The 144,179-nt window shown below is 46.8% G+C and overlaps 1 protein-coding gene across 2 annotated transcripts; it reads right to left on the reverse strand.

The window, feature by feature from the left end:
* Window positions 1-19,860: 19,860 nt before the first annotated feature.
* On the reverse strand, window positions 19,861-107,337 carry SMOX (spermine oxidase). Of its 2 annotated transcripts, none has more exons than XM_069856647.1 (7): window positions 107,208-107,337; window positions 47,302-47,536; window positions 42,442-42,668; window positions 32,962-33,135; window positions 29,689-30,388; window positions 22,567-22,727; window positions 19,861-20,322 (listed from the first exon to the last, which is right to left on the reverse strand). In XM_069856647.1, the coding sequence occupies exons 2-7, from the start codon at window positions 47,507-47,509 to the stop codon at window positions 20,185-20,187; spliced, it is 1,608 nt and encodes a 535-aa protein (XP_069712748.1). In that variant the 5' UTR covers window positions 47,510-47,536; window positions 107,208-107,337; the 3' UTR covers window positions 19,861-20,184. The 2 variants fall into 2 exon arrangements, with proteins under 2 accessions (XP_069712748.1, XP_069712747.1); XM_069856646.1 differs by lacking the exon at window positions 107,208-107,337 and adding an exon at window positions 82,928-83,072.
* Between the last annotated feature and the right edge of the window lie 36,842 nt (window positions 107,338-144,179).

The raw sequence follows: 144,179 nt of genomic DNA on the forward strand, positions 1-144,179 counted from the left end.
CACGTTTCTCCAGGACACCAACATCTCCCAGAGCTCGTGTTTCCAAGCTCAGCAGGATTTAGGAGTCATTCAGGGACACAAACAACATTTACACAGATAATGGAGAAAGTTAACCAAAAACAGTGGTCTTGTTCAGTTTTTTTCGCAACTCACTCCAAAACAAGAGGAGTGTAAATATCATGAGGCGAAAAAAACAGAGCTGATGACTGAAAGTGAAATTTGTCATTAGAAGTGGAACATAAATGGGGTGTGCTCAAAAGAATCTAGACATAGAGAGACTGAATCAATTTATGCTAATATATCTTCATCAAACCTCCCTGGTGAATATCTAAAATGATCCTATTTATTGTCATTGAAGCTTATGATAAAAGCGCTTTCATATTCTCTCTGTAGGTACACAGCTATTCAGAATGCTTTTTCTCATCCTTTTTGTTCTCCATAACTTCTCCCCATCCTTTTCTCTTTGGAAAGTGTTGCTTTCATGTAAAGCAAGCAGAGATACCTGCTCTGCCATATAAAGGCAGAGGCTGGCTCACATGGGGAACTGCACGTCCATACTCATAGAAACATAAAATCATATTATGGTTTGGGTTGGGGGCAAGATTAAAGGTCATCCAGTTCCAACCTCACTGCCATGGCCAAGGACACCTCCCACTGGAGTGGGATGATCAAAACCCCATCCAACCTGCCTTGAACACCTCCAGGGATGGGGCAGCTACCACCTCTCTAGGCAACCTGTCCTAGAGCCTAACCACCCTCACAGGGAAACATTTCTTCCTAAGATCTCATCTCAATCTCCCCTCTTTCAGCTTAAAACCATTCCCCCTCATCCTATCCCTTCACTCTCTGACACAGACTCCCTCCCCAGCTTTCTTATAGACCCTTTAGGTGCTGGAAGGCCATTATAAGGTCTCCCTGGAGTCTGATCTTTTCCTGGCTGAACAAGCCCAATTTTCTCATCCTGTTCTCACACAGGAGGTGCTCCAGCCCTCAGATCATCTTTATGGTCTTCTCTGGACTTTCTCTAACAGATCCCTGTCCTTTCTGTGCTGAGGACTCCAGAACTGAATGCAGGACTCCAGGTCAGGTCTCACAAAAGCAGAGTAGAGGGGCAGAATACCCGTGCTGGTCACACTTCTTTTGATACAGTCCAGTTGGCTTTCTGGGCTGCAAGTGCACACTTCTCGCTGTTCTTTTATCTTTGGAAAGTGTTGATCCCAAGCAAAGCAAGCAGAGATATCAGCTGTATAAAGGCAGAAATTGGCTCATGTGGGGCATTGCACCTCTATCTCCCTTGTTCCTGGTCACCTGCAACTTGTGTAACCGATACTTCTCACTGCTGAGATACACAACTTCATTTTTCATGGCCTTTTCCTTCTCTTTATTATCTTTCTTAACGACTCTGAGCTAAGAGGAAGAAAATTGCTGCAATTACTTAAAGGCGGTTGTGCTGATCCAGAACAGTTGTACTTCAATAAAGGCCCAAAATGCAGCACTTAACTGCAAAGCACCTTGATCTAGGGTGGTAAAATCAAATCCAAAGGAGATAAATACAAGTATTAACTGTTGTTCTGATCTGCCAGCAGGGCTGCCAGTAAACATTCCACTGATCCTGCAGCTGATGTCTCCTAATGTTTTGCATCTCTTCATTGTGGCTGGCTCAGATCTCTTTCTAACTAGGAGTGTTATGAACCACATCAGCACCTCTCCTTCTCCTCTCTTCTACCTCCTTTCAAAGTCTTGATCATGTTCAGAATACCCTTCATTTATTCAGGGATTGGGAAAACCTCCCCACTCCTAAATCCCCTTCCCCAGCACACAATTTAACTCTCATCTCCACCATAGCAAGGCCATCTACCTCAGGCCACCATTCCTCCGCCACACCTACACAGATAACCTGGACTTCATTAAACTTTGCAAGATTTATGGTCTCCTGCACCATATCCCAAGCAACCCATGGAAAGCTAGGGCGAGCAAGCATGGACACAACCACCCTATCAAATCCCAAGATGCATGTATGACCCCCTGGGTGATCATACTGAGACCAGTGCTCCCCACCTGCCTGTTCTTTCAGAACATGGGCATCACCCTTAGTGATGCATTCTCCAGTCCTTGCTCCCCATCATCTTTAACTATGTTTTTCTCCAGCTCAAGAGTGAGGGTGACAGAACATTTTTGGTCTTGCCCAGATGGGATGTGCCAGAGGATACAGCAGTGCCAGGATGTGGAACACTCTCTTCTGTCTCTACTGGACAGGCAAGGCACTCAAGGACCTGCTGAAGACCTAATGTGCCATGGACATCACACCAGATTATAGAATCATTAATGTCAGAAAAGACCTCCAAGATCATAAAGTCTAACTATCAACCCAACACCATCATGCCTTAAGCAAGAGACATCCCAATGGATTGAGTTCACTGCCAAGTACACAAGAGGATTTCAGTATTTTGATCGCACCCACACTAAATCATGGAGTATCTCAGGTTGCAATTGACCCGTAACAATCACTGAGTCCAACTCTTCACCCAAACTCAGCAGTGATGAAAATCAAATAATTATATACAAAGGGACAACATGTAGAGCAGACCCACCAGTAAACGCCTACATCAGAAAAAAAAAGAGACAGCAAAGTGTATCTTTTCCCATCCATGAATGACTCAAAACACACAAAGTAGCTGTCAAATTTTCATATGGATGTTGCTACCAGCGGTTTTGACTTTCTGGAAAAAGGCCAGTAATTATGACCAAGCATCTAAAAATTGCATTTGTGTAGCTGCACTTTTATGGCTGTGTAGCTCTCAGAAGCAAACAGCCTGTACCAAGGAGACACAGGGCTCCAAAGGGGTTGCCACCATCCACGTCCATCTGGTGTTTTTAGATGACAGGCACTGAGAAGAAGGGATGTATGATAAAATGTGTAATAGGGCCACAGAGATGATCAGAGGACTGGGGCACTTCTGCTATGAGGACAGGCTGAGAGTTGGTGTTGTTCAGCCTGGAGAAGAGAAGGCTCTGCAGAGACCTTAGAGAGGCCTCCCAGTACCCGAAGGGTCTCCAGGAAAGCTGGGGAGGGACTGGAGTGACAGGACAAGGAGGAATGGCCTTAAATTGGAAGGGGAAAGATTTAGATTAGGCATTAGGAAGAAATTCTTCGCGATGAGGGTGGTGAAGCACTGGCCCAGGTTGCCCAGAGAAGCTGTGGCTGCCCCATCCCTATAGGTGCTCAAGGCCAGGTTGGATGGGGCTTTCAGCAACCTATTCCAATGGAAGGTGTCCCTGCTTATGGAACATCAGTTGGAACAGAATGATCTTTAAGGTCCCTTCCAACCCCAAACATTCTATGATTCTAAAAACCCACCTTTTTCAACAGTGGGAGCAGGTCCTGCCGTGCCTAGGCCCACTGAGATGCTGCATTGATGGTTACTGCGGCAAAGCAAGGCGGGCTCACTACCATCTTCCATGTACCTTTAGCCTCCTCTAGAAGGAGAGCTGGCCCAATAACCTACTTCCAGGAGTTGTTTTGATTTTAAATATGCAGGACGGCAAATCCCAGCATGTCTGTGGTCTTCTGCATCCCGTGGCATTAAACAGTCTATATTATTTCACATTATTTTTCAAAATATCCCCCTTATTTGTGTTGTGAATAGTGCAAATGTTTCATAGTCTCTCCCAGTGACTCTCTGTCTCTGCATTGCGGTCCCTAGTTACCACCATGCGAGTGACTTTGCCAATATGTTTTTGAGGACTACACATTGATTTTTATGCGAAGGTGCTATCAGCATTAATCAGCATCCCACTTTTTATAAAACATACTGTTCTGTTTGCTTTCTTGACTGTCATTATAGAGTGAAAAGAGGTTTGTATTGAACTGTGTCCCGGCACAGAGGTGTCACTCTCAACCAGGCACAGGTTATCTAAGAATCCTGTCCAGCTCAAGATTTGTTTAATTTCTCCTCTCTCCTGCATTACTTTGCATTTTATCAGTGCTTTATTTCATCTGCTGTGGTGATGCTAAATCCCTCAGCTTGTTTAGGTGTCTCTGAAGTCCTTTCTTGCTTTTGACTACCTAATTTAGTTCTATGTTACCAGTAGATTCATCTGCCTCTATTTCCAAGCCATGTATCGGCACATTAACCAGCACAGCTCACCTGGGAGTAAGCACCAAGCTGTGACCTGCCAGAATTGATCATTTAATCCTCTTTGCTTTCTCCTAGGACAGCTATAGAGCCACGACTACAGTTTCCAGCTTATCCTGTGACCCCTTAGCTCTCTCAGAAGGCTCTTTAGTCTGACCTTGTTAAACACTTTCTGGGCATCTGAATGAATCATAGAATCATAGAATCATAGAATCATAGAATCATAGAATCATAGAATCATAGAATCATAGAATCAGCAGGTTGGAAGAGACCCACTGGATCATCGAGTCCAACCATTCCCATCAATCACTAAACCATGTCCCTTAGCACCTCGTCCACCCGTCCCTTAAACACCTCCAAGGAAGGTGACTCAACGCCCTCAGGACACATGTAAGGATGGATGACCTGTAATTCCCCAAAACACACATTAAAGCACACATTAAGAATATAGATTTAACCTTCCCTATATCCCAGTCATTGCTGCTTTGCCTTAGCAAGTCAATCAAAACCTGCTTAAATTGCTTAAAAATGCCTGCTCAGACAATCTGGACCCCTGGGAGAGGCTTCCTGAAACGAGCTGTGGTTATTTGCAGTTTATGGCTGGGTTTGTCTATGACAGTCTGCAGACAGGAAAACAGAGCAGATATCTGACATGCCTGCTCCATCCATATTTTACCCCAAAAATAAGACTGGAAAGGCTACGGGAGAGCTGGGGAGGGGCTCTTTGCCAGGGAGTGCACAGATAACACAGGGGGAATAGGGAGATTTAGATTAGAGATTAGGAAGAAATGTTTTTCTGCGAGGGTGGTGAGGCACTGGCACAGGTTGCTCAGAGAAGTTGTGGCTGCCCTGTCCCTGGAGGTGTTGGCCAGGTTGGATGAGGGTTTGAGCAATGTGATCCAACGGAAAGTGTCTTTGCCCATGGCAGGGGATTGGAACTGAATGATCTTTAAGGTCCCTTCCAACCCAAACCATTCTATGCTTCTATGATCTCTGGAAAGTGCTGAAACATTAGCATGGGATGGTGCTTCAGCTAATAAAGTTTCAGAGGGAGATCAAAAAGATGGGTTTCTCCCTTCCTTGTGACTGCCACACCTGTAGACTTGATATTTTCCTCCCCAGATAAATATTTCTATGTATTTCAAGTTAGCCTTAGTCTCAGCCCAGGAGACAAAAGCCCAATAGATATTTGTTCTCAGTAACTACAAGACATCACCTGCTCCTAAGAGGTCTGCCCGATACTCGGGTCAGTTCTACTGCCAGGACCCTAATAGAAAGGGAACAAGGGACTGAAGACAATGAAGGCATCACATCTGCACAGCCGTACCCACAGCGTACAACCCTCCACAGCATTTGCAGGAAGATTCTGGTCCAGTTCCCTTTCAGTTGACTGGAGGCTATGTAGCTGACAAGGCTGTTCTTCCTAAGTGGAGGGATGCTCAGCATCTCACGCTGGGTCAGGAACGTGTCACAGAAGGAAAATTTTCAGAAGATGTGGCCATTTACCTTCAGATCAAAGGAAGAGGTTGAAAATTTCTCACTGAAATGCAGCGCAAAAACATCTGCTATTATATCAAACACTTTCAGGGTGATGAAAAACAGTGTTTTTTCCTGGTGTTATTTACATGCAGCAGTTAACGTGCTTGGGACTATCTGCCTCTTGGAGATATTTCTTCCAAAACCATATCCCTTCCTCCTTCTCTCTAGATTTTCTCGTTATTTGTTCTCTTTTTCTTCTTAACCACAGAGGAACTCCTTTCTGTGTCCCCAAGAAGGGCTGGTCAGTGAATTGGCCACATCCAACCTGACCCAAATCCTCCAGCAGAGGGGAATCCACCCCAGACCAGGATCAGTTGAGGTGGGTCACTTTAGGTCAAGAAGAACGTGTCTCAGCTGTCCACAGAAGGTTGAGTGACAGTGAGCCTCGCTCAGCTTAGCAAAGCTCCTTCTCTCCCACTCTTGCATTTCCCTGTGGAAATATTTGTCCTGGAGCAACAGGCGTGTCTGCAGTGACGTGACTGCATAGCAAGGACATTACATGGTGCAGAGTCTGAAGGGAATAGGAAGGAGGGTGGAGAGTGCAAGACTAGAGTGAGCTTTGGGAAGGAATCCTGCTGCAAAATGAGTTTAAAACTACTCTAATGAGTTCAAGGTCATGTAGACACTTTAAAAAGTCCATTGCATGGGCAGCCTCTGCTTAGGAGATCTCTGGGAGTGAGAGTCATTGCAATTTTATACATAAATAAATATGAATATATATATTCGTATATATTTTTTAAAAATATATATATTTATATCTATATTTACCAAGGGTTTTCAGTTCAAGAAGAGAGAACTGTGACTCAGCTGCAGTAACGACTGCATACAGGGTCAGATAATTTAAGTCGGTTTTTTATCCACGTCCAATCTTTCCACCCACCTCTGACCCGTTCCGGCTTTCTCCATACCCTGCTGCCTCTCATTTGTGTGCAGATTGTTTGAAAGGACAAATTATCTGAAAGCAAGGATGCCTTAGCACTTCTTTTCATGAGTTAGGCCTTTGTGCAGTATTTGAAATACAGCTTTTCCAGCTGAAAATGTGGTCCTATGAGGTGCAGGACACAAGTGGATTTGACCAGAAGAGCCATTCCTTGCTAAGAAGGCCACAAACAATGCACAGGCTGCATCATTTCCAGACATGACTCAGGCAGAAGAAATGACCCGCCTAAAATTTATCCTTGTCTGAAAAGGTATTACTGGAAAAAGCTGTCATTCCTGCATCCTGATTGTGCTGAAAGCCTGGCCCATTTAGAGCCAATTGTGTCAGCAGGCAGCTTGATACTCCTATTCTTTGGGGATGGCAAAGTTTCTTGCTGTTTAAAAGTCATAGCAGAAAGATTTCCGCGGGCTCAGCATCATGAAGTGGTCGTGGAAGATCACCTGGCTCTTCTCAGCAGTCCCATCAGAAGGCTGCTACATGGAAATTAAATGGGTGCTTTTAACAGAAATTAAAGGATCAAACCTTACGAGGAGCGGCTGAGGGAGCTGGGGGTGTTTAGCCTGGGGAAGAGGAGGCTGAGGGGAGACCTCATTGCTCTCTCCAACTACCTGAAAGGAGGTTGTGGAGAGGAGGATGTTTGCCTCTTCTCCCAAGTGACAGGGGACAGGACAAGAGGGAATGGCCTCAAGCTCCACCAGGGGAGGTTTAGGCTGGACATTAGGAAAAAATTTTTCACAAAAGGGTCATTGGGCACTGGCAGAGGCTGCCCAGGGAGGTGGTTGAATCACCTTCCCTGGAGGGGTTTAAGGGACGGGTGGACGAGGTGCTAAGGGGCATGGTTTAGTGTTCGATAGGAACGGTTGGACTCGATGATCCGGTGGGTCTCTTCCAACCTGGTTATTCTATGATTCTATGAAACCATAGTTTATTGGTTGGGGGGCTATTTTTAAGATCCAAAAGGGATCCTTCTGCTTGGGACAGGGAAGACTGTGCGTCAAATGTTCCTGCTTCTGTATGGATGAGTCCCAGAGACCTTCCATAACAAAGGTGATGGACAAACACACCCTCAGCAAAGGAGCTGTTGAGGTTTTCAGAGGAAATGAGACAAAAAAGGGTGCAGTGGTAGCTTTCTTTCTAAAACAAAGCAGAGCTGAACCTTTCCAGTAGGTTGTCCCTAAACCTGGGCAAAGAAGGAAGGTATCGGGATCTAACAAAGACTTGATGTGTAATGGAAGAGGAGAATGAGGTGGAACCAGCCCAAATACAAAGAGGTCAACATGCATGAATATGTGCCCAGTACATGACAATAGCATTGACATGTCACATACAGAAAGGTGATGGGACATTTCTGAAAGACAGGACCTGAGTACAACTCATGTAGGCTAAACCCCTTTCCCTCTCTACATTCATAGAATCATAGAATAGTTTGGGTTGGAAGGGACCTTAAAGATCATCCAGTTCCAAAACCCCTGCCATGGGCAGGGACACCTCCCACTGGATCAGGTTGCTCAAAGCCCCATCCAACCTGGCCTTGAACACCTCCAGGGATGGAGCAGCCACAACTTCCCTGGGAGACCTGTTCTAGTGCCTCACCACCCTCATTGTGAAGAAATTCCTCCTTATGTCTAGTCTAAATCTGCCCCACTTCTGTTTATACCCACTGTTCCTAGTCCTATCACTACAAGCCTTTGTAAAAAGTCCCTCCCCAGCTTTCCTGTAGGCCCTTTAGGCATTAGAAGGTCACTATAATGTCTCCTGGGAGAGTGAGGGGCCTTCAGAAGGGATGGTGCCAGGGAATGAAGTGTGTAGCAGGTACTTGCTCTGACAAAATCAGCCTCTGGGATGGCCACCTCAGAACAGACATCCGCAAAGGGTCTCTATCCTTACACCAGCAGGTCCAGTTCAGAATCTGCCTCTGCTCACAGAGCAATCCAAGGGTCCATGGTCCATCTCAGGAACACAGAATCACAGAATCACTAGGTTGGAAAAGACCCGCTGGATCATCAGGTCCAACCATTCCTATCAAACACTAAACCATGTGCCTCAGCGCCTCATCCACCCATCCCCTAAACACCTCCAGGGAAGGTGACTCAACCCTGGGCAGCCTCTGCCACTGCCCAGTGACCCTTTCCATGAAATATTTTTTCCTGATGTCAAGCCTAAACCTCCCCTGGCGGAGCTTGAGGCCATTCCCTCTTGTCCTGTCCCCTGTCACTTGGGAGAAGAGCCCAGCTCCCTCCTCTCCACAACCTCCTTTCAGGTAGTTGTAGAGAGCAATGAGGTCTCCCCTCAGCCTCCTCTTCTCCAGGCCACAGAAACTCACTGCTAAGCTAAGGACCACCCTCCTGGACCACGGCCCCTCACCAGAAACTTCACTGAGAGCAGAAAGCAATCCAGAAGCAGAGATCTCAGGACAAAAAGGGATTCTCCTGCTAAGCCATGAGTGGTTAAACTCCACAAACAGATGCAAAACAGATGCAAAACAGTGCAAAATGAAATCCTGCTCAAGGTCCTTTATCTGACTGTAAATCCAAACAAGATCCAGTGCAGCCACAACTCTGCCATGAGGCCGAAATACCTCTGTATGATTGTATGTGACAGCTACGAGGGTCAACAGCTGTCTCCCCCTTGAGCACTGCAGTGTCCAGAAACATGAGCAAGGCAGCACAAGGTCACTGGCTCAACTAGCAGATGTCCTTCTATGACCGCTGGAGGTTCATAGATGCTCAGGTTAGGAAAGAGCAGGCAGGTGTGGTCCGGATCAGAGAGCGGAGAAGTGTGGGACTGGACTAGAGCTCCTGGATCTTCTCCATGCAAGAGCACAGTGGTTGTCATCACAAAAGCAGGTAAAAAAATCCACCCTTTCACCTGGGAAACAGTAGCATGACCAGGAATAAGCAATGATTTCTGGGAATATTTGCGATCAAAAGAAAATCCAGATGATTTCAAGATGGTCTGAACATCCCCAGGTCAGGGGGTCAGCAGGTACATTTAGGGGTTCCAGCTGTGGTTTCACTGAAGTGAGCCAGGGCAGGGAAGAAGTTTTGCACTGATGTCCCTGAACCAAAGTTTCCTGGAGATTTAAGGCCCTCATCTGGTGAGTCTCAGTACAGAACTGCTGTAGACACTGGCACATTTGCATTTCCATTGGCAGGATGCATGTGTGCCCCCTCTCCTCGCTCTGCTGTCATCCCCTGCACCCACCACACCACCCTTGATGGCCACAAATCCTCGCCTTATCCTCTGCCAAATCCTCCTACGTCCCTGGCATCCCCTCAGCTTGACCCTCACTCACTGCCAAGCCAAACACGACATGTTTAGATCTGTTAATTTATTGTTTTTAATCTCACCCCTTCTACATCAAGTTCTCCAGCCCCTGAAGCACTCCCTGTGCTAATGACTTTCCGTTATTAAATCCTCATTTGCCAAATGCCTTCAAATTGCCCTTTGGCAGCCACTCTGGCCAGGGCCACACTGCCCATGAGAAAACCAATGCTATTCCTTCTCCTCTAAATATAATTGCTCGTTTTGCTTCTGCTCTCATACTTGTCTCGCTTATCTTACAGATAATCAAAGTAAATCCACCGTGCTGTGAAACTACCAGGCTAACAGGGGTTAGGAAATCTCTCCCAGTGCTTCCAGAAGGATCTTTTTTCTGCATTGGACAGAATTCATAGAATCATAGAATGGTTTGCACTGGAAAGGACCTTGAAGATCATCCTGTTCCAACTCCCTTGCCTGTTCTAGCTCTTCTTTTGAGAACAGGTTGCTCAAAACCTCATCCAACCTGGCCTTGAGCACTTGTAAGTTGGTATTGCTAGGACTCAAATCCTTTGATTGGGTCAGTTTAAAGTCAATTGCTCATGCCTTGTAGGCTGTCCCTCTAGTGAGATGTTACCAGTACCTGACCACGAGAACAGAGGCCAGTCCACACGTTCGCCAGCCCATGACCACGTGTGACCAACTTTCCTTGCAGGCCAGCAAGTGACTACAGTAAGGGAAGAGAGAGGGAGATCCTGGAAGTTCTCAGTTGTTTGTGCAACTCATGGAAATCACAGAATGATCAGGGGTGGATGGGACCTCTGGAGATCATCCAGTCCAACCCCTCTGCTAAAGCAGGTTTACCTCAAGCAGGTTGCACAGGAGTTCATCCAGGTGAGTTTTGAATATCTCCAGAGAAGGAGAGTCCACAGCCTCCTTGGGCAGCCTGTTCCAGTGCTCCGTCACCCTCACAGGAAAGAAACATTTTCCTTGTGCTCAGGTGTAATTTCCAGGGTTCTAGTTTGTGTCCATTGCCCCTTGTCCTGTCACTGGGCACCACTGAAAGAAGTCTGGCCCCATCCTCTTGACCTCCACCGCTTAGATACTGATAAGCATTGACAAGGTCCCCTCTCAGTCTTCTCCAGGCTAAACAGACACAGCTCCCTCAGCCTCGCCTCACGAGAGACCTGCTCCAGCCCCTTCGTCTTCTCCATTTTCTCTTCTGGATTCTGTCTAGCAGTTCCTTTTCTTTCTTGACTGGGGAGACGAGCAGTGAAGGCAGCATTCCAGACGCAGCCTCACTAGGGCAGAGCAGAGCCCCCATAGGCAGAACATCCCAGTTGGACCCTCAGGCAGGACCTGATTAATTACTGTTATTTCTACAAGAGGACACCCAAAGCCCCTGGGGGAGGTGGAGGATCATGCGCCAACTACATGCCAGCTGCTACAGAAATGCGATGATGCTGATGTTGACACTCATGTGGATCAAGCAGGTACAGAGTAGATGGGCCATTGCCCAAGACACCAAGTAACTGTCAGTAGGGCTCCCAGGGAGCCTGCAGCGTAGCCAATGTCTCATTGACAGACAATTAGACACAGGCTCTGATAGAGGAGGGATCATCCATCTTCTTCCATCTACCTCCCACAGCTCCTTCCAGGCCCTCACAGATATCTCAGACACCCCAGGACATCTCAGATTATTAAACCCTTCAATTCCATACATCTGTGTGTGTTTGCATATACTTCTCATAGCATATAATTTCTACTGTTTCTAGACAAGATTCTGATGCCACAAGATGGCAGCATAAAGTCAGCTTTCCTCAGTTTGTGTTCCTTTTCATAGAATCAGAGAATCACCAGGTTGGAAGAGACCCACTGGATCATCGAGTCCAACCATTCCTATCAAACACTAAACCATGTCCCTTAGCACCTCGTCCACCCGTGCCTTAAACCCCTCCAGGGAAGGTGACTCAACCCCCTCCCTGGGCAGCCTCTGCCAGGGACCAATGACCCTTTCCATGAAATATTTTTTCCTAATGTTCAGCCTGACCCTCCCCTGGTGGAACTTGAGGCCATTCCCTCTTGTCCTGTCCCCTGTCACTTGGGAGAAGAGCCCAGCTCCCTCCTCTCCACAACCTCCTCTCAGGGAGTTGCAGAGAGCAATGAGGTCTCCCCTCAGCCTCCTCTTCTCCAGGCTAAACACCCCCAGCTCTCTCAGCTGCGCCTCTTGTTTTCCAGCCCCCTCACCAGCTTTGTTGCTCTTCTCTGGACTCGCTCCAGAGCCTCAACATCCTTCTTGTGGTGAGGGGCCCAGAACTGAATACAGAATTCAAGGAGTGACATCTCTTAAGTGACAGGGGACAGGACGAGAGGCAATGGCCTCAAGCTCCACCAGGGGAGGTTTAGGCTGGACATTAGGAAAAAATTTTTCACAGAAAGGGTCACTGGGCACTGGCAGAGGCTGCCCAGGGAGGTGGTTGAGTCACCGTCCCTGGAGGTGTTTAAGGCACGGGTGGACGAGGCGCTAAGGGACATGGTTTAGTGTTCGATAGGAATGGTTGGACTCGATGATCCGGTGGGTCTCTTCCAACCTGGTGATTCTATGATTCTATGATTCTATGAGTGGTCTCACCAGAACCCTGTGCCATGTGGAAGCCAGTGGTCTTGCCCTGGGGATGGCAACAGGAGGAGAAAATAGCCAGCCCCACCAGGTGCAGAGATGGGATCCACTTTTTTCATCACTTAACCATCTTCAGTTCCAGCATCCACTCATTGCAAGCACTCTTGTTTTGCTGAGTTTCTCTGTCTTTCAGGCAGTCATAACTCTAAGGTGATTGCTAGCCCTGGTTTGGACACCTGGAGCCTCTCTGCTTTGGTCCACAGGTTCCAAGGAGCTGGAAAAGCCCATTTGAGGTGCTCAGGGATGTTAGTCACTGCAGATGAGGCAAACAAAGCCTGTGAGTATTACTGTGCTCAGCTTTGGGTGCACCAGTCCTGAGGGAACCTAGAAGAGAGCTACCATTCTTACCATTTTGGTTTTCTTCTTTTTCCCGTCTTTGTATCTCCATGCAGGAAACTTCTTGCATCTCCAGTTAGTGCTTCCTTCCAGTACTACAAGGGGGCCTTCAGGAAAGCTGGGGAGGGGCTCTTTATCAGGGACAGGATAACAGGGAATGGTTTTAAGCTGAAAGAGGGGAGATTTAGATTAGATATTAGGAACAAATGTTTTCCAGTGGGAGTGGTGAGGCACTGGCACAGGTTGCCCAAAGAAGGTGTAGATGCCCCATCCCTGGAGATGTTCAAGGCTAAGGCTGAGGCTTTGAGCAACCTGATCCAGTGGGAGGTGTCCCTGCCCATTGCAGTGAGGATGGAGCTGGATGATTTAGGGTCCTTTATGACCTAAACCAATCCATGATACTATCATTCTACGAAAAAGCCTCTGGAAGAGAGGATGCTTAGGCTGCAAAAGAAATGGAGGCTGCAGCAGGCCCTGAGCAGCACCAAAATCAAAGGAATATGCACAAGAGACATAGTGTGGTCAGTCACAGAGGCACATGTACCTCTACATCCCAAGCTGCTGCCATTCCTTCCTGTCCTCTCTCCTAATTTCCCTGTCCTCGTTGTCTCCGAGATCACGGTCTCCTCTTCTGCTTGAGGTCTGTGTTTGCTACTGTAAACAAATCAGCACCAGGAAAGATTCCTGGGCACCAAACCATCATTTATAATGATTTATATTTTATAATTAGCATCTCCTGGTCCAGCCTGGCTTGTGCCCACTAGTACAGTGCAGATACTAGTGTGGGTCCTGGACCATTCCTGCAGGCCAGTGGGGGAAAGGAATAAACACTGCAAACATCCACAGCCCTGTGCCAGAAAGTCATACCGGGAGCCTTAAACAAGCGGGTGCAGATAGAGTCCAGATGGTTCCCTCTGTGCATGACAACGTGGACAAATACAGTGTCTACTTAGGGCCACCGACTGAGGTCTAACCTGACAGCGACACTAAAGAGGATCTCTGCTCACTGCAGACCAGCAGCAATTTGTGCAAGGAGGGATGTGAAGCCAAAAGCCAGGACCTGACCCATAATACCATCACTCTCTTCATGCAAGAGAAGCGTTAAGCACCCCGGCTTTCAAATATCCTCCTTTTTAAAGCATTTCTTGCTACGGAGTTCAAGGATCAGCCAGGAAATGGGCAGCTGGAGGCAGATGTGAACATTCCCCTGTGGCACCAGCTCCCAAACTCACCTCTGCCTTCCCCACCCACCACTTTCCCAACCCAACTGTCCAGAAGGAGCTCTCACAATTACTGTTGGATGATTGGGTGCCTCTTACCATCACAGCACCCAGTGTCTGGTTTCTATCAACCTTTCTCCAACCGATGAGCATGTGCTGGACACAGAAGGAGAGAGGACACCACAGGTTTTGAAGAAGAGAGAGGTGGATGAGGGGTTACACGAGTGGTCACAGAGCCCCATGGTGGTGCCAGGGCCACCTCTCCTAACCACATGCTCAGGGTGGCCTTTGCTGCAGTGGAGGCTGCTAATTTTAAGTACCTCTTAGTAAACACTTGCTAAATTTAGTGCTTCCGAGAGCAACATGAGCCTAGATTTCAAGGCTGGATTGCTGGTGACGGAGGTAGAGGAGTGAAGGGTTGACTGCCTTTCAAGCTTCTTCTGGTGGGGAAGGGAGACATTAACTTGAAGCTCCCATAGAAAGGGAACGTGAAAATCAATGCCAGGCCAGGAGGCATGAAGCTTCAGTCCAGCCTTCGGCGCTGCCCCTCACCTCTCCTCCTTCACTGACCTGACTATGTACAGGTTTCTGGTTCTCAGGCAGCTCAAAAACCTCAACAAAGAGGGGAATCATGCCCTAGCTTGCAGCAGGACTGGCCGTCCTCATCACATGAGGGCTCCCAAACTGCTGCCTGCATATCCCTCTTTGTCAGGAGCTGCCTTTTTGCATGTCCAGCTCTTTGCATCCTGCTGGCTTGTGCAACAGAAAACAGCACGGCGGTGTCTTGTGCTGGCAGGAAGAACTTGCTGAGGTTTGCTGAGAAATGCTCAACCTCCTGGAGCAAAGGCAGGTCTGTGGAACCAGGGGGTAAGAGCAGGACAACACCCCTTGCTCATGGGATGTACAATGGGACCCAAGGCTGAATGCCACACAGAGAAACAAGCCATGGAGAGAAGAACTTCTATCAGGGTCCCGAGACATTCAGTTCTGCGTGTGTCTTGAGACTTTGAGTGAGCACTAACGTAGGTCCCTATTAGCAAAACCAGACACCATCATCATACTGTCTACACACAGGAGAAAACGGAGCTTTGAAACCATGATTACCAGCATAGCAGCTTTTCTTAGCCTGTCCCATGATAAAGAAGCTACAGAAGAAAGCAACCTTTTGGCTTCATCTGGGTCACAGCCTCCTGTGCCCAAAGGATTTGGGTTTCTCCTCTGCTTCCACTTTTCTGCTGGGAAGTCCACTCTGGCTCCTTGAGGTTCAGCTCTGGCAAAAGCCAAAAAAACTAAAGCTGGACAGATTTTCCATCTTTTGTTCTCTTCAATGCAAAATTCTCTTCATCTCAAGCACGCTCCTTTCTCCTCTTGCTGCACAATGCGCTCACAACTCAGTAACATCATGAAACGAAGTTTGCTTCTGAGTTAAAATGAGGAAAAAACATCATAAAGACAAGGTACTGCAATCCTTTCCAACTTTCCAGCAGCCTGGAAGGAATCCCACCTCCACACAACAGCAGAGATTCAGTACAACTTCGCTGAGGTTGGAGAGAGCCAGTCAGAGACAGTGACTCCTCTCCAGAAATCTGTCTTGGGATGCACTGACTCACCCTCTGGAGAGGTTTTTTTATTTTCTCTCTGCCCCTTTCCCTCTCTTTGTTGCCTCTAGAAGGACCCTCTGTAACTAATTTTTCAACTGGACATCCCATTTCTAAAGAGCTTCAGTTAAGCAACGTGACTCCCACCCCAGGTGCTGCGTAGAAAAGCACCAAGACGGCACAGATGCTTCTCCCAGGGTAGCGGATGCCAAAACAGACACATTCTTTGCTTCACTCCTTGCGTGAACGCTTGGCCAGCGGCCAGCCAGATGGATAAATGAAATGTGGAGAGACAAAGGAACAGCCAAACACTCGCCTTCTTCACCCTGAAAACTTCTTAATTTTAGGAAAAACGCTGTTTAAACATTTTAAAACTGTGCTGGTGTCTACATTGACCTTAAAAAAGAATAGAGTTTATCTCTCTAAGGAAAAAAAGTGGGGTTTTTTTTGTTTCAGAAGGCACCTTTCACAAGGTCAAAAGAAAATCTTGCTGGTCACTGGCATCTGTGCCTGTGGACACACACCTGCACGGCTCGGGGGCTGCTCAGGCTGGGGGAGAGCGTTCACATTAAACTGAAGGACAAGCAATTAAAACATAAGGCAACAATTGGATTCATTAACAAAGGGAGAATTTGTGTATGAGTCCTTGTGGAAGCTGTTAAGCCAGGGGAAGAGCTGAACCAAACATGACTCGGATTAAACACCTGCCCCTGCAGTGAGGACAGACGTTTATGTGAATGAAGGCTTCACGGAGATCTTCTAGTAGCCTTCCAGTACTTCAAGGGAGCCTACAGGAAAGCTGAGGAGGGGCTCTTTATCTGGGATTGCAGGGATAGGATGAGGGGGAGAGGTTTTAAGCTGAAAGAGGGAAGATTTAGATGAGATCTTAGGAAAAAATGATTTCCTGTGAGGGTGGTGAGGCACAGGCACAGGTTGCCCAGGGAACTCGTGGCTGCCCCATCCCTGGAGGTGTCCAAGGCCAGGTTGGATGGGGCTTTGAGCAACCTGATCTAGTGGGAGGTGCCCCTGCCCATGGCAGGGGGGTTGGAACTGAGTGATCTTTAAGGCTCCTTCCAACTCAAACCATTCTATGATTGCACATTCCACACTTGCTGTAGCAGCACCAAGTGCCGCTAAACCGAGTAAAGGCTCAGAGCCAGAAGTTATTCAAAGCCTTCTCTTTAAATCCATACAGTTCAGGGGATCCCAAACCCTGATGATCTATGAAGACTGCGAATTTCCTGACTGCATCCAACTCCTCCTCAGGACATACTGGAAGTCGGCGTGGCTGCCTTATGGCTTATTGAAGAAACATACGCCCTAGCAAATATTTGCCTACATAATCAGAGAACCCTTTGAGGGAAACAAACCATGCACTCAAACACACTCACATATGCTGCAGTGATGAAAACTAGAGCCTATTTTAAATACAAACAAGTTTCTTTTCAGGAAGCCTATGAGGGTCAATGGAGAATTCTCTCACTAAACTGAGGGGCACCTTGAATCCAGCACACAGATGGTTTCTCACTCACCACAGTCCTGTTAGCTCTGCACTCACCAGACTTATTTGGTCTAGGTTACGTTGTTGGAACAGGAAAACCTCAGTTCTTAGAGATTCAGCACCATTTATGTGGTGTATTTCTGACACACAGTAATCAGAAGCAATTATTTCCATATGGGCTGCTATAGGTGATTATCTTAGGACTCCACTGAGAACCAGTCTGGCTCTGTCTCTTCACTCAGAAGGCAATTTTTAGCTTGGATGCCTTCCCAAAGGACAGGCTTGTTGCATTACCTTTATTCACTCATTCACCTCAAGCTAATTTTCAAAGCTTTTTCTTGTTAAATTCCCCTTTTTTGCCAACTTTATTCTTTCAAGCACATTTGAGTGAATTTTCAAGCTGTTCTACTCGTTGCAAGAGGTGTCACTGCCAGAGGTGCTCATCAAGCGAAGATGTGCTCTCCAGATCACTGAAGGAGGAGCTGGCAGGCTCACAAATGAACCTTGCAAGGTATTCCTTATCCTTGGCACTGGTGTTTAGCCTTCTTCTCGTTCAGCAACTCTGCCCAAAACATGGAGGAGAAACTACTTCCACTCAAGCAAATGAAGGAAGGACTCAGTGATCCGGTGGGTCTTTTCCACCCTGGTGATTCTACGATTCTATTCAATCAGTCTTCAAACCCTGGCTAGTCTGGCAGTCCCCTAAAACTGCCTCCTAGCCTTTTGCTTTATTGCAGAAATAGTTTAATGTAAGAACGAATCTTGTTGATAAACCAAGAACTTTATACACAACTGGACCCAATCCGAACATAAAGGAAAGGACATGGGGATACTCACTGTGTTTCAGAGGTTCTGGGGTGTCACAACCTCTCAGGCAGAGTCAAAATCATTTCAGTGTGAGATACAGCATCCCCATAGGGAAAATCAAGCTTTCCAAGCTGCATTCTGAGGTCACGACTCTTCAGATAAGCCAAGGCTGCCCAGCTGGTATAAGGACTGAGCATAAATCTGGAGTAATTGCATTTAAGAAGTTTCAATCGAAGCCCATGTCTGGTACTCCATGTAGGCTCCATGGAAAATAAATTTTTAATCCAGATGTAACATCTCTGATCCAATCCTTCACATTCCTTCAAAATTCCTTACTAGCGAGTATGGCCTTGACTTTCTTGAGAAAACTCTTAAAGTATCAATGGCACCATTCAGACCTTTGGATCTACTTTTCAGGGGGTGTGGAGGTGAAAATGTCACTTGGGTATTGCTATCCAACAAAAGATGGAGTGTCAGGACAGAGGCAGCTCAAGAATGCTGGTTTAGTGTTTGATAGGAATGGTTGGACTCGATGATCCGGTGGGTCTCTTCCAACCTGGTTATTCTATGATTCTATGATTCTTGCCATTCTCCTTCATGCCCACACTCCTACGTAAGTTTTCCTGCTGTTTTCCACATGGATTGTTTGCTCCAATTACAGCCATGGATGATATTTTAGCTGTACCTGCGTCACCAAGGTAGTGGGGGAGTTTTACATTATATTTTCAGTGTGGGGGTTCTCATGTAAAAATGCTCCTTCCACAATGTGGTTTGAGAATTCCTGAAGGACAGGGGATAGGTTAGACTTTGATGTTCCCTTTACAGGCTGCACTGTACCTCAGCAGTTCCTGGAGAAATTAAGATGATCCAAGGGCTGGAGGATCTCCAAATCAAGGACAGGCTGAGAGAGCTGGGCTTGTTCAGCCTAAAGAGAAGGCTCCGGGGAGACCTTCTAGCAGCCTTTCAGTACTTAAAGGGGGCTACAAGAGAGCTGAGGAGGGGCTCTTTATCAGGGAGTGCAGGGATAGGATGAGGAGGAACAGTTTTCAGCTGAAAGAAGGGATATTTAGATTAGATTTCAGGAAGAAATGTTTTCCTGTGAGGGTGGTGAGGTCCTGGCACAGGTTGCCCAGAGAAGGTGCCCCATCCCTGGTGGTGTTCCAGGCCAGGCTGGATGGGGTTTTGAGCAACCTGATCTGGTGGAAGGTGTCCCTGCCCATGGCAGAGGGGTTGGAAAAGGGGGCTTTAAGGTCCCTTTTCTCTGATTCTGTGATTCTAAATGCTTCTGGTTTAGCTACCTTAGAGAGAAGCCTAATCTGCAAACATCAAAACCATTTTGTTAACCAAAGCAGTCTTTGAAAGGTGGGAATGACTGGGATGCTCCCCTCAAAACCAGGATATTACCCTGGACCAAATGCAGGCACAGTCTCCAATACTGCTTTCATTGAGGCTGTTTTTCCCACCGCTTTGCAGCACTGCAATTCCTTTGATAGCTTCCCACAGGCTGAGTGAACCCAGAGGGAAGGCAAACTCTCCCACAAAATTATAGGCAGACTTCCCGAAGCACAAAAGGCCTTCACAGGCTGCAGACACATGACACGGGGAGTTAAATATGATGTTAAGCATGATTTCTGTGCTAATCTGGGCAAAGCAAATGACCATGTCTCTAAGGTGCAATTCTCTGAACAAAAAGTAAGAGCAACTGGTACATTGAGTATTCAAATCTATCTCAAAATCCTCACTCCAAATTTTGTAGGAAGTGAGAAAAACCCTATTTTTTTAACGCTGAATAAGAGTTGCAAGTTACTGAGTGAAGCATCTAGGAAGAACGAAAGCAGCCAGTCTTTTTATTACAACATTTATTTTAGTATAGAAGGCACTTACAATACAGAAAAGAAAAAAAAAATATGATAGGCACCAAAAGTGAAGTTAGAATTAAAATGACAAAGAAACAGTTTACCAGACAAAAGGAGCACCCTTCCCTGTTAACAGTACAGCACACAGAAACAAAGCTATTGATGACTAACTTTTTAAACAGTTAGGGCTTTCTTTTTTTAACAGAAAAAGATAAAGCCTGTTCTACTGTGCACTGAAATTAAGAAAGAACCCCTCCACACACCTGCGCAAGGATTTGGGAGTTGGTGGTGTTTGCAAACACATGGCCTTTCAGCTCCGGCACTGCAGGAGGTCCTGGTACATCTCAATGAGGTGAGCGGCCTCTCTCTGCCCAGAAAGCACAGCACCGTGGGTAGTGGAATAATACTTTCTGTGAGTGGCCTCCCCTGAAAACATCACCTGCATCGGCTGGAGAGGACAAGAAAAGCAGAAAAGCTCAGCAGATCTTACTGGAAAGCAGACACAAGGCTAAAAGGAGACAAGATGCACCCTCCCACATCTCCATGAGCCAGCACCAGTGCTTTTAGAGGGCTGATTCTCAAAATCCCAGTGTGGTGCACCATGGGGACAGGCACAGCACGTGAACACCAAGGTCACGGAATCACAGAGTTGGAAAAGACCTTAGAGATTGACTCCAACCACATTCATCTACTCCTAAAACATGTCCCTGAGCACCTCGTCTACCCGACTTGCAAACACCTCCAGAGATGGTGACTCAACCACCTCTCTGGGCAGCCTCTGCCAGTGCTTGAGAACCCTTTCAGTGAAGAAATTTTTCCTAATGTCCAATCTAAACTTTCCCTGATGCAGCTTGACACTGTTCCCTCTTGTCCTATGACCTATCGACTGGGAGAACAAACATCCACCTCTCTGCAACCTCCTTTCAGGTAGTTGTAGAGAGCAATAAGGTCTCCCCTTAGCCTCCTCTTCTCAAGGTTAAACAACCCCATTTCCATCAGCCGCTCCTTGAAAGACGTGTTTTCCAGCCCCTTCATCAGTTTCATCACTCTCCTCTGGACACACTCCAGGACCTCAATGTCTTTGTTATAATGAGAGCCTCAAAACCGCACAGTATTTGAGGTGCAGCCTCACCAGTGCCGAGTACAGGGGGAAAATCACTTTCCTGGCCACACCATTTCTGATACAAGCTCATCCTCACTGCTACACCTGTGTGGAGCTGTTTGCAGGGCTGAGGCACCGTTGTGGAGCCAGATATTAGCTCCAACAATCTCAAACAAATCTGCACAAGACACTGAGCGCCTTATTTCTCTGCCAACTCCTCTTTTTGCTCCCCTAATTTACACTTCAGCCTTTTTAGGCATTAAGGATTTAATATTCTGCACTGCTATTTCAGAAGGAAAAACACCCACATCTCAAAACCCACAGGATGAGACACAGCATCTTGTCTCTTATATCAACAGGTAGGTGCTCACTAAAATTGCTGCAAACTCAGTTCTGAGGCAGGAATTTCAGCTACCTCTCTTCCCCAGGAACTACAGAGAAAGATTTCCCAAGCTCCTTCTATCTTTTTTAATAAATTCCTGTAGTGAATAAAATCACACGGTGAGGTCAGGCTCTGGGGGGAGGAGATGGACTGGGCAGCTGCTTGAAAGTTGTATATTTTGGTTTAATCACAGAATCATAGAATGGCTTGGGTTGGAAGGGACCTTAAGGTCCATCCAGTTCCAAACCCCCTGCCATGGGCAGGGACACCTCCCACCAGATCAGGCTGCTCAAAGCCCCATCCAACCTGGCCTTGAACATCTCCAGGGATGGGGCAGCCACGAGTTCCCTGGGCAACCTGTTAATACATTACTATTCATCAAACTTCGAGCAACCTGATCCAATAGGAGATGTCCCTGCCCATGGCAGGGAGGTTGGAACTGGATGAGCTTTAACATCCCCTCCAACCCAAACCATTCTATGATTCTATGATAATTTCAGAGAGAAATGTAGGAAACCCTGAGATGTTGGCATTCCAAACAGCACTACGCAGTCCCTCACTAGAAGAAGGACATTGAAGGGCTGGAGCACATCCACAGGAGGGCAGCAAAGCTGGTGAATGATCTGGAGAACAAGCCTTATGAGGAGAAGCTGAGGGAACTGGGGCTGTTTAGTCTGGAAACAAGGAGGCTGAGGGGAGACCTTCCTGCTCTCTACAGCTCCCTGAGAGGACACTGTAGTGTGGTGGGTGTTGGTATCTTCTCCCAAGTAACAAGTGACAGGATGAGAGGAAATGGCCTCAAGTTGTACCAGAAGAGGTTTAACATTAGGAAAATTTGTTTACTGAAAGAGAAGTGAAACACTGGAAGAGGCTGCCTAGGGAAATGGTGGCGTCCCCATCCCTAGAGGTGTTCAAAAAACATTTAGGTGTGGTACTTGGGGTCATGGTTTAGTAGGCATGGTGGTGTTGGGCTGACATTTGGACTTGATGATCGCAGAGGTCTTTTTCCAACCTAAATAATTCTATGGTTTTATGATTAAAGAGGCAAAATCCTACACACATCATTTTCCAGAGGGGTATGTACAAAAAAACGGAAAACGCTATTGGTGGCCCAACCAGAGATTGTCTCTTTCAACCTCCCTCCTAGGAAACCCACTACCCAGCCTTGGTAGCCTTATCACCACAGAACCAATTTGGACCATACTTACAGCAGTTTTGGAGCTTTCGGCATAAGGCAGTGGTTTAGCAAGTTTCTCTACATCAGCCCCACTTGACCCAACTTGGGTGTAAGAGTAGGATCCACGGAAGTAGGGATTGCTGCCCCAGGAGGACCGCAGGATCCGGCGAGGTTTCGGAATGTTTGGATTCCCTGGGGGGAAAGCAGAAGACAAAAAGTAAGACCGTGACCAAGAAAAAAACAGGGTAATGGCTGCGCAAGTTGTGGGGTGGCACATATTCAGTCTGATTTAGTGAAAATACATCCTAGAAGACCTTGTAGACTACAGGGAAAACACCCTAAACCAGATCTCTTTCCTTTACTGAGTTATAAGCATCTACATAAGAGAAATAGCATCCCTTTTAATCTTCCACTTGGGAAAAGAACATTAAAACATTTACATTCCTAAAAGACTGGGGAGCTTCAGGGAACCCTGGACACAGTCTGGTTGAAAATACAAAGCATCTCCCAGTCTCATTTGCTATGATTGATTTCACCTAATTTTATGTATTTAACTGGATGCACAGTCTAAATTTGATGTTTAGGTAGTCTTGTTAGAGAAGAGGAATGGAGATAAGGATTTTAGAAGGCAAATCCTGATTATGCAAGGGCATAGGAAAAACCTGTCAGAAAGTTCTCAAAACCCACATTATTCGCTCCCACTGCTACCCAGTAACCCCCAAAATGAATTCAACATAAAACTAATTTGTGGGATGTACAGGACATGGAAAGAAGGCTTTTGAAGCTGGAAGAAGGATTTACATATTGCTGTAAGATTTCCACCGCTAAAAGAATGTAGGACCTAGAGGTGAGGGGTGCTTGAGTGCACCAAAAACAGGACTACCAGTAGCCACTGTCCCCATCTTGAAGAGTATAGGAGCACGTGGGATCCAGGACTGTAGCCACAGCAGCCCCTGAGCTGGTAGCACAAGAGCCTCAGACAGGACTGAAATAGGGAGGGTCATACTTTGGAGACCATCTGGCTAGACTGGTCTGGGACCATCTCTGTGTCATTGACCAAGATTTTGTTGGCATCCGTGATCATATCTGGCTTGGCAGGAGTGGAATGGGAACATGGGATGTGGAGAATTGCAACGAAGAGAAACTGCCTCTGCAGGAGAACTGAAACTCACACTTCAGGGAACCTCAAGTATCCAGGCAAAGTTTAGGTGTTTGGGATGAGTCTAAGTCTTTTTCGTTGAAAGGGCTGTCAAATACTGGAAGAGGCTGCCCAGGGAAGTGGTGGAGTCACCATTCCTGGAGGCACTTAAAAGACATACAGATGTGATGCTCAGGGACACAGTTTAGCAGTGGGCTTGGCAGTGTTAACAGTTGCATTTGATGATCTTAAAGGTCTTTTCCAACCTAACTGATCCTAAGAGGCTCTCAGCACAATAAGTAAGGGTATTTAAGACATATCTGCATCTTGCACAGTTCCTGTGCTTTCGCTTCAAACCCTGACTCTGTAATACGTCAGCATGCTCACCCCGCTATGAAGATGATCCAAATTCCCCCACTTTCTTCATCATGGCTTAGAGAGGGAGACATCCAACTGTAAAGACTAGTTAGGCACTACATTATGTAGTTTTACTGAAAAATCATTTAATGGTGCCTTCAATTCCTTAAAATCAGGAGCATGTTACATCACTGGTTCAGCTACTGCTTTTAGGAGCATCATCTATCATCCAGAACATAAAAGACAAGGCTGAAACATAGGAAAGGGACCTGGATGGCTCGCCAGAGTGCATCATCAACACTTTCTAACTAGTAACCCCCAGTTCAAAATATGGCACAGACTAGCAAATAAATAGACCTTACAAACAAAATACATCCTACAACTGAATGTTGTTTCAGGAGTAGCAAACAATTCAGCATAACAAAGCCTCTAAAATATGCTCTTCCAAGAATCTTCAAAGCAGGAATGCCTGGGATGGAAGTGAAAAGCCCAAGGGAGTCTGAGAACAGGGAGCTCTCAGACGTGTCAAGGAAGTAAGATATCACGTTTTATTTTTAAGGTCTGTGGGAAAGCCCAAGACAACACACCATGAAAACTGTTAGACCACACAATGCCAAACAGGACCAAAGCATCCTACATCACCTCAAATACTGTGTTCAGTGTTGGGCCCCTCACTCCAAGAAGGACATTGAGGGGTTGGAGGGTATCCAGAGAAAGGCAATAAAGCTGGTGAACTATCTGGAGAACAAGCCTTATGAGGAGCAGCTGAGAGTACTGTGGCTGTTTAGTCTGGAAACAAGGAGGCTGAGCAAAGTCCTTGCTCTCTACAACTCCCTGAGAGGATGTTGTGGTGAGGTGGGTGTTGGTCTCTTCTCCCAAGTAAAAAGAGATAGGAGAAGAGGAAATGGTCTCAAGTTGTGCCAGGGGAGGTTTAGACTGGATATTAGTAAAAACTTCTCAGCTGAAGGAGTGGTGAAGCAGTGGAAGCACCTGCCCAGGGAAATGGTAGAGTCTCCATCTCTGGAGGCATTTAATAAACATGTAGCTATGGCACTTCAGGACATGGTTAAGTAGCCATGCTGGGGTTGGGCTGATGGTTGGACTTGATCCTAGAGGTCTTTTCCAATCTTAATGATTCTACGGGTTGAGAGGTAAAAAGACTGAACAACTGCTCTATTAAATTTTGCTGGACTTATACAGTTGTTGATTGGGCTGATGACTTCACAAACACTTAAAAAGATTCAGACTGGTAAAAACAGCAGCTTTGTCTCTCTCTAGTGTTTCCCATGGATGACCTTGTACTGTGTAGACAAGCAGGTAAACAGAAGCCTTCCCACTGGGGAATTATTCTTCCCTAGCAACATCATCACAAGGGAAACTGTAGCACAGCAACCCGAAGCCTGTGGCCTTGGGCAGATGGTAGAGCTTCATGCAGAGATGCCCAAGACAGCTGCTTGCATGCAGAAGGGTTGAAGAGCCTCGGTACATTAAAATGCAGCTGCACAGCTCCCAGCACCAAAGCCAGTCTCCTTCCCCAGCACCTTGCTGTGTGGTGCAGATGTACCAGCTCTCATGAGCTCCTTATGGTTATCCAGCACATCAGACTGCACGAGTAGGATCCAAGTGTCCACCGTGCAACTGTTGTGCCCCGACACGTCTTCAAGTATGTCTTTTTTTTATGTGAGGAGCTGTTTCTAAGATAAAAATCAGGAGACCTTCATTTTTGCTGCACAGAGAGAGAAGGGACTTGATTGAAGGGCAGACAGGAAAATGTAACACAAGCTCTGATCCTGAACTGTTGCTTGCAAGACAGACACTACAAAGACATGGAGTGCCACACTCCTTCAAGGAACATATTTAATTGGACTTTCTCAATCTGCTCCTAAATAAATGGGTAAAAGTGTGCTTTTGCCAACAGATAAAAGTAACAGTTAATACAAATCCTAAGTTTTCACTATCCAAAGAGACATAAAATGGCTAAAAAAGGTCTTTAGCTTTCACTAAAACAGCAGGGCACATATCTTTAGGCCAGTTTCCCACATCTGAAGTTATGGAAGTTAACTCCATGTGCTTCAAACAATTCCATCTTTATTCAGCTACTGGGAGGTGTGGCTACATAGATTTACCGGCTCTGGGGCTGATTATGAGACACAAGATTATCATAAAATTCGCTCACAGATATAAATTAAGACAACCAAATTTAGTTGTCTACCTGAGAGCAGGGTATCTAAGATCCCATCAAGGCCAACAGAGACCTGTGGTACTACCGCAGCCATCAGAGAGACATTAGGGTATCCCAAGCATCCACATGGGGCTGGCAGTTACAACACAGAACCTAAAAGAGATCAGTTTCCCCCTGGAGAAAGAGTTGGAGGAAGGAGAGGAGAACTAGGGCATCCCTCGCTGTAACTCGACAAATCAGCGAGTCTTCCAGAAGGGAGCAAGACTTCAATCACTGCCTTCTGGCTTCTAACACTTGGAGCTCAGCCAACAAAGAAACCAGAGCAAGACTTCTAATTGTTCAAAGGCATCCCATTTAATCAGATTTAGAGGATGCTGCCTTTCAGCCATCCAGTTGTGAAAAGCAGCAATTGTCAAGGGTTCTTAGGTTAGAACAATCCGCAGAGCTTTTCACGGAAAAGCCAGATAATCCGCAACACTAACCTGCATGTGGAATTTAAAGTCACAGAGGCAGATCATGTCCTCTCAGTGTGAAATAACACCGAGTCTACAAGAATGGATTTAACACAGGACTGGTGCAACACTCTCTGAAGTCAAAGGAAAGGCCTCCACGAGCAATGGACTGGGAAAACACAGCTGAAGATGGGAACCCACCTGCCTAGCACATTAAGTCTTTAAAAGAAGAATAAGAAATAACCTATAACCTACAACATGAACACTACAAAAGGCAAAGTGAACATTAAAAGCCTCATACTACCTACTTTCATTACTGAATGTAAGGCACTCTCTATACTCAATAGACAAAAGCTTCTTCAGAAGATGCCACAGAGCTCCAGATGAGGAGTGGAAGGTATGAACCTCTTACAGAAGAGGTTCTCTTTTTACTGAGCTTAGGATCCTAGGGAGAATAGTTTCTCAAGTCAGTTAGCCAACTTATATACATTAAAGGCTGGGTTCAGTGGTGCTAATCGGACCAGAGGAGACCAGTTATTTTCAGAAACAACAGTTACAGTTAGATGACAGATAGAAGGCTGCTTTGTCCCCATCCAACTGCCCCTAGCTGGTCTAACCAACTCTCACAGTCCAAATGAAACAGATTAATGGAGAAGACAGAAGGTGCATGGTTATGTTATTTCAGCCTGCCTAGCACTTGGTCCAGATTGACCTTGAGACTGTACTTCTGTGCACCTGCTAGGGAAAACAGGGGAGCAAGTGTAACACGACAAACCCAGCTTCCTTAGTGAGGGCCATCTTTAAAGATCTGCAAAAAGGTTTTCTACAACCTAACTAAAGTTTTTGGGGCAGAAAATAGAACAGGTCATGTTGATCAACGTGTGCTCCAAGGACACCACTGAGGGTTGGTGAGATATTGGCCCAGGTTGCCCAGAGAAGTGGTAGCTGCCCTCTCCCTGGAGGTGTTGAAGGCCAGGTTGGATGGGGCTTTGAGCAGCCTGATCCAGTGGAAGGTGTCCTTACCCATGGCAGGGGGGTTGGAACTGGATGATCTTTAAGGTCCCTTTCAACCTAAAGCATTCTCTGACTCTATGACAGGTTTTCTTGCAGTTTTGAGCTGCCGAGAGGCAACCTCTTTGCTTATGCACAAAATGTTGACAGCAGGGCAAGGACCTGGTAAACTCCATCTGAAATTCTCCAGGGTTAGCGAACCCAGGATTAACAAGAGACTGAGACAGAGCTTACAGCACTGAAGAGGCTGATGGATGGTGACCAGGTGCAGTATCAGCTGGAACAGCAACTGCAACACATACCAACCACCCAGGGCCAACATATTTCCATCCTGGTAGAAAGAGAGGAACGTCCAACACATGTGAACAACAACAACAACAGTGAAGGAGGCTGAGGAGGAAGAGAATACTCCCATCTGCCAAATTAAGAAAGCCCTGAAGAGCTAAATGCCCATTGATGATCTGAGATGCTGTAGAAAAAAAAAAAAAAAGAGCAAGAAAAGCTGCAACAAAGACAATTGTTATATGCTTTGGGAGATGTCAGCACTGAACAACTTGGCCTTAAAGAGGAGAAGAGCCTCCTGCTATGCCTGCATGGGGCACAGTTGGCCTGCTGAGGTCAGAAGGAAAGAAGACCTGCATGTACTGACACTGTGACATAACGTAGGGATACCCAGCACCACTGAAAATAAACAGGCCGGGAGGCAGAAGCTGCCCAGAGTCCAGTATTCACAGATTCATTCTACTTCTCTGCAGGCTGCAAGGGAGACAGGTTCATCAGCCAACATAAATGCAACATCAAACAAGCTGAAACAAGGATTTGGGTTTGAGCTCTGCATTAGGGTTTCTGAATCCAGTGTCTACCCTTCGATTTCTGGAGAGCGTAGTAAAATGTAAAACCTCTTTTGGCAGTTGCCAGCTCTACAGGTAGTCCGTAGCTTCCAGAATCCCTTCTCTAGATCTCCATGCCATTGGTTGGAAATAGTCTGTAAGCACAGGGGAAAGCTACACTTGTGAAGGCAAATTGCTTTAGTTAATAGAAAGTCCATGGACAAGAGATAAAGCTGGAACCCCACTGGGTGTTAAGACTGGCTAACACAAGCTAACAGACATAAATAGCTTGATCATGGGACCCATTTCTACGACAGTATAAAATATACCTGATCTTGGAGGATGCTGCCTTTATACTTGCTTAGAATTATGTATAAATCCAAAATCCTTATTTCAAGACTGCCAATAAGTCAGTCACTATTTCTTCCTTATACTTGTGCTTGTACAGTGTCCTCCATCAGAGGATCTCAAAGAACTCTCCAGATACAAAAAGCCCTTTCCTTAGGAAGTTGTGCAAGCTCCAGAGAAGAGATTATAGACACAGTAAGTCCCAGCACGTTCGAGTGTTGCTACTTTTAGTCATTTCACCTTGGATTTTCTCAGCATAGCACACATAAGACGTCTTGCTCCAACTGCAGCCTTTAACGTGATGTGTGCTCATTAGACATGAAACCTGTGAAGTCCAGGAAGGCTTAGGTGAAACACCCAGAAAATGGAAGCTCTCAGTATCAATGGATACTTGGAAATCCAGGCCAATGAGATTTCTACTTAGACTCACGCAGAAAGGAAGTTTAGGATGTGGTTCAACCGCCACATCTCAGCTGATCTAAACAAGTTCAACTCCACTCCAAAAGAGCTCTGATCTTTTGAGCTCAGCCCTCAGGAGCCCCGGGTCTGACAGTTCCAGCTGCGAAAGAGTTATTTGTGACTAAATAAAGCAGAGGATGTGGAATCCTCAAGCATTTCTGCCCATCACTTCCTGAGCTGGTTATCGGCCCCTCTGTATAAATAGCTTTCAGGCACACCCAAGCAGGAGGTACGCTGGAAGCACACGCACAGCCCATTCAAAGGGCCAAACAACTAAAAATTACTTTAGTGCATTTCCTTCCCAGTGGTTATTCTACACCCCAGCCCTGCTCTCCCTCTCTTTTCTGGTCATCAAAGGAACCAGAGCATGGCTGACCTGTAAATTTACGTAGCATTTCGGTGCAGGTTTCTGCCACAGTTTCATCATCGCACTTCTCCATAATCAAAGCCTCTTCTCCACAGATCCAGCCACTCAGGACATGGCCATACCTCTCTGGTGGGTAGAGTACGTCAAAGCTGCAGATCTTCTTGTACCACAGCTCTTCAGGATAAGTCAAGCTCTCACTCTCTGCCTCATCTTCCCAGACAAACTGGATGCTGTTGCATTCAGAGCTCCAGAAAGGCTCTTCAAACTCTAGGAAAATCTTGTCAGTCGTATTGATTCCTAGTTTCTCAATGGCCATCACCTTCTCCTCAGGCAAGCGGGGATGAAACAGGCTCTCGTGGCGTTTCTTTAAGACTCCCAGGGACACAGTCACAATGACATGGTCAGCTGGGATGAACTCACAGTCCTCACATTCTACGAAGACATCAGAGCCCCTGTCCTCCTCAGGGAGGTCACTGTTGTGGTCAGCCACTCTCTCAATCTCCTTGCTGACTGATTGGTTCCAGTGGATGCACTTGACTGGCTTGCGGAGCTGAATGACAGACTCGGGAATGGAGCGGGCCAAAATCTCCACAATTTTAATGAAACCGCAAGGAATGATGTGATGAGCCCCAGGGATTTCTGTCCATTCCCCAAATTCACTGAGCGAGACTTCATCCATGCTGTGGGAGCTGCTCTCACAACTCTCTACCTAAGGGAAAGCAACACAAAAGCAACATTGCCACAGAGCAACTCATTTTGCCACAGCACAACACCACAAGGACGTAGAGAAGCTGCACAAGCTGGCGAGTCCCAATCTCAACCTTAAATGACATTATTTTTGCTAGCAAAGAAGTGTTTGGCCACAGGATCTGACAAAATCAATCCTTAGCCTTCCTTCCAACCAGAAACACCATTTCGTCATGGTAACAAGCTGCACCAGCTTTGGTTGCATTGCCCATGGTTACGTCAGCCAGCATTTAGAGATGGTGTCCCTGCTTCTGCCTGCTTCTGGGTTACAGTTCTGGCTGTTTTCTATCATTTAAACCCCACTTCACTGGCCAGGGACTGGCTGCTTGGTGCTCCTACAACAGAAGCTGGAGCTATGTTCAGCAGATGCTCTTTCCAATGTTAATAAATGCTCCCATGAGGAGCCATGAAAAACTTCTGGCAGCTCTTTCTGCTGTCTGCAGCTTTCAACATGTTGTCAAACAGTCAGCGATCAGCAAGCTAACAATCTGCAGGAGGTGAGAGGACCCAACACAGAAGGAACTGAAGGAGACAGAAAAAGGAAACGCCAAGATGTGAGACACTTGCCTTTGATTCACTTGAAGTGATTATCAAAGCTTTAGATTTGGGACCTGCTGGTTAATGTTTGCAGGCGTTATTAGGCACAGCCATATCTTCCAACAACCCCTGGAACAAAGGCAGGATGTTTGGCCTGTCCTGTGATAAGTTTCTAATGATAATACTGGTACATGGGACACAGTGATGTTAAAACCTTCAAATTGCAAATCACAATGATTCAAATCATCAGTCACAATGATTTGCATGCTTTAATTCTTTAAGTATTTTAGGCAAAGGGAACGTTACAATTCCTTGCCTCACCCTTTGGCCAGGTTACAAGGCCACTTTAATGACCGTGTCTGAAAGCCTGGCAAGCCCAGACCTTCTCCCTGTGGAGCATCCTGGTGCAGGACAGGAACCTCTGTGCTGGGCTAAGATGTCATGCAAACAAGTCAGAATTGTACTGAATAGTTCACAGGCTGCTCGTGTGACTGTACTGACATATGGATCACTGCTCAGCCTTGAAGAAGGCGTATCCTCTATAGAAGAACCTCGATGATCCGGTGGGTCTCTTCAAACCTGGTTATTCTATGATTCTAAATTGATTCTCTAGGCTTGCCTGAGGTTCCACCCCACCCGATGACTGAGCAAGCACTCTCCAGCACTCACCCTGGCTCGGTTCTGCTGGCCCACAACATAAACCCTGCACCCTAGGTCACGCACAGGCCGTTCATTCTGCTTGGATGCTCCAACAGGATTATGAAAATAAAAAACCAGGGATGGCTGTTTGATTCTTTCAACCATGAAGGAAAAACATCAGGGAGAAAAAAAGGCAACTACCAAGGCTATACTTTGCCTGAGACACTGGCTAATCCCGACTCTAGCAGCAACCACTCTGATCTGATAGTCTTAAGTATCGCAGGCTTTGTTGTTCTCAGGTATTTACACATGAGAAGGGATTTGCAAGACTTGCACTGGAGTCTCTGGCTGTGGCAACCTGCAGCAACCACAAAAGTAACGCCCAGGAAAACCAGACCTGTATCAAATGACTGATATTGTTTGCATGAGTCATGTTACATGGTTAAAACAATAAATATCTAGTCTTTACATGGCAGCTGTGGAGACAGCCTGTGATATAAGCTCTTCAGTTAGGACACTGAGAAGTCAGGACAGCACCCAGGACGTCTGCGTTCCCAGCTTTATCAGAGATGCCCTGTGAGGCTCTATTTCTCTCTGTTTCAGTCTACCACCTGTAAATAGCAAATACCATACATCTACCCACATCACAGAGTGTTGCTTGTCTGCCCTGCCTCATTTCATAAGCCCTTAAGTCATAATAATTGAAATAGGAATGACTACTACACTTTACTTGTGGAGTACTTGATGCAGCATTAAGTCTTCATCCCAAAGAGATCTCATTTATTCTTCAGGGAGATAGAGAGAACTAGGGAAGCCACAAGGAAAGATGATTAGGACATGGGTTTATACAATCTACCTTTGATTTTATTGCTTTACCTTCAAAATGCTTTCAAGGGATTTCTTCAGCAAATTAATAGTTTCAAAGTTACAATTCTTCTGGTCTCTGAGGTAGGGACAGAGGCAGAATGGGGTAAAAGATGCTCAGGCATGACCATGGGGTCCCAGGTGTAAGGGACAAGACAAGACATTGCTAAAAGAACCTGGCAATAGAGTAGCTTCAGGTGGTAAGAAAACATTAAATCACACCAGCAAATTCAACAAGGCCAGGGAAAACCCCTTCTAATTATAAAGTGGAAGTTTAAGGTAAGAAGAATAAGAAAAGAGTAAAAGTATTACTTCTTGCAGCCCACTGTCTTTGGATACGCCTCACAAGGAAAAGTTGGCAATATAAACACAAACTGCCCCAGCCACAAGAGAGGACAGAAAGCAATTCCCCAGTGATGGGCAAGGCTTAGCCAGGTCTCTGAGGTTCAAGATTTGTCTTAATTAAAACAAACAAACATTGATGTGCACACACACCTTAAGGTACTGCTGGATCATGGCTAGTTTCAGCCTCTTGACGGCCTCTGTGTCATCCGGATCAGCCTTGACACGTTTGCGCACGACGTCCCGTGTGAAGACGCCCACACTATTCTGGCTCTCAGCGTTGACTGGTTTACCTCGTTGGAAGAACTCCTGAGTCAGGTTATAGACCTGCCAGAGACAAAGATGGACAACACAGTTCACAGCAGAATCCAGGCCCCAAGGAGGATGTTTTCTCCTCCATCCAAACCCAGGACATTCAGGTCACCTCCTCCTGCCAGATCAGCTTTGGCAGTTTATTGTGCACTCCAACACCTTGTCAAGTTGCACCCAAAGCTACGTTGGTCTGAAGGCAGGAAGACTTCCTTCCAGGCAAAGATAACTGACTTGCAACAGTTAGTTACCATTAAGTTAACGTTCACTTACTATTATTTTTATTTGAGCATGTCCCTTCTATCACTTGCAGAAAACAAACTGAGGCAAGTCCTGCCATTTTCAGTAGGCAAAGCCAGTTGTTCAACCAGCTGTTTAGATACTGCAGCTGGATCAGTAAGCCAGGCAAGCACAGAATCATAGAATCATGGTATCACCAGGTTGGAAAAGACCCACCAGGATCATCAAGTCCAACCATTACTATCAAACACTAAACCGTGCCCCTCAGCGCCTCGTCCACCCATCCCTTAAACACCTCCAGGGAAGACCACAAAGCATCGGAACAGAGCAGGCTTGAGTTCACTATGTGTAACTTCTGGCAGTGCCATAGCCTGACTAAGCTCTAGACACTGTCAAAGTGTACTAAGAGTGAGTTCAAGCAGCAGAACCCACGTGCTTCCTCACCTCTGACAAGAAAGCACCAGCTCTTCTCCCACTCCAGTGCCTCAGATGCAATCCCAGGAGTAGAATCTCTAAAACCTTTCTCAGGCTGCAGGGCTCTACTATAACCTGGAACCAGCCCTTCCTCCCTCTCCATTATTTAATCATTTAGCAATAATGATAGAATCATTGGGGCTGGAAAAGACCTATAAGATCATCCAAACTAACCATCAGCCCAACACCACCGTGCTTACTAAACCATGTTCTGAAGCGCCCTGTCCATGTGTTTTTTGAACACCTCCATAGATGGTGACTCCACCAGTTCCCTGGGCAGCCTGTGCTTATTTTTCACCACTCTTTTGGTAAAGAATTTTTCCTAATGTCCAGCCTAAACCTCCCCAGGAATCCACCAGGGTTGGGAATTCGGGTTCATATTGAGTCTTCTGTTGCCCCCTGGAAAACAGGAAGCAATAAACACAGGCTTAGCAAAGGAATTTTATATGCACACACATTCTACTTGTTGAGCATGAGATAGATCCATGGACTACATTGACAGCCCGAGTAGCCCCCAGCCAGGGCCACCCTGAGAAGGACCCACAATAAAAATCCCCTTCTAATGACTTGTTCTTCTTGGAAGGAGCTCTTCCTTACATTTTTTTAACCCCAGTTTTCCCATCATATAAGCTATTTAAAAGCAAGGAAACAACCATCCACCCTGACGATCTCCTTGTGGCTCTCTGGAGCAATCAGTTCTTCAGTCTGTAATATTGCCAGAAGAGCCTGCAGTTGAGTCATGGCCCTTCATTTCCACAGAAAAACTCTGAGGAATCTTTTAACACAGGAAAACTTTTAAAAGATGCCTCCCAGAAGCACAACTCATCCCATTTAAGACTTGTTTGTCCAGAATGAGTCACCTTCTTATTTACATCATGCCACAGGGGTACACATAACTCTTAGAAGCAGAGAGGCAAGATCCCTGCTTGGTGAGTTTTTCCCATCAGAGATAGCATGATCACAACTTTATGAACATTCTTTGGAGACAGATTATTCAGACATACTGAGGAGTTCAACTCAAAAGGAAATGCTTGGTAGGAAGCTGGCAGAACTGTGGAAGCCTGTCCTTGAAAAGCTCCTACAGCTTCTCATTTGCAGCTGATAGGCTAATTCACCAAATTTTTTTTTCCTATCCTGATGCTCCCTAGAAGTGTAATTTTCTCTTGGGTTTTAGGAGTAAAATGAATTTGAAGGGGTAAAACAGAGAGATGATGAGGTAGGGGACAGCGTAAGGGAAAAAGGCATGGCAGTGGTAGGAGAGAGCAGGACTGTGGGTGAATGGAGGAAGAAGAGTAGATACAGACACGAAAGGGGCCAGTAGGACATGGAAGAAAAGAAATAAGTGAATGAAAAAAAAAGGCGGGGGGGGGGGAAACAAACTACCAAAACAGAAATGTAATTACAAGAAAAATGAGAGGAACTGCTGAACACAGAAGAGAAATGCAGACCCAACCAGGACACTGCCTTTCCAAGACTTCCAGACCAGAAAAGCGGAGATCAATGCTCTATATGGCACAATGGGCTTCCAGCAAAGGAAAGGAAATCACGTCCTCTCTGTTCCCCAATGCTAAAACCCCCTTGGCAGTTTTGACATTGGACAATTCCCAGGTCCACTGATTTCTGAGGCCCAAACCACTTCCAGCAAGTACAAGCTGCACAGACCCTGCGTCAGCACAATGCAGCTCAGCTTTCATAAGCCGATTGCACACTGTAAGCAGATAACACATTCACAAGACAAGCAAAGCTGCATTAAAACCCAGCTACCATTTGGCCAAAAGGATAAGTGAGCCATGGGTATGTTTTTATTAACCATTGTATTCTTCATTGCCCAATGGTGAAAAGAGCAGAAACACACAGTGCTCTGCCCTGTAAGCATCAAGTTAAGTCTTTCCTATTTATGTCATCCCATCAATCAGACAGTAGGTAAGGATAATCACCATCAGGATCTACTATTTCTTCTCATAATCCCTGTTATTTCCTTACTTTTCTTTCTTGGGGGTGCTGAAACATTGGATGAACAGAAGGCAGTGCTGCTGTAGCAAGAAGCAGGTTCTACATGAAGAAACACATGGTCGTAGCAATGAATCACAAAAAAATGCTTAAAAATCTATTCTTCAGTGTACACATGCAGTGAACACACCCTGTGTGAGAACTTATACAAGTTCTCTTCTCTCAAGTAGCAAGGGATAGGATGAGAGGAAATGACCTCAAGATGCACCAGGGGAGGTTTAGATTTGGTATCAGGAAACATTTCTTCACTGAAAGAGTGGTGAAGCATTGGAAGAGGCTGCCCAGGGAAGTGGTGTAGTCACCATCGCTGGAGGTGGTCAAAAAACAAGTAGCTGTGGCACTTTGTGTCATGGCTTAGTAGGCATGGTCGTGTTGGGCTGACGGGTGCACTTAATGACCCAAAAGGTCTTTTCTAATCTTAATGATTCTATTGAAAAATTCACTAGAAGTCCTTACGTAAGGTAGGTTTCGAATGAAGTAGGAGCAGAATTAAACAATCTGAAGTCAGAGTTACTTGGGCTTCGCTTCTGCCAGTGGGAAACTAGTCATAATAATAAAAAAGTATCATCATGCCAGTGGGTCCACCTCTGAAGTCACAGGGAACAGGCACGTGTGAGATTTGAAAACACTTTCTCCTTCAATCATTTCATCATGAAGTGATGACAGAAGGGTTCCTGAGAGAGTTCAAGTGGGCTTTGTTTCAAAGAGCCTGGTGAAAAGTAGCATCAAGAGCCACCTCAAAGATCCTACTGATTTTCTAGTTAACCCTACAAAATATCCACGCATCCAAACTGAGAGCACTGTGCCCATCAGCAAGGAGAGCTACACCATCCATGTACAGTCCAGACTCATCTTCCTTTTCTGTTATCATTGACCTGAGAGAAGTAGGAGCGGGGGGCGGGGAAAAGGGACAGGCTGCTTCAACTTGAGCAATGGCCTCAAGCTGCACCAGGGAAGGTTCATACTAGAGATCAGAAAGAAATTTTTCACAGAAAGGGTCATTGGGCATGGGAACAAGCTGCCCAGGGAGGTGGTTGAATCACCATCCATGGAGGTATTTATAAGATGGGTAGATGAGGTGCTCAGGGACATGGTTTAGGGGCAGATAGGAATGGTTGGACTCGATGATTCAAAAGGTCTTTTCCAAGCTGGTGACTTTATGACTCCCAGCTCCTACCATCAGCAAACTTGCATCCTAGCACAATGACCTCATCATTTCTCACTCTGAATCGCCTCCGGGTTTTCACCGAATAACTGGCCCTAGAAGCCTGTCTGCAAGAACCATCAGCAGAAGCAAAAGACACAGATCACCTCAAGCAACAATTTGTTCTGTGGAGATTTCCATCTCTAATTCCGTGACTTTATATAAAATCCTGTGGGGAAATAGGGCTGAAGTTCAGAAATTGAAAGAAGTTAATTGAATGGCCATAACCGCAAGATGTCTTCATGTTGGGTTACATCTTCTGTCTTCTTTTTGACCAGCTTTGGGGCATCCCACAACTGGGGTCTCTGCAGGGAACGCAGGTTCCACTGGGGATGTCCACGTGTTTACTACATACGTGCTCCTCTACCACAGGAAGAGGCAGCCTCTTAGGAAGAGCAAATCTAAAAAAAGAAGTTTCTCAGTATCAAAGGAGGTCAGGAAAGCACATCCCAGTCCATGCTCCTTCCTGTCAGTGCTGGTGACGATCCATAGCATTGTCTTTTTTTCACTTGGCTTAAAAACTGCAGTGACTTAATCCCCAGACAGTAAAAAAACCTCGACAGAGATAGGTCCACGCTGTTACCAGGCCAGACATCTGTCAGTGCAATAGAGGAGCAGGGAGGGAACGGTGACTCTAGGTGGCCCTTTGGTCCTGCTTTCGATGATAATGCAAGGCAAGGCACTGGAGATTAATTGCGGATGGCAAGAAGCCCAGCAGAGGGTGGGGGTGAGAAGGGTGGAAAACTGTCATTCTTTGGCTGTATCCCTCCCCCAGGAGCTGTGCAGCACACAGGAGAAAGCTGACAAATAACAAGGCCATTAATTAGCTGATTGTTCAAGGGAGGGTTACTGGGAAGCAGGTCTTTAGGAACTACATCCTTAATGAAAACCCGAAGTGAAAATAGGCACTTTTTCCAAATCAGGCAGGCTGATGGACTGTGAAATTCTTGGGCAGGCAAAGCAGTGTGATTTTTCACCTGCATTTAACTTGTCAAGCTCTCCATCTCCCTCCCACCCTTCACAAATACCTGGGAGCTGACCTCAAATACTTCTTTGGAGAGCGAAATAAGAACTTAGCAGGGACAGAACAGCCCTCTGAGATGGGTTGCCCCTGTCCACACTTCCCCAGCAGTTATACACATAGATGCTGAAGCTAGAGACAATATCCTCAAAGGTCACACTCCTGTCACTCTTCTTCAAGGGTCATGCAGATGTGGTATCAGCAGACTGAGGCCAAAACAATCTCCAGCCCGAAGGCTCGAGCAACTCCCATACGAGGACCAGTGAGAGTTGGGCTCGTTTAGCCTAGAGGAAAGAAGGGTCTGTACAGACCTTATAGCAGACTTCCAGAGAAGGAGCCTAGAAATTTACTCCGAAGGTAGTGAGGAGCTGGCACAGGTTGCTCAGAGAAGTCGTGGCTGCCCCATCCCTGGGGGTGATCAAGGTCAGATTGGATGAGGCTTTGAGCAACCAGATCCAGTGGAAGATGCCCTTGCCCATGGCAGATGGGGTGGAACTGCATGGGTCCCAAGGTCTCCTCCAACCCAAACCATTCTATGATTATGAAGACCTGGCACAGACACTACGCTGGTGCTCCCTGTCTTTCAGAGATTGACCAAATGTATTGTCCATGACCCAGATCAATGCCAGCCCCAGGCAGTACCAGGGCTAAGAAGGATAGCCTGAAAACAACAGTGGCTGGAGAGCTGTGCTGCTGACAGCAGGCTTGAAGCCCCCTCTCATGGTGCATTGCTTGGCAATGCATGGTTGAATATCCAGGTAGATTCTCTGAAGGATAGGAGACCTTCCCTTGTAGGCATTGCTCAGTTTACCAGTGCTATCACGGAAGAGGATTTGGGTCACCCTGGTCACCAGCTCATGACAGATCTTCACTGACTTCAATGCAGTGTTACCAGCCTCTCAGTTAAGACAGCTTCTCAAAGAGAACTTTCTCCTGCAGAAATGAAAGGCTGAGTAGTCTTACTGCTTGGCTCTCTCTTAACCAAACGCAGGCTTCTGTAAGGCATCCCTACAGCCATTAAAAATTCAGGCTACTGCAAATAAAAAGAAGCAAAGCTTGTATTGAAGTAGAAGAAGCCTGCCAAAAAAGACTGGATAAGTGCCTGGAAAATCGTAAGGACTTTCCAAATGAACTAGCGAGGCAAAGCTCTGGAGATACTGGGGTGCCTTGCCTTTGACCCTAGAAAAATTCAGCATGCAGAGAAGAGACTGCACGCTGCCAGGCTCCAGCTTCAGTCACTCAAGTGAAACACTCGACGGAGACCCTCTGCACTTTGCGTTCACTAGAATTTGGTGTCCAGATGACAAGATAACTGGGGCTAGAGCGATGCAGACGGAGAAGCAGATCTGGAGGCACAAGCTCGAGCCCATGGCAGCAGATGCAGTGCAAGAAGGGCAGCATGTGAGCACATGGGAAGCAGGGGAGGGCAGGCATTTGAAACCATGACAAATTTAGCCCCGTTCATTCAGGACCACATTTTCCACTGTTAATGCCAGTGCTCTGTCCCTGATTAGGCTTTCCATCTATCATGTGTCTTCTGTTTGTTTGGATTTTTTTTTTTTTTTTGTAAAGTCAGGACAGCATGTGTCACAGCCTTTGCTATCTCAGCTTCTTCTAAAGGGGCTGACAAATGAGGTAGCATGATGGTGGGATTCCCAAGACTCTGAGAAGGGTCTGGGAGCTCCTACAAGGCAGAGAAGGAGCCTGACCTCAGGATTTGGTGACGTGTAAGATGGCTTTTAATCCTGGACAACTTCAAGACAACAAAAACCTCTCAAAAAACCTGCCTCCTCCAAAAAACAGAGAAACAAAACTGAAGACCAAATTCCTACTGTTCCTCCCCGGCACTCATTTCATTACCAGTTAAGAAACTATTGGCTAGCCAGGATTAAAAAAAAAAAAAAAGATACAATGGACTACAGTGAAAATGAAAAGAAAAACCTGACTGTTGGGGAGTGGGGGACTCAACAAAACAGAAATGCTCCAGGCAGACTCAGCACATGTGAACAGACACATCTCTGCACTTAGCACCAGAGGAAAAGATCTCCAAATCCCCACATCTGCTGCACAAGTCTCTGACTGCCCACCCACTTGTATTTCATATAGCCTGGTTTAACTAGATTTTCAGATCACATAGCTGGCTTTAATTCCTATTTTTCCTATGCAGCGCAGGGAAGAAACCACAGCCAGCTGTCTGAAATCACTACAGAATCATCCAACCTGACACCCCAAGAGGTTGGGACAACAAACCCATGAGCTGCCTCTGCAAGAAATTCCAGCACACTTTGCAGGAAGACAGAGAAAGCACCTCCCCAGCAACACCAATCAAGAGGCTGACTGATGTCCTCTTCTTGGCTTAAGCTCTCCCTTACATATTTTTTAATCGCAAAAAAGTAGCTGCAGACATTTTTTACAATCCATGAATGTGAAAGCCTTTTCTGTCTCCAAGCAATAAAGATATCCTGTGGCAACGATAAGCTAATTATGTGTTGCGTAAAGAAGATTAACTTTTAATGTTTTGTTCTCTCATGTCACCGGCTGCCCCCTTTCTCTTGCTTTAAAAGAAAGGGTAGATTTACCAAATTAATCATTTCTAAAACACCAGCACCTCATTACAGCCTGCATCTTATCAGCTGTATCTCAAGCCTAAGTAGCTCTCATCTTTGTATTCTCATTTCAGAGTCCGCCTGCCTCCGACATCCTCCCTTTGCTGGAGATTTTCCTATCATGTTGGAGACAGGATGATCACCTAGCACTGCATGCAGGTTGGCAGTGTTCCATTTACATAAATAATGCTGCTCACTGCAGTGTTTTCACTTACTCCGTCTCTCTTTTTGAGGCTTAGTTACTGTTAATCTTGCTCCACAAGCATCTTACCTTTTTTTTTCCTGGCTGGCTGTGGTTCTGTTTTCAATCCATAAATATGGAAAGGCTGTCAGACGAATTATCTCCACCTGTATTTCTCCACCATGGGTTGCTAAATTCCTTCCAAAGTAAGGGCTCTTTGAAATTCCTACTATTCCTCCCTAAAACTGAAATGATTTTGTGCCATCCCATCACAGATACCAAGTCAGAGCCCTAGGATAGTGTCAGAAGTCTTTCCAAACAAAAAAAAAAAAAAAAAAAAATCCCCATTCTTGATTATTCTTTGCAGGCTACAGGGACTTTTCTCTTTGTGGCTTTCTAAATGCTTATGCACATATCTTTAAACATAAGATATGCAACAGTAACCTGAATCTAGTGCGCGTTTAGCCAAGCATCAAATACTGGTGAAACCCACTGTCAGGTAAAAATGTGAAGGTTTTAGGCATGGCTACAGCCTGATGGAAATAACATTTTGCTCCATTTTTTATATATCCCACTGAGGGATCACATTACCTGAAGGATCAGACATTCTGCACTGCCCCCTCTAAATGTACCTCTAAAGTGACATAAAAAAATGTGTGGAATAATCATTATTACCTTTAATTATGGCAAGCCTCCTTCTTTCACATCAGTCTACCCTAAGGCCAAATCTTCCTACTGAAAGCAGACAGAACTAACACAATCTTTCATATGTTTAACACACAAATCAGTAAGAAACCCCATTTACCCTCTGAAAAGAACACCAGGATGACAGCAGCAGTGCCAATTTACACGAAAGTAAATTTGACCTTTTTTGTCTGAGTCTAACATCGGGTTATTCCCTTTTTAGAAGAGGGTAAACATGCATTTTCATTTCCATCTTGCAGGTTTCTAATTTATAGTTTTAGGTTCTGTGTGCCTGTAGTTGTTTGTTTTGGTTTTTTTCTATTTGGCTCTTCTGTCAGTTAAACTGAAATGAAGAAGTCATTAAACATTGAGCAAAACAAGATAAAATAACCCTAAACTGAAGTCCACACTAGTCTGAATCTAGCAGAAAATACGTTCCTTTCCTTCTGATGCAAGAGGGCTCACAATTTCTGACTTTGCCATACTACACAGCACACTATGGTATTTATAACATCAATAAAATGTCACAGGACTACAGTATTTAGCTGGTTGTTGCTAAGGTTTTACGTTCTACTTTGATTAGTAATTTGATCCCTCCTTTACCCTTTTAATTAAATAGCAACTTCCTAGAGCAAGTGACTGGATCTCCCCAGCAATAGCTGCTAGAAGTGATTAAATTGATGACAAACATGGAAAGATTGTTCTTCCAAACAACAGTGAGTTAATCCAACATCAAGGACAAATGGAGTACAGTTACACAAATGAGAGCAAATTAAGTGTTGATTTGTTGCAAAGAAATTAAAGACATTTCTGGTTTCTACCTTTGCCCAGCACGCGGAACGTTCTAACTGCCAAGGGGTCCCAGGGTTTCAAGCAAATCCTGAAAAAGCAGCGGAATACCAACCTCGTTGTATAAATCACTGAATTCTTCAACCACATCTTTCGGGATCCTTTGCCCGTTGTTGGTAAGATGATAAGCCACCCCATTCTTGGAGTAAAGACTGATCCGTCCAACACTTCTCTCACCATCAGTAGTCTCTTCAAGTAAACCATTGTCTTCTGCTAGATGATAGACTGGGTTTCCATGTGAACCATGAATCCACGTAGCTCCCAGTTCAAAAGTGGCGTGCCCTGCAGGAGAATAAACCAAGTACACTAGTTATTGGAGCCCAGGCTAAACCAAGCAGATCAGTTATTGGAGCCCGTTTTTCTAATAAAACGTGCATGTGCAAAACCAGAACAATCACCCAAAGACACATTTAGGAAGAAATTCTTTATGCTGAGGGTAGTAAAACACTGGCACAAATTTCCCAGAGAGGTGATAGATGCCTCATAGCCGGAAATACTCAAGGTCAGTTTGGATGGGGCTCTGAGCAATCTGATCTATATGAAGATGTCCCTGCTTACTGCACGGGGGGTTGGATTAGATGACCTTGATGGTCCCTTACAATCCAAACGATTCTATGATACCACATGTTTGAACAGCACTTAAGTGAGCTTTCTCTGTAAGTCAAGGGCAATGCCAGAGTTCTTCAATCCAGTCCTTTGGGATACAAGCTTAGATAGGGCTAGAAAGATGGGATGTTTCCAATAAAGACACATTACAGTGACACCCCTCTGATACTTCAGGCGAAATTCATGATCTTCTAGGTTCCTAGTTCTTGCCGTGGTTGTCCCCAGCTGCTCTGTCCTTGTTACTTATCCTTTTTAAACCATCTTCTCTAAGCCTGCACTTAAGAAGATGACCAGAGAGCAAGGATGCACTGCTCGTGCTGCAGCACAAGCAAGGCATAGTGAAGGAGGTGTAGGAAGGAAAATAGCTGAGAAGCTACGCTGTTCTATTGCATAAAGAACATAGAAGAATACTGACATGAATATTAAAGTCGTAGGGAAAGAATAGAGTACCTAAAGACTCCAAGTATCCTCGGTATTTGAGAGGAGGGGATGGATAGCCAGACACATGGAGAAAAGCATCTACAGCAAGGAAATCAGGGAAAAAATTGGATTGCCCTGGGATAGGAACACGGCCCTGCATATTGAACCTCACCCTGTGATTAAAAATGCTTGTTCTTTATAAATATACCTCAGCTTAACTGCAATACAAAAATGTATTTCCATTCCCCAAAAGAGTAAATAAGTTAAATTTTATTATTTATGCCTCTGAAAATTGGAATCAGGTTCTTTAAAAAGATGCACAGTCAATTTAAACACCAAAGTCATTTAATCTTCATCACCTGCACACTCTGCCTGCAAAACACAAAGAATTTAGTCAGCCCCACTCTCTCCCTTCCTTATAACTAACAGGGTTGGCATAGGATGCCGACTCCCCCTGAAACAGCGCTGCCACAGCTGGGCTGACAGCATCAGGAGATGTTTGGCAGCTGAAAAAGAGGTGCTAAAAATACACTTGGGCCATGCCCTCCACCCCCATTTTCACAGATGCTCTGAAGTCCAAACACAACTGCTTTGAAGTCTGACAAAGGTATATTTCTCCCAGCATCCCAGCCAACACCACACCGTGCAGCCCACTCTGCAGTGGTGTGAAAATGCCTGATTAAGTGGGTTAGTTAATAGGATCCCGCTTGATGAAAGAAGAATAGCGCACTTCCAGTCATCATGTGCTGTTTAATATGTAAATATATGCTCAGACAGAAAGACACTGCAGCACTTCACTATAACACAGCCAGGTTCAAGGGGCAAAAGCCCCCAGGAATGCTTCTCTCCAGCTGACATGCTGCCTCTGAGGGAAGCTCCGCGTATCCTGTTTCTCAAGCAGACAACCACCTCATCATTAAGGAGCAAGCTGATTGCCCTTCAAAACATGCATTACAAGAGCCGAGAGCACAAGACTTCTCCATGCACCTGAAACAAAGCACGTGCTGCAGGGTGTGCAGCATCGAGTCACAAATAAGGGAATATTTAAGGTGCCACAAAACTCTAAGACACCCCCAGAGCACCCAGCCTGGCATAAATGACTGCTCTACGTTGGCAGCCAAAGGTACAAAGCTCATAAATATTGCATGTAGCAGTCACCTTGTTAATGCAATCCTCCTGCGAGTCATCACACGCCAGATCAGCAGCAGGAATACTGCCTGCTGCTTTATGTCAGCGGCTCGCTCTCTGCTACACTAACAATCCTCCAGCTCTTATTTATAGAGGATCTGATCTCTGAAAGAAAAAAAATGCCAGCAAGTCCTGCTTGGTGCTCGGTAACAATTACGATGTGTTCCAAGCTGTTTTCAGTAGCTGCGTGGAATATAATCAAACACCACTAAATTAAAAATAGCCAGTCATTCTTGCCTGTAAAACACAGAAACTCACTGTCATCACTACCAAGTGGATAAGTCAGTTGTTACCCAGTGTAAGTTACATGATAAACTATTTACAAGTGTAAAATTAAGTTAAATAACATCTTTTTAAACGGCTAATTTACTCTCAGAGCCTCACAAGGTTTTCTTTTTCACTATTAACCTGTTTCAAATGAATTGTACAATACAACAAAAATAGAAAAAAAAATCTGCTTCCTATTCTGTGAATGTAATTATCGAGACACAAGCAGCAGCCAAAACAGGCCCATACACAACAATATAACACACCAGCAGTTCTCCAACGGAATCCACAGACAGAATATGAAGCCTTCAGGATACACACAGGAACTTTCACATTTCCCTTCGTAGCCCTGACTATTCCTTGTGCATCCTGTCATGAACTATGTGCAGTGACATTACAGATCATGTACAAAACCACAAACGTGCAAACCCTCTGCCTCACTTGTGCTACATGTAGAATCATGGAATCATAGAGTGGTTTGGATTGGAAAGAACCTTAAAAATCACCCAGTTGCAATCCCCCTTGCCATAGGCAGGGACGCCTCCCACTGGATCAGGTTTCTCAAAACCCCATCCAACATAGCCTTGAACACCTCCAGGGATGGGGCATCCATGCCTTCTCTGTGCAACCTGTACCAGTGCCTCACCACCCTCACAGAGTAAAAAATTTCTTCTGAATATCTAATTTAAACCTCTCCTCTTTCTGCTTAAAACTATTTCCCTTCATCCTATCACTGCATTCCCTGATAAAAAGCTCCTCTCCAACCCACATCATCTTCATCTTTATGAACTAAACCTCTGAAAATCAAAATTATTCCCCTGTGTTTATCAGCAACACACTCTATGTGGTCAAGGGAAAATACTGTCCCCTGCAAGATACCTCATGGCTCAGTAAGAGTGGAAGTACCGGGATACAGCCCTGAGAGGCTGCCACTGTAGCTCTGCTGAAGACTTAAATTGTCATAAAAGTCAGGTTGGATGAGACTTTAAGTAACTTGATTGAGTGAGAGGTGTCTCTGCTTTGGCGGGGGGGTTGGAATTGAATGGACTTTAAGGTCCCTTACAAACCAAACCATCCTCTGATTCTATGATTCTAAATGCTCCTGGTTTAGTTTCCTTAGAGAGAAGCCTAATTTGCAAACATCAAAACCATTTTGTGAACCAAACCAGTCTTTGAAAAGTCAGAATGATTGAGCACTCCCTTCAAAACCAGTGAGGGTGTCCAAAGGCAAGAGAATTGGTCTCAATACTCGTACAAAAAAAAAAAAAAAAACAACCTCTTTCACAGGTGCATTGACAAAATTATACATTGTTCCCTGAAGATCCCAGGTCTTCACCATTTCCCTCCTCTCATAGACACAATCCAGGATATTTTTAATTAAGTGCACTGTGCGTAAAGGACACACTTCCCATTCTAACCTCTATGCCAAGTCTCAGCAGAATGTGAAGTGCCCTATTCAAACCCTGGAGATTAGATTTGTCTGACTACCTTTTCATTCATTTCCCTTCTGAAAGTTCATAGGACGTTGCTGTTTATTTACTGTGGTGAGTTTATCGAGTAAAGCACAGTAAGTGATGTAAGCACCTAACAAATAAAAAGAAAGGGCAGCAGGAGGCCAAAGTTAATAAATACAGAGAGTGGGGTCAGAAACAGAATGAGTTAATTGAAATCTCCCACAGAGAAGAGACAAGCAATGCCCTCCAAGACACCAGGGAACGTTTCATTGATTCCTGTGCTGCAAAGAGTCAAGTTCATCCCAGTAGTTCTGCATTTAGACATTTTACAAGCCCTTCCAAAAGACATGGAATTAAACTATCCAGTACCTGCACCTTTATTACATGCTGAGAAATGAAGCCACAGAAGTAGGGAAGCTGCAAATCAAGATGAAAGGATACACTGAAAAGGTTTCTCCAGCAGCCTGATTCACAGTGGGTAGTGCCCTACACAGCAAATTAGTTCTAGGGAAATGAACGGGGCTGTTTGTGAAATAGAATAGCTTAGAGTTTGCCTCTTTGGAAGTGATTAAGTCACTGAGAAACAGCCTCTAGCCAGAAGATTTACTGACTGCTCCTAGTCAAGAATGAAAACACTGGTGAAAACCGTCTCAATACAGTTATTTAATCACAGAATGCTTCTCACAGACCTGTCACACAGACTTCTTCCTCTATGAGTGAAAACAATCCCTGAGATCTTTATTCTACAGAAACATGGTTTTGGAGCTACCCTCCCTCAGGAAAGATGCATGAGATAGCTCAGATTAGGCACCCACCCACAGATTTATGTTCCTGACAACATCACACCTCAAATAACCTCTGGCACGTGCACGTTGACTGGAAAAGCACATTTCCAAGGCCAAATTAACCCAACGAGAACGCAATCCCTCACTACCAGAATCAACTTCCCCAATGTGTTACTCCCAAAATGCTGTTCTTACCAAGCTTCACACTTTGCACGCGGCCTCCAATTCGGTCAGTCGCCTCAAGGATAGTTACATCCGTGAAACCGCTTTCCAAAAGCGCTTTTGCTGCTGACAGGCCGGCAAGCCCAGCACCGATAATTACTATTCGAGGCTGTCGCTGTCTCCGTAGGCCACTACTAAGAGGATCATCCGTGCTGTCTCCAGATATTTCACAACTTTGCATGCCGTCCAAGCTCTCTTTCTAAGGAACCTATGGAAAAAGCAAAACAAAAAGGTGTTCAGGGAACTCAAATTTATGAAATATCCAGCAGGGAAGAAAGAAGACTTGTGAACTGGACCCAGCCTTCAAAATGAAATACATAGGAAGGATAATTGAGGTCAAATTGGGATGCAACAATATTTTGGCCTCAAGCACAAGTACTGGAAACTCCAGAAATCTCCACCCTTATGTACCATGTAGATTATTTCCAGAGAAGTCAAAGGATTTTAAAACTCCCATCTCTTTATATAACCTCCAAAAGTAGCAATTTTGTGGTAAAGACTTTAAAAAAAAATAAGAAGAAAAAGAAAACTACATGCCCCAGTACCAACAAGCTCCACAACACAGCGATGAAGCTTCACTTTGCCTCTGTGGCAACCACAAAGCTTCAGATCATATATGGGACCAAGTAAGGAGAATTTAGCTCAAAGTGTGGAGATAAGACACCCAACCAATCATTACAGAAATGGTACAGATGGAAAAACGTTTCAAATGATAAAAGCCAACCCAGGCCAGTTCAAAAATTCACAGCCCCACGATGCAGTCCCTGGAGTCTGTGTCCTGACATAGTCTCAGGCTTTGATGAAGTTCTGGCTACTCTAACTCTACCACCACCTACCCAAACTCCTTCACAAACTTCTTCACAAACTCCTAAAAGCCACTTTTTAACTGTGAATACCCTTAGTTCTCAGGTCCCATCACCTTATTTTCGACACACAGCATGAGTCCATGGTTAAGGTTAAACCTTAATCAGCAATCACCAGTGTAGGATGTCTTTATATATGAACATCGAGTCATCTGGTTCCAGGTAGCTTCACATCTGCCCTCAAGAGCACGAAGGAACAAGGTATAGAGACCCATACTCCCCCAGACCCAAGAAGACATCACTCCCAACTTTCAAAGGATAAACACACAGCTCAGGATTTATCAGCTTTTGAATCAGCTGGTGCTCAATGGTTTGGGTTGGAAGTGACCTTAAAGCCCATCCAGTTGCAACCCCCTGCCATGGGCAGGGACACCTCCCACTGGATCAGGTCGCTCAAAGCCTCAGCCAGCCTGGCCATGAACACCTCCAAGGATGGAGCAGCCATGAGTTCTCCGGGCAACCTGTGCCAGTGCCTCAACACCCTCACAGGAAAATACTTCTTCCTAAGATCTCATCAAAATCTCCCCTCCCAGCTTCAAACCGTTCCCCCTTGTCCTATTCCTGCACTCCTTGATAAAACATCCCTGCCCAGCCGTCCAGTACGGCCCCTTCAAGTACTGGAATATTGCTAGAAGGTGTCCCCGGAACCTTCTCTTTTCTAGGCTGAGTAACCCCAACTCCCTCAGCCTGTCCTCACAAGGATAAAGCATACACATAATTCCTAGCCTTACCAATCCTCCCTACCCAATGGTTACTGAATGAGGAGAAATCAAAGGAGTTAGTGTGCTGCCTCTACCTGTTGCCAAGCTGCTGCTTACACTTTCTGAGCTCTTCCTCAATTCACCCAACACTTGACCAGTGTCAGACTCTTGTTTTTCTTTTACATCAGCAGGAGAAGAGTCAAACCCTTGTTCATAAAACACTACTGGACTATTGCAGTATACGTACATGTACTACTGAAGTACAAGGCAGGAGTGCTTTCATTTGGAGAGCCCTTTTCACTCTGGCATTTACGTATGTTGCCCAAACATCTCCTCGTCTCTGAAGCAGAGATGACACCAGACTGTGGTCAATAGTGATTGAAGCAGTGGTATAAAAAGTAAAGTGGTCCTAACAGAGCTCTAGACAACTATTGTGAACATGTTTAGTTAGAATCATAGAATCATAGAATAACCAGGTTGGAAGAGACCCACCGGATCATCTAGTCCAACCATTCCTATCAAACACTAAACCATGTCCCTCAGCTCCTTGTCCACCCGTCACTTAAACACCTCCAGGGAAGGTGACTCAACCCCCTCCCTGGGCAGCCTCTGCCAGTGCCCAATGACCCTTTCTGTGAAAAAGTTTTTCCTAATGTCCAGCCTAAACCTCCCCTGATGGAGCTTGAGGCCATTCCCTCTCGTCCTGTCCCCTGTCCCTTGGGAGAAGAGGCCAGCACCCTCCTCTCTACAACCTCCTTTCAGGGAGTTGGAGAGAGCAATGAGGTCTCCCCTCAGCCTCCTCTTCTCCAGGCTAAACACCCCCAGCTCTCTCAGCCGCTCCTCATAAGGCCTGCTCTCCAGCCCCCTCACCAGCTTCGTTGCTCTTCTCTGGACTCACTCCAGAGCCTCAACATCCTTCTTGTGGTGAGGGGCCCAGAACTGACCCCAGGATTCGAGTAGCGGTCTCACCAGTGCCGAGTACAGAGGGAGAAGAACCTCCCTGGACCTTAGCTGCAAAGGGAACAACTTCAGCTCAATTCATCCTACCTGGGCTCACCCCTAAGAAAGATCAGTAAAGTACCTGTAAGGAACTCTGCTCCTGCCAGTACAGCTCGTTCCAACTGCCACTGAGCAACGGAAGAGGTAACATTGAGCAAGCTCTGGCTGTGGCCACGCTGAAAACTTCTACCTGCAATTACATCAATCATCTCACAGTTTTCATCTCCTGGCCAACAGATCCCAGCTAGCAGATGTCTGTCACAGGGAGCCAGACACCCGTGTTTGGGAAGTTATTTCCAAGCCTTAGTCAAACATGTTAAGCATCCAATGCTTTCTAATTCATGGTGGAATGAATCGTGGTCATTTGACAAGCGGAATAGCTATGAGCAGCCAAAACAAGGCACCCGACTCACTTGTGAGTGATACAAGTCGGATACAAAAGCAGTATACAACATTTTGAAGAAGGTAGCAGTGAATGATTTCTTCCCCGATTCCACAAGAAACAGTAAAGATCTGGAGTAGGCAGGGAAGAAGAGGCCACAAAGCTCCTTCCCTAAAGCAGCTAGTGACAAGGGTCAAGTTCCAGCTGCAGACAACCCAGGACTTCATAGAATCACAGAATGGTTTGGGTTGGAAGGGACCTTAGAGATCATCCAACTCCAATTCCCCTGCCATGGGCAGGGACACTTCCCACTGGATCAGGCTGCTCAAAACCTCATCCAACCTGGCCTTGAACACCTCCAGGGATGGCACATCCATGCCTTCTCTGGACAACCTCTTTCAATGCCCCACCACCCCCACAGTAAAGAATTTATTCCTAAAAACTAATCTAAATCTCCCCTCTTTCAGCTTAAAACTGTCCCCTCTCATCCTCTCCCTGCACTCTCTCACAAAGAGCCCCTTCCCCACCTTTCCTGGAGACTTGTGTCTACTTGGCTTTGTTGCCAATTCCTTTCTCCTGTGGAATTTCCTCACCTGGGAGAGGAACGGTTGGGGTTTTTCCCCCTTTTGTCTTGATACACTTTGAAAATGGATTTTCTGAATGGATTAAGATAAACAGGGAAGTGGTATGGCAGGTATGGGGGTACTCGGGAAGTGTTCCATGTTGTGTAGGTTAACTCCTCACCAGTCAGAGGTTGATAAGATTGATGAGACCACTCCTCAGACTCACAGAAAAACACACCACAGAGATGAAAACAACATTCTGGTTAATAAACCAACCAAAAAAAGGAAGTAATTTTTCTCTATTTACCAGTTCAGGACAATGGGAAGGAGCTGGGATTCCTCCAAAGAAACGGAGTTTTTTCCACCATCTTCTCCTGAAGTTGAGTTAAGCCTTTACATTTATTGGGCCTTGTCAATCATTTACCTCTCTTCTCAAGCAATTTATTGACTTTTAATCTAACAAGATAAGAAGTGAGATTTCCCTAATTTATTTTAAGATATTTAAAATGGGCCCTGAACATTGGGATCTCTGTATTCAGAGCTTCAGGGAGACCCAATACTGAGATATGAAGGGCAAAGCAGCAGAATTATTAAATGGCACATAAGAAACGCCAAAGCAAGTTGTATTGAAGAGTCTGGGGCTGGCACAAAGAGGAGTGACCACCTTCTGGCAGCATCACATTTTGAAGTCCAATACAGGCATCATAAGGTAGAGCTAATGTCCAGACCCTGGGGACTTCTCCCCCTTGCGTTTGCTGACTTCTTTACAAATCCCTCCATATTTCTGGCCTTCACAACAATTTTGTGGTGAGGATTTCCACAGTTTATCAACCTTAGGCAAACACCAGTGTCCTTTTGGGTTTTAAAACCGCACCCCAAAGAAAACTGAAGGCATCACCCAAAAGCACATTATGAGAAACACTGAAGGGTCGTTCCCTGTTCACATTCTCCTCAGTGCTAAGGACCTTCACATATGATCCCAGTGGTCTCTTCTTCAAGAGGAAATATATCTTAATCAGGCTATTCCTTTCTCATTTGTAAGCAATTAAAAACCTACAGCTGAAACAACTCTTACTATAAATGCCTTCAGGATTTATTACAATCTATAGACACTCTACAACACCCTATATTTCTCATCTAATCTCCAGATGACACTTCGATGCATGTATTTTTACTGCCACTTCAATGAAATAATATTTTTTGCCATTTGAATCCTAGAGAAACTGAACCAGTTTAGCTCAGTTCTTTATGTACAGCTTTCCTAATCCTGGCTTTGGCAAACTCATGTTAATTCCTCACTCAAAAGATTCAAGAATGTGTTTTCCCCTCCAGTTTCAGCATTTTAACACTACATTAGGTGACCTGTTTAGACAGATGAGAAAATAACAGGGTATTTTGTGTGTACAGAATCCTGATTTGGAAACCATCCTTAATTAGCCAACAACCTTTCTCATATGATTGGCAGGGGAAGGCAATTAAAATTACAGCAAGAGCTTCAGCTTCCCAACCAGGATGCATGCTCCATTGTGAAACAAGCAGACGATATAAACATACGAATCCCCACTACACTTTATTTCAGTATCAATTATACACTCCGTTAGGCTCATAAGTACGACAAGCACATAAAACACACTCTATTAAGTACAATGCTCTGCCTTCAAGCACTTGCCAAGCCACCAGCCAGGGCTTGAGCCAGTGAATATTACCAGGTCCTCTGACACAAAGATAGTTGGGTTTTTTTTCCTTTTTCTTGATTGCCAAAAAGGTTTGTTTCTTCTTTCTTCTTTTTTAAATCACAGGGTAAGCAGTATGTTAGCTGTTGCACTGCAAATCTCTCTGAGGCTGTAATTTTACTTTGAGCCCTTCTAAAATCAAGGGTAGTCATAAATCATAGCTTCACTAGTAGTTAAACTCTCCCTGCCTTGTCTTGCTTAGAGCTTTCCCATGAGACAGCTGGCAGGCACTCATTACCCACCATAAAAAAATATCATAGAATCATATAACGGTTTGGGTTGGAAGGGACCATAAAGGTCATGCAGACCACCTCCCCTGCAATAAGCAGGGACATCTTCAACCAGATCAGGTTGCTCAGAGCCCCATCCAACCTGACCTTGGATGTTTCCAGGGATGGGGCATCCACCACCCTTCTGGGCAACCTGGGCCAGTGTTTCCCCACCCTCAGCATAAAGAAATTCTTCCTAACATCTAGTCTAAACTTATCTTCTCTTAGTTTAAAACTATTCCTCCTTCTCCTGTTGCTACAGACCCTGCTAAAAAGCCTCTCCCCATCTCTCTTATAAGCCTCCTTTTAAGTACTGAAAGGCTGCAATAAGGTCTGCCCAGAGTCTTCTCTTCTCCAAGCTGAACAACCTCAACCCTCTCAGCCTCTGTTCATAGAGGAGGTGCTCCAGACCTTTGATAATTTTTGTAGCCTCCTCTGGACCTGCTCCAACACCTCCGTGTCCTTCCTGAGCTGAGGGCTCCAGAGCTGGACACAGCATTCCAGGTGGAGTCTCACCAGAACAGAGTAGAGGGGCAAAATTCCCCTTTCAACCTTCAGCCCAAGATCCAATTCAGTGCCTAGGCTGCAAGCACACATCTTCTTCCAGTCTTAAGAATATAGCTTTGATTCTCTCACCTCTTCTGCATCTAAGCGCCTCAATCATGATATCTTAATCACTTCTTCCAGACCTGCTCCATTTTCTCAGTCTCTATCACCATTCTGTCCTTGCCTCCCTAGCTGCAAGCACCTTTCATTCATTCCTTCTCCCTATCGTCTATTTCCTTCAAAAAAATACCTTATAAAAACATCCCTTAAACCAACCCCCTCCTAAAATAAAATCCTGAGACCAACTGCTGCTCCCCAGCAAACAAGTCTTTGAAAAACTATATTTTCTGAGATGAGCACAATCCTGCCAACTCAGAATAATGGGTTTCCATTCCTGGCATTGGCATTTGTAACCTTCAATCCAACAAGCTCCTTATCCCTTAATCTCTGCTGATCTTTGCTACACACCCAGCCCCCTGGCTGTTCCCAGGGAAATGACTCTTCATCCACACAGAGGAATCTCATCAGCTTTCAGCAGAACTTGACACCAGAGCTATCCTAGCACTAACTTAGAAATCATTTTGACAGATTGTTGCATTTCATCCTTTAATAAAGGCATATTCTGGATATAGTCCCTTCAACACAAAGCACCTTCTATTTGTTCAAGTTACTATGGCCCCATAGACAATGACAACGTAGAAACTGCAGAGATTCAAGTGTCCCGCTGGCCTTCTCCACTTTTAATCCAGCAGCAATAAAGTACACTTATTTCATTATTTTTTTCCCCATTTTGCCAGTAAAGCCTTGCAGGTCACAAGGAAGAAGCCAAAGCATGAAGACAGTTCACAACTACCCTCCTTATTACAACAATATGCTCTGATCAGACTATTCTTCTAGAAGCCTGAAGAAAAAGGTCACCAAAGCTCCAACAATTTAAAAATACAAAACCAAAATAAACAAAAACATTTCTCAAGGAAATCTGCTCACCCAAGTGCCCTTGTGGTAGTCCTGTCCTAGCTGTGATGACACAAAGACTTAGGCAAAGCAGCACACTGAAAACGAGGCTTGGATGCCTAAGGGCTCCTCTGGTGCTTGGTTGGGTTAAAAAAAAAAAAGAAAATAGAGGTTTATTTTTAAGCAACCCTGATGAAAAGCCTTTAAAAAAGTGACCTTCTCTCCTCAGACTGCGTATCACACCACAGGTTGTTTTCTACCCACGAGGCGCAGCTGTGAGCTCCCAGCACACCACAGACCAGAATCATGGTCAGCCCAGGTGGGACTTGTCTCACCCTATTTTTCATGAGTTGGGTGGCCAACTTGGATCAGCTGCCTGCAGCCTTCCAGGTGATGGAGAGTAGGAGTCATCCATCCTGCTGATGTTCGGCACACCCATCTTAAGATGGGCGAGCTGAAAAGAAGCTGGGAGACCACTTTAAAACCTAAGCTTTCAGAGTCCTCTTATGTTAGCGGTTTAGCCAGGACCAGGAGTTTGCTTTGGGGTGACCTCAACCCCTCTGCTTCCCACGCTTTCATTCATGTTGGGCAATGATACTGAAGCAGCTGAACAGCTTCACTCCCTGTGGATGAGCCTGAACTGAAGAAGATGCACCTCAGGAGAGCCAAAATATATCCCAGCCACTAAGGGGCATTCATGGGGCTAGAGCACTACAAGTCCAGCCTGAAGCCTTCAGGGACACACACTTGTAGACATGAGACTTCTGCACTGACTCTCTCAGGATATCACCTCAGACATACTTACTGAGCTAGAAATAGCTTCTGACAGCTAAAACGAGGTTGAGAGGAACCACGTATCCAGAAGAGGCAGCCAGTGGCTGCACTTCCACATGCTATGCTGAGACTCCTGCATGAGGACCTGGGTTTCCCTCCTAACCACACTATTTGCCTGAATTTTGCAGTCCTCCTCAAGAGTGTTGAACTGACAGTCTTCACATTAACAAGTGCACCAGTCAGTCTGGAGGGTGAGAAACGTATCATCAACACAAACAAATTCCCTGCCGATCGCACAGACAAAGAGCTCCAGCATCAACCGACCAAAATCTACCGGAATCACTTTAATCCCCCTAGTTTTGTCATTGATGGGAATGGAATTAAGAATAACACTTAATCAGAAGCCTAAATAACAATATTGTGTGTGTTTGAAAGGAACTCAGAAAAAACCAACAAGAGTTGAAAGAATAAATAGAAGCACAAGAAATAAACACACTATGGTTTTGTTATTATTTAAAGTGCAACTATTCAAGATACTATCAGCACATGAAGGGGCCCTACAGACACATGTGTTTATAATGCAGGTTTGTCATCACAGTCTGAAAGCATTTACAAACAGAGACTACTTGACACCAAAGGATTAATTCAATCCAAGCAGAGACAAAGCGAGATTGGGCAACCAAGAGCAGAAGCTAGAAAAATTCAGAACAGAAATAAGATGGCTATTTTTAACAGTGACGCTAATCAGCTGTTGAAACACTTTTCCCTAAAGACAGTGAGGATATTGGTTGAAGCTTTTAAATCAGGATTCTGTTTCTCATAGATGTTTATATTCCAGTCCCACCATGAGACAGGGTTGTGATGCTCCTACCTATGCAGTGGAGGTGGCCGAGAGAGATGTTCAAGATAAAACTTCTGGCCTCTGCATCTCAGGAATCTCCTGTGCTGCAGAACTCTACAGCTGTGAACACATGCATTATTAGGGTAGTGTTACAGAGATGGAGGTGGTTTTCAGTGATGCCTAAGGAATGGAAATTCACACAGACCACCCAGTACAGGGCATTTTCTGGCCTTCAGAAAACTGTAAAAAAATCAGCAAACTTTTTGATACTGGGTTTTGAAAGCCTTTTTTTTCAATGGATGTAATAACTTCTATTATGTGGATCTGTTAAAGTGAGTCCAGAAGAGGCCATGAAGATGATCTGAGGGCTGGAGCACCTTCTATAACAGGACAGGCTGAGAGAGTTAGGCTTGTTCATCCTGGAGAAGAGAAGGCTCTGAGGAGACATCGTAGTAGCCTTCCAGTACTTAAAGGGGCCTACAGGAAAGCTGGGAAGGGGCTCATTATCAGGGAGTGCAGGGATAGGACACGGGTGGATGGGTTTAAGTTGAAAGGGGAGATTTAGATGGGTTCTTAGGAAGAAATGTTTTCCTGTGAGAGTGGTGAGACACTGGCGCAGGTTGCTCTGAGAAGTCATGGATGCCCCATCCCTGGAGGTGTTCAAGGCCAGGTTGGATGGGTTTTTGAGCAACCTGGTCCAGTGGGAGGTGTCCCTGCCCATGGCAGGGGGTTTGGAACTGGATGGGCTTTAAGTTCCCTTCCAATCCAAACCGTTCTATGATTCTCTGATTATTTCATCAACCATATACAGAAGAGTCATTATCAGAGAGCGATATTAGCAGAGCCCATAGGCAAAAGCTCCACAACAACAGAAACACAACATATTTAGCAGATGTTAAGACACTCCAGCATTTCAGCCATTAACTCATTACATAGTCTAGAACAACTTGTACTGAGCAACTGCATGGCTGTAATTAATAACCTTCAGCTAAGTAACTGCAATAACAACATTGTCAACCATCCTCTCTAATGTACCTTTTTTTCTAAGCTGAAGGAGAAGGGTTTGGAAGGATTAGTCTAGTTAGAGCAATTTTATCTCCTTTAACACCATTCCAGGCTTCAGAGCCAGGCTGTCCACTGAGTGTAAAGCAGGAAAGAGCAGATCATATCTCTGAGTAGCTACAAAAATGAAGTGGAAGGAGATTCCCGTGCTTGTCCCGGCAGTGCCTGTCGCCAGTGCCTCCCAGCCCTGTTCACTGCGGTTCGCCGCGGCTCCTGGCACAAACAACAAGCATTCTGTAACTGCTCCCTCTTTTCCCTTTCATCAGAAATGTGCTTCTCAGAAGCAAGCACATTAATCCTTACTGTCTGTTATTTCAAGATGCTCTTTCCAAGCTCTCCAGGCTGTAAACATGTCAAGCTATAAGACAGGACTCTTTTTCCCTTCTCCATATACCCCTCCTCCTTTTTTATTCCAGCAGGTTGCACACCAAACTCACTCACAATCCTTTTCAGAACCAGCATTTATACCGGCACAGGTTAAGCAGGGACACCCTTTCAAAAAGAAGGCAGGAGCATCATTAATTGAACTTAAGCAGTCCACGTCAGTCAGATGCGTGAGTACAACAAGCCTGCTGTTACAAACCACCTTTGTACAGTAGTTGTGCAAACACCAACGCGGCAAGGTTGCGTCTGCAGCGCAACGGGACCTTTATTGCATCGGAAGCAGACACACCTCATTTACTCAGCTACCTGGAGAGCTGCAGGAGCAGGATAATGATCCACAGCTACCTACGTGCAGACCGGGGCCCTTCCCAAGCTCATAAACCTGGGTCACTGACAGCACACGCACCACTGAGATCAAGGTTACACCTGCAAACACCGCAAAGCCACCTCCAGCTGGGCTGAAACCACCCGGAGAGCAGCATTTCATCATCATCCTCATGCTCAGGCTTTATCCAATTCAGTATTTTAACCTAAACAGGTTTGCTAGCTGGATGTGGGCAGTCACTCGGCCCCAGACCAGTCCCACTGCCTGCTTTTGCAGGGAGCTGCCAAGCGTGGGCAGGCAGCAGGTCTTGGCAGAGGAAACCTGTTCCGACAACTCACAGAAGCTGGTTCACAGTAGAACCCCGGAAGGCTCTACGCCAACCTCCTGCTCCACATAGGACCATCACCAGCATGGTCTCTTTGAACACAGCACTTTCCAGTGCTTGAAACAAGCAAGACAGATCCAAAATCCCTGTTCTTCCCATCAGTGTGAATTTGACCTCTTGCTCCTCATCACCTCTTCATGTCTGATAGCCAGTTCTTGGCAGCCAGGAGCCTTGCAGATGCTGCATGGGGACATGCGAGCCTGAGTAAGCAGCTCACCCTGGACCAAAGCAGGTTTTGAGTGAAGAATCTCCATCATTTCCACAGCACCCTCTCTGCTGCATCCCACACCATCAGTACAACCCATTAATCCTGTTTGCCTCACCTCTGCCCTGGTGACAGAGAGCTGACCATGCTCTTCTTTCTCACCATGGTGGCACAACCAAGCCAGACAGCTTTTCACAAAAACAAGTCAGCACTCCTGCTGCAGACGAGCAACCCATGCCCTGCCTTCCATTTCTGCAGGCAGAAGCAGAAATTAAGTGGTTCAATTTCCAGAGAGCCACTGGAATTTATAGCAGTGGCTGAGAGAGAAAAATGAGTTGGAACTGAGGACAAATGCTGCCATCCACTAAAATTTGCCTGTGTAAAAGCCCAAGCCATTAAACGTGGCTTGAGGCACTGAAAAGGCTGCAGTTCAGTAGTGTTGATCTTGCATCGCATCTAAAAGCCCCATTTACAAATTACTGACCCACCCCGATGACTGACACACCGTGAATGCAGAGCTGGATCAGACATGAAGGAAGGAAGCACATTAATAACACACCACGTGTACTCTTAGACAGCAGCATGAACAGGATGCTTCCTGGCTTACCCGTATGCCAAACCTACAGCCTTGTGCCCAAAACTTCCTTGGCATCCTTTTTTTTGAAGGCAACAGAGACCTTCAGGCTGACTCCGCACTCTTCTTCCTCTGGACACATCTCAAAAGAGACAGAGGGAAATCACAGCATTAACCTTTGCCTCTTCAAACTTAGGTCTCCTCCACGCTGGGAAGATGACCTTAGCACGGCTGCCTTGCCTTTAATCTTGTAACAAAAGTTATCCTTGTAATAAAACACTGCAATCCTTATCTTCATTTACACTCTTACTTTCAGAAGTATTAGCTCCTTACACCTCAGGTGAGACAGAGACCATAGAACCACAGAGTCATAGAATGGGTTGGAAGGGACCTTAGACGTCATCCTGTTCCAACCTCGCTGCTATAGGCAGGGACACTTCTCACGAGATCAGGCTGCTCAAAGCCTCAGTCAACCTGTCCTTGAACCCCTCTAGGGATGGGGCAGCCACCACTTCTCTGGGCAACCTGTGCCACGGCCTCACCACCCATCTGAACATCTCATCTAAACATCTCGTCTAAATCTCCCCTCTTTCAGCCTAAAACCATTCCCCCTTGTCCTGTCCCTTCACTCTCTGATAAAGAGCACCCCTCAGCTTTCCCGTAGACCCCCTTTAAGTACTGGAAGGCTACTATGAGGTCTCCTCAGGGCCTTCTCTTCTCCAGGCTGAACAATCTCAACTGCCTCAGCCTGTCCTCATACGGGAGGTGCTCCAGCCCTTGGATCATCTTCATGGCCTTCTCTGGACTTGCTCTAACAGATCCATGCCCTTTCTGTGCTGAGGACTCCAGAACTGAACTCAAGACTCCAGATGAGGTCTCATGAGAGCAGAGTAGAGGGGAGAAACCTCTCCCTCAACCGCACAAAATTGTTTCCTCTTCCTAATCTGGGAAGAAGCTGTGCTTCTTCAATACACACACAACAAACACAGGACTCCTACTGTGACCACCGCTGGTCTGTGGGACCTTGGGCAAGCCATTTCCCCTCTCTGTGTCACTTAAGGATAACCACCCAGAGCCACCTCTCAGTACTCCATTAGCTAAGAATGAGAAGCAGCCCAAAGCTGCTAGACCTTAGAGCCGAGGCCATCAGACCTTATGCAGACTACAGGCTCCAACAACAACTTTACTCCATGATCCTGCACTGCTGGCCTAGGAAATGAAGTAGAAATGTTTGAAGGTCTTCAACAATAACAAGAGCAGAGCTCACTTTGTAAATGAGTACCACAGCTCCGACTTCATCAATCAACCTGTTGAGGAGCAACACAAGCATCGCATGTGATTTATACACCAGCGAGGAATCCACTGCTGCAGCCAGTGAGCCCCATTGAGTAACAGTGACTCCAGGCAAAGAAGGGTCAGGATGCTTTGTCCCGTTACACCCATAACCCTGTGCACATTCATTTTGCACCAATGGCAGCAAGCGTTCCAGGAACACACCAAGTGGCTCCCAGAAACACTTGTCCCAGCAAGCCTCCTCTGCTCTCAAAGTCACCGAAAACTTAATAACTGGGAAAATCTCCATACTTTGGAATATTTTTTTGCTATTGCCATCTCCCTTCCTGACTTGAAAGTGTGGGCATGGGAAGGCTGGATGAATGTCTAAAATAAGCTTTATTCACATAATTAAAGAAAACTTCAGAAGTCCAAGAGAGGTCAGTGGGAAGGTGTTGGACATAATAGGAATGGTTGGACTCGATGATCCGGTGGGTCTCTTCCAACCTGGTTATTCTATGATTCTATGATTCTATATTTAGAGGACATTAAAACAAAAAACCAAAAAAACAGGTCACTGGATGGTGCTTTGGATCAGGAAACCACTGCACATTTTTACCACTGTGATCCAACTTGTTTTAGTGCCTGCAAATATCCCTTGAGTCAAATGAACTCGTTCAAAGCTGATTCACACCAAGGCTACTTTTTAAATTGGGAGGTTGTTGACAAGTAAAATATATTTAACAAGCCCCAAGCATCTTGGCACGCGGCATAAAGACTTCCTATTATGAGCTGTTTTCTTTTAAAGCAAACATATGGGCAGAGAAGGTTGTCTGCCAGGGGGCACTTCCATACAGTGCTTGGCACTGACAGAACTACAAGGATATCCAAGAAATAAACCAAGGAACGTCATGCCAAGAACACAGGGGATGAATCACGCCATTTAAAATCCACTGATAAAATGCACCATTATGTGTTTTTTAAACCCTTCTCCTCTGAAGGAAAAGAAAAGAAAATAATTCATAATAATTGGCTGGCCTATGGCTGATTCTCGGGCACGTTCCTCTGGCTAAAGGGCACCATGAGGATACAACAGGCTCACCAGCTCTGAAATGGCAGGAAAGGAGCAAGCTATCCTGAATTCTCTTCAAAGGTCCCTCTGACAGCCTGCTGGAAAACACCAGTCGGCATCTTCATTTAGAGTTTGGGGCTAAAATTAAGGACTAGATGACGACGCCTGGAATACTGCGTGCAGCTCTGGAGCCCTCAGCATAGGAGGGACGTGGACCTATTGGAGCAAGTCCAGAGGAGGCCACAGAAATTATCAAAGACCTGGAACACCTCCCCTGTGAAGAGAGCCTGAGAAAGTTAGGGTTGTTCAGCTTGGAGAAGAAAAGATTCTGGGGAAACCTTATTGCAGCCTTTCAATACTGAAACGGGGCTTAAAAGAAAGATGGGGAAAAACTTTTTAGCAGGGCCTATAGCAATAGGACAAGGGAAGAGGTTTAGACTGGATATTAGGAGGAAATTTTTTATGCTGAGGGTGGTGAAACACGGGCCCAGGTTGCCCAGAGAGGTGGTAGATGCCTCATCCCTGGAAGCATTCAAGGTTGGATGGGGCTCTGAGTAACTTGATCTGATAGATAATGTCCCTGCTCACTGTAGGGGGGTTGGACTGGATGACCTTCATGGTCCTTTCCAACCCAAACCATTCTACGATTTCCTCCACCATCAGAAATTCCCATGGAAGTGTTAGGAGGTGGTCACCAACCCCAGGTGATTCCCAGAGAAATGGGCTGAGAATGAAGTCAAAGACCTTTCAGGAATATATAGGAAGGGCACCATGTGATGGTCTCTTCCTTCTCTCTTCTATTGTAGCTTCTCTGGTCACAAAAAGCTGGTGAGCTTGTCAACATCCAAGACAATGACTTGTCCGTGCCATGAGGTCTGCGCTATGGAGCTTGTCCTGCTCATGCAGTGAATGAGATCAGAACACTCTGATGCTGTGGTTCCTGTGCCAGAGGCTACAGTATTACACAGGACACAGTTAAAACCAAGTTCACCGCAATGACAATGTTCCTTGCCCAGCAGAGGAGCAAATCCAGCAAAAATCATCTGCTCTACAAACCCCTGGAAGACAGAACAAGTATACGCTATAGCTGGCCTACCAGCATCCCCTTTATTTGGGAGGTTGCAGAGACAGGCACAAGGGCCCATCTACCTAGAAGGCATCCCACATCATCTACCCCATCACCAGGGACAGTTTACACTGCCAAGACACTCTTCTACTGCACCAGGAGAAACTGGAGAAAATAGAGAGACCAAAGTAGAACTCGTCCTCCTGCAGTGAATGGGATACTCCTATCTCAACCCTGGTGATAGAAACCATGATCCAGGCACAAGTTCTACCACCTGTAGTAGAAATCACTACATATCCACATCCCATAGACCTTCAGAGACCTACCAACACCTACCAACAACACCAGAACCAAAACCAGCACAGCAAGATGCAGTTTGGCCACTAGCTTCACACAAGCTGAGCTACCCAGGACAGGCAACAACCAGACTCAAACTGGTTTGCCTTTTATCCTTCCTTTGCAAGCTTGCCAAGCCCTTGTTGACCTCATGGTGGGAATCTTCCCCTTATTTCCAGTTCCTCCATCGCATTCAGTATTGGGAAGTATCTGTCACTGCTAAGGATCTCAGGAAAGCAAAACTTGCTGTTTCAGGACTGTAAAAGGAAGGAGAGACAGGCAGGAAAATATAGAAAAAAAATAAAAAAGAGGTTACAAATTAAAAACACTGGCATAATGGATCAGAACAATGCTGCAAATAAGTTTCCTGCAGAACTTGTGTTCTGACTGCCAAAAAGAGCTGTACCCTCTCCCGTCTGCATAACCATGCGATCTTATCTTCATTACCCTCCTCCTCTCTCCAATTGTTTGGGAAACATAATTGATAAACCCAGCCTTAATTAAATAGGAAACTTGCCCATGTTTGCACAACTCAGAACACAATGGGGTCTCAGTCAAATAAACACTGCTGTCCATATTACGTTTGGGAATTCTCTGTGGTTTGGGGTTTTAAATTCGTTGCAGCAAGTTTGGGAGCAAAGTTTTAACAGGCGTCTTTTCTTCTCCTCCCATCCTGTGTAATAGGAGGGTAAGAGAGGGAATGAATCTGCACGCAGAGAGGCTCAGTACTGATTTCAACTCAATGTGTACACCAGGATCACTTCAGGACACACCATATGAGACACGCTGGCCCAAACGCAATTATTTTTTCTCACCCCGTCTCAGAACCCAGACCTAACAAACTGCCCTGAAATAGCAACACAGCTCTCTAAATAGAATCATTTCTCCTCTGTTTGAAAGCAACACCCACATTAAACCTTTGATTTTAAGCCATCCCCGAGCAGTTACCACATCTTTACCACTCAAGCCACAGGGAAAATCATTAAACGCAACAGTAATACTCGAGGATAAGAACCAAAATTAGAAAAGCCGAACATGGATTTACTCCCACAATAACTGGATTGACTTCAGCCTGGAACAGATCAGATGTGACTCCAGGAAAAACTGTGCCATTCCAGGTGGACCTGTATGAGGGGACTTCTCCTGGGTCTGTGCTTTGCCGGAATATTAAACGCAAACCAAATGTTCCTGTTTTAAGACAGCAGACACATAGCCAGGGCTGGCTGCGATACACACAGCTTTTTCCATCCCACTGTCTGCCCAAACACGCTCATATATCCAAGAAGAGCCCAAAGCAGGGAAATTCAGGTTAGGAAGCATGTCCCTAGATCTCCATGAAGTCTAGGTCTTGGCTAGCAGGCTGGCTTTCTGAGATTTTTACCCACTAGAGGTTTGCCTTGAAGATCAGCGTTGCTCCACACTGCTTGAGGTGTGGAGGGTTGTATATGACAGCAAGAAATGGCTATAGAAAAGCTGGGAAGGGGCTCTTTATCGGGGATTGCAGGCACAGGACAAGAAGGAATGGTTTTAAGGTAAAAGAGGGAAGATTTAGATGAGATGTTAGGAAGAAATTTGTTACTGTGAGGGTGGTGACGCGCTGGCACAGGTTGCCCAGAGAAGGCATGGCTGCCTCATCCCTGGTGGTGTTCAAGGCCAGGTTGGATGGGGCTTTGAGCAACCAGATCCAGTGGGAGGTGTCCCTGCCCATGGCTGGGAGTCTGGAACTGGATGGGCTTTCATTTCCCTTCCAACCCAAACCATTCTGATTCTATGAAATGTTTCAATACAAAAGCACAGACTTTCTCCTAACTAAATACTGTCTGCATTCAGGTCACCTAGAAATATCCAGAAGAAAGCAGCAACTGCAACAAAAAAACACCTTATACAGAAACGTATCCATGCTGTAAAGCAACACAATTTCCCCTGCTGAAGGATCTTCCTCCTGGGCACTGGGCACACTGAAAGACAGCAGAGAGCAGAAGCTGCTCATGAAAAACAAGGAAAAGGAGGGTAGGAGAAGAGAGCGATGAAAACACAACAGTGCCACTTTTGTCTTTGTTCCCACCTTGTTGCAAACTTCAAAACAAAGCCTAAGGATGAAATTTTGGCTGGACATTCCAACAGCAAACCTGCTCCAGTTGGTGTCTTGTGCTTTGAGGTTACCAAGTACCCTGCCCTGCAACTGCAACCTGGAGTGCCATAGATGCAGCCTAATGATGCATTACCACTTCTGCAAGGTCCTCTCATTCCTCCTGACACACCTGAATCCAAAAATATTGCTTCTCTCTGACAATCAAGGCATTTTACTGAAATAAAGTAAGTTTACTTTGCGTTCCTCTGCTTCAGGAAACTGCCTCTCAAACAGCTTAACAGAATGAATATAAAACATCGCTCAGAAAGAGAAAAATTAAATAGCACAGGCTGGGGAAAACAAAAAAAGACAGATTTTAGATGTAAGAGATTTTTCACAGAGCACAAAGACTTGTTAAGCAGTAAACAGCAGAAACTGGGACATTTGTGATTTATCTGTTCTTCCACAGTCATCCTATGAGTAAAAGAATGGGGGTAAAAGGATGACAATCCTATCCATAAGTTGCTAAAAATATAGGACAATGTCAATGTGTTTAGATGGGAGCTCATTTTATTCAGCACATCATGCTTTATCCCTCCAAAACTCCAGGTTCACCATAAATAAAACACCATTAGCACCTACCCGTGCCAAAAGAGCATTTTGATTAACACCCTCAAATGAAAAGGATCAGTGTAAAAAATTAGGTACCCACTAGGACTGAGCTACGTGGGAGTCAGGAGGGATAACAAGCCAGTAAATTTCAGATCGCTGCTTGCATCCTTCCCATAACTACCTGCTAAAATCCATCCAGCTTACAGATAGGCTGGCACGTTAGCAAGAAAAAATTGTCATTTCTAAATTTAGACGACACTCCAATGATCGCGCGATGCTACAAAAGCACCAGAGAAACAAAGCGAGTTTATAGGACGACTATTAAAACTTAAGTGAGAGCTCTGCGCACTGAGCAAAGTCTTTTCTTAATTCTCTTCCTGTTTGGACAATTTGATCCACTTCTTTTTTCGCCACCACAAGCACAAGGGTCTGTCCTGCAGTGAATGGATAGGCTTTTTTCTGGGATAACTTCCAGGTTAAAGAGAAAGGATTTACACTTGAATGAAACACAGGCTCTGTATTTGGAAAATTTGTTTTGAAAACTTGGGAAGGAAGCAAAGCCTCCTTCATTTAAAAAGGGACTCAATTAACATTCTCCAACAAGTCTTCCTATCGAAAGAACAGCACTCGCTGGGGGACATGTGATGTGAAACTTGTTCTCCTCGCTCACAATGTCCTTTTCTGAGACACAGGCCACTGTTTGTGAGAGACACGAGGATCTTTGCACGGCTCTCCAAAGGACTGCCTGTCACAGTCAAGGCCTTGACTCCAGGCATGAGATGTTCTGGGACTTAATCAGGAAACTTAAACCATTGCTTAAAGACCCTTATGAAGACTCAGAGTGATACATTAACTCTGGGAGCACCGTGAAGTTCTCTATGACAGCAGCTCAGACACTACCGCAAGATGAATCCATCTCAAGAGCTGAAAACATCACAAATCTCACCGCGTTGTTTTCCTGAAAACATATAACATTCATCTGGTTCTGGTTTTAAAAAGAAAACACTAATGATAGTACTTAAAGGGGAGCTACAGGAAAGCTGGGGAGGGGGTCTTTATTAGGGAATGCAGGGATAGGATGACAGGGAACAGGTTTCAGCTGAAAGACGGAAGACTTAGATTAGATATTAGAAAGACGTTTTTTCCTGTGAGGCTGGTGAGGCACTGGCACAGGTTGCCCAGAGATGTTGTCCCATCCCTGGAGGTGTTCAAGGCCGGGTTGGATGGGGCTTTGAGCAGCCTGATCCAGTGGGAGGTGTCCCTGCCTATGGCAGGGCGTTTGCAACTGGATGATCTCTAAGGTCCCTTCCAACCCAAACCATTCTATGATTCCATGACCAACCAAGCAGGCGTTCTGCCTTTGATTCAGAAGTTCCTGAGCGTGGGTTTGATGTGCAGCAGGCAGCAGGCAGACAGAACCACAATAATGGTTATCTTGGTTTTGAAAAGCAGTCCTCAAAGTGCTGGGCATGTCTAGACATTGCCCACACAAGAGGAATAAAATAACCTATGCCATTATTTTTTTCCAGTTAAAGCTAAAGGGAAAGAAAAGCCGCGGACAATTCAACATCCACTTTTATATCTGTAATCCCTTATCAACTATATATGACAGAGCATTCTTCACCTTTTAATAAGTAATACGTCGAAGTCTACCTGACTCAAAGTTGATGATGGCTTGAGTACGGGACTTTACTTCAATACACAGCAGACTGGCATGGGAGATAAAAGTATTATTAGTGTATAGTACTACAGAAAGCATGCAGCCTTCACCTCATTTAACACTTGGAGGAGACCGTCTTTAACAGAGCACTCTACTTCATCTCTCTGGCTGGCTCAAATTGAAACCTGACCTAGTCACGTAGCAACAGAGGCGAACACTTAAGCTGTAACTACCCACCCTCAGTGCCTCAGCTAGGAGAGCAGGCTTTCTACACAGTGAAAACAAGGACACAGACCGTCTCCACAGCCTGTCTCAGTAATTTAGATGCTGAGAAGTGAACCACCCTTTGGAAAAAAACAGGATTTTTCCCTGCTGACCATGTTTTTAGTCCAGGCACTAAATCAGGTGTGGGTAACTATAAAAACTCCTCTGCATTCACCAGCCATTCTCTAGTTCATCCAAAATAAAGCGGTGGTTTGGGAGTTTGTCTACACTGAAATGGAACAATGCAGTTACCCTGCAATCTTTTCTTTTAATAGAATCATAGAATGGTTTGTGTTGGAAAGGACCCCCCTGCCAAGGGCAAGGACACCTCCCACTGGATCAGGCTGCTCAAAGCCCCATCCAACCTGGCCTTGAACACCTCCAGGGATGGGGCAGACAAACGTACTATTCTGTGATTCTATGTTTCACACAGTCACTCTCCAACTCCCTTGAGCTAAAGATCCCCTTGGTAGACACACCAGAAACGTCCCTTGCAAATACCTTCTTCTGAGAACATAACAGGTGGTCACAACTAGCAAAATGTGCTCACATCCACATCTTTCAATGGATAAGCTATCTGCTGGGGAAATATAAACATATACCTTCTACAAGAGTCTGACTTAGTTTTCGTTATGCTTTTGCAAAGAGTTATTCTACTTCAAAAGTCTTTTAAATGGTAAATGCATGCATCTACTCAGGAAAAAAACAAAAGGAAGAGTACTTCCACAAGCAAATAGCTTCTCTCTTTCAGGTAGAGAACAGGTCACGCCAACCCTCACGCAAGCTTTCTGATCCTGTTCACTCTATCTTCTTAACAAGCTGGAAAGAAGCTTCAGGAATGAGATTTTCATAGAAACACTGAAGTTGGAAAAGACCTCCAAGATCATCAACCGTCAGCCCAACACCACCGTGCCCACTAAACCATGTCCCAAAGTGCCACGTGTATATGTTTTTTGAACACCTCCAGGGATGGAGACTCCACCACTTCCCCAGGTAGTCTGTTCCAATGCTTGACCATCTTTAATCTTTTCTCCTGCTTCTCTTATTAAAATACACCTCTGAAACAGATTTAACCACTGGAAAAACTCTGCTTTTGAAAGTGAAATTGCCTTGTAACACAGTCAAAGTCTGAAAGTGAGGCAACTCTCTGCTCTGGGACTCAAATATTCATGTAAATGCTATAGACATACAGAGCCTCTGCCCCAGAAAGTTCCTGGAACTGAAGTGATGGGGACACAAGACCATATTTACGCCACTGCTCTACTGTGCAGCTTCTTGTGTCATTTGTCACCAAGCATATCTTCCCCTCCCTGCTCCAAAGCAGATTAAGCTTAATATACTTATGTAGTTGTGAAGTGTAGTGCCTGTTATCCACTTAGACAGTAACGAGATCTGAGTAACAGCACGTAGGCACCGATAACCGGTGGCTGATATCTGGTACAGATTAGACACGGTCTTTAATTTTCCAGCCTTTGCAGAAAACGGGTTGGGATTCGTTCAAAGACTGCTCTGAACACTGATTCAGGTAATTGCTTAATTTTATTTGGGACCCATAAACACATCAAATTTGTTTCCTCTTGATCTCCTGGAACTGGCATATGGCAACTGTCCCATTACGAAAGCCCTGGTAAATCTGGCTTGGCTTTTGCACATCTTAACTTTCAGTGTAGACAGGGGCAGACGTCATCACCTTTAAGGTCCCTTCTAGCTCAAAAAATCTATGGAACAATAAAGGACCTGTGTATCAGCAGGTAAAAAATGCATGACTGTACAGAAGTCATGAGGATATCCATAAATGCAATCTTTATTGGCTCTGACAGTGTTCCATGACATTCCCATAAGATCCAGCTAAGAAAACATGAATTAGATGTAATCATCATAAAACAGCTGCTTGACGACATAGTTCTCAGAGCGTAATTATCAAGGGTTTGCTATCTAATAGGGAGGGCACTGGAAATTCCAGCGAGTCCATCCAGACGTAGGAGCTATGCATTATTTTCATTGCCAGTTTGGATGATGGACTGGAATGTATAGCCACAAACTCAACACATGATTCAGCTGGGAGGGATTTTCAAGCACTATGGTGTGCAGGTTTAGATTTCCAAATGATCTTGACACACTGGTCCAACATCAACAATGGGAAACACTTAAGAAAGAGAAGTCATGGGTACAAATGCAAAAAAGAGGAGCAACTTCCTATACAGCAAGATTCCAGAAATGGCTCTGGCTTTTTAGAGGGTCATGATACAATTGTGAGGTTCAACAATATCCCACAGCTGCACAAAGGCAAACCTCAGCCTGCAGAGATGACCTGTGGAAAGCAAGCTAACCTTGCTTAGTTTTGCCCTTAGCAGCTCACTGCTGTGCAGCTAATGCATCTTTTATAAACGCAGACCAGAAAGAACACTGTGGAGAAAAATAGAATTAAAAAACACCAGGTATGAGATTAAGCTGGATCCATTTAAGCCAGATACGTTCCTAAGAACAAATTAGCCCAGGCAAGCAGGCAGGCCACAGCCTGAAGGAAACCCACTTCTTCCTAAACCCAGCTGGAAAAATCAACAGATAACCTTGTCGCAGTCTAACACCCTGACTTCATCTCTGTTAAAAACAAGCCATCAATGTGTATGGGAAGAACGAGAGTCCATGGGTTTATCAACGCAGAAAAATAGACTAGGAACTCCTTTTCAGAAGTTGTGTAGATTCTACGGAATCTATGATTCTGATTCTATAGATATAAGGAAGAAATTTTGACTGTGAGGGTGGGGAGGCACTGGCACAAGTTGCTCAGAGAAGTCCTGTCTGCCCCATCCCTGGAGGTGTTCAAGGCCAGGTTGGATGGAGCTTTGAGCAGCCTGATCCGGTGGGAGGTGTCGCTGCCCATGGCAAGGGGGCTGGAACCGGATGATCTTTAAGGTCCCTTCCAGGCCAAAACAATCTATGATTCTATAATTCTAATCCCACGTGCCTTTACTCCACAACCCTCTTCTTCCAGCACACTTGCCCCACAGAAAAGTCCCACACAGGTCAGTCTGAACACACCTTTTTTGCTGTTTTGAAGAAACTCACTCATTAGCAAGTGACCATCCTAGAGACACTTAATCTGTCCCCAGAAATGGGGAGATACAAGTTGGATGGGTGGAACACAAGGTGATTATAATTTGGTTGGATCATTGAGCTCAAAATGTAGCAGCAAACAGGCTGAAGTCTTAACCAGCAGCCCTGTATGAATGGTGCTCCTCAACAAACAGCTAGTAGTGACGCTGATACTGTTCAACTTCTTAATTAATGCCCTGGATGATGGGGTGGAGAGCTCCCTCAGCAAGTTTAGAGACCACACCATGCTGGGGTGAGTGGTTGATCCACTGGAGGGCAGAACTGCTCAGCCAGCTGGAGGAACAGGCTGAAGGAAACCTCATGAAGTTGAGAAACACAAACATGAAGTCCCCAACCTGAAACAAAAAATACCCACTGTAAGCACAAACTGGGGACCAACTGCCTAGGGAGCAGGAGCTGCTTAACTTGGAGAAGAAATGGCAGTAAGTGGAGGATCCAATTCCTATCTCCAACTACTTAACTGGGGCGTTCTAGAGAAGATGGAGCTAGACTCTTCTCAACAAACATTAACAAAAGAAATAATGGGCATAACTTGCAGCAAGGGAAACTCTGATCAGCCAAGAGGAAAATATTCCTCAACATGAGAGCACTAATCATCAACCTGCCACGCTTGACTGGAAAAGGACTGAAATCTGGTCAGAAAAGTTCACAAGAAACCTGCCTTTGATTCTGGCTCTGCTTGGAGCAGGAGGTCAGACAAGAGAGCTCCAGATGCCCTATGCAACCTAAATTACTCTTCAGTTCTAAGAAATCATTATGAAGAAACACTAAAAAGGGGATTTTGTCCAGGAGACCACAGCACTTTACACCTGTTCAGCGATAACAAGTACTTCAGACGCAAAAGCTGTCAATAAAATACCTTCCACATGACTAAAGGTCCCTGCATCTGTAATGAAGGGAGAAAAAGAGTAAGAAAGAAAACACTGGAGCTTTCATTGTTATTTGGAACAGAACAAGAGAAACTGGAAACTCTCATCTTACAAGTTATCACACAAAAGCTCTGCAAGCAAAGTGTGAGGAATTCAAAGACGATACATACTGATAGCTCCAACAAAATCAAGGTTGTTCCTCCCTACCTGTGCTTCCCACCACAATAAATATGAGTTGACGCCAAGTGGCGTTTCAGACTTGCCCAGACCAGCCTTCTTCAGCTGTCTCAGGACAAAGGTTCTCTGTATAGGAACATACCTTCCATACATACACCCCACTCTCTCTTTCTACAATGTAAGGTGTAAGAGGTGTTCATAGATTTGGAGAAAATGCCTGCAACAACAGAGACAGCTGAAGTTTTTTCTTTTCTTTTTTTCCCCAAAAAATAAAGTGAAGCACTCAGATACAGTACAAATTAAACTGCCACCTTCTTCTGATTATCCTGTAAAACAAACCCCCTCAAAGCTGACAAAATCATAGAATGGTTTGGGTCAGCATGGACCTTAAAGATCATCCAGTTCCAACCCCCTGCCATGAGCAGGGACACCTCCCACTGGATCAGGTTACTCGAAGCCCCATCCAACCTGGACTTGAACACCTCCAGGGATGGGGCAGCCACCACCTCTCTGGGTAACCTGGGCCAGGGCCTCACCACCCTCACAGGAAAACATTTCTTCCTAAAATCTCATCTCAATCTCCCCTCTTTCAGCTTATAACCATTACCTCTCGTTCTATCCCTGCACTCCCTGAACTGATACAACTATGGTGTACACCGAGGTCAATGAATGCAAACAGCAGTGTTTTGTGTAATGTGAACATCTGCCCACCTGGAAGCATAAAGACCCAAATTCACTTCACCCAGATGGACAAGGAGCCCTCAGAAATCTGTCACAGCCCTTTGGAATCGTTTTCCTAAAATTACCACCATCAAACAGCAATCACTCAAGCAAATGGCTAACTGTTCCTTTAATGCTGTCTAGCAAGTTACCCAGTTTACCTTACAAAGTGATGTTTCTAGCGCTTATCTGTTGCATTTTCTGAAGTGTTTTATGTTCGAGTGCCACTTCTCCTCTCAATAACCTGCCCAGAAAAAAATTTATCATCTCTGGAAATGCATGAATAGCTGTATCCTTCACAGCAAGCCACAAAATCAGATGTGGGGAGCGTAACCACTGCAGGGAGAGAGAATGGAAGGTGACTCCTGAACACAACTGGGAGGTAGGATCAGGAGAGCACAATTACCCAGGTTGCAATCCAGGTAGTCACCAGGAGAGCAAGCTAGCTCTTAAGAAGAACAGCTAGCAAGGACTTTCACCCTACACCAGAGAAGCACTGTTCTGGAATAGCTGATGGAGATCCATAACACATCCCTGTGGAAAAGATGTCACTTGAGAAAAACCATAGAATCATAGAATGGTTTGGGTTGGAAGAGACCTTTACAGGTCATCTGGTCCAACCCTCCTGCAGGGACATCTTTTAAGATGAGCGTGTGCCCTGATTTTATAGTGGGTAAAAAGACAAAACCATAATGAAACCTTGCATGCCAAAACACTTCATCTCTGCTGCTGCCAGAAAACAAAAAACGTGCATCCATCATACCCCAAAATCTAATAATGAGAGTCACAAAACCACATCTGTTGGCTGAGTTCAAGGTAGCTGCCGGACGAGCATGACAGGCAAGTTTTGGGACCTGTAGCTCAAGAAAGTCATGACCCAGGCATTCCCAAAGTCTGCTGAAAGAAAGGATAGAACAGCTCACTCTGTACAGTAACAAAAGGGCAGAAGGTCAGCAATTTTCAACTCTAGGACAAGAAATGCAAGCCAGAAGCTAGGAAAGTCTTGGTAACGCTAAGAACAATGAAAGCCTTTAAAGGATTACCCAGGGAGGATGGGGGAAGTCCATCACTGGAGGTTTTTAACAACTGTGTTGGACAAACATCTGCTGGGAAAGTTTAGATTGATCTGACCCAGTCCTGCGGCAGGAGGTCAGATTATTTACGAAGGTCCCTTCTGGCCCTACTCTTTTTTTGCTTAAAACAGAAATATGACAACAGAACAGAGCAGCACACACACTTCCCTAACATCTCCGTAACACATTAGAGAGCTGCTGCAAGATCCTGTGTGCAGCAGTCGCCCACTCCCAACTGGCAACATTGCCCTCTGTCCCTGGAGAAGTGATGCAGTGATAACACAACCATATAATCATACAACAGATTGAATTGGAAGGCACCTTAAAGATCATCCAGTTCCAACCCCCTGCCATGGGCAGGAACACCTCCCACTGGATCAGGCTGCTCCAAGCCCCATCCAACCTGGCTTTGAACACATCCAGGGATGGGGCAGCCACAACTTCCCTGGGCAACCTGTGCCAGTGCCTCACCACCCGCATGGTGAGGAATTTCCTCCTTATGTCTAGTCTAAATCTTCCCCTCTCCAATTTGTAGCCATTCCCCCCTAGTCCTAACACTACAAGCCTTTGTAAGCACAGTCCCTCCCCAGCTTTCCTGTAGCCCCCTTCAGGTACTGGAAGGTCACTATAAGGTCTCCTCGGAGCCTTCTCTTCTCAGGGCTGAACAACCCCAACTCTCTCAGCCTGTTCTCATATGGGAGGTGCTGCAGCCTTCTGATCATCTTTGTAGCCTCCTCTGGACCTCAGTCTTACAGAAGAGATATGTGAACAAGGAGCCTCTCAGCACAGCCTCCCCAGTGGGGCCATCCCTCTCACATCCCTCAACACGGGAACAGCTGTTAACAGGAGTCCATCTGCACTTTTTCTCCCAGTTTACCTCCTTCACATCCCTCTTGGCAGTCAGAGGAGCTCTCTTTTTCCTCTCTTTAGGCCTTTCTTCTTTTCCTCCCTGGAATATTTTCATGTGTAAGATCTTCAGGACTGGATCCCTTTCATGTTTTGGGGAAGCCCTGAGCAAAATGTCTGTGCTTCTAACAACAAAAAAGCTCACAGATTGTCTGCTCAGCATTACAGCTTCCCATCTGCCCTCCAGCACCGCCTCTTCCCCTGCTCAGCTGGGAGCCCAGCATGAGAAATCCCACCTGCATAAGCTCTTCATGCAGAAACACCTCCTTAGTGCTGACCTCTCAGTCATCCCCAAGAGCTGCAACCTTTGGTGCTTCCTACAGGCTTGCCCATGGCAGCTATTTGAGAGCAGAGCAGACTTCATGTAGCAGCCTCATCAAAACTTGGGATCCTCTCCTAACGCTCCACTGGGCAGGGAGCCCACCACACAGTCCTGGATCCCACCACACAGTCCTAGCTCCCACCCCAAGGGAATCAGGGGGACAAAATGGGCAATGACCCAGTGTTTGACTTTAAAGCCCTTTGTCAAGTTCTCTTCAAAGTCCAAATAGAGGCACCAGATGCAATTGTATAACTGGATCAATGGTGTGAGCTCCCCATGACTATAAACAGGGCATTTAATTTAGTCTACTACATTACTGGAAGCACCATGCTTCTGCCAACATTAATTAATATAAGTGTCCTGTGAGATCAGACCGTCCAAACAGCAGAGTGTAAACTGCGAGCCCCAAAGTACTAATCTTTATCTCAGGGTTAGGACTTGAGCTACCAACTTCAGCAGCAAAGGGAGTTCAGGATTTTTTGCTTTCTTGCATGCTCCCTGCAAACCCTCCCGGCTCACTCTTGGAAATACAGTTAATCTCCAAGCTCTCCATCGTGTCTGTTCCTCAAAGCATGCAGTGAGCGAGATGACAGAGGTGGTTTGGGGCAGAAATACCCACTTGTGTGTGCACGTGTGAGTTTGTGAGCACATCCCAGCACATCTGAGGGCACAGTGTTGCAGTTCCAGGAAACTCAGATCTAAGTTTGCGCTGTCCTTAAGAAAGACAGTCCTGCTCTCTCCCTACTGCTGACAGCAGTAGTCATGGGACAGGGCAGGAATTGGATCCAATTGAAAAATAACCCTATAAAAATAAGTAATAATCAGCTGTAAAGTGTGTGGGCTGCCTGATCAAGATCTCTCACCCACAGTCACACTCGGACATACACCCTTTCACTAGAAGTAGTGCCTTTACTTGCTATAAATCACTAATAAGACCATGCCCTGGTGGGGGTGGAGAAGGGTTATGCAAGAGAGGAAACAAGCAGCCAGAGATAGGACAGCACAGTGAAAATATCTTAATACAGTTTCACTGCTGAAGCCTGCGTCTTGCAAAACGACGCTCCCTCCGGCTTCCCAGACTTTCTGAAAGGGTCCGTGAGTTTTGGGAGTTCAACCAAAGGATTCCCAGACAGGCTAATGATGCGCGTCTTCCTGGCAGGGTCCTCTGGGATCACAACTGCTACTGATTCCAAAAAGAGAAAATCCTGTTCGAAAAAGAGTGGAGATCAAAGCAGGCAGTTACACCTACATCCTGGAACATGCATGCTCATGGGACAGGACAGCATTAGATTCCGTTTCAGACTAAATGTCTGTCTGCCTAGCAGAATTATTAGGTGAGCGTACTTGAATATGACACCTGTACAATCTCTCCATTTCCCATCTGCCCTGGAAAATGAATTAAACTGAACAGAACTCTCCGAAAGGAAAAGTAACTGCTCCTTTCCAATGCAATTCCCAGCTCAGGGATAAGCCAGAACTACCTGCTTAGCTTAGCAGAAGGTATTTTCCAGATGCTTTAGCTAGAAAGTAGCTTGAGGAGGTATTTCACAACAGAAATGGTCCCAAACAAAGCACTTTTCCCTCCGCCTCATCTCAGAGTGTGCAAACATCATCATATCCTGGCCAATATTTCAGTCATTCCAAGCATGCCAGCAACCTACACTGTTAAATGCCACTCAGCTAAATCTAGGGGACATGCTCAGGAAAATTCTGGCACTGTGCAGAATAATAAATGATGAAGAAAGGCATAAATAACTATTCATTTGTCAGAAATTATCTGCCTTCATTGAGTTCTCGACTTCGTCATTCAGGAAAACAAATATTTTCTTATTTCTTAAAAGGTAGTTCCTGCCTTTGAATTCAATAGGTATAAAAAAACGGATTTTAATGCAATTTTCAAGCCATCATCAAGATTCTGTAGTCCTTTAAAGACCTGTTAGATAAAAGAAATGCAAGTGACCAAAACCAAACATACACCACAAGCTGGTATCGTCCTTATTTACACCAGTTCAGCTCTCTGGGCTCGCCACAGTTGAGAACGTGCCTGGTCCAGCTCTCTCCCTCCATCCTCCTGTTCTCAGAAATGAGATAACTGTGGTCTCAGAGGATGATGTGGAATACGGCTTTGAAGAAGGGAAGTGTGACAACCACAGCTCTGTGTAAATCACTACGCAAGGGCTGCAAAATCTGTTTCCTTCAGAACCAGCAAGCTCCCAGCCGCCCTCATTTTTTTGTTATCCAAGAGCACTAACAATAGTCGTCTTGTTTTACCAAGACTTGCAGAAAACCTTCAAGGATGGCTTGGTTGCAGAGAACTACCCTGAAACAGCCCAGGGATCAAACTCCAGCATGAAGAGCTGGGAGGGGCTTTGTAACCCCTCTTGCATTACATCCCTGCCGATGAGCTTATCTCACTACCTTCAGAGCAGCCCAGGCAAACTCCAGGTCAAAACACGCCTTGCTTCAGGCATCCTTACGCCCTCGCGTCCCTGGCCCCAAGGTGTCACAAAACCAAAACTCCAGTGGCCACAAAAATGCACTTAAAACCAAGGATGTGATTAAAATTCACCGAAGAAGCAGTGCTTTTGACAAATCCACTGCATTTAAAGGTCTGCAGAGGAAAAGGTCACCAATAACTACAGTGCATCTCCCAGAACAAAGGTCACACTGCTGTCAAGCTCCACCTGCAAGAAGGTTGGTATAAAACCCCCACAATCTGCATTATCCACAGCCTGGATCGACTGTGTATGGCCGCTGGCTGAATCACAGAATAGTTTGGGTTGGAAAGGACCTCAAAGATCATCCAATTCCAACCTCTACCACCTCCACTGTTCCTCCAGCCTGCAGTCCCATTTCTCCCCAAGGGTGCTGGCTCTGGTACCCAAAGCCTGATCTTCACATACGATGAATAAAGAACTTGCTGTAGTGATGTGACGTGATGGATGCACTCTGGTCAGGTCAACGTGAAGGACAGTGCTATAAACTCCATGAAGAGCACACACCCAGCGCAGCCAAAGAGCAACACCTCTGCAACACCAACCAACCACATCCTACTGAAGAAAAGACAGTCGCATGCATCAAGTATAACTTCAAGAAGGTTGCAGCGGACTCTCAGAAGATACAGGGGGAATCTGAACCCCACACTCTGCCCAAAATATGTTCCCAGACACAAACACAGGACCTCAAACTCAGGTTCTTACAAAGCCACTCTCCAGAGCAGAACCACACACCATCTAAAACAGCTGCACCACATCAACGTGCTCTTGAGGTGCCATCATGCACATCATGCTAACTGGAGAAGTTTATTTTCCAAGGAGTTCGCATTCCCACCCGCAGTATTTCTGGAATCTTTTCTTAACATAAAAAGAAACCACAGAAACATTAGATTTAAAAAGAAAACCAAAGACTTGTAACCAATTTTCACTACTAAGAACTCAAGTGGTACTACCATGCACACACCCACGTACTCTCAACACGTAGCATAGGATACAGAGACACAGCAAACCAACACATCAACAAAAGCTGAGAAAAATGGAACACATCATCCAAGCAGCTGACAATTTTCACGTTCCTTCAACAGAAATACACAGATGGGGAACACCACAACATTTCTTGATGTAGTTTGTTAAACTGTACACTTCTTAGGAGCCCATAACACAAGGAATTGGTTCCATTTGGGTTTTTATGGTCATGCGTCCATCCTCTTGTCACAGACCTGCCAGCACACTTGGTGTGCAAGAGGATTTGAAGCCCAACTCACACCAGCCAGGAGAGAGCACCTTGCTCACCAGCTATGGGGGGTTACTGCCTCTCTCCCACATTGCTGCTGTGCTAGACATCAATTTTTGCAGCCGTGCAGAGCAGGACAGATCTTTAAGCCAAATGGTTTAAATGCTCTGTTGAGAAAGAAAAGTTCAAATCCATCCTCCACCCATTTAATTTCCAAGAGGTAATCTTTATACCTCATTAATTTCCTGTTTACCACTCTGACACAACATTTTAGCTCCCCAACAGAGCTAAAAACAACCCAGTTACTTAATTTCCATAGACTTGACTTCATTAACTCTTGGAGAGGACTAACGTTTGTGGCCATGGGAAAGGATATTTCCACACTTTTCCATTTTCTGGTCTGTTAATTACAGCTACTGAGAGAAAGGAGACAGCAGTTTGATTTGTGAAATACAACAGGCTGTATTGTAGTATACAGACACAGAGAAAATAATCTCTATTTCTTTCTTAATATAACCCAACCATACAAAGTAAGTAAACCCACATACTTCAGAAGTTGGTATCGTCTTTCTCCTGAGAACCTCATTTGGGCCAGCAGGAAATGACTTGAGGAATCTTGGATTTCGTCAGGAGGGATTACTTTTCTGTGGGATGACAGTCACAGGAAACGTGAAGCGATACAACTGGGGTTGAGAGGACAGGCAGCTGCACTCCTGTAGTAGCCAGCAGGAATTCACTACAGGCAGGAATATCCCTCCCAGATTCCAAGGCAGCAACGGACAGGAGTCCACTACCCTTTGCAGATGGAGGAATGTGAAAATACTAAATCAGTCTACTTGGCTAAAGTGGAGATCAGCAAAAGAGCACTGCCACACCTTTTACACCAAAGGGTTCTGTAGGAAGCCCATAAACCATAGGTGTCCTTCTCCTTGTGAGGAACATTCAAGTGATCTGAGGGCTGGAACCCCTCCAATACAAGGACAGGCTGAGAGAGTTGGGCTTGTTCAGCCTGGAGAAGAGAAGGCTCCAGAGAGACCTTATAGCAGTCTTCCAGGACTTAAAGGGGGCTAAAGGAACGCTGGGGAGGGGCTCTTTGTCAGGGATCGCAGGGATAAGATGAGGTGGAATGGTTTTAAGCTGAAAGAGGGGAGATTTAGATGAGATCCTAGGAAGAAACTTACTCCTGTGAGGGTGGGGAGGCCCTGGCACAGGTTGCCCAGAGAAGTCGTGGATGCTCCATCCCAGGAGGTGTTCAAGGCCAGGTTGGATGAGGCTTAGAACAACCTGATCCAGTGGGAGGTGTCCCTGCCCACTGCAGAGGTGCCGGAACTGGATGAACTTTAAGGTTCCTTCCAACCCAAACTATTCTATGATTTCACAGCACTTCCCAAACTCTATCTCAACCTCTCCATCCTCACCACATCTACTGAGATTCCCCCAAGCCAGGAAAAGACTGTATTTCAGAGACATCACAGTTAACTTGTGACAGCACTCAGACACATTTTCGTGGAAAAGACAAGGGAGAGAGAACACCCTTCAAGTGAAAACCAGAGAGGTCTCTCCAGGAGTGCTTTGAGCAACAGCAGAGATGAGGACAGGGGCTCCCAGGATACGTGCACGGTGTTTGTGGTCTTCCAGCCACGTGCTCACCCATTTCAAGAAAGCGTGGCACAAAAGGGTACAGCTCTGCAACCACAGCACCCAACATCAGCTGGCATTTTTAAGACCTAAAGAACCAGACCTCCGCACCTCTTTCCACATACAGATTGCCCAAAATACCAGCTAGATGCTCCTCTAAACCTGAAGATGCCCAGGTAAACATTTGAACACTACACGTTGTTTTGGATTCAGACACTGAGTCAGACCTAAGACCATTGGGAGTTTGCCAGCTCAGTTGTCATCCAAATATGTTTCCTAGTCTGGCTCCCCCCTCCACAACGAGACTACAAGGGAAAGGCAGCACTGTCTTTTTTAGAGGCAAAGCCAGCTGAAACTACAGACCTTCCTGCTGAAAAACACCATACATCTGTTCCGCAGCAGTGCCATGAATGATTAGTAAGTGTTGGGCTAACAATCTGGAAAGGGAAAAGCACCTAGGGAAGCAGAATGTTATCAGTAATTCAATAAAACAACATTTGTAGAAGACTGAAAACATAAAGCATTCTTGCACAACGTGCAGAGAGGCTGATTTCTTGCCCTCTGCTAAACCTGTCTGGTGACTCCGGGAACGGGACTGTGTTATACAGGCTAAGGGAAAAGTGGATCAACAGGGTGAGCTGAGGACAGAGCTCTGGGCTCGACTCTATTTGTGCAGGATCACAGAGTGGACGCGCGTTAGCCGATACATATGGTTTCACTTTTACATAAAGCTGGTGTTTACATTACTATATCAGGGCAATTACAGCAGGATTTGAGACAGCGAGCCCAGACACCACGCGAAAGATTCTTAAGGGTGATCAGAAAGCAAAGACCAAGCGGAGCAGCTGCGTTTCAGGGGCCAAGGGTATAACTTGCTAAAAAGCTTTGTTTTCAGGTCAGGTTCGGGTAACTGACAATTGGCTTGGTGTGTTTTGCTACTGCACATCCAGGACTAAACCCTCATCCACCACAGTGATTTAAAAGCCGGAGCAATTCCATGTAAGTCAATGGATTTGCCTGAAAACAGGAGATGGCTATGAAGTGTCAAAGCCCCAAGTTATGGTAACAGCTTTGTGTAAACAAGAAATACCAGCAGGCAGAGGAACCGAGAGTCTTCACAGCTCGTAATTCACATTCCGCCTCACGTGTCAGGTTATGGTGACTTTCCCACTTAACCTTTATTCTTCATGTCATCGCCTGAAATGCTGAGGGGGAGAAAGCAGAGACGCACACGGACACACAGCGCGTGCAAGCGAGAACCCCGACATAAACACACAGAGGGGAGAGAAAACCCTAAACCACCCCAAAACCCCAACGTGACAGCATCATAAGCAGGCGATAGCGCTGACATCAACAAAGGGAAGGGGAAAAACAACCCCAAAACCTGGTGTTCTACCCCAAATCCACAGCCTATATCGATGGGGTGAGGGTCCTTCCCCACCTCTCCCCAAAACCAAAGGTGGAATAAAACCCTCTGCAGCCTCCCCCTCTCTGCTGGATTTGCTCGGGGATGAGGGTCACGGGGGGATTTAAACACTCAGCCCCTGAGATGCAGCTGCTCCACTTGGTCCTGACTTTCTTTGGGGCTGAGGGCTGAGGGTGATGGGGGATTTATACCCTCAGCCCCTGAAATGTAACAACTCCACTTGATCCTGACTTTCTTTGGGGCTGAGGGATGAGGGTGATGGGGGATTTATACCCTCAGCCCCTGAAATGTAACAACTCCACTTGATCCTTGCTTTCTTTGGGGATGAGGGTCACGAGGGATTTAAACCCTCAGCACCTGAAATGCAGCTGCTCCACTTGATCCTTGCTTTCCTTGAGGATAACGGTCACTGGGGGGATTTAAACCCTCAGCCCTGAAATGCAGCTGCTCCACTTGGTCCTTGCTTTCTTTGGGGCTGAGGGATGAGAGTGCTGGGGAATTTAAACCCTCAGCATCTGAAATGCTGCTGCTCCACTTGGTCCTGACTTTCATTAGGGCTGAGGGTCACGTGGGAATTTATACCCTCATCCCCTGAAATGCAACTACTCCACTTAGTCCTTGCTTTCTTTGGGGCTGAGGGATGAGGGTGACAGGGGGTTTATACCCTCAGCAGCTGAAATGCAGCTGCTCCTCTTGGTCCTGGCTTTCGTTGGGGCTGAGAGGTGAGGGTGATAGGGGGTTTATACCCTCAGTACCCGAAATGCAGCTGCTCCTCTTGGTCCTGGCTTTCTTTGGGGCTGAGGGGTAAGGGTGCTGGGGAATTTAAACCCTCAGCATCTGAAATGCAACTACTCCACTTGATCCTGGCTTTCGTTGGGGCTGATGGATGAGGGTCCCAGGGGGTTTATACCCTCATCCCCTGAAATGCAACTACTCCACTTAGTCCTTGCTTTCTTTGGGGCTGAGGGTGACAGGGGTTTATACCCTCAGCATCTGAAATGCAGCTGCTCCACTTGATCCTGGCTTTCTTTGGGGCTGAGGGGTAAGGGTGCTGGGGAATTTAAACCCTCAGCATCTGAAATGCAGCTGCTCTACTTGATCCTTGATTTCTCTGGGGCTGAGAGAGGAGGGTAATGGGGGGTTTATACCCTCAGCATCTGAAATGCAGCTGCTCTACTTGATCCTTGCTTTCTTTGGGGCTGAGAGAGGAGGGTAATGGGCGGTTTATACCCTCATCCCCTGAAATGCAACTACTCCACTTAGTCCTGGCTTTCTTTGGGGCTGAGGGATGAGAGTGATGGGGGTTTACACCCTCAGCAGCTGAAATACAGCTGCTCCTCTTGGTCCTGGCTTTCTTTGGGGCTGAGGGATGAAGGTGACAGGGGATTTAAACCCTCAGCATCTGAAATGCAGCTGCTCCTCTTGATCCTTGATTTCTCTGGGGCTGAGAGAGGAGGGTAATGGGGTTTATACCCTCAGCAGCTGAAATGCAGCTGCTCCACTTGGTCCGTGCTTTCTCTGAGGCTGAGGGTGAGGGTGATGGGGGTTCACACCCTCACCCCCAAAGCCGCCGCATCCCTCTGCCCCCGCTCTGCGCTCGCCCCCGGCTCCAGGCTGACGCTGTGGCTGAGGGGCAGGGTCGGGCCGGTCCCTCGTGTCCCCTGGTCCCCTCGGAGCCCCCCCCCGAGCCCTCCCGAGCCCCCCGGTACCTCTCTCTGCGGTGGCCGGAGGGACGGGCTCTGCGCTCCTCGCTGCCCCCCGCGCTGGCGGCTCCGGCGCTGCTGGCACTGCGAGCACACAAACCAGCGGCAGCCTGTTTTCCAGCCCGCCCCGGCTCCGCCTCAAGGATCCCCACGCCTCCTCCTCCTCCTCCTCTCCTCCTCCTCCTCCTCCTCCTCCCCGGCCCGCTCCCCCCGCCCCGCGGCCGAGCGGCTCCTGGCCGGGACCAGCGGCCCGCGGCCCCAGAGTCGCTGAACCCCAGGATCGGCGAGTCCTAGAGCCAGAGAATCCTCGAACCCCAGAATCGGAGAATCCTAGAACCCCAGAGTCGGAGAATGAAAGAATCCGAGAATCAAAGAATCCGAGCATCACAGCCTCGCAGAGTCATTGAATCCTAGAATCAGAGAATCACAGAATCCCAGAATCGAAGAATCCCAGAATCAGAGAATGAAAGAATCCTAGAATCAAAGAATCTCTGAATCCTGGATTCAGAGAATAACAGACCCACAGCATCATTGAATCCTAGAATTGGAGAATCAAAGAATCCTAGAATCTCAGAATCAGATAATCCTATATTCAGAGAATCAGAGAATCCTAGATCCAAAGAATCCTAGAATCCCAGAATCTGAGAATCACAGACTCACAGAATCATTGAATCCAAGAATCCTAGAATCCCAGAATCAGAGAATCATAGAATCCCAGAATCTGAGAATCAGACTCACAGAATTTGAGAATCACACTCACAGAATCATTGAATCCTAGAATCCCAGAATCTGAGAATCACAGACTCGCAGAATCATTGAATCCAAGAATCCCAGAATCTGAGAATCACAGACTCACAGAATCATTGAATCCAAGAATCCTAGAATCCCAGAATCATTGAATCCAAGAATCCCAGAATCAGAGAATCCTAGAATCCCAGAATGTGAGAATCACAGACTCACAGAATCATTGAATCCAAGAATCCCAGAATCAGAGAATCCTAGAATACCAGAATCTGAGAATCACACTCACAGAATCATTGAATCCAAGAATCCTAGAATCAGAGAATCTTAGAATCCCAGAATCTGAGAATCACAGACTCACAGAATCATTGAATCCAAGAATCCTAGAATCCCAGAATCTTGAGAATCACAGACTCACAGAATCCTAGAATCCCAGAATCTTGAGAATCACAGACTCGCAGAATCATTGAATCCAAGAATCCTAGAATCCCAGAATCAGAGAATCCTAGAATCAGAGAATGAGAGAATACTAGAATCAAAGAATCCTAGAAACCTAGATTCAGAGAATTACAGACCCACAGAATAATTGAATCCTAGAACTGGAGAATCAAAGAGTGCTAGAATCTCAGAATCAGATAATCCTATATTCAGAGAATTGGAGAATCCTAGATCCAAAGAATCCTAGAATCCCAGAATCAGAGAATCCTATATTCAGAGAATGAGAGAATCCTAGAATCACAGAGTCCTAGAATCCCAGAATCGGTGAATGAGAGAATCCTAGAATCCTAGATTCAGAGAATCACAGACACACAGAATCATTGAACCTTGAATTGGAGAATCAGAATCCTAATCCGAGAATCAGAGAATTCTATATTCAGAGTAAGAGAGAATCCTAGAATCAAAGAATCCTAGAGTCCTAGATTCAGAGAATCACAGACCCACAGAATCATTGAATCCTAGAATCCCAGAATCACAGAGTCACAGAATCATTGAATCAGAGAATCAGAGTGTCCTAAATTTAGGGAATAGCAGAATCAAAGAATCCTAGAATCACAGAATCAGAGAATCCTAGAATCCCAGAATCAGAGAATGAGATAATCCTAGAATCCGAGAATCAAAGAATCCTGGAATCCCAGAATCAGAGAATCCTATATTCAGAGAATCACAGAATCCTAGAATCACATAATTATACAATCGTGGAATCATAGAGGCACAGAATCATTGAATCATGGAATCAGAGTATACTAGATTCAGGGAATTACAGAATCAAATAATCCTAGAATCACAGAATTGTAGAATTATAGAATCGCAGAATCAAAGACCCATATAATCACAGAATCCTAGAATCATAGTTATAGAATCATAGAATCACAGAATCATGGCATGTTTGGGTTGGAAGGGACCCTTAAAGCCCACCCAGTCCAACCCCCCTGCAGCGATCAGGGGCATCTTCAACCAGGCTGCTCAGAGCCCCATCCAACCCGACCTGGAATGTTTCCAGGGATGGGGAACCTACCACCTCCCTGGGCAACCTGGGACAGTGTTTCATCACCCTCAGTGTAAAATATTTCTTCCTTATATCCAGTCTAAATCTACCCTCCCTTAGTTTAAAACCATTACTCCTTGTCCTGTCACAGCAGGCCTTGCTAAAATGTCTGTCCACATCTTTCCTGTAGAATCATAGAATGGTTTGAGTTGGAAGGGACTTTAAGGTCCATCCAGTTACACCCCCCACCACGATTCTATGAAAACAGTTCGCTCCTGAGCTGATACACTGTCAGCTGCCAAAGTCTAAAGCAATTCCACAGATCATTTTCTGAAAGGCTGCTGAGGTTCTCTGTCATTTTTGATTTCACATCTTCTACTGACAAAAAATGGGTGTCTTTGATCACCAATTTGATCTTTGGGAAGAGGTAGAAATCGCAGGGAGCCAGATCTGGCAAATAGCTTAGGTTCTCAAGCACAATGATGTTGTTTATGAGCTTAAAACAGATTTCTAGACAAAGCACTGTGGTCTGTCACTTTGTCGTGATGTTAACTCACTGTTCACTCTTGCACACCAACATTTTCCAACCAAGGGTAAGAAAACGTCTTTAGTTGAAGATTTATCCACTCATACTGAGTGAGGCGATCGAGCTGAGCTTTGTCACACTGTGACAGTCTAGCACATATTCCATAAGCATCTCTTTTTCCCTCCCCTGGGAGGCTCCTCCTTAGCTATGGGGTCAGTCTCGTGGTTTTTTGTGTCGGACCTCATATACTCCTAAATACCTCTGGACACAGAGCCTCCGCCATGCAGACCTCTCTCCAGGGTAGGGGAAAGCAGAAAGCCTCATTACAGTGTTTCAACGCAGGAGACAGCATTCAGAGCTCTAAAGCAGAGGGGACAGGTATTTCCTGCTGCTGAATTTGCTGCCTTTTATGCAACCGAAGGGTACAAGTCTTGCCTTCAAGCAGCCACCCTGAACGCAGCACATTTCATTAAATTATAGCCTCTTTCCAATAGTTTAACACCGGGGTGAACATACACACACTAGTGGAGCTCAAATATTGAGACATCCCCCACCCTTGCCATTAAACACCAGCTGAAATCACTTGTGGATGTCTGGAGAAAAGGCTGCACCTTGGATGAACATTGTCATGTTTGCAAATTGCCTTCAAGCATTTTAAGGCTTTATAAGACATGTTCGGCTCCCTGCCAGACATTCACACCTGCACAACTGGGATGAGATCACTTCACCAGCCAAAACATCTGGAGCAAACAGCAAGAATAATACGGGCTCAGGTTTCCCAGGTTCAGCCAGATATTAATAACTGTGCAGACTTTTCCATTTCATATATATAGTGTTTGCAGGCCATTTTCTTCCAGATCTTGAGCTCTTATGACAGCCCTTTGTTGCTGCCGTTACTGCTGCAATTGATACGCTCAGAGCATCTTGAAATACCCAAATACTGAAGCCACAGTAGACTTTGAGAACCAAGACAATGGACATCTCACAGGCATACACAGTGTTTGAAACGTGGTTTCTGAGCCTTTGAAGCCACAAGGATGGCTGTTCCCATCCAGCACGCTGCAGGAGGCACCCAGTGCTGCTGGGCCAGGCTGGGTGTGGTGAGATTGTAGAATCATAGAATGAAATGAGGGAAATGAGCCATATCCCTGATTTAACCAGCCATATCTGGAAAGAGGAATTGGCAATGAGGTTGGTTATGTTGGCTGGAAAGAGCAGTCTTTCTCACTGGACTGGACAGAGGCTGAGATGATGAGGAAATAGGGTCAGTTTGAAATAGGGTCCAGCTTGGAGCTACCTATCTGGAGGGGACGGAGAGGAAGCTGGGATTTCCTCAGCATCTCACAGAGCAATACCTGCCCCTAGGGATGCCTCTAACCTTTTTTGTAGTCAAAGAGGAGCCACAGTGAAGAACAGACTGGTGCTCCCTGTTCCCACAGAGAAGCTGATCCATAAGAGACGTTAGTCATCCAGCAGCTGGAAAAGCTGGTGAGCCAAATCCAACTGAATGGCACTTCTATTTCCTCCACAGCAAATAAACAATCGTGCTCCAGGACTGCACTAGCTCTCAGCTCGTTTGGCTGCAATTTGGAGGATTTGAAGTAAATCTTGAAAGCTCTGAGTAGCTGGGGTCCCCTGGGCTCTACCCTCTTTCTCCAGTTTAAATTTGGCAACAGAGCCCAGCCAGCTCAAAAGCCCTAGACATGCTCACAAGGTGTTTTGAAGATACATAGAAACGCAATTACCTGTGGGAACAGAAAGCTAAAATGTATTGCAAGCACACGTTTAATACGGTGCTTGATGAATTAAGAAAGAGGAATCAACAGATCTGGCTGTTGGTGGTGCCATAGTCAGGCAGCAATTCCAAAGAACTCTGATGACATCCTAAAATAAGCACTTTTGGTGCCTCTGACATTTGTTTTCTTAGCTTGTGGTCTGTGAGCAGCTGGGCTTCAGCTTCCCATCTTTCATGGGAAAAAAAACATCAGCCACAGGTTTCTGAATGAAATGAAAAATGAATGATAGAAGTCCAGAGAGTGTAAATCACAAGCTAGGAAGAAAGCCCTACTTTGTGCAGTACACCTGAGAAGACTGCCAAGAGCTGCAAGTCAGAAACATAAAAGGCATGAAGAAAGAAAAGGGTATTATTACCTGAAAGGTCATTGGGGGATTTTTGCCACACAGCAGTCTCCCAGGGATGGAAAGAAATAGATCAGGTCTCCTATGCTTCAACACACACACACATTGAAATGGGGAAAGGATTCCAGCAAACTAATCAGAAGAGTTTATCATGGGCATGAGGGGGTGGCAAGGTGCCTGGACACGGTATTAGGTTGCACTTTTGGGTTTGGGTCTGTTGGAAATCTTGTCAAGGGGATGGAATGATGTGGGTTTGGGTTTGGTTTTTTTTCCCAAGCAAAATAATGATTTAAAGCCATTAAGCGATTGCCCTCTAGATTCCTATTGACCAACATAATGCCCCATTCCTAGAGCTGTCAGGCGAGATGAGGATCAAGCCTGGCATGAAGTATTTTTTTAGGAAAATAATGATTGAGTTGCCTGGAGAAAAGAGGAGGAGTGGAGATGAAAAACAGGCAGCGTTCCGTACTCCTCCATGCTCCAAAACACCACATTCCTGATGTTCACTATAAAAAGGCTTTACTTCATGCTGTTCTCACAAAGTCTTTTTCATCCTCAGATTTAACAATGTTGGTAAAAGAGTGGTTAGCCACTAGAAGTCAGCAATCCTTCAGTGTGAAGCCACCTGAGACAAGCCACAGGTCGTGTTATGCTTTACAGCTTGCCCACTCTTGCTTAGATCCAGAGTTGGCATTAGGAGCGCGTCTGTACATCAGAAGTTTAGCATGTGCTCTAATCTTTGGAGGATCCGCTCACACACCAACACCTAGCAGGACTCTTGTCAAGTAAAAATGGAACTCAAAAGCAAACACAAAATATGTAGCTTAGAACAGGTCTTCTCCATTTTTCTGACCTATGAATCATTCTTGTCAGGGCAACTAGGCTCTGATTTTGGCTCCTGCTCTGGGCTGGAGAGCCACTGTGTTCCCCCGAGACATACACTAGGTACAGTTTGGAAATGCCCATGCTAAATAATGACATTATAGCAGCTTCAAACAGCCCAGCTGACTTTTCCTCTACACTGTTTGTACATTAGAGAGAGGCTAATCCATTTTACCTGCAAAGCAGACAAAGCAAACTTACTGTGAGACCTCAGATGTAATGCTTTATTATCTTTCCACCCGTACGTAATATGGATTTTCCATGATTCATTCACCCACTTGAGGAACGCTTGAACAGTCAAAGAAAAACATACATTCCCAGGAGAAAAACCAAAACCACGTCCGGTGCAGGAGAGGAAAACACTCGAATATAAACACAGAATCCCACTAGAAGTTTTATCTGAAGCAAGACTACTGATCGTAAACACAACGAGGAAGGGCAAAGATCAAATGGCATCGCTTCTTGTGAATGTTTTTCCCTTTTTCCTCACAGTCCCCTGACAATAAGTCAATAAAAGGTTTTCTGAGACTACAAAGGGAATGTGAAAACCCTGCAGCCTCCCTTTGGAAGTATATTCAGGCTACAGGCGGTTTCAAAAGTCACTTCTGAGAGTCTGCCCTTTGCTAAAAAAGACTTGTGACCTTCCAGTCATTCCAGCATAGCTGCAGTAATTCATACGAATGAGTAATAATGACGTTTGCTATTCAGTCATCATTTGTCTAAGTGACAGGGAGATCTGTCATAAATATTTCTGTGTGATGATAATCCAGACACAGAAGAAACCATCCAGCTTACCTTTTTTGTTAGTTAAAAACAAGCCCAGGTGAGGAGGAGAACTCCTGAAATTCCCCTTGCAGGTGTTTTCGTTCTTATTGCCTTCCAGGAAGGTGATTTGCAGAGTGATTCCAGTAGTGTGTTCAGTTCTGGAGTCCTCAGCACAGGAAGGACAGGGATCTGTTGGAGCGAGTCCAGAGGAGGCCACGGAGATGATCTGAGGGCTGGAGAACCTCCCATATGAGGGCAGGCTGAGAAAGTTGAGTTGTTCAGCCTAGAGAAGGGAAGGCTCCAGGGAGACCTTAGAGCAGCTTCCAGTACTGAAAGGGGCTACAGGAAAGCTGGGAATTGCTCTTTATCAGGGAGTGCGGGGGTAGGATGAGAGGGAATGGTTTTATGCCAAAAAAGGGGAGATTTAGATGGGATTTTAGGAAGAAACTTTATTTTGAGGGTGGTAAGGCACTGGCACAGGTTGCCCAGAGTAGTTGTGCCTGCCCCATCCCTGGAGGTGTTCAAGGCCAGGTTGGATGGGGCTTTGAGCAGCCTGATCCAGTGGGAGGTGTCCCTGCCCACGGCAGGGGATTGGAACTGGATGGACTTTAAGATCTCTTCTGACAAAAACCATTCTATGATTCTCTGCTGATACAGCTCAAACAACAATTTCTTCTAATATCCTGAGAGCTACAGGCTTTAACACTTTCTTGCATGGATTCCTGGAAGGGTATTGCTGCTGAAAAAAGTATCTGATCTCAACAACAGAAAAAAAACCACCTCTATCTGTGGCAGATCCATTGCAATCCTTAATAAATTGTAGCATGCACCCTGAATGCTTGAAAAATGTCGCTATTTCTGGCTTGTATCTGTCAAGCTTTGAGTCCCAGATACTTATTCTTACCGCAAGCATCTCTCTGCTAAATTGAAAAATCCTTCACGGTTCCATTTCTGTGAGTTCTAGTAGCTAAAGCTCCCCTTTGGTTTCATTTGGAGTAGGAAAATTGGGAATACTTTCCCTGGAGCACAGGCAGAAAGCAGGTGAAAAGATGTCACTGTCTCATACGCACACTCATCTCCGCACGGACACACCTCTGCGTGCTGTCCTGCAGCGGGATATCCCACTGGCGTGTAGGAGGGTGCTGGCCTCTTCTCCCAAGTGACAGGGGACAGGACAAGAGGGAATGACCTCAAGCTCTGCCAGGGGAGGTTTAGGCTGGACATTAGGAAAAAAATTCTTCACAGAAAGGGTCATTGGGTATTGGCAGAGGCTGCCCAGGGAGGGGGTTGAGTCACCTTCCCTGGAGGGGTTTAAGGGACGGGTGGACGAGGTGCTAAGGGACATGGGTTAGTGTTTGATAGGAATGGTTGGACTCCATGATCCGGTGGGTCTCTTCCAACCTGGTTATTCTATGATTCTATGATCCCCCCGTGCCTTGGAGTACACAACATCTGGCTTATTCGGGAAGGAGCTTGGATAACTGCTGTGCCTTACGTGGGCTGCACAAGAAGCAAGACTCTCTGGGATGTGTAGTGGCAACAACCTGCCTTGGTACAGCCAAGGTCATCTGTCCATATCAGAGAGAGAAAGCGCACAGGAGACAAACCCTTCCCGGACCTTCAGTCCCCACCATCATCCCATGAACAAGGCTATTAGTGATCCTGGCCTCAGCAGTTCATGCCTTTATTACACGCTCTTTTCCCTTGCATCTTCATAGAATCATAGAATCACTAGGTTGGAAAAGACCCACTGGATCATCGAGCCCAACCATTCCCATCAATCGCTAAACCATGTCCCTCAGCACCTCATCCACCCGTGCCTTAAACCCCTCCAGGGAAGGTAAATCACCCACCTCCCTGGGCAGCCTCTGCCAGGGACCAATGACCCTTTCTGTGAAGAATTTTTTCCTAATGTCCAGCCTGAACCTCCCCTGGTGGAGCTTGAGGACATTCCCTCTCGTCCCCCATGTTCTTATATTGGAAGAGACAGCGAACAGTTGACTTCTCTGCAAGTCTCTCACTATTCTGTATACTTCTATCATATCCTTCTTAAGTCCCAGGGAAGTCCTAGCACACCAAGTGTGCCTTCTCATAAAAGCAGTTGTGGACCTTTACTCCACTTTGGTGCCAATTCAGCACAGGGTGCATGAAACCGCAATCACTCAAAGTATTCTGAACACAAAGAATGCAGGAAATGAAGATTTGGCTGGTACAAAGGAACAGGGATGAATGTGGAAATGTGGGAGGAGTCTTGATGACAGCAGAGCAGCTCCTGCCTTATCTCACAGCAGGTAATAGAGGAAAGCGCAAGCAATGCCAACTGCACTGAGAACAGTGGAAAAAATGCAAACTTGTCCTACGAGTCTCATTTTCGATCTCTACCTCTGGCCAGGTGACAGCGCTACTTCCAGCCGATAGATCTCTCTTCCAGCCAATATCTCACTGGCTTGGATGTTTCCTTTACAGGCTGGTGAACAACTCAGAGCCCTCCTGCTCCCACCACTGATTCCATCTCAGAGCCCTCCTGCTCCCACCACTGATTCCATCTCAGAGCCCTCCTGCTCCCACCACTGATTCCATCTCAGAGCCCTCCTGCTCCCACCACTGATTCCATCTCAGTCTCAGCAGCCCTTGCCTCTCCTCTGCCTTCACTCCAGGCACTGTGATGCCCACAGATGCCTGGTCACAGGCTGCAGCCGTCCTCGCTGACCAAAACAGCCTTGTTGTTTCGTCGTGCCCCACTGTCTGGCCGTGCCTGTCTCTCAGCTCCTGACGATGCCCAGTTTTCAAGCTATCCAGCACAGAGGTTGCCTTTGTCTTCTGCATGTGGACACTGCCAAGTGCTGTGACCCATCCTGGTACTGCTTTTCCTATAAATAGCTTGCCCCACAGATAACCTGCAGTCTTTGAAAGTCCCAGGTCTTGAAGATAAGCCCTGCTATAACCTGTACAAAATGAGAAGCCAAGGCTCTCCCAGGGTGAAGAGAAAAGCTCTGAAGAAATAGGCTAAGAGGTGTAATAGAGAACGCAGCCTCGGTACAGCCACAAGCAGCAGAAGAAACTAGTGCCAAGGGGCCCAGGGAACAAGTATTATGTATAACCTGCACACAGACATAATATGACAACTGCTGAGCCACAAGGATTTTTACAGCCAGCCTCCAAGTTCTGCGCAAGAAGATGCGGCGCTGCACAAGTAACCCAAAAAGAATGATGATCCATCTAACTTATCTGAAAAAGCACTCGAATTTAGCTCCTTCTTTACGTAAGAGCACGCATTTTGGATATGAAATATATCCAGATAGCTTTTTACCCTGCCACAACTTGCCACATATCCATTTACTCTTCCACATTTTATTTTAATAGCAGGGGAGTCAGGCAGGCTCGATTGACAGGCTGGTTCCCAGGGAAACCGGAGCGACTTATTTCTCTTAAATAGCAGGCACAAATGTTTCCTGTGTTAAACCAAGCAGCCTGCTGTGACATTCAGATCTCTAGGATATAATCGCAGAAGGACGGAATGTGTTTGCCTGACTCAGAGGTGGGGAAGGAGAAAGGTAGCAGCACAATGCAGCTGGCGACAGGCACTAGCAGGGCTCTGGCAGCCAAATCACATTGGTGGAAATAGGTCCCTTGTTCTAATCCCCAAAAGAAAAGCAAAACAAGACGAAACTGGTAAAATTACTCGGTGCTGCTGGGAGAGAAACACAAGGAGGGAATTGGTAAGAGAAAGCCATCAAAATCTCAGTCAAAATGCTAGGCTGGCTGCCCAGTGCTGTTGAGACACATTAAAAGCATAAAACCAGCTACATTGCTCTAGTCCAGGGTTTATCCAGCTTGGGAAGCTGCTTTGGTGGGGACGGCTAAAGGTGGGAAAGGACTTGGGAAAGGAAATGGAAGATAAATGTGAGCATCCTCCTGAGGTGCTCTCTGGTAGCATTCAGGGCATCTCAAAACCTGAGATTACCTACACACAGACCTGTGGAGAACGCATTCCCACTGCATGTGATCAAGGATGCCGTTCCCAGCTCCAATCACACACTGGAATGTGCGGTGGCTTTGGTGGCCAAGCTCATTTTGCTTCCTGCTATTCCAAGTCATCAAGATGAAAAAAATAGACAAAACCAGCGGCCATGAGCAGGCACAAAAGGGTGAATCAAACACTTACAATACTTCTCTCCAAAACTCATAGACTCATAGAATCATTAAGGTTGGAAAAGACCTCTAAGATCATCCAGTCCAACCATCAGCCCATCACCACTGTGCCTACTAAACCATGTCATGATGTGCCATATCTACATGTTTTTAGAACCTGTCCAGGGAAGGAGACTCCACCACTTCCCTGGGTGGCCTGTTCTCCTAGCCTTCTTTTAATTCAGCTCGGGGCATCTCTTAAGCCTGAAGGGGTTATAAGCCTAGTAAATCCCAGTAGTCCTCTCATCCATGAATTTGCCCACTCACCTCTTGAACCGCCTTGTATCCACAATATCCTTCATCAAGAAGTTTACAGGTTAGCTACCCATTGCATGAAGACCCTTCTCCATTGGTTTCCTCAGGTCCCATATCCCACTGACTTAATTTGCTGGCCCTTAGTTCTTGTTCTGGCTGAGACCCTGGACAGCTGTTCCCTTGCCACGCCGTCCCTAGCACGTAGGATTTTCCAGACCTCCCTCATGTGCTCCTTCAGTATCTACAGCCACAGTCTGCTTTCACTTATCTCCTCTGTGCCAATATTCAAGCAGCTTTTAAGTGAGCAGGTGATAATTTGGCCTCGGGAAAATTCCTCCCTCCCACCCCCGCCCTTGCACAATTTGTGTTTTTTGTTTAAAAGAAGAAAGAACATTAAAACTTTTTTTTTTCTCTCAGTTGCTTTAGGATTCAGAAGAAACGAAAAAAGATGATGAAATACAAGTTTTGCATGCCAAAGTTTCCAGGTGCCCAATGTCCTGTTACCGGGACGCTGAACAAACAGCCTGCAAACACGATCCCCAGCCTTTGTTCTGCCAGCTGGAAACCACAGGTCGCTCTGCACCCAGACCGGAGCCTCAGAAGGAGATGATATGCGACCAAGCAAAATGCTCCTTTCATCGGTCAGAGGATACTGAAAAGGGAGCTGGGTTTTTTTTTATTGACTTGATGGGATTTTTTGTTCACCACAGAACATTTTCTGTGAAAAGGTCTCTGTCCATGCAAGTGACTCAGCTCAACAGCATCAGTGATTCACTATTCCTGAGTGTACCCGCAGTGGTACCCACTGAGGTCTCTTCCTCACCAGGAATCAAGCTTAATAAATGACATCAGCAGCATGATTCAGTTGGTTGGACCATGTGTTCTGTTGGTTGGACCAGCGTTTGATAGGAATGGTTGGACTCGATGATCCAGTGGGTCTCTTCCAACCTGGTGATTCTGTGGATGGTTGGAGTCTCCTGCTCGGGTGCTCGCTCCAGGTTTCCCTTGCCAAGCCAGCTTTTCCCCTCCTGTTTCCTTCAGCTGTTACATCTCCATGCAAGGACTGGCCCTTGCAGCACATCTAAATGGTGCCCAGCACAGTAGAAACTCTAAACTGGGCTGTAACGCAAAGACTGATGTGGCTCCATGATGAATTCACTCAAAAGACAGAATTCAAGCCATTTCCCTGAACTTTCCATGAAAACACACACAGACAAAATAAAAAAAAATAGGTTATGGAAAGGAAATAAAATGGGCCAACCATCAAAGGTAAAAGATGATCCTTCATGGAAATTCTTGCTCACAGATACACACCCCGGATCATACATCCCAGTGCAGCTCCATCTGGAAACTTCTTATCAGGTTATTAAAACAAATCAAAATAGGAGATGAGGCAGTTCACTAATGTAGTCTAAGAAATGGTGCGACTGCATTAAAGAAGTAATTTCTCTTCTCTACATTTAGACCAAACATCGGAATATTAGCAGCTCTCTAAATCCTGATGTTTCATGTTTGAATCTTGCACAAAACCAGAGAAAAGCTGTCTCAAATTAAATAACCATGATCCTACACAACTTAAACATAAATATTTAGTATTATGAATGCCTGTTTGATGAAACAAGCACATTAAGCCCACTTGTCTTCCTAAACATGAAAAGTCTTTTTCACCCTTTGTAATTGCCTCAGTACTTCAAGACCACCATGATATTCCTGCTACCAAGGCATCATACAAACCACAGAACAGACCCAGCATGGAAAGCTGCTTAAACCATGTGCAATATTTTCCTATTCCTGTCCAGATAATGAAATTAATCTCATTAGAGTCTATCTCACAATTAAAGCCCAGCCCGTGGACCAGAAGACCAGAGCCCACTACAACCCTGTCCAAACACTGTCACATTTTCTTATCTCCCGGCATCCGTTTTCCCCCTCTGCTGCTCAGTCATATCAGTGTTTGTGCAGTTGCACAAGGCAGTGTGATACACAAAGAAAAATGGTATATAAATGAGGACAGGCTGAGAGAGTTGGGGTTGTTCAGCCTGGAGAAGAGAAGGCTTCATGGAGACCTTGTAGCAGCCTTCCAGTAGTTAACAGGGGGCCTACAGGAAAGCTGGGGAGGGGCTCTTTGCCAGGGAGTGCAGGGAGAGGACACGGAGAATGATTTTAAGGTGACAGAGGGGAGATTTAGATTAGATATTACGATGAAATTTTTTCCTGTGAGGGTGGTTTGGCCCTGGAACAGATTGTCCAGGGAAGTTGAGGCTGCCCTATCCCTGGAGGTGTCCAAGGCCAGGTTGGATGGGGCTTTGAGCAACCTGATCTTTGGCAGGGAGGTTGGAACTGGATGATCCTTGAGGTCTCTTCTAACTCAAGCCATTTGATGATTCTGTGACAAATATAAAAATAGGCATAGCTTTAACTTTTTTCAGCTTGAAGACCCCCTAGCAGCTAGTGGAGGATCATCCCCCTCTCCTGCATAGTTCAGCTTACAAACCACGATCCTACTTGTCTTACTTACCTTCTGCTGAAACTTGGTTGTGTAGGTAGAGTGAAGCAGGTCCCTTTAAATCCTTTGTTGTGCTTGCACAAGTGGAAAACAGCTCCTATTAAAAAAAACCTCCCGTCGGTTTGCCAAGCCGTGTGTAGAGATTATGAATCACTAAATGGCAGCCACGTGTCAGCAAAAGTAGCAGGAAGTGCCTTGCGTTCGACCTTTATTTATAGTAGCAAGAGCACTTCACAGCATATAGTTACGGCGATCTAATTATCCTTGCTCACCAAGAAGCATGGGATCACTTGCCTTCATAATAAGTTTTTGCCATTAAAAAAAAAGAGAATAATATCTGGCTAGAGGAACTCTGAAAAAGCCCTTCCAGCCCGTCGCCTTTGTGTGCTTGGAAGGTAGAGGATTTCTTTGGATGTTTTCCTCTGGGATCCTAATGGGATGAGTGACTCAAAATCAAGACTACTTGACAAGCCTGTTGACCAATGTTTTGATGCACCTCTCGTGTTCAATATACACCCTTTTTCCAGAATTGAGCTGCGAGTTGTGAAGCAACAAAGTGCTGAAACCTTTCTTTGCTCTACGCAGGTAATTCAAAACACATGCTTATTTTTAATAAACCCCACACATCAGAGAGCGTTACTGAATCACAACAAGTACCTCTGGGCTGAGATCCAGCAGGGAGCCTGGAGATGGGTTTGGATTGTGCAAGAATGCGTGGTGCTTTCTCATACGCATTTTGGTACCTTTTCAGATTAAGGGCCAAGTCTAGCAGATGTGATGAGTTAAATGAACAGTTCCATGCCTTAGAAGAGCGTTCTCCCTCCCACCACTGTCCTCTGCCTCTGGACAGTGGGATAGCGTCCTGCCAGATTAGGGAGTTAAATCTACTCTCAGAAGGGTCTGCTGCAGTGGAGGGGAGAGACCCTTGTGGCCATGGGAAAGGGCGAAGGTCAGGAGAAGAAAGGCTGAGATAATCTCTTTGATAGGAATGGTTGGACTTGATGATCCTGGGGGTCTTTTCCAACCTAGTGATTCTGTGATGTGACAGAAAAGGGATCCGCTGCACAGAGGGTTCATCCCATGAGCATTGATCACTGCTAATAGCAGGGCCACAGTGCTGCTGTCTTCCTCTCTCTTCGGGTCTTGTGATCAAGGCAACCTCCTTTATCTGGCGTATGGGAAGAGAGCAGAAGGGAACTAGGGTGCTTTTTGCAGAGGAAAAGAGGGTGAGGTGGGGATTTGAAGCATAAAGGTTAGTCCCTTGGGCTCCCCAGATCATTCCCTGAGGAGGGAAGGCACTGATCACCCTCTTACCTCTAACCTGAGCCAAGACTGAGCCAGGCTTTGTCCTCTATGAGCAACTGAGCTCTGCAACTGGGTCCCCACAAGTCCCAGCTAGCAGCGCTTAGAAGAAGAAAACCCACACTAGCTGGCCCTTCCAAGCTCTGCCAGACACAGCAATATGATGAGCTACTTTTCTACACATCTGTTGTTCAGGGATCTGGCAAGGAGATTGCAGAGGATGGTTTACTTATGCTATTGATCACCACATGCTGGCTTCCCTGTGCCCACCACGCTCTACGCCTGAAAGTTCAACCCTCCATGGAGAAGACAGCACTGGTCTCCACTGCTCTATGGTCTCTCTTTGCCCTTCCCACTGGGATCTTCTCCCTTAGTCCCAAGATGGGTCCATCCTCAGGTGAGCTGCTGCAACCTCAGTAACCAGCTCAGCGACACCCCGCTGGGCAACTCTGCTTCTCCTTTAACTGTTTTTTTTTTAATTAAAGCTTTTCTAATCAGATAGAGGCCTCCATTCTGCTTTTGACATGAATCAGGGCTGCAAGAGCAGCCTGTTGCCTTCCCTCCACCACTGGGTCTCCCTGCTTGGTCAAATCAACTCAGCAAGGAACTGAATGCTTGATGGTCAAATGCCACTGACACCTGGGTTAGTTGGTGGCCACTCCCAGAAGAGGCATGTATCAGCAGAATCAGACCTTTAATTATACCGTCCTTCATGGATTCCCATCATTCCCCTCAAATTCCTTTGTGGCTTTTTCCTACATTTCACCTCCTCCTGCTCTGTCTGGTTTAAAATTGTGCTGATCCCCCTGTTTCATTCTTGAGGGCAAGGCTGGACTGTTGCAGAGATACCATCACTACCCAGCACACTGAGCGCTTCTCTGGAAATCCTTTCCCTGTGTTCCCAGCCACGCACTGGAGGGAGCCACTCAGGATGGAACACGCAGTCGTATCTGTCTCCAAACAACCCCAGCACCATCTGGGTCTCGGCCAGCTCATCCAAGGGCTCCAGCTGTGACTCCGTGACAGGTCTGCATCACAACTGCATTCTTGGAAAGGACACACGCACCCTGATGTTGGGTTGCTGCAGCAACCACGCTTGACATCATCACCTTTCCTCACGTCCACTGCTGTCACGCAAGAGGTTGTGAAAGCCTCTTTGGCACTGTCAGCAGCTGCATATTTTACTGTTGGGGAGGGGACTCCTATTCAAAATCAGGAGCACAAGGAGCAGATGTGCCATGGCTTCAGAAGAGTAGGGTCAGAGAGCAGTCCAGTCTGCTCAGAACAGCATTGAACAAGGAGCTGCAAAGCAAAACAAAGAGGGAAACGAAAGCTTGTAATCCTGGGAGGCTGGAGTTTGCTGCCAGCAGCAAAAAGAAGCAGGTGCAGAGCTGGCTTGGCAGCACCAGGATATTCTTCAAAGATATCCCTGGCTTGCTACTTCATTACAAAATCCTTCTTTCCTGCAGGACTCTAGGGACGCAGCTGGCAGCAGAGTCACCGTTCGGCCCACATACACCAGCAGAGTGGAACCACTCTATGGACTCCATCCTCAATCGACTTTGGCATCTTTGAGGGAAGGGAGTCCTGGAGCTTGTTCCAGACCTCCCGTGCAGGTGCAGGCAACGTATGGGTCTTAATTTTGGTGGCAACTGTAGGTGTTTTACAAGCAGGGTAGGGTCTGAATGCCCGAATTCAAAGGTTTTCATCAGATGCCAGAAAACACGTCATTTCTGCATTGACACCTTTTATCCACCTGAGGACAGGTGGGGACAAGGGACATTGCCAGCTCACACTGTCATCAGGAGTGTCTTGATCCTTGGCGTCCTTCCTAAAGCCCATTCTTGCAGTTGCTCAATTAGAAGGGCAATCTAGCTTTTATGATGCAACGTACACACTAGTATCCCATAAACCTTCTAGCCTCAAGTTTGGTGCTTTATGAGAAAGGTGAAGTTAAGCCTAAAACTTCAGCTGAATGCCACACTTGTTGGGAAAAAGCAGGAAGGACTCACTTATGGCTTTCAAATGCATGAGCTGGTCACTCCTGGAGCCTCATTGCAATCCCTCAAGAAGTGCATGAATGTTCAAGCAGGAATGTTTGTTGTTTCCACAGTGTAGGCTTCCAGCTGGCTAAGCCAGGAGTGCTTCATTAACACGAAACATGAACGTCGCCTCCTTTTGTAAAGCTGCAGAACCTCAGAGGGTTTTGGAGGCCAACATGGGATCTGGAGGGCAGCTTCCTGGCAGCTATCACCAGATCTCTGCTCTGCTGAGGAATATCCAGAGGGGGAAGAGAAGTGACCCAGCCTGACTCATAGATGTGGAGACCTTTTACAGACCCCACACAGGAGGCAAAAGAGAGACAAGACTGCAATTTCCTTCTTCCAGACGTAAATGAAGTCTCTGGACCTCCCCTAGCCCACTCAGAGCCACTCTGCAGGCACAAAAGGAGAAGGGAAGCAACAACAAGGAGTTCAATATGCAACAGAGCTGATAATGTCCAATGCCTCCATGCGAACTTGTGCCTTGTGGTCAGACTCTGGTATAAGTTTACTGCAAATTTATAGAAGCTTTATATCCATGACTGTTCTGCCATGAGGTCTGGTGGAAGTTGGTAAAACACTTCAAGAGAAGTTGAACTAGAAAAGGACATGAATGAAGCCAGACATCTCTTCCATACACACGCAAGGTGTGTTCACAGAAGTTATGTTTCCTTAGGAGACCAAGATAAAGTTATCTTCATGGCAGAGATCCATGGAAACAAGCTCAGTAGAGATGGGGAGCCAGAAGCAGGGACAGAAAGTCAAAGCCTTTAGCCAAGAGCAACAGGTTATTCAAGTCTGGGATGAGGTTACACCCAAGAGACAGGATGGACAGTGTGACACAGTGGTGTTTCTCAACACTACCCCACTCCCAGTTGTGCTTCACACCAGGCTGACATAGGCAAGCTACTTGGGAATTTTCCATACAAGCATTTTTTCCCCATCAAAATGTGCAGATTTATGGAACACGGAACATTTCACAGAAAACACATTGCATTCGGTGAACCTCTGATGGACACAGGCATGGAGATGTTTCCACCAGACAAAACAAATTACCGTTGGCAACCTGACTGCTGGTTCATGTGGCGGCGTGAGGAAATCCTTAAAATTGTCTTCTCCATATTTCCAGGGAGCCAGACTTGCAGATTTGTGATCAGGATGCCAGGTTACCCAGACGGAGGGCTTGATGAACTCAAGGCTTCTACAAAAGTCTCTCTGATAGCTCCTAGTCAAATACTGGGATAAACTTTGCAGTTTGAGGCTCTGGGGCAGCTCAATGCAGGTGTTATCCCAATTCACATCATCTCCAGGATGTTGGACTGTCCTTTGGCAAGCTTCACTGCCCCATCAGCCAAGCAGTCCAAGGAGCCATCCAAACGAATGGCCTGGGTAGACCCAAATATGGTTAGACACCTTCTTTTACCCCTTGAAATTCCTGCCCCCACAGTCTGAAACCACCTCAATTATCAGCTTGAAATACCAGCTTTAAAACTGGCAAGAATCACACCAAGTCCAGTCTGCACTTCTGGGTCCTGGGGTCCACGTTTGAGACTGGAAGCACTCAAATTTGGCATATCCTGAAGCAAAAATGTTATGAAAATATATATTTCTGTAGCCAGTGAGGACATAAAAGAAATTTACACTTCCAAGAAATTTCTAGTGTTGACTACACTCACACTCTGACAGCCCAGAACTCTTCAAAGTCATCTGCTAACCGTGTCCCACTAAGCTATGTTTCTAAGATGAGAGAAGTCTACTTCTTCCTGGTCTCAGGACCAAGGATTTGCAACTCTGGCCAATGATTTCATGCGTACAAATGAAGCACAGGTGAGGGTAGAGTAACCCACAACCATCAGCTGTGTGAATCTTGGGAAGAAACACATTCAAGGTGGTCTCTGCACAATCTTTCCCTCCTGCAGCACTCCTAAACCGTTTATTGGCATTGGTAGACCTGATGTACAAAATGGAAATACGGTTACTCTAGACTCTTGCCCCATTTATCATAGGTATTGGTGATATTGTGACAAAGGAAGGAAAAGATAGGTTAGTCTCCGTTAGAAGTCTTTAATGTCATTATTGGTGATACAATAATAGTGACAATCCTGAGAAATCTGCAATCTCAGCTTGCCATTTTTCTTATGATTATCATTTCTTTGCACTGGGGACTTCCCAGAAACCAGAGATTCCCAAGGTAAGAAAGGGCCCAGCTTCCTGCACCGAAGGAACAGCAGTCTCATCCCTGATGTGGAGAGAGGCAAAGGATTGGATTCATGGGCTTGGAAAAGCCTTTGGTGTCTATGGGAGGAGTTTTTTGAGTTTGCAGATTGAAATGCAGAAGATTCATCTGGGAGCGTCACATGATGCCTTGCAGCCAGAGAGCCAGAGCAGGTTCAAGCTTCTCTCATAGGTTAAAGAGTTGGTGACTTCCCTCAGAAGAGAAGGGGAGATTCTCCAGGGGAGATTTAGGCTGGACATTAGGAAAAAATTCTTCACAGAAAGGGTCATTGGGCACTGGAACAGGCTGCCCAGGGAGGGGGTTGAGTCACCTTCCCTGGAGGGGTTTAAGGGACGGGTGGACGAGGTGCTGAGGGACACGGTTTAGTGTTTGATGGGAATGGTTGGACTTGATGATCTGATGGGTCTCTTCCAACCTGGTGATTCTATGATTCTATGAGAAGATGAAGTGAATGAAGATGAGAGAAAAGAGTGGAGCACAAGTACAGGAGAGCCAGGTTTTCTCCTCCTGCTACTGTTGCTGGAGGGGACAGAATTGCCAAGACACGCTTCAGTCGCTTCCCCTCTCACCCCCTCCTCCAAATCCCTTAGCCACGGCGCCAGATAAGAATTCGTGCTTGAATAGGCTGGTGACCCAATTAAAGGGGCCCAGAAGGGACACAACAACATTTCACATTTTAGGTTAGTCAGAACAAGAGAATAATGAAAAACCATTAAGGAATATTAAGGGAAAAGAAGTGGAAATCACTGGGTTTTTTGGGAAGCTGTACCTGAATCTGTTTCTACAGTAGTTACTCACTCCTCCGTACTCCACGTTTGCTAACAGATCAGGGAACACTGCACAGTGATGGTGGTAGAGAGAACTCCAGAAGGTATGTCAGATCACACAGTAACCACCTCTGGGATGCGTATCTACACATACTGTCTGCATACACATACACTCACATGTCTTAGAATCATTGAATGTTTTAGATTGGGAGGTGCCTCTAGAGGTCTCTGGTCCAACCTGCTCAAAGCGGTAGCTCTGGTTGCTCAGGGCCTTCTCCAGCTGAGTTTTCCATATCTCCAAGGATGTGAATTCCCCCACCTCTTGGTGCCCTGCTCCAGTGTTTGACCATCCTTAGGGGCAAGAATTCTGTCCTCGGATCTAATTGGAATTTCCCATGTTGCGGCTTGTGCCCTCTGCATGTTGTCTTTCCACTGCCCACCTCCAACATGAGTCTTCTTTATCACCTCTACACTCTCCCATTAGGTAGTTCTAAACTGCAAGAAGTTACCATCTTGCCCTACCTTCCTGCCGGCTGAACAAACCCTGACCCACAAGCATCTTAACAGCTTTCCTCGGGCTCCCTCCAGTACAATGTCTGTCTTTTACCAGGAAGACCAAAATGGGACACAAGAGCTCTATCTGTCTCACAGAGTTGTGCAGAAGGAAATAACCACTTCTCTCAACCTGCATTCTTGCTATTACAGTGTTATTGATGGCCCATCACCGCAGGAGCACACTGCTGGCCAGTGTCCAACTAGCTGTCCACCAAGATCTCCAAGACCTTTTATGCATGGCTTGGTGGGTTTTCTTTTTATCCGAGACATTCATGGCCAGCTGAACATTTATGTCCACTTATAGTGCCTTCATCCATCTCTAAATCAAAAAAATGGTGGTTGCGATTGCTCCCTGGAGAGGGAGTCATGGACCGTTCCCATTCTCCTGCTGGGAAATGCCCTTCTCACTGTTACTGCTCCCATTGCAAGAAAACACACAGAAACCCCCAAATAAAGCCACGCCAGGACATCCAATTACCCAGTTTCAATCTCTCTTTGGAAAAGAGGACCTTGCAGGTCAACTATCCACCTGGCCAGTCACATTTGTTGAGGATAAGTAGTTTCTCAAGGGCTTAAACCTTCCCGTTTTACCCTGTGAAACAAGGCCATGGACTTTTTCATTACAAAAGGTCAAATGGATTCTTCACGCCCCTTGAACAAGCTACAAATGATGTAATTAATTTGAACTAACTCCATACTACCAAAGCCGCCTCTCTGGGAAGCAATTTCTGGTGTCAAGGCTAAATGCCACGAGCTCCTGTCTATATTATTTCCCTGGAACAGACTAGCCATGTCTACTCTGAGCTGTGCTTGCTGCAAGCCTCATTTGAGTTCCTTGGTGCTTTTGGGCACAAAATCATAGAATCATAGAATCACCAGGATGGAAAAGACCCACCAGATCATCGAGTCCAACCATTCCTATCAAACACTAAACCATGTCCCTCAGCACCTCGTCCACCTGTCCCTTAAACCCCTTCAGGGAAGGTGACTCAACCCCCTCCCTGGGCAGCCTCTGCCAGTGCCCAATGACCCTTTCCATGAAAATTTTTTTCCTAATGTTCAGCCTAATCCTCCACTGGTGGAGCTTGAGGCCATTCCCTCTTGTCCTGTCCCCTGTCCCTTGGGAGAAGAGCCCAGCTCCCTCCTCTCCACAACCTCCTTTCAGGTAGTTGTAGAGAGCAATGTGGTCTCCCCTCAGCCTCCTCTTCTCCAGGATAAACACTCCCAGCTCTCTCAGCCGCTCCTCATAAGGCCTGTTCTCCAGCCCCCTCACCAGCTTTGTTGCTCTTCTCTGGACTCGCTCCAGAGCCTCAACATCCTTCTTGTGGTGAGGGGCCCAGAACTGAACACAGTATTCGAGTAGCGGTCTCACCAGTGCTGAGTCCAGAGGGAGAAGAACCTCCCTGGACCTGCTGGTCACGCCATGTCTGATCCAAGCCAAGATGCCATTGGCCTTCTTGGCCACCTGGGCCACTGCTGGCTCATGTTCAGTCGCTGTCAACCAACACCCCCAGGTCCTTCTCCTCCAGGCAGCTTTCCAGCCAGACTTCTCCTAGTCTATAGCACTGATCAGGTTATTCTGTCGGGGCCCATAATAAGCTGCAGCTCACAGTTGACGCCATGCTCAGTGTGCTCCTGGTCTCAATCCAGGGACCATATTTTTACCCACAGGACGGCCTCAGTAGCTACATCCACTGCTGGGAGACCAACCACCCCCAGCCTGTTGCCCCAGAGGTCCTGGCGATGCACACATGGGGCACATACATGCTCTGCAGGGGACCCGCACACCATTAGTTGCCCTGTCACCATGTGGAATGGAGACACATCTGGTCTTCTAGGCAGCTGGGGATCTGCCCCTCACCTCTTCTGCAAGCTAAACTGTTCCTTCCCTCAATTGCCTTCCCAACCCCGAACATGGCATTTAGCTTTCTCTTAAAGCTGGCAAGCCTATGTTACTTAAGGTCAGTCTGTTTAACCACCATCTGCAGGGTTCGTCTTGTTTTTTTGTCACGGAGACAGTTTCAGCATGTACAGCACTTCCTCTTCGAGACACTTGAGGACTGAGACTGTGACCTTTGGCTGCTGTTTGGGTTCAGCAGCACAGGCAGCAGTCCCAGGGGTGAGCAAGTTGTCTTTATGGACAAACTCAGACCCCATGCACGTGAGACACTTGGCTTGGACACTGCAAAGAAGACCTTCTCCACACGCATCACAGCTGAAGCAGTGAGGTGGCCTGGCACTGACTCAAGCTTCAGCCCATCCTCTGACTCTGGGCAATGTTTAGTTTCAACACCTGACATGTTTTATGGCTAAAGTAAAGGCCACAGATGTGGTCAGTACAACTGGAGCAACTCCTATATGAGGACAGGCTGACAGAGTTGGGATTGTTCAGCCTGGAGAAGAAAAGACTCAGTGGAGACCTTATAGCAGCCTTTCAGTACATAACTGGGCAACAGGAAAGCTGGAGGTGCTCTTGATCAGGGAGAGCAGGGACAGGACAGAGTGGGGAATGTTTTAAGCTGAAAGAGGGGAGATTTAGATCAGAAAGAAGAGGGTGGTGAGGCCCTGGCACAGGTTGCCCAGGGAAGCTGTGGCTGCCCCATCCCTGGAGATGTTCAAGGTCAGGTTGGATGGGGCTTTGAGCAACCTGATCCAGTGGGAGGTGTCCCTGCCCGTGGCAGGGGGTTGGTGTTGGATGATCTTTAAGGTCCCTTCCAACCCAAACCAATCTATGAATCTATGAAATTAATCCCAATGGAAAGTCTTTGCATGTAAGTATGAAAAAGTGCCTGCCACGACGCAGCACTTCTGCCCAAGATGTCCTGGCTGAGCATGGACCAAGCAGCACAAAGTTCACATCTAAACCACAGTGAACTCAAGGGATGACTTAACTTGCTATAAGTAGATGCGTTTAAACCAGCTTCAAATGTCTCCTTAGGACAACTTAGCAGAGGACACATTAAACATGCTAAAGAGAAGAGAAGTAAAGTTATGACCAGAATGCTGGATCCTGGATTCCCGAGTCCTCTGTTCATGGTGGCACTTGCACTTGGGCCCATAGAAACCCACAGCTCTGCATGCTGGGTCACCCCTCATCCTACAAAGTTTCCCGATATCTCAACTTTAAATTACGTTACATGCAACACTTTTTGTTGCAGTCTGCAGGCATTCCGAATTTCCATCTCTTATTAGACAGCTCAGAATGCAGCCTATGAACTTTATGCATCTGAAACCCAATAATGCCCTTTAGCTCGTAACAGGCTAATTGACACCACGTTTGTAGCAAGCAGCGAGCACACTAGCCCTGCATCAAGGGTTAATGAGCTAGAAATTGCAGAGTTTCTTGTCTTAATAATAGAAGAGAGACATCAGAGTTTTAGGCAGAAATGTGTCCTTTTAGCTCTTGGAAAGGTGACCCCTGAATCAAAGCATTTCATTATCTGCTCAAGGGACAGGACACTGTCCAGAGAACAGGTATCTACCCACCCCTGGAGGCGTTCAAGGTCAGGTTGGATGAACCTTTGAGCAGCCTGATCCAGTGGAAGGTGTAGGGCAGGGAGGTTGGAACTGGGTGATCTTTAAGGTCCCAACCCAAACCATTCAATGACCTTGTGATTCCGTGTTTCCATCACAGGAGACCTCCACTGATCCACAGCTGGTGTGTCTCAGTAGAGTACTTGGCACTGGCCTCCAGATATAAAAGCCTCCACCTTCAATGCTGCCCAGTTGTGGCTTCCCTTGTGATGCTCAGATGCAGCACAGAGACTCGGTGCCTTCAATGGGGTGATGTTGACCTCAGCCTGTCTTTGTACCCTCACCTCCATACTTCAGACCCTCGAGCTGCACATCTATAAGAACCATCACAAGGGCAACTAACCAGCCTCGTGTCTTACCTTGTGAACAAAGTCACGTCTCACTTTTGGCTCTCAACGGGGCAGCTCTCAGCCAGGTGCACGCCACAGCTTGTCCAGGCTACCTCTGGCACAAAATGTTCTACTTGGCCCTGCAGAGGGAAGCCAGATGGGGAAGCTGATGTCGATTTGCAGCTGCAGCAAAGCAGAGACTTGTAGCCGTCAAAACAGCGAGTGCTGGCATCGTGACTTCCCTCTTCCCTTGTGATCTGTGGGAAATGGGAGGACAGCCAGGCTCCGCACGGGGGGACTCAACAGCCTAGAGCTTCCCAGGCACAGACACCTCTTTTTTTGCCTCAATAGGTCACCCACTGATATCCAAAGGGAATGTGCTAAGCTCTTAAAGGTCACCAAGTTGAACTGGGCTAGCACGGACCACAGACAGTGCACAGTACAGTTCATGGCCCGGGTCACGTCCTTATTTTAGGGTCGCAATTTCTATCCCTGCTGATTCCCCTGCATTCCCCACTGGAAAGCCAGTTTTACAAAGAAATCAAAACTTACCTCAAGCCCTCGTTCTTCTTGTCTGAAGTACAAGTCCTGTTAATGGGACCTGAAGCCAGAGATCACAACAGCCTGCCTTAAAAACCAGCCTGCTTGCTAATGGCATCATGCAAACACCAGCATGTGTTGCTTGTGGCTTCACAGAACCAAGCCTTTGCAGAAAAACACGCTGAAGGTATCGCTGCCTGCTTCATCTTCTCCACCCATCACCATGAACTGCAACTGTGTTGTCCTCTCAGCTGCAACTAGCACAGCTTCCAAAACAACCACACTTGCTGTTGTTGGTGTTATCAGTCTCTTTTTTAGATAGATCAGCTCCCATAATTGCATCTCTTCCTGACTGTACAGAGAGGAGATGACATGGACAGAACTGGGTACAGGCACTGGGAAGGAGCTGCATATTTATGTTTTACTAGTACTGCAGCACTCAGGCTAAGCAGATTTAAGGACAGGTAAGTGCCTTCAGGTCCCAAAGGTGCTGAGTGGTCTGTTTGGTGTTGATGATGCACACAAGTCTGGGGAAGAAGGCAACATTGTCTTCTCTTAACGTTCCTCAGCTGTAGAACAATGACTTGCTCTAAACTGCAAACAAAGAAATAAGAACACTTGGTCTAAGCCTTGCTGAGATTACTCTTGTGGATTAGGATCAAGAAACCAATGAGATGTCCATCACAACCAGCCTTGATGCAGGTGTCTAAACTCTTATATAGAAGCAGTTAAATCTATCTACAGCAGCTGGTTGCCACTGAATCCAGAGAGGCTCACTGTAAAGGATCCACAGCTGATCTGCAGATGCAGCTTAAGGAGTGCTTTGGCTTGGTTTTAGAAGATTTGAAGAGTAGGGTGAGCATGGAATATCAAGCACACAAGGGATGGCAATGTTTCTAAGCTGTTTATATGTAGTCTCTGTGGAGGTGACTTACACTTTACCTGCACAAAACCTCAGGCTAGTAGTTAATTTTAGCATCATATTCACCAGAAGACAGGAGAAGTTCCTACAGCATACCACAAAAATTCCCACAGCATCCTCGTAAGTCCTGAGACCTACAAAGTAATGAGGGGCCGTAACCTACCATCAAGTATCCGGATAGGAAAATTTGGGACCATCCGAATGTCCATCAAGGTCCGTGCATCCCAGTGAGTTGTCTTTGAGAGTGGGTGTCTAGAGAAGAGAGTCAGAAAAGCAAAATGTTTGGGATACATCCCCAAAATATCCAGTCAGCTTCCAACAATTTGCGGCTTCCTGTGCCATAGACAATGTTTTCATATTTAATTACCCCTAGTAAATTTTTCTCCCATTAATTTATCTAGCTGCTTTATGAACTCCCATCAATTTTCAACATCTACAACATCCTGCTGCAAGAAGTTCCACAGCTTAATTATACACTGGGAGAAGAACCAGCTCCTTTTGTTTGTTTTGGACATGTGATTTCTGGTTTTATCTGATGTCCTGTAATCCTTGTACAGACAGAGATGGTGAGCATACTCTTCCTGTCCACCCTTCACATTGATCTATAGTCCTCTGTCATAACCCTTCCAACCTGATGAGTCTTCGTCTACTTAGTGATATGAAGACCAGCACAGAGTTTTGAGCTTCTCATTTTCCTGTATCTTTTCCAACTTTGCTTTGCATCTATTTGCCATTTGAGGTCAGGGAAACATCTTTCAGATGCTCCCTAAAAGAGACCACAAGCAGCTGAGGCCTCTTCCCATGAGGGTGTGTGTATCATAGAATCATAGAATCACTAGGTGGAAAGGACCCACTGGATCATCGAGTCCAACCATTCCCATCAATCACTAAGCAGTGTCCCTCAGCACCTCATCCACCCATCCCTTAAAACCCCTCCAGGGAGGGTGACTCAACCAGCAGCCTCTGCCAGTGCCCAATGACCCTGTCCATGAAATATTTTTTCCTGATGTCCAGCCTGAACCTCCCCTGGTGGAGCTTGAGGCCATTCCTTCTCGTCCTGTCCCCTGTCACTTGGGAGAAGAGCCCAGCTCCCTCCTCTCCACAACCTCCTTTCAGGTAGTTGTAGAGAGCAATAAAGTCTCCAAATAATATAGTATAGGCTCAAATCAAAGGGGCTGCCAAACACTTGAACATGGAAGTCCATCAGGCCAAAGCATCTCTAACTAGTAACACTTTCCTTCTTGCTTCACTGAGGAGATAGGGCTTAGCACTCAGTGTTTACATCTAGTTTTGGAGGGATACATTTTTCAAAAGGGGAGAAACATGACAATATTTTTGTATTAGACTCCAGGGATGCTGGATGGGAGAAAAATGGCAGAGGAGATTTGAGGTTCTCCAGCGTGACTGCCCTGAATGGAAGTTTGCAGGATGGCTGACGTGAAAGTGCAGAGATCTCTGAGCAGTGGTGTCCTCCGTGAACCTCTCCCTGTTCCCTTTCAGCAGGTGCAGGGTGAACCACCTCCAGCACTCACTTTGCTGAGCACACAATGTCTTCAATGCTTAGAGCAGGGCAGAGCAGATCTCACACATGCCTTGCTGGGCAAACATTTGTGTCTGCCTGATGTTTGCAAAGTCAGCAGAGGTAGGAACCAGCCCCTGAGGGCCAGCTTGTTCCACAAATACTGGCACATAAGGAACCTCCAACAGCCAAGGGATGAGGTCCCTGCAAAATGCTGCTGAGCATCGTGATCCTAATCCAAAACCTGCAAAGATGGGGAGTGTAAGAGGATGTAAGGCATGGTTTAGTATTTGATAGGAATGGTTGGGCTCGATGATCTGATGGGTCTTTTCCAATCTGGTGATTCTAGGATTTTGTTGAGTATTTTCTGCCCCTGATCACAGAAATCACAAACTTGAAGAGCTGATGTGAGACTGTTTCACCTCTCTCCCTGCTTCTTTGTTGTCACCTAAAGAGTTTGTCGGAGCACAGGTCTGCAGTGTGTTCAGGGGTGTAAAAACAGGGACAGCCCTTCCTGTGAACGCAGCTAAGCCTTTAAGAGGCTCAAATGGAACTGCAAAATCACGAGCAGATCCTGTTTGAGACCAGCTGGTGTTGGCTGGCAATAACAGCCTGCCTGCCATGCAAACATCCGTCTGTCTCCCCAGCATCTACGTGTCCTTTCTAGGCGGCATCCCACAGCTTTGCCTGTCTGAGACACCCCAGGGAACCAGATTAATTTCTGTTGATATCACAACTCCAGCAAGAGATGCTTAAATTAGAGATACTTCATAATTCCAAGATGATTCTAATTCCTGTTCATTCAAAACCCCATAAATGCAGGGCTCGAGTATATATGGTCACATACTGCTAGCAAACAACAACAGGAACGAGTCTAGAGGAGGCTACAAAGATGATCTGAGGGCTAGAGCATCTCTCATATGAGGACAGGCTGAGAGAGTTGGGCTTGTTGAGCCAGGAGAGGAAAAGGCTCCACGGACACCTTAAAGCAGCTTCCAGTACTGGAAGGAAAGCTGGGGAGGGGCTCTTGATCAGGGAACACAGTGATAGGATGAGGGGGAATGGTTTTACGCTGAAAGAGGCGAGATTGAGATGAGATACTAGGAAGAAATGTTTTCCTGTGAGTGTGGTGAGGTCCCGGCACAGGTTGCCCAGAGAAGCTGTGGCTGCCCCATCCCTGGAGATGTTCAAGGCCAGGTTGGATGGGGCTTTGAGCAACCTGATCCAGTGGGGGTGTCTCTGCCCATGGCAGAGGGATTGGAACTGGATGAGCTTTAAGGTTCTTTCTAACCCAAACCATTCTATGATTCTATGAACCCAAAGGGAGTATAAAGAAGGAAAAAGAAACAATACTGGCACTTCACAAACCTTCTGGTTTGAAGGAGAACTTTTAAACAAGGATGTTGAAGAGAAATTCTCACCCCCTGTGTTTGAAAGAGCAGTGCGGGAGAGAGCCCAAAGGCACGTGTCTGAAAACAGAGCAGGGTGACTGCAGGTACCGTGGGCCAAACAGAAGTAGGGGGTCAGCCGTGTGGTACAGGAAAATAGTTGTCGACAAGAGAGATCCATGTAGTGATGAAGGTACCAGATAGCGAAGGCCACGGATGAGATGAGCAGCTGTGCAGAGAGGTAGGAATGACACAACTTAGTTTTCAGGATCTGGGATAACACGTGTGTAAGCAAAAGGGGACAAATTCACTGTGTCAGCAGGCACAGTGGTGTCCTCAGACTTCAAAAAAAAGACACCAAGACAACACAGGAGGAACAAATTAACTGTGCTGGGCTCGACCCAAAATCCATGAGGTTTCATTAGACATGGGCGAAGGTTTTAGTGAAGACATGAGCTGGGTCTTGGCACGGCGTGTGCACAGAAGTGGCAGTCAGATTGAGCTGGAGAGGAAATCAGAGCCAGGGGAGAGTTGTTTCAGGTGGGAAAGATTAAAATGTGTTTGGGCTGTGAGGAGGAGGACCAGAAGCCAGTGGATGGGTAAGCAAAAAAGGAGCCAAAGCAGAAGGGAGCATCAGCTGACAAAGCGGGGAGGACGGCAGGGACAGCTCTGGGGCAGGAAAGGGGCTGCTAAAGGGAAGAGAAGAAATGTGCTCGTTTGCCAAAGTCTCCTTGGAAGAGAACAGAGAGCTCCTGTTCAGAGCCAAAACGGGGGAGGATGAACGAGGAAATCAGCTTTATCACGAGACACACCACAGCAGGAGGGCAGAGGAGGAGAAGTGGATGCTGGAAAGCTGCCATGGCTGGTGGGATGGCCTGGGGGACCTGCAGTGAGCTCCAGAGGGTCAGGCACTGAGGACAGAATTGGTTTTGTCCCTTTTCAGGATAGTCCATACCATGCCTTATCCTAGGGCCACTTCCAGCTGAGGAACTCTGTCCTTCAGGTTATGCAATATATTCTCAGGTAGCAGCAGAACAGCTCCTACCTCCAGTACCTGCCATAACATGAAGGGTGGAGGATTCATTACGTTCTCTGACAGTATTGTGGCCTTCAAGCAATAAAACAGCAGTGTTTGCGTTGGCTTGGATGTGAAGTCAGGTCATGAAGCAAGCAGACAAACACCGGAGCTCAGAAAACTGGCTTTGCAGTTCTGAGCCAATGGAAACATTGCATAGGTACCCCCAGCTTGAGAGCATCAGGAGACTCATGGCAAATAGCTGCGACGTTTCTTATGGCCCTGCATAGGCAACTACCCAACTCTTAACACTTTTCCTCTTCTTCCTTCACAGATATCCAAATACCTCTCCTCCTTCTTCCTGGGGTTGTTTAGCCTGGAGAAGAGGAGGCTGAGGGGAGACCTCATTGCTCTCTCCAACTACCTGAAAGGAGGTTGTGGAGAGGAGGATGATGATTCTATGATTCTCTGACACATGACCTGAAAACTTGTTGCCTCTCCATCAGCCATCAGAGCTTGCCAAATCTCCTTCAGATCAGAAATGTTGTACCTGGGCAAGTCGCATATCCAAATCCAGGGGTCAGTTTACCCTTATGAGAGAACGGAGTTGACCCTGGAAGGCAGTGTCCCCAAGGCCAGTGCCAGCTATGACATGGCCACCCTCTAGTGGCCACCGCTCGTCTCACAAAGACTCCACATCTTCATCAACATCCCTTGCTTACTCCTCCTTGGTAAGACCTTAACTCAGGTGCACAGAGAAACCATTGTGGAAGAGCTTGCTCACCCCAACCAACCATTTGCAGCAGCGGTGTAGGGTCACTGTGCAAGTGTTCACTGACCCTGTGTTAAAAATGGAGACAAAACCATAAAAATTAAGGTGCTCTCAACCATCACATCATTCCATGGAAAGAGTCCTTGGGCGCTGGATCAGGCTGCCCAGGGAGGTGGTTGAGTCACCTTCCCTGGAGATGTTTAAAGGACAAGGTGCTGAGGGGCATGGTTTAGTGTTTGATAGGACTTGATGATCTGATGGATCTTTTCCAACCTCATGATTCTATGATTCTATAATTTCCTCCTGATCATGGTCCAGCAGAATATCTACCCTGGTCAGCCCATACAGCACCAGCATCCAAAAGAGACCAGATCAAGTGCTATTAACAGGGGATAAATACAAGGTTTATTTGGGTGAACTTTCCGTTTGTTTCAGGGTTTTTAAATGGAATATTCTGATCCTCCAACATTATTCTTCCCTTCTCCCAGAGAACTCCACATAGGTTAAGCCATCTATGTTTGTACAGTCAAATCAGCTAAGCATGAACATCCTGAGGAGAGTTTGCTAGGGTGGAAGACATAATGCAGCTACTCAGGGACAAGAAGGAACAGGACAGAACTTCCTATGATTCCTTCAGCACAGGAAGAACTTGGATCTGTTAGAGCAAGTCTAGAGGAGGCCATGAAGATGATCTGGAGCACCTCCCATAAAAGGCTGAGAGAGTTGGGGTTGTTCAGCCTGTGGAAGAGAAGGCTCTGGGGAGACCTTGGAGCAGCCTCCCAGTCCCTGAAGGAGCTACAGGGAAGCTTAAAATCTTCCACCCACAATCCATGTTTGTCCCCAGGACACTGTGAAGGTTGCCCAGTGGGGTGCAATTTTGGAACTGCTGGGCTGGGACCAAAGCTAATGCTGTACAAAATCAACTGGGAAAAGAAGCATAAATGTTTTTAAACAAAATATCCTGCAGTGATGCTAAAAAAACAAACACGTGGTGATTCAGTGCTAGCAGGCAAAGGAGAACTGGAACCAAACTGGAAGGTGAAAAGGAAGTCAGTAACCCAGCGGGTGACAAGTAATTCTGATTTCTTGCATCACGCAGCACCCAGTCCTGTTGCAAAACCCAGTTTGATCCTTCCCTCACCAGCAGTCTCATCAGCCGTGAGTCATTTCAGAGGGTGAGAAGAGACTCTGAGCTCCACTCCAAGCTCGTGCTGGGGGTCAAAACTGAGGAGGGGTGACCTATGGCAGTGTGTGTGTCCTCTCCAGCCATCCTCAAGGGCAGCATTAAAGCCACATTTGCTAATGGGAAGTGCACTTCCACACCAGGTGGATGTTGGAGGGGATGCCTGTTGACCATCTACCTTACGCGAATAGCTAACACGTAATTGAAACACAACCAAAGCAAGCCAGGTGAAGGAATCATCTCTGGGATTTCCTGAAATTTAAACCATTTTTCCTAGCAGCTTCATCTGATGACCACTAGTTCTTGAGCTGTATGAGACAGAGACTAGCTAAACCTTGCTCACACTCTCTGGACCACTTTTGTGTCCTCCCACAGTTATCTCGTCAAAGCCAAGAAGTATTTACCTGGCTGTTCCTTGCAGGAATATCACTCCATGCCTCTGCCCAGCTCACTGCCCTTCTCTGGACCTTTCCCAGCAAAATCTCCTCTGGGATGGTGGACACCATACCCATGGTGCAGCACAGAGCTATTACCCTGTTCCCCTTCTGTTATTAATTCCTGTGTGAAAGTTGCTAGCACCTCACCCATGCTGGAGACAGCTTCACTCAAGAGTTGACATACCTGAGCAGGAAATACATGGAAAAAGAGTCTCAATGGCAGGGAACATATCTCTGAGGAAGATGAGGATGGAGAGGCTTGAACTATCCTCTTCCTGCCTCTATAATCCACATGAAAAAGAGTCAATGGGCATGGTTACACCTCTGTTGCAGTGAGGCAGCCTAAAGCAAGATCTCAAGGACTAATTCGGGGCCTTGGAGAGCTACTGACAGTGCAGGAGAGGGCAGGAAAGTGCTTGGCCTTCCTCAGAGGTGCTTGGAGACATGTGTATGAGCCCCCACTGCTCTCTCTGGTGGACAAACTGTGCCCTTCACCACAAGAAGGATGTTGAGGCTCTGGAGCGAGTCCAGAGAAGAGCAACGAAGCTGGTGAGAGGGCTGGAGAACAAGCCTTATGAGGAGCAGCTGAGAGAGCTGGGGTTGTTTAGCCTGGAGGAGGCTGAGGGGAGACCTCATTGCTCTCCACAACTGGATTATCCGGTGGGTCTTTTCCAACCTGGTGATTCTATGATTCTGTGATTCTATGAGCATCCAGTGTCAGCTTACAACAATGGGGAGAATTATGCCAGGTAGACAGAAAAGCAAGAGAAGTCAATTTCTGTGTTATTCTTCATCAGGAAACCCCTCTGGATATCAGCAAGCTTTGCACTGAGGCTGTTGTGCCTCTGGCTTTTGCAGACTGTCTGTCTGTCTCTCTGCTCAAGCTCACGAGAGGCTCATGGGCCAGAGGTGACAACACCAGAGCTTGAGCCGGCAAGGAGGACAGGGGTGGGCACTGCCCATAGTGGGGATTCTCTCAGGACTGGTCCGCGTAGAGGCCACCCTGCGCTTCTCCATGATGGTGAACTCAGGACACACACAATCACAGCCAGTCCTCGGTTCTGCCCTCGCTCCCCCAGTGGGGGCACAGGCTGTTTCTGTTCTCCACCACCCAACCAGGTGTTTTCCGCTGATCTTCCCAGCTCAGATGCCTTTTGTCTTTTCCTCCCCATAGGGCTGGGCTGATGAAGCTGATTTGGGATCACGTGTTGCTTAGAAACATTTATTATCCCTGACAACATCCAAGTTTACTCTGGCTGCCAAGGGGAACCAGAACAAAACAAGCTTTCCCCCACCTGTGGCATAGAGAGCTTTTCACTGAATTTGCATTTATTGCCACCCTCTCTGCAAGCAGACATTGCAAAGGCAACCAGTGGTGCTTGTCTTTCCCCTCCACCACTGTCCAAACCCTTTTGTGGGAGCACGTCTCTACTGGGGTAGCTCCAAACTCACAATTCTGGTCCAGCAAAACTAACAGATGTAACCAACACCAAGCACCTGGTGAGTGAAAAGAGGCCTCTGGCCAGAGAGCAGCATCTCTCCTTTGGGTTGTTTCCATCTTATACAGGCTGTGGGATGTTTACAGCCACCAATTCCAGCAACACATCATACACAAACCCATCAAGGGCTTGACCAGAGAAGTGTTTGTGCCCTTGTACTCAGCACTGGTGGGGCTGCACCTCGAATACTGTGTCCAGAGAAGAGCAACGAAGCTGGTGAAGGGGCTGGAGAACAAGTCTTACAAGGAACAGCAGAGGGACCTGGGGTTGTGGAGCCTGGAGGTTGAGGGGAGACCTTATCACCCTCTACAACTACCTGAAAGAAAGTTGTAGCAAGGTGGGTATTGGTCTCTTCTCCCAAGTGGCAGGTGATAAGACTAGAGGGAATGGCCTCAAGTTGCACCAGGGCAGGTTTAGATTGGACATTAGGAAAAATTTCTTCACTGAAAGGGTTCTCAGGCCCTGGCAGAGGTGGTGGAGTCCCCATCCCTGGAGGGATTTAAAGGACTGGTAGATGAGGTGCTTGGGGATATGATTTAGTAGTGGAGAGGTAGAGTTGGGCTTGGCGATCTCAAAGGTCTTTTCCAACCTAGTGATTCTGTGATTCTATGATCCCTTAGGGAGGACATTACCTGATGTTCCTTCTGCTGGCAGGTGTTGCACCATAGCAAACCAAAATAGCTTTCACGTATTGGCATCTCCTGGGACGACGCAGGTTACCTTTGCAGCTTGCAAATGAGCAGGAATATCATCTAGAGGGCAATGACAGTACTGATGTGTCACCCACACCAAAACAGGGAGGAAAGAGCCTTTTGCTGATGTGTCAGCATGCCCTGTGAAATGCTTCCTCACTTTAAGAGCCTGGAGTGGCCAATGTCCCTTTGAGTCAGCAGGAATGGGGTTCAGTTCAGATGAAAACTCCACCAGCCATTAGGTGTCTGCCTGGAACTAGGGGCAAGACTCAGCTACCTAAATGTAGGCACCACTGGGGACGTCCTTGGGTGTGACATATCTCTGGAAATGCATGGGTGTCCTGGGCATCCTCTACCATACCTGCCAGCCCCTGCAGGTGCCCTGAGCATGGTAGGACATATCTCAAAAGGCCTGAAGCGTCCAACCCCCTGCCATGGGCAGGGACACCTCCCATGCATCAGGCTGCTCAAAGCCCCATCTAACCTGACCTTGAAGCTGTGTAGTGTTATCTGAGAGCTGCTGTGGTGTCTGGGATGTCCTCTCAGGGATGTGGCACAGGCTTTACAAGGATGGAGATACAGCCACTGAACCAGTGGATAGAGGGGAAAATGCCCCAGGCAGGAGACTAAAACTGCACTGGAAACCTGTATTTAGCCAAGTGAATCATTCCCCAAGTGTGTCTCAGGGATGTGAACAGGCTGGACCGCTGGGCTGAGACCAACAGGATGAGGTTTAACAAGGCCAAATGCCGGGTCCTGCACTTGGGGCACAACAACCCTGAGCAGCTACAGACTAGGAGAAATCTGTCTAGAAAGCTGCCTGGAGGAGAAGGACCTGGGGGTGTTGGTTGACAGCCGACTGAACATGAGCCAGCAGTGGCCCAGGTGGCCAAGAAGGCCAATGGCATCTTGGCTTGGATCAGACATGGCGTGGCCAGCAGGTCCAGGGAGGTTCTTCTCCCTCTGGACTCGGCACTGGTGAGACCGCTCCTCGAATCCTGTGTTCAGTTCTGGGCCCCTCACCACAAGAAGGATGTTGAGGCTCTGGAGCGAGTCCAGAGAAGAGCAACAAAGCTGGTGAGGGGGCTGGAGAACAGGCCTGATGAGGAGCGGCTGAGAGAGCTGGGGGTGTTTGTCCTGGAGAAGAGGAGGCTGAGGGGAGACCTCATTGCTCTCTACAACTACCTGAAAGGAGGTTGTGGAGAGGAGGGAGCTGGGCTCTTCTCCCAAGGGACAGGGGACAGGACGAGAGGGAATGGCCTCAAGCTTCACCAGGGGAGGTTCAGGCTGGACATTAGGAAAAAATTTTTCACAGAAAGGGTCATTGGGCACTGGCAGAGGCTGCCCAGGGAGGGGGTTGAGTCACCTTCCCTGGAGGTGTTTAAGGGACGGGTGGACGAGGTGCTAAGGGGCATGGTTTAGTGTTTGATAGGAATGGTTGGACTCGATGATCCGGTGGGTCTCTTCCAACCTGGTGATTCTATGATTCTTCCCAGTCCAGAGGTGTGTTCATCCCAAAAACAGCACAAAACAACTGGACGATGAGAAGCTCGTGCTGTGTTAGCTCTGGGCCAAGAGCGCGTTGGCATCTCGGATGCTAATTCAGCAGGTTTCTGAAAATGCCAGCTTCCTTTCTGAAACAACATGCTTCGCCCACGAAGGAAGGGAACGCTGACAGCTCGGCTTGCCCGCAGCTGCAACAAACAAAAACTGTGTCAGAGCCGAGGAGGCACAGAGTAACAAATTGCCCAAGACAATGCAAGGAATTTCCTGGCATAGGCAGCGCTCCTAGCATGATCCATGCTCACAGGCTAGAAATCCGAATCCCTGCTTTGTTATCTAAGAAGGGGTTTAAAATCACGTATAAGTTAGCACCAGCACCAATTAGCCGTCGTGCTGTAAGGTGGTGCTGGCTGGCAAAGGCAGGAGATCAAACAGAAATGGACTCAGAGGGATTTTCTGAGGGGATTTCCTTGGGATGAGCCCGGGCGATGGAGAAGGGAAGATACTAAAGCGGTGACTGTGGGCGATGAGGAGCTTGCTTTGTAGTAGAGAACAGAGCAAAAGCCACAGAGCTGGGAGAAACACTGCTTTGGATGATAGGATTTCTGTGTGGAAACACATCTCTGAGACCACCACAGGCTTTCATGAAGGTAAAATAAGCGTTGTAACCTCCGCTTCGTAACAGAAGGGAAAACACAGAGGCTTCAGGGACAAGCAAGAGGAGAAGCACAACCTGATGCTTTCTCCTTGACCTGGCCATGAGGACAAGCTGTTACTCTTGCTGATATTCTTTGGGCTAAAAATCAAAGCTTTCAAGGAGGGTTTCTGGAGGTGCGTCCAGGACTTCCTGAAGGTTGCCGCAAAACATGAAGAAGAGCCAAAATCTTCTTATGAGTAGAAAAAATAAAATGCAGGCAATGTGTAAAATCCCTTTCCTGTTCCTGCTGTGGTCCCAGATGATCCAGGAGACACCACCTCACGGCTTCATCCCTGTGGGGGACTTGGACAGCACAACTTCCCCAGATCACGGAGATGAGCCAAAAAACTGCAGTTTTGGATCACATCAGCATAAGGCTGGTGAGCCTTTGCACTCCTTCCACCCACTTTGGGCTGCTGTGTCCTGCATCCAAGCTACACCAGCTAACATCTACCTCTTGTTCTTCATGGTTTGCTGAGCTTATTTCACTGTTAGCTGCAGTCTGGCACAGATAAGCAACCTGGAGTGTGTTTGCTGGATGCACTTAAGGAACGGCCGACTGCACAGGGTCTCCTGGATTTACTGAGCTCCCTGGCACTCAGCTTTGTACCAGGATTTGGATCAGAGCATCACCTGCATCACAAGGAGGGAAAGAATCTAATTTTAGGACTTCCTCCACTGGATCAGTTGATGAACTAAGCAGCACCCCAGCGAGGTGGCAATAAGATTGAGATGAAAATGAAGCACAGATAAGCTATGCCAGCAGGCTGAAGGAGGGGATTCTCCCCCTCTGCTCCTCTCTCACGAGACCCCACCGGGAGTCCTGTGTCTTCCAATTCTGGAATCCCCAACATACGAAGGAGATGGAACTGTTGGAAGAGTTCCAGAGGAGGCCACGAAAGTAATCATGGGGCTGGAGAACCTCCCATATGAGCACAAGCTTAGAGCCTGGAAAGGGAAGGCTGCTGGAAGACCTTAGAGCAGCCTTCCAGTACCTGAAGGGGCTCTAAGAAAGCTGGGGAGGGGCTTTTTACAAGGTCCTGGAGTGATAGGACTAGGAGCAATGGCTTTAAATTGGAAGGGGGAAGATTTAGATCAGATATTAGGGAGAAATTCTTCCCAATGAGGGTGGGGAGGCACTGGCACAGGTTGTCCAGGGAAGCTGTGGCTGCCCCATCCCTGGAGGTGTTCAAGGATGGGGCTCTGAGCAGCCTGATCCTGTGGGAGGTGTCCCTGCCCATGGCAGAGGGGTTGGACCTGGATGGGCTTTGAAGTCTCTTCCAGCCCAAAGCATACTATGATTCTGTGCAACTCAAAGAGAAAATCCCAGTTCTATGCCTTCCTCCAAAGCAGCCATGCTCCCTAGCAAAGACAGCACATATAGCAGTGGGTGGTTTCCAAACCAGTGGTTGGGCTGTGGAGTCATTTTGGCTCAGCCCTCAATTCATGTGTGATGGCTCAGATGAAAGGTTCCTGTGCTGGCCCTGCTCTTGCTGGAGCTGAACGAGGATGAACAGCTCAGCTTTGACTTGCAAACTGAGCCAAAGCACTAATAGAAATTACAGGAGGAAGCTAAGCAAACTCCAGGATGTCCTCTCTTCTGCTTCTCCCCATTTGCCATTGCATAAAAAGGGGATGAGAAGGTTGGGACATGCCCTGATTACCCTGCTCTGGAAAACACTTCCCTCCACCGCTGTTGTTTCCTGCCCACCTACAACCCGTGGCCTTAGTGTTTGTGCTCTTGGCACAGCCCAATGTACCCAAGAGCTAAGAAAACATTCAGAGGGCTCGAATGAGTAGCAGCCCTGTGTTTGGGCTGAATAGCAAAAGGAGCTTGTGTGGGTTTCCCTTTCAGAGTCAGATGAGAAAAGGTTTTGTTGCGACTCTCTGTCAGGCCAGAAGCACTGGGGAGTCTTGAATTCTGATCTCTGTGCTTGTTTGTTCCTATTTAATTTCATTATTTACTCTTTAACTGCTGTAAGGGCTAAAGTAGCTCAGAGCTTGTAGAGAAGACTCCCACTGGTCCTGGCCAGGCAAGTGTGGGGTCTGTCATTTGGCTCAGAGACTCAGGGAGGCCCCCTCTGAGACCCGAACACCTTCCCACGCAGGACAATATTCCCAAGCGAATGGCCCTATGACGCAGCCCCTGTCCTGGCCCAGTCCCTCAGCTTGGCAGAGTGCTAAGAGACTCCTCTTGCACTCAAGAGGTTTTTTTTTCCAGCCCAAACATGGCAAGAGAAAGAGGCAGAGACAAGAGTGTGGATGGAGAGGTAGCTGCTGGAGATTTTCCCCTTGTCCAAGACCTCCACCCTCAGAGCACCATGTCATCCTTGTGTCCTCTTCACTTCCCCCAAGCATCCCAGAAGCTGTGATGGGAAAGATATGCTCCCTCCCAGCTAGCCCTGACCTTAATCTGGCACCTCATCATCTCATCCTCGGACCTGGTTGCAGTTTCCCACAGAGCAGAGATCTTCAGTCTCAACAGCTGTAACTCACTCTGCCTTGGAAGGACAACATAACACATTGGAAGCACTCTTGCACCACTAAAGTTCATCTCCTTGGGAGACCAGCACCACAGGAAGCCCAAAGTTGGCTCTGTCAGACGTACCTGGTGCTTTCTGGGTGCAGGTCCCTCTACAGCCACCACTCAGTGGTGTGAGGCACAGGTGAAAGAGGGACTATGCTCAGCCAACTATGGCCTTCTACAGCCTTGAAGTATCAGCCATAAGCTGAACCTACGAGGTGGCCATCCTGGCTTGGAAACTGCAATAATCATGGTCCTCATTGAGAATGCGTGATTTTGGCTGAGCCACTTCTGAGTCTGATCTTGGTACACATGCTCCAGACCACGCATTCCTCCCCCAAGCCACAAATGAATTGGTAGAGCATCTTGATTTCTGCTATTAAAGCATATCAAGTGCTTTGATATATAGATATCGACTTACTCCGGGTGAGCTGCAAGGCAGGGAGCTCCAGGAAGGTTCTGCTGAGATGGTCTTGTCTTGCATTACTGAAGAAAGAGCAGCACAAATGAAGGGGGGAAGTAGAATGAAAAAGGATAAGGATAAATATTACTTAATGAGTATTAATGTTTAAGCTGAAAGAGGAAAGATTAGATTGAATATTAGGAAGACATTTTTCACTGTGAGGGTGGGGAGGCCCTGGCACAGGTTGCCCAGGGAAGTGGTGGCTGCCCCATCCCTGGAGATGTTCAGGGCCAGGTTGAATGGAGCGTTGAGCCACCTGATCCAGTGGGAGGTGTCCCTGGCAGGGTGGTTGGAACTGAATGGGCTTTAAGGTCCCTTCCAACCCAAACTGTTCTATGATTCTATGATTTAGTAGCCAGGACCTGTCCTACCTGTGAATTGAGATGTGAGGTTCCTGGAAGGATTGGATGAACGTTTGTGCCTCATATTCTCACAGACACTTGAGATGCAGCAGGATAACCAAAACCTGTCTGTATGAAAAAAAAAATTATTGAATAACTGCAAACAAACACCAAAGTCCCAATTAAGGACAAACCTCACCAAGAGAAATGTGGATCTAACCTTTTTATTTTACAGAATTTGGAGTTTAAGATCAAGTTTGGAGTTGAAAGCATGTGAATTGTAACTCCTGGGCATCTTCCCTCGCTGCCTTGTGCCCACGTTGCACGTGCTGCACCTAAGGACTGTGTTTTATAGACAGAGAAGCATTGATTCAGCCATGCAGGCATGAAGCCATCCGTCCATCAGCCACTGTCACTGCACACACAGTGCATCAGATGTCTCTGGGGACATTATTCTTCCTGCCCCTGGAAAGCCGACCTCGGCCAGGCGAGGCTCCAGCTGAGGGAACATCCTGACCCTCACTCCAGTGTCAGCTGGGTTGACATCAGGACAGACCTGCTAGTGTCCAGGGAGTGTCTCCTGCTCTGCACGTGCGTAACAGCTAGGGAGATGGCCCTGCCGTGCTCCTGGCCCTGGAAGTCTCCTCAGAGAGGGCTCGGTGTCACACGGTGCTGTGCCGACGACGTGCTTCCTGAGATGCCTCGCATCGGTCGGCTCATCTGACTGAGCTTTGCATCCCCCAGAAAGATACGGAGGGAGATGTTCCTGCCCTAGCAGTGAGAGTTGGTCTTTTCTGCGCGTAGACCGGATAACATGGGACTTCAGCCCGCACCTTTAAGCCCCTGTGTCCTACTGAGTCATTTCTCTGCAGCATCCAAAGCCCCTTCCCTCGCTCTCTCTTGAAGAACACTCAGGATTTCTCCAGCTGGAGGCATTGGAATATTTCCCACCCATCTGGAGAGCTCTTCACCTGCTCTCAAGCCAAGGTCTTGTGTTACCCCAAACGATGTCTCTGGGCTCAGGGTCTCCCAGCTCTCTTTGGAGCTCACTTACCCCACACTGATGCTTCAGACAACACTGATGAACGGATGGAGGCCACCAGGTTTGTTGCAGGGACCCCTGTTTCCCAGTCCACTCCTCGCCATGTGGTGCTCCTCTTCCAGGGATACTGACATCCTCCTTTCCAGGGAAAGGGGAACTTGGCACCACTGAGAAAAGCTTAGTGACCAGTTGGGTGAAGTCCAGAGCAGGGAAGCTTTCACAGTGCCTCAGATAAATCCCTTTCCCATCTGCCCCATAATCACAATTTGCAGTGATAACCAGTGTCAAATCCAATTTGAAAGCTGAGCACTTCAAAAAGAGCCATCGCTCCAGCAAGGGGTGGATGCTCCTGCCTCCCCCACCCTTCCACACTGCTCCCATCAGGCAAAACCTCTGGCTTCCCAGAAGCCTTCTACTCCTGCCTGAAGACACAAGGAGAAAAGGGAATGGAAGCAAATCTCAGCCTCAGGCTCATGCATTTTCACTCCATCAGAAAGTAATTTTATGTGATTACAGACCTTTCAATCCTGTCTGCAATTGCAAGTTTATTAGGTAAGAGCATGCCAGTAACTTTGAATTGTGACTGCGTTAGGATAAGCACTCAAGCCTCATCATCTTCTAAATGAGACACTTAAGTAAACATCCACAAGAGTTACAACCTTTGATGGACCTGTGCCTGTGCCATGGCTTAACGTGCTCATGGTGGGAATAAGGAGATGAGAGGGAGAAGCGAGTGATAAAGCTTCCAGCCCAGAAAGCTGCAGTATAGCAGCAAATCACACCCATCTTTATGGAGGAGGTTCACAAGACATTGATCTGTTTAAAGCCTCAAAAGGGAATTGAGTTTAAGCAAGTGAAAAGTCCTCTCTGGCAGTGCAGAAATTGTGAAAGATGAGCAGGAAATCGCAAGCAGGAGTTGGGTGATTTCCATAAGCCTTCATGGCAAAGCAAATTCCACCACCCAGGAGCTCTTTGACTCTCCTGGGAGATAGGGCAGCTGGAGTACATCACGGGACAAGAGATGTGACCTCGCTGCCTAAGTGGGAGCTCCAGCTCCTGAGCATCTCCAGCAGACCTGGACAAATCCTCCCAAGAGCCCACTGGGAGGGGGAGTCATAGAACCACCAGGTTGGAAAAGACCCACTGGATCATTGAGTCCAACCATTCCCATCAAACACTAAACCATTCCCCTTAGCACCTCGTCCACCCGTCCCTTAAACACCTCCAGGGAAGGTGACTCAACCCCCTCCCTGGGCAGCCTCTGCCAGTGCCCAATGACCCTTTCCGTGAAAATTTTTTTCCTAATGTCCAGCCTAAATCTCCCCTGGCGGAGCTTGAGGCCATTCCCTCTCGTCCTGTCCCCTGTCACTTGGGAGAAGAGCCCAGCTCCCTCCTCTCTACAACCTCCTTTCAGGGAGTCGTCATCCTCATTTCACAGCAACAGAGAACTACTGCAAGCAAAGTCGAGGCAAGGACAGGTTGAGACCAAAATCTTAAAGTCCCTGGACTGAGCGTGTCCAGGGAAGGGCAACAAAGGTGGTAGAGGGACTGGAGAACAAGTTTTATGAGGAGAGGTTGATAGAACTGGAGTTGTGTAGCCTGAAGAAGGGGAGGCTGAGAGGAGACCTTATCGCTGTCTACAACTGCCTGGAAGGAGGTTGTAGCGAGGTGGGTGTTGGTCTCTTCTCCCAAGTAACAAGTGATAGGATGAGAGGAAATGGCCTCCAGTTGCACCAGGGCAGGTTTAGATTGGACATCAGGAAAAATGTCTTCACTGAAACGGTTCTGAGGCTCTGGCAGAGGCTGCCCAGGGAGGCGGTGGAGTCACCATCGCTGAAGGTGTGTAAAAGATGGGTAGATGAAGTGCTCAGGGATCTGATTTAGTAGTGGGCAGGTACAGTTGGACTTGATGATCTCAAAGGTCTTTTCCAACCAAACTATTCCATTAGCCTATGATTCTAGTCTATGAATGGCTGTTCTTTGAAAGGACGTCACCCTGAACGGAATATCAATGGCTGATGTATTAAAAACGTACCGAGCTCACTCATATTCACAGAAGAATCAGGGGACTGATCTTTTTTGGTTTTCCTGAGCCACAAACATCTTCCTAAACTGTGGAGCAATCCTTAAAGTCCGTAATTTAAACTAAGTGATTAAAAAAAAATCAAAGCAAATTTCAATGACATGTAATTAAGATTCCTGCCAGCATCTGCTTTCTGAAAGGAGAGAGATAATCTTGAAAAGATCTTGCTTGCAAAAAGGAAAGAGGAGTCTTTAGCTTGAATCCTTTTGCAAATGAAGTAGAAAAAAAGCCAGATGTAGAGGAGCTTGGGAACCACTCTCCTTCAGCAGAGACAGTTTCTGGGAAACCTGGCACATTTGGACTAGTGCCGCTGGAAAATGTCCCCCCTACAGGGTCACACCCCACCCCGGGGGATCCAAAACGTGACTTCACTCAGACGTGCAAAGCTAAACTAGGCAGATATAAAATCACCCCCTGTGTCTGATGTTCCTTCCCTCTAACGGAACCCCACTGAGATTTAGTGCTTGTCGCGTAGCTCCGAGGTTTCCCTTCCACGGGACCGATGCAGGATGGGTTTATTGGCCAAGTACAGCCTGTGATGATGGACTCATTGTACTCATGCTACACAGGCAGCTCCTGCACTGGGCTTTGCCATCCCACTGCCACCTCCCAGATTTATTTGCAAGGACAGAAGGTCATTTTCCTGCTCACCATGCAGAATCCAGCCGAGCGACAGCAGCAGGGTGCAATATTTCCAGGCCAAGTCCTGCTCAGCCTGAAGTTCTACTCAGCGAAGCAAGAGCACCTTTTCAGCAATATTTTTCAACCATCTACTGGCCGACCAGCTCCCTCTGCTGCTGCTTCTTCCAATTTGACCCAAAGTACATTTTCAGAGATGAGAAGACACCAGAAGCAGATGATGAATTTAGCCCAGTAGTGGGCTGGCAGAGCAGTCTTGGGGATTTAGGGGTCAGCTGGCTCCCTAAAAGATGCCTGGTGATATACAAGATGCTCTATGATACCTCAAACATCTGTGCATGTCCCAAGTCCTCTGGGAGACCATCACAGCTGGAGGCCAGCAGATCCTAGGGCACCTCCAACAGCCTGTGGCTGCTTAACTGGACTGAGCTCCAGTATCCATATGAACAGACTTCACACAGACTTCAAGGTTCATTTTTCATCCTTTGGACTTTGTTACAGACCAAACAAATGCCTTCACTACATCACTGAGTGCAGGAAGATCATCTGGCATCATCCTTTCTGATGCTCCCTTGCTGTCTTTACGTTCACATCCTTCAGTGGGACCATAACCAGATCAGATGAGCAGAAATTCTGAGCAGGGGGTCTCACAGCAGCCTTTTCATGGCTTATCGTGAATATCTTACTCTAACCACTGCATGCTGTGTCTTCAATCTCAATTGGAGTGGAAATCTCAACAGCCTCTTTTGAACCAAGGTGTTTCATCAGCCCAGCATTTGCATTGCTGGTCCTTGGAGATGTGGGGCTGCCAGATACCTTCTGAGGTAGCAAAGATGGGAATTGGCAGCAGGAGGGTGAGTAAACTAATGTGCTGACTTGCTGAATAATATCACTAGTGCCCATTGCAGGAGGAGCTACCATCTGCCACAGTGATGATAATCCGATAGCCACCACTCGTCCCCAGGAGATCTAAGTCCTCTGACATCCCTGGCACCGTGCATGACATAGCAGGAGACAGCTCACATTGGGCTGAAGAACATAGAGGTCAAACAGCTTCATCTCCAATACGCACCTGGAGAAACTGAGGCACGTCGTGGTTGTGACAGGACTATGGTTTTGTAGAAAGTTAGTGGCACGCTGGAAATGTGTTGTCCATGCTCTGCCATGAGGATGAAGTTGCCAGGGAGAGGTGGGAGAGTGACTGGATGTCAGATTAGCAGCTAAGTACGAGCAGTTGAGGACAAATCCCCATCCCACCACCCCCCAGGGAAAGCAAAAAGGGTGATGAGAGAAGGAGACTTGTGTGTTGGAAACTAAAACAGCTTTAAAGAAGCAATAATAATAATAATGAAAAATAATACTGATAAAAATAATAAAAAATCATACAAGTGTAGAATCATAGAATGGTTTGGGCTGGAAGGGACCTTAAAGATCATCCAGTTCCAGCCCCCTGCCATGGGCAGGGACACCTCCTACTGGATTAGGCTGCTCAAGGCCCCATCCAGCCTGGTCTTGAACACCTTCAGAGATGGGGCAGCCACAACTCCCCTGGACAACCTGTGCCAGGACCTCATCACCAGGTTCAGTTCATCTCCCACCCACGGCCAGGTGGGACTCAATAAGCTCAGGCTGTTGGAAGTGGTGACACCAGGAGTGAGCAGCAGCACGGTTTATCTCAGAAAGTTTGTTTTGACAGAGGTGTCTGCCTTGAAAATAAAATAGCAAGCATCCTGTTTCAGAGCTATATGGTGCCACCACAGCCAAGCAGCTCCTAGTGGAAGTGGGACAGCAAAGCCCTCGTGAACAGGTGGTGGAAGAGAGTGGTACTCAACATGACCTTGAATCCATCACCCTGAGCTTCTGCATGGACATACTATTTTGCTTTTGCATCCAGTCCTGCCTGTAGCCTGTGACTACTAAGGAGCAGGTTGGACTTGCCCTCCAGAAAAGGAGGAATGGTTGATGCGGAATCACAGGGGCTGCTCTGATCAGAGATGCCAGCTCAGAGCAAGGCCACCACTGCGGGATGACCAGGATACAGCGCAAACCATGGGTCAGATGGAGCACGATGAAGCCAGGAGGCTGGGCTGTGGGGAGGAGGGTACACTGGCAGAGGAATGTAAATCCTCCTTAAGGCTGATCTGCAGAGGTTGGAGAGGGATGTCCCATCAAAGCATGACTCCAGTGAAGCATCTCAGGAGGTGGCACCACCCATGGCCATCTCCAGGACCTGTTTGGTCTGCCTCTTTTAGACCTGGAGGCACAGGCTACATTTTGGGCTGTATTTGAAGACATTTCTGTTTGGGTAGGAGAAGAGTGGGAGGACATGGATAAAGAGACAATGTAGCAGAAGCTGTGCAACCACCCTGAACAAGGAGAGAGTCACCTGGGGAAGGAAGGAGGATGCATACCCTTTGCAGAACAACGTCCTCCTGCTTGCTTTCCCTCTCGGCAAGCCCTGCAAACAGGCTACAAACAGGGAGCTGATTCGCTCTGCTGGCACCCCAGATGGATGAGCATTTGATCTGCAGCTCACAGAGCAGTGACAGCCTCAGACCCTGCCTGTCCAGGTCTGCCAGACCTGGCCCCCATCCATTTAAGGACCAGAAGGAGGATTCATATGGCAAACACAGGTGACTCCACCAGCTACCTGCTGCAGGCACCACAGACATTTTGGCGTGTATGGATGAGCTTCCAGCTCAACCGTGACCTGCTCCCACCAGGACACCAGAGGGGACAGAATATGCAGAAGGAAAAGGAGAAGGAGAGGCAGAAGAGTGTGGAATGAGATACAATGAACAGATGGATATTTCCAAGAGCTTGCCCAGCCCTAATCCTCCCAGGGACCTTCTGCCACCCCCATCTCTTCCTCTTTGCTCTTGGCTGGAGAACTACTCAGACCAGTGAGAGTGGCACAGAGATTTGCTTCAGAGGGTATTCAAGCTCCAGAAGGAAGCATTTTTTTTTGCAGAAGACACCAAACGGGAAAGGAAGAACACTTGAAGCAAGGGCAAAAACACCAGAGACATGCCTACAAGATAGCTGTACAATCCCAGATAAGCTAGAAAACCCAGAAGAGCAGAGAGATTGAGGGTGATGAAAGAAAAGCAATGCCAGTTCCTTGCTCATCCACAGCTGCAGCTGGAAAACTCATGCCAGGACTCATCAGAGCATTTCCTTGTAAGGGGTACAGTGTGTCGTACAAAAATTTAACCTAGCACAGGTCTATCACTCATCCCATCCAGTGTGTTTAAGTGAAATAGCATTGCCACAAGCTGTGAGCACAAAAACCCTCCCAGGGCACAACGAGAGCTGCTAACGAGAGTCCATCTCTGCCTCCAATAACGAGATCTGCTCCACATAGCAACTACAGAGGCCCCTTTTCAGGGGTACAAGGAGGAGCCGACTTCGGGATGCTTCATATTTTGCTCATAGCCTGAGGGTCGTCAGCTGCTGGATGCATCTAATCTTAATTAGCAGCATGTAGCGACTGGCTTCTTGTCTTTACCTCTGCTTCCACCGGAAACCACTGATGGAGCTTCTTGATTGTGAAGCACAAGTTCATGCTCCAACACCTGAGCTTGGACCATCACCCAGGAAAAGAAAGAGGTGGGTGAGAAAACTCAACCTCTGCATTCACACCACTGATATTTCAGCAAAACCTGCCTGGAACAGTAGCAACGAGTCAGGTTCGCTTATCGCTGGCTCTGCCTGCTCTTAAGTGGAGCAATTTGATGATGTCAGCCCAATAACCCTGGCAACAGCTTAAGAGGAGTCATAAATTGTTGACAGTGAGTTAATCACTTGAGTCAATAGCTAAGACAAGGAATACATTGTTCTGAAATGAAGCAAAATTTGCTGGTGACAAAGGAAATGTATTGCTCCTCACTGCTTTCTGCTGTTGTTGGTGACAGGAGAGCAATTTGAAAAGAGATTGGCTATGAAATCACTGTTTCCCTCCCAGTCAGGCAGGGGGGAAAAAAAAAAAAAAAAGGGCTTTTAAGGTAATTCCAAATGTAAGATTTTACATCATCAGGTCATTCAGGAGGAAGACTTTGTAGAAGTAGAAATCAAAAGTCCCCCTTTATCACATCCCTTGGCAGCATTCTGTCAGCTTTCACTCGACCATGTCAAGATGTAAATGCAGAAGGATCATAGAATGGTTTGGGTTGGAAGGGACATTAAAGCCCATCCAGTTCCAACACCTCCCACTGGACCAGGCTGATCAAAGCCCCATCCAACCTGGCCCTTAACACCTCCAGGGATGGGGCAGCCACCACTTCTCTGGGCAACCTGGGCCAGTGCCTCACCACCCTCATCATGAAGAATTTCTTTCTACTATCACTTCTCCTCTGGAGGAGCATGGGGTAACCCATCTTCTGAATGAATACAACAGGATGCGCTTCTTTTCCATGTACATATTTGTATGAATAAAATTATGCTTTACTCCTTCCACTTGGAATCTTGGGCTGACACTGAGTTTAATGACTGGAAACATATTTGAAGGTGGGTTTGCAAATCATAGAATGACCAGGTTGGAAAAGACCCACCGGATCATCGAGTCCAACCATTCCTATCAAACACTAAACCACGTCCCTCAGCACCTCATCCACCCATCCCTTAAACCCCTCCAGGGAAGGTGACCCAACCCCCTCCCTGGGCAGCCTCTGCCCACAAGAGATATGGGATATCCCAGGTTACATCAAACAACACTTGTCACTTACAGTTCAGCAGCTTAAATGAGTTGGGTGAGATAAGGATTATAAAGAGAAATCAGAGAGAAAGGGAAGGTGGGCAGGGAGAGTTGGTGGGGCACTAGGTTGCCTTACAGGTGATGTGATTTTCCTCCATAAGAGCATAGTGGAGTGGGTTATTTACTTATGGATTTGTTGAGATGTCTAAAGAATTCTTCATAGAATCACAGAATGTCTTGGGTTGGAAGGCAGCTTCAAAGGCCACCCAACCCTCCTGCAGAAGCAGGGACATCTTTAACCAGATCAGTTTGCCCAGAGCCCCATCCAACCTGACCTGGAACATTTCCAGAGATGGGGCCTCCACTGCCTCCCTGGGCAACCTGTGCCAGTGCCTCACCACCCTCATTGTAAAAATTTGTTCCTTATATTCAGTCTAAATCTCCCCTCCCTTAGTTTAAAACCATCATCCTCCTTGTCTTCACCATAGTTCACATCCTCTCCTGCAAATACTTATTCTTTCAAAGCAAAATAAAATCAAGGACCACCTAACCAGGCACGTCAGAGCAACTGCACATCTCTGAAGCCAGCACCTCATAGATAGGATATCAGAATGAATCATATAATCACCAGGTTGGAAAAGACCCACCACATCGAGTCCAACCATTCCTATCAAGACAGAGAAGACCTTGTTGCTCCCACCTGTCCACAGCTGTTTGGACAATGACCAAACCCCAGGTTGCATAAAGCCAAAGAAACCTCACCACCAGGATGGATGGGTCAGCATTTCCCCTCACCCTAAACTGTTATTGAGTTTATTCCATGGGTTTTTTTAATGTGGAGCCCTAATTATCGACAGATGCACAGACCTCCCAAGCTAAACATGCCTGAAGTCAGAACAGGAGAGGGACCAGCAATCCCCATTCCCAGCCTTCAGCTGGAACTAGTCGAGGGGCTCAGTCTAAAATAAAAGGTTTCATCGTGTGAACTTTACAGAGGAAGCAACTTTACTCCTGGAAAGAAAAGAAAGCGTGTGAAGCAGGAACAAGTGGCTCCTTGGGGGCTGCCGGAGCAGGAAGGAAGATGTTTTGATTCATTCTAGGTGTGAAACTTGGCCAGGGGAGCTTGCCAGGTGTTTATATTGGCTTCTCTTCATCACCAGGCTGTGCTTTCAGCAGAAACATTGCTTCTCAAGGCTGGCCTTTTAACATCCATAATCAGGAGAAGGACAAGAAGGGCATCAAGTTGATGGAGCATGTCCACAGGAAGGCAACAGAGCTGGAGAAGGGTCTGGAGCACAGGGATTATGGGGAGCAGCTGAGGGAACTGGGATTGCTTAGCCTGGAGAAGAGGAGGCTGAGGGGAGACCTTATCACTCCCTATAGCTACCTGAAAGGAGGTTGTAGCCAGGCAGGTGCTGGTCTCTTCTCCCAAGTAACAAATGATAGGACAAGAGCACATGGCCTCAAGTTGCACCAGGGGAGGTTTAGATTGGATATTAGGGAAAATTTCTTTACTGAAAGAGTGGTGGAGCATTGGAACTGCCCAGGGAAGCAGCGGAGCGCCCATCCTTGGAGGTGTTCAAAAAGCACATAGCCATGGCACTTCATGACATGGTTTAGTAGGCCTGGTGCTGTTGAGCTGACATTTGGACTGGATGATCTTAGAGGTCTTTTCCAACCTTAATGACTCTTTGAGAAGAAGATGGAACAGCCAGCAATCAGGTCAGGCTTACCCAGGGGCAGAGTTGGTGGAAGGGTTTGGGTTAGGTTGAACTCAGCCTCCACCAGCATCTGGCAGGTATCTCAGATATGTGGGTTTCCCCAATGATCAGCCTCACTGCTGTCTCTATCCCTGCCACCTCCTTGGCACTTCAGAGAAGAGCAAGAACCCAGTTTATCATCAGAGCTTCGGCACAATGAACTTTCCCAGCCAGGCAGATCAAAGCAAACTCCTACAAGGCTGGGTGTGAGAAGCCAGACCTGTGGCAGCTCGGGGCATCAGGGTGGCCAGCCACAATGCAACAACTTCCTGCACATGGAGGCAAATTCAGGTCAAGCGTTTGTGCTTCTAGATGGTACAGAATTGGGCCAGAGGGCAGCTGACAGCTTTCCCATTCTGCAGGAACTGGAAGGTCCCAAGATAACCTGGCACGGGCTTAAAGCAAACAAAAGGAAACGCTATTTCACACCACTCGCAGAGACGGTGCGACTCATTGCCAAAAAAATCCAGCCACGTTAGATCCACCGTGGGTGATGGGAAATCAAGCAGATTGTGTTCTGGCCTCCATCTGGCTCAATTTTTGTGCTTCCCTGAACGCAAGGGATTTCCTTCCACTCCCAGTGTGTGAAGACATAGCTTTTCTCTTTTAACTCTCCCCCTTCCCATCCCCACACCTTTTTGCATGGGTCTCTCAGAGGTGACCCACTAGAATCATAGAATGATTTCAGTTGGAACGGACCTTAAAGGTCATCCAGTTCCAATCCTTCTGCCATGGGGAGGGACACCTCCCTCTGGACCAGGCTGATCAAAGCCCCATCCAACCTGGCCTTGAACACCTCCAGGGATGGGGCAGCCACAGCTTCCCTGAGCAACCCGTGCCAGTGCCTCACCACCCTCATCATGAACAACTTCTTCCTAATGTCTAGTCTAAATCTGCCCCCCTCCAATTTACAGCCATCTATCCCTCATCCTATCATTACAGGCCTTTGTTAGAAGCCCCTCCCCAGCTTTCCTGGAGCCCCTCCACTTACTGGAAGCTGCTCTAAGGTCTGCATGGACCCTTCTCCTCTCTAGGCTGAACAACCCAAACTCTCGCAGCCTGTTTTCATAGCAGAGGTGCTCCAGCCCTTGGATCATCTTTGTAGCCTCCTCTGGACCCGTTCCAACATTTCCATCTCCTTCTTATGTTGAGGATTCCAGAACTGGACACAGGACTCCAGGTGAGGCCTCACAAGAGTGGAATAGAGGGGTACTAGCACCACCTCCTCTCTCCACCCTGTTGCTTCCTCCCCAAGTCTTCTCATTTGTTGGATAAAGGAAAGGGTGGAGAGAGTTGCTCCTCCACTGTTCCCTTTAACCCCTCAAATCTCCTTCGTACCATATTTCTTTCCTTTCACCTCCTTCTCTCCTCCAATTTTTTCACCTCCCAGTGCCCGTAACTATTCTGATAAAGGCAACCTCACCAGAGAGCGAGAACTGATCCCAGGTCCCAGCAGTACAGAGCACTCCTCACAGCTAGACCACACTTGTGCACATCCCCGCTGCAACTCCTGTGGCCAGGAGATATCACACGCATTTCTTACGTTTCTGCCTCATTCATAGCGCCTGGAGTAATGTCCCCGTGGTGTCCCAGCCCAGAAAGGTGTGTGTGCAGCACAGTAGTGTCTTGAAAAGGACCATATTGCTGTGTGGAGAATCTAAGAGGAGAACTGCAAAGGGTGCAAAAGGCTAGATCTAGACCAATTTCATCATTTTTTTTCAGCCCAAAATGGATGAGAGGAGGTGGTTTCTGGCGCAAACTATCCCCAGAATCACAGTCAGGTTCCTCTCACAGGAGACATTCATTTACTCCAAAAGCAATACAGGCTTCTGATGAGGCACCGGCACAGGTTGCCCAGAGATACCATGGATGTCCATCCCTGGAGCGTTCAAGGCCAGGCTGGATGAGGTTTTGAGCATCCTGATCAAGTGGAAGGTATCCCTGTGCAGGGCACTGGGGTTAGAACTGGATGAGCTCTAAGGTTCTTTCTAAGCCAGACCATTCTATGATTCTGCATATCTCCCACTGCTTGTCCTCCTGTCACTCTAGCATCTCCTTCACCAGGGATTCCTTTCACTGTGAAGGGTAAGGTCAAAGAGAACCCCACCTTAGACCCACCCCTACACGCTGAAGGTTTCCAAGCTCTCCTTCCTGCCTCCTTGGTCACATTAGGCACATCACTTCACCCTTTACACCTCTTTGCAGCTGCAAAGGGTGACCCAGGCAGACAGAGCAAAGGGCTATTGACTCTACTCCAGACCAAGCACTCCCCTTTCCTCGGGATGAGACCAAGTGTGCCGAGCGTACACAAAACATTCTGTATTTCCCTGGCACCTGCATCTAGCAAGGCCCTTGAGAGGTGATTTAAGGATAGTTTTCATCTATGAATGTTCTTGGTCTCACCACACAAAGTCAGACCTTTATTGTCATGAAAAGGATATTGTGGCGAGTGCTGTCACTTCCACTCGCTGCTGGGAAATGAACCTTGCCATGAAACAACTTTCACATTCTTTCACATTCCCTGGAGTGTTAACCCACATGTTGCTTTTAAGACATTTACAAGCGGTCCTGCCTGTAAGTCACTACCCAACAGAGCACTAAGAAGACAGATAGGCTTTAGCAGAGACCAAGGTCACCAAATCCACTTGCCTGGGTACTGGTGCAAGGCACACACAAGACACTGGGGGAGAAAAATTAACTCCAAGACCACATGCAACTGAGCCAGTGTAGCTGCAGAGGGGAAAAGCCTTCATATCTCGCTGCTTCTTTCCAGTTATGTGGTCCTACCTCTTCCCAGCACCCGCTCAGGTCCTGACACAGCACTGAGCACAAAGGCAAGCCAGTTCTCAACATCATCATTACAGATCCCACCTCTCAGGGACGCGAGATGTTGTATAAGAGCATGTGATATGGCTTACCATAGAAAGTCTTTCCCTTTCATGGAAAGGTTTCATCATGTTGAACATCCCTCTTGTGAAAGCAGACTGCTTTGTATCTCAGGACAGCTTTTCTTGTTTTTCTAATTTCTAAACCCCATTCCTGGACCCTGTCAAGCACATAGGGGCTTCAGCATGTCTCAATGGCACCTACAGCCTGGGTGCAGGCACTGGTTGCTGCCTTGCATCAGGGGACTCCCAGCAGTGCAGGGTGAACCACACAGCAGAAGAGTCACTGAAGAACCTATCCCAAAGGGCTCATCATCAGGACAGGCAGCGACAAATCTCCAGCTCCATGGGAAAGCACCTGGCAGCCCTTTCCCTGGAGAGCAGGGAGATGAAAGCACCCAGGTGCACAAACAGGCAGCTGCAAGGGGCTCCAGATCCCATCCTCACACAGCATGCCACATTCCCAGAGCAGGGCCAGGGTGGTACAACCCTGAAAGGAGCCAGGTAATTGCTTGGCTCAACAGTTGGTTCATATTTTAGATGCCCACCAGGCTCTGGTGAATCCTCACCACTCTGACCTGCAGAAGTGGGCATATACACTGAGAAAAGGAGAGAGGCAAGAAGATCTGGCTTTGGAAAGTCATCAGGTGGCACCTCCCATCAACTCAAAGGGCTACACTCTCCTGAGGAGCTTTCATTGCTACGGTTTTGTGCCACGACGTTCCCTTGCAGACCTCCTCACTGGGGTTCTGTTGGTGAAACCTGGACCTGCCCTGTCTACCCAGACATCGCCTACTGGAACCAAACCTGCTCCCTTGCCACCAGGTACATCACCAGGTCAGGGGCTGCCGGCCCACCCAGCTCTGCATCCCATCTTATCCCTAAACCTGAGCTCCTGACCGTGCTTTTGAGCATCACTTCCGACAGGACCTGTCTGAGTACGCGCTGAACGTGGCTCGGGGTGACGGCTGGCGTTTTGTAGGAAATAACCTCAAGCACAGGCACAAAGTTTGAAAGAACAGAAAATGAAAGATTAAATATCAAAGGTAAACCCACTAAAAACAGAACCCTGAAGGGACAAAATCCCCAGCCTCAAAGCAGCTTACGTATCTCAAGTTTCTGGTGGTTTTTTGACCAGCCTTAGCTCAATTCTGTCTGGCTTTCCTCCCAGACGTGTTGCTTCCTTACTGTTCCCACCTTGCTAAGCCTTTGCTTTCCTGCTCCACACCCCAGGTCTCCCAAAGGTACTCTGCCCACAGAACCACCTTCCTTAACAGCCCACTCTAACTGTATCCCCGTGGTGCATCTCAACCATCTCCCCTGCTCTTGGTCCCACATGGTCTGAACTCCCCATGGTCTTTCCTGTCTGTACAGTCCACCCCCAGGTCCAGTGGGGTCCTCCTTCAGCTTCTGGGACAATCACCTAGGCACTTCTGGGAATTACAGCCCCAAAATGGTTTCCAAAAATCGCTCTTTATCCAGTATATAGAATCATAGAATCACTAGGTTGGAAAGGACCCCCAGGATCACTGAGTCCAACCATTCCTATCAAACACTAAACCATGTCCCTCAGCGCCTCGTCCACCTGTCCCTTAAACCCCTCCAGGGAAGGGGACTCAACCCCCTCCCTGGGCAGCCTCTGCCAGGGACCAATGACCATTTCCATGAAATATTTTCTCCTAATGTTCGGCCTAAACCTCCCCTGGTGGAGCTTGAGGCCATTCCCTCTCGTCCTGTCCCCTGTCCCTTGGGAGAAGAGCCCAGCTCCCTCCTCTCCACAACCTCCTTTCAGGTAGTTGTAGAGAGCAATGAGGTCTCCCCTCAGCCTCCTCTTCTCCAGGCTAAACAACCCCAGCTCTCAAATGCCACCAGGTGTCTGTTCTCAGGCCATCAAAGCAAGCCCAGGTGCCAACTTTTGGATGAGCCTCTCCAGTCACACACAGCAGGTTCTTCACCTGATCTGCTGCTGCAGCACAGATCTTGTACCAGTGTTATGAGCTACGTGTTCCATTTGCCCAAACCACTTGAAAAACCACTTATCCAAGACCAGTCTTCCCTGAAAACCACCCCTGCACCTTTGGGGTGCAGGAGCATCTCTCATCACATCCACGCCACTTCCCCACGTTGGTTTTTGGCCTTGGAAGCAAACAATCTGTGTTTAAAGTGGTGTTTACAGGCAGATGAGGGTGGGCAATGAATCTCCAGTGCAAGACAGATCTCAGATGTCGTATGCACATCTCGGATCATGCCAGGGCCCAGGCAGTCAATAGAGAGATGTCCACATGGAAAGCATTTCCATCTCTACTCCCTTTATAATTTACCACAGCATGAGCCACATTTCCTCTCTAAAGCACAGTTCCTCTCACAAACAGGGCCATCAAGGCAGATAGGAGCTGTTTATCCTACAAGATGTTCGTTTGGACTGATGTAGAGTACCTCATGGAAACAGCCCATTTCAGTCCCATGCGACATCGCTGCCATGGGTACCAGGGAAGGTGGCCACATTCTCTGGACAATTATTTTAATAGGAAAAACAAGGGAGCACAGAGGATGATAAGATTTTCTTCCTGGGATTCCTCACTCACAACACTCAGTGGCAGATCCAGACCCAACGCTCAGCACCAAGATCTACTGGGAGCTTTCTAATGAATCAGAGAATGGTTTGGCTTGGAGGAGACCTCAAAGCCCAGCCAGTTCTAACCCCCCTGCCACGCACAGGGGCACCTCCCACTGGATCAGGTTGCTCAAAACCTTATCTAACCTGTCATTGAACACGCCAAGGGATGGGGAAGCTACCACTTCTCTGGGCAACCTGTGCCAGGGCCTCACCTCCCTCACAGGAAAACATTTCTTCTTAAGACCTCATCTCAATCTCCCCTCTTTCTCCTTAAAACCGCTCCCCCTCCTCCTCTCCCTGACAAAGTGGCCCTCCCCAGCTTTTCTGTAGATCCCTTTAAGACCTGGAAGTTTGCTCTAACATCTCCCTGGAGCTTCCTCTTCTCCAGATTGAATAACCCCAACTCTCTCTGTTGTTTCTATTGTTCCTCTCCACGATGGCTAAGAAGAAACTCACAGACAGCAGAGAAAAAGTTAAGCTACCAACATCTTCCACTTGCCTAAAAATAGAGGAGTTGGGTAAAGATTGAAAAGGAAAGATGTTTGTGTAGCATCTGCTGGCTTTCTATCCCACTTCCAGTGCAGGAAAGGAGCTCATCCATGGGGGCAGCAGTTAAATCCAAGTCTCTGTCCCTGAGAAAAGGGTTTTTTTGCAGCGCCTGCTCAGTCTAGAAGGATGTTCTGGAATTAAAGAAGGTGTGGGCACTGCTCAGCACAGTCTTGTTCTGAATCCAATACAAAACATCTGCACAAGTGCTGCCAGCACACCTCATCCAGAGGAGATAATTGGGGGATTAAATGGGCACCTCTTTAGCAGAGAGACATGATCAAGCAAGCATGGAGAAAGGCACCGCCAGCCAGGAGAGCCCTGCAGACTCCTCCAGCAGAGCAAGGAAATACAAACTTAACACCAAGGGAATCAATAAGGGAAAAAGATCAATTGTATTTTAGGAACCCTAAAGCACAAATTCTCCTGCTAGGATTTTTAAGTCGCATCGCAAATCCTGACGTTGCTTTTTCATGGCCCACAGGAGCAGAGAGCCAGTTTCTTCCCCAAGGGGAATGAGCGTGGATCTGCTGGAGGCAGCAGAACTGCCATGAGAAATACGATGGTCCCCGACTTCCACCTGGTGACTTTCTTTTTACAGGAGAGGAAATTTCCAAAGATGAAAAGATCTTTGATAATTATCCTCTGCCAGCAACTCCCCTTCATCTCCGGTTTTATTTTGACGCATTTATTGTGCTCTTTTGATCTCCACCTTCGCAATGACACCAGGGATAATAACTTCCAACAAAGGATTAAATATTTTGACATCTCCACAAGCAGCATCTGCTGCCGCTCTGACTCAGAGGCAGCTGCAGCACCTCACAGCCCTGATGTTTCAGGACAGAGACAGCTGATCACCAGCTGAGACCCAGCAGACTTTTCCCTCTGCAGCAAATGTCACATGCAGCTTCACAAGGAGAGCTTGCAAACTGCCCTTTGCAGATCCTGGACCTCACAAATCCTCACTGCAGCACTCTTCCCTGCTCCTCACAGGCTGCACACATGAACAATGGGGTTTTCCCTCTGGAAGTTCAGACTGGAAGAACAGCATGGACCTCCTTCAGCCTAGAAGAAGTCCAAGCTGAGCCCATCCCTGCTGCCTAGGGGTGCTGGAGGGTGATGCAGGATCATAGAATGGTTCAGGTTGGAAATAACCTTAAAGCTCATCCAGTTCCAACCTCTCTGCCATGGGCAGGGAGATCTCCCACTGGACCAGGCTGCTCAAAACCTCATCCAACCTGGCCTTGAACACCTCCAGGGATGGGGCAGCCACAGCTTCCCTGGGCAACCCATGCTAGTGCCTCACCACCCTCATCATGAACAATTTCTTCCTAATATCTCATCTAAATCTTCCCCATTCCAATTTAAAGCCATTCCCCCTTGTCCCATCACTCCACACTCTTGTAAAAAGTCCCTCCCCATCTTTCCTGGAGCCCCTTCAAGTACTGGAAGGATGTTCTAAGGTCTCCCCAGAGCCTTCTCTTGTCCAGGCTGAAGAACCCCAACTCTCTCAGCCTGGCACGCACCCAAGTAAAGGAGCTGTATTATTTTCTGTTGCAATGCAGGGGTTTACAGCTTTTTTGGAAAGTGGAGGTTTGACAAGGAAGGAGAAAGGAGATGCTGATGGATGGCCACAGCTTTCCACCACTCCACAGGACTGACAGCTGGGAGGGCTGCCCTGCCCAGCCTCACAGCTGAGGCTCCCAAACTGGTGACCTGTTCACTGAAGGGCTTGAGTACAGCCACCTCTCCCTCTGTTTGCAAGGAGCATCCTCATTGTCATCCTTCAATTCTCAAGTTCAAAGACCACCAGCACAGCTGCTTCCTGCAGATCCATGGGACAGAGGAAGCCCAGTCTTCTCCTGGCACAGTGCACCAGGGTGGACATTCATGCTGCTCTAAATCTCCCTGCCCTCCCTTCAACCAGACTCTGCTGTGTGTGGATCAGGTGCTGTATATGAATCAGGTCTTTCAACTGTAGTGACCATCACAGACAGTGGAGAGAATAATGAATGAACCATAGAGTTGTTTAGGTTGGAAAATACCCTTAAGGTCATTGAGTCCAACCATAAACCTCTAAAACTGCCAAGCCCACCTCTAAACCACGTTCCCAAGAGCCACGTCTGCATATCCTTTAAACACTTCCAGGGATTTTGACTCTACCACCTCCCTGGGCAGCCTCTGCCAGTGCCCCAGAGCCCCTTCTGCAAAGAAGTTTTTCCTACTGTCTAGTCTAAACCTGCCCTGGTGCAACTTGAGACCATTTCCTCTTGTCTTATCACCCATCACCTGGGAGAAGAGCCCAGCACCCGCCTGGCTACAACCTCCTTTCAGGTAGTTGTAGAGACTGATAAGGTCTCCCCTCAGTCTCCTCTTCTCCAGGATAAACAATCCCAGGTCCCTCAACAGCTCCTTGTAAGACTTGTTCTCCATCCCCTTCCCCAGCCCTGTTCCACTCCTCTAGACGCGCTCCAGCCCCTCAATGTCCTTCTTAGAGTGAGGGGCCCAAAACTGAACACAGGATTCCAGGTGTGGCTGCACAAATACTGAGTACACACCTTCCTTGGAACATCCAAACCCATCCCATTGATACCTCCATCCACAGGCATCTCAGCCCATGAGCCAAATCCCACACTTGATTTCTGGTTCCTGCACACACATGCTCGGAGATGCTAGCACAGAGACATCCGCAGCCAGGAAACAAGGACCAGGAGATGCTGCAGGCTCTTATGCTTCAGTCAAGGCCAGCTCGCATTCAAGATACATGAAAACCAACTCGCCACACAGCTAACTTAGAGCTAGCAAGTCATCTCCACTCCACCAAAACACCCTAAACAGAGAGTGAAGGCCCCCAGGCTGAGATTAAATAGAGCTCAAGGGCCCATGGGTAGGAGTGGAGGTGCCAGCTGAGGCTGGTCATGCCCGTTAAGGCATATTAGTGCCCTCAGAGCCTTGACAACAAGGCTGTCTCTGATGGCACAAGACACCTGTGAATGGGGAGCTGGGTGGAGCCTCATTCTTGGGGAATTACAGCTGTTCATGCAGTGGCAGAAGCTGAACGTGTCAGCAAAGGTGGTTGAGGCATTAGGACACCAAAAACTACAAAAGGGCCAGCAGAAACACTTCACCTCAGGGGCTCTTTATCAGGGAGTGCAGGGATAGGACCTGGGGGAACAGTTTTCAGCTGAAAGAGGGGAGATTTAGATGAGATCTTAGGAAGAAATGTTTCTTCACAGGTTGCCCAGAGCAGTGGTGGCTGCCCCATCCCTAGAGGTGTTCAAGGCCAAGTTGGATGAGGCTTCAAGCAACCTGATCAAGTGGGAGGTGTCTCTGCCCATGGCAGGGGGGTTGGAACGGAATGATCCTCCAGCCCAAAGATCCCTTCCAACCCAAATGATTCTATGATTCTAGAAAACACTCAGATATCTTGTTTTCACATATTATAAACACCCTTCTTCATTTCTCATGCTGACCTCATTTTAGTGGCAGTTCACAGAATCACAGAATGACGTGAGTTGGAAGGGACCCACAAGGATCATCGGGTCCAACTCCTGTCCCTGCACGGGACATCCCCAACATTCACACCATGTGTCTGAGGGTGTTGTCCAAATGCTTCTGGAATATTATTAGGCTCAGCACCGTGACTGCTTCCCTAGGTTTGCTTCATCATCACCCCTTTCCGCCTCCAGGGCTTGTGTTGTGTCTGCTCAGTGAAGTATTTAAGACCCTCAAGCAAGCAGCACCACATCCAGTCCAGAAGACCTCTGCAGCTCGCAAGTCTGCATCATGTTTTATCACCCTTTGAGGTGTAGAAATCATCTAATTAGTGGATAATGCGGCTGGAATTTAAGGAGCTTAGAAACTCTGACATTTTGTGCCTGTTTTTACTGCAGCCCAGCAGGGAAACTATTCTGCTGTGACGCCAACCGATGGCTTTGGGGATATTATCTCTTCTCAACATTAATACCCATGAGCAAACAAAGGCATGTGGCTGGAAGGGAAAGAACTCCACCCAAGGAAGGAAGGCAGTCTTCTTTTTATGCATTTACACTGAAAACTGATTCTAAATTCAGCTTTAGGAAAGGTCAGTTCCCATGCAAGCAACAACACGAAGCATCCGTGTCCTCAGGAAGGTTCATGGGTTGTGGCGTTACTGCCAAGGGGCTGCTCAGTCCTTCAGAAGACCTTGGCCATAAGAGACAGGGATTGAGACCTTGCAGTGAGCAAAACTCTCTTACTGATTCACAAAGCAAATGCTGTGGCAACTCGAGCTGTTCCAAAAGTCTTTGTGGCATCAAGATGAGTTGTGATTTCACACTGCAAGGACACAAGCGTTGGGAAGGGGTAGAACCAACCCCAGCTCCCTGTCATCTAACCTAAGTTCTCTTTTGACCCCTAAGGTGCCACATTTCCTGACATAAGTGAGGGAGCTGACTGAGGAAGGTGCCCCACTGTTGTTCATTAATAGAGAAGGTGAGGGTGATGTGATGTTTGGAGGTGATCTTGGGAACAAAGATCACAAAATGATAGGTTTTGATCCTTGGAGAAGCAAGGAGAGGGGTCAGCAGAACTACCACCTTGACTTGCAGAGGGCAGACTTTGCCCTGTCTAGGAGGCCGGACAACAAGGTCCCCTGGGAGGCAGCTCTGAAGGACAAAGGCACCAGGGAGGCTGGATATTCTTCAAGAAGGAAGGTCTTAGGGACATGGATTAATGGTGGACTTGGAAGTGTTGGTTCTACCGTTGGAATCAATGATCTTAAAGGTCTTTTCCAACTTAAACTACTCTGTGCCGCTATGATAAACATCTTAGGGATCCTGTTTGAAAACTGGTGAAAGACTTTGCAAGAAAAAAAAAAAAAACCTGTGTGACCATTGGTCCCATCTCAGCTCTGCCCTGGTTGTCTTCCGCCAGCCTCTCTTGCCCTTCACTGATAAGAAGAGGTCATTCAAGAGTTATTCAAGACACAAGAAGTAGGCTGCTCCCCTTATATGGAGCAATATTTTACTCCTCATTCTTGCAAACCCACATGGAATCATTGCCAGACGTGCAGACCTGGCCCGAAGCCCACTGGAGCACATGGTGCCTCTGGTTTCACAGAATCACAGAATCACTAGGTTGGAAAAGACCCACTGGATCATCGAGTCCAACCATTCCATGGACAATGGATGGGATATAGAGGAGGAACCAGGCTGCTTTTGAGGACTTTGGTGGAGGAGATGGTACTCCAGGTCTTGTCTGC

The sequence above is a fragment of the Phaenicophaeus curvirostris genome, chromosome 4 (genome assembly GCF_032191515.1).
Source record: "Phaenicophaeus curvirostris isolate KB17595 chromosome 4, BPBGC_Pcur_1.0, whole genome shotgun sequence".
In the NCBI taxonomy this organism is placed as follows: domain Eukaryota; kingdom Metazoa; phylum Chordata; class Aves; order Cuculiformes; family Cuculidae; genus Phaenicophaeus; species Phaenicophaeus curvirostris.

Excerpts from the sequence above, each read along its gene's own strand:
- SMOX (XM_069856647.1), bottom strand. The coding sequence starts at position 47,509 with ATGCAAAGTTGTGAAATATCTGGAGACAGCACGGATGATCCTCTTAGT. Across the intron at positions 22,728-29,688 it reads AATGCTACGTAAATTTACAG|GGAATCCAAACATTCCGAAA; the intron begins GTCAGCCATGCT and ends CTTTCCCCCCAG. Across the intron at positions 20,323-22,566 it reads CCGAAAGCTCCAAAACTGCT|CCGATGCAGGTGATGTTTTC; the intron begins GTAAGTATGGTC and ends TGTCCTCTCCAG.